This window comes from Chionomys nivalis, chromosome 7 (assembly GCF_950005125.1).
Source record: "Chionomys nivalis chromosome 7, mChiNiv1.1, whole genome shotgun sequence".
NCBI classification, from domain to species: domain Eukaryota; kingdom Metazoa; phylum Chordata; class Mammalia; order Rodentia; family Cricetidae; genus Chionomys; species Chionomys nivalis.
Window position 1 is genome coordinate 95,255,417 of NC_080092.1, and position 128,911 is coordinate 95,384,327.

At 46.5% G+C, this 128,911-nt stretch overlaps 5 protein-coding genes and 1 pseudogene across 7 annotated transcripts; 2 read left to right on the top strand and 4 right to left on the bottom strand.

The window, feature by feature from the left end:
* Positions 1 to 4,087: 4,087 nt before the first annotated feature.
* On the top strand, positions 4,088 to 19,716 carry Cd300a (CD300a molecule). The gene is given in 8 exon segments (XM_057775460.1): positions 4,088 to 4,427; positions 7,808 to 8,194; positions 9,040 to 9,169; positions 12,782 to 12,879; positions 16,748 to 16,785; positions 17,131 to 17,238; positions 18,827 to 18,955; positions 18,957 to 19,716. Coding segments are annotated over 8 exon segments (990 nt in total). The 5' UTR covers positions 4,088 to 4,360; the 3' UTR covers positions 18,990 to 19,716.
* Positions 19,717 to 35,739: 16,023 nt separating this feature from the next.
* Positions 35,740 to 74,585, bottom strand: LOC130878140 (CMRF35-like molecule 7). 2 transcript variants are annotated; one of them, XM_057775947.1, is made up of 5 exons: positions 74,552 to 74,585; positions 71,448 to 71,819; positions 39,728 to 40,039; positions 37,193 to 37,283; positions 35,740 to 36,585 (listed from the first exon to the last, which is right to left on the bottom strand). In XM_057775947.1, exons 1-5 carry the CDS (start codon positions 74,583 to 74,585, stop codon positions 36,417 to 36,419), a joined length of 978 nt encoding a protein of 325 aa, XP_057631930.1. In that variant the 3' UTR covers positions 35,740 to 36,416. The 2 variants fall into 2 exon arrangements, with proteins under 2 accessions (XP_057631930.1, XP_057631931.1); XM_057775948.1 differs by lacking the exons at positions 71,448 to 71,819; positions 74,552 to 74,585 and adding an exon at positions 45,582 to 45,726 and having other exon boundaries at positions 39,728 to 40,057.
* LOC130878142 (CMRF-35-like molecule 4) lies at positions 67,103 to 87,653 on the bottom strand. 2 transcript variants are annotated; one of them, XM_057775950.1, is made up of 4 exons: positions 87,593 to 87,653; positions 86,618 to 86,919; positions 84,624 to 84,738; positions 67,103 to 67,163 (listed from the first exon to the last, which is right to left on the bottom strand). In XM_057775950.1, exons 1-3 carry the CDS (start codon positions 87,651 to 87,653, stop codon positions 84,664 to 84,666), a joined length of 438 nt encoding a protein of 145 aa, XP_057631933.1. In that variant the 3' UTR covers positions 67,103 to 67,163; positions 84,624 to 84,663. The 2 variants fall into 2 exon arrangements, with proteins under 2 accessions (XP_057631933.1, XP_057631934.1); XM_057775951.1 differs by lacking the exon at positions 67,103 to 67,163 and adding an exon at positions 71,768 to 71,813.
* Positions 87,654 to 92,118: 4,465 nt separating this feature from the next.
* Cd300ld (CD300 molecule like family member d) lies at positions 92,119 to 98,899 on the bottom strand. Its single transcript, XM_057775949.1, has 4 exons — positions 98,854 to 98,899; positions 95,670 to 96,008; positions 94,479 to 94,593; positions 92,119 to 92,932 (listed from the first exon to the last, which is right to left on the bottom strand). Exons 1-4 carry the CDS (start codon positions 98,888 to 98,890, stop codon positions 92,740 to 92,742), a joined length of 684 nt encoding a protein of 227 aa, XP_057631932.1. The 5' UTR covers positions 98,891 to 98,899; the 3' UTR covers positions 92,119 to 92,739.
* A 1,552-nt stretch (positions 98,900 to 100,451) lies between these two features.
* LOC130877090 (transcription initiation factor TFIID subunit 9-like) lies at positions 100,452 to 101,228 on the top strand (annotated as a pseudogene).
* A 7,471-nt stretch (positions 101,229 to 108,699) lies between these two features.
* On the bottom strand, positions 108,700 to 121,336 carry Cd300e (CD300e molecule). Its single transcript, XM_057776885.1, is given in 4 exon segments — positions 108,700 to 109,189; positions 110,991 to 111,099; positions 111,865 to 112,212; positions 121,223 to 121,336. Coding segments are annotated over 4 exon segments (624 nt in total). The 5' UTR covers positions 121,263 to 121,336; the 3' UTR covers positions 108,700 to 109,062.
* Positions 121,337 to 128,911: the final 7,575 nt, after the last annotated feature.

Consider the following 128,911-nt stretch of genomic DNA (forward strand, 5'->3'; position numbering starts at 1 on the left):
AGTCAATGGCCCCTTCCTCAATGACATCTACCTTTCATCCACCCTGAGAAGAGGCCCTGAGCCAGATGAGAGGCCTCCCCGAGGAAGGGCTGAGCCTTGTGGTCCTCAGGTTCTTCTCCCACATCTGGCCCAGTGATGGGCATCGGGAAGTTGTGAAGGAGTGTTGATTCCTCGGTACCTCAGTGTCCTGTGGTGACTTCCCATAATTCCGTGTCTTCCGTTGTATCAGGGTTATTTGGTGGGATAGACATGGCAGGGATGGGCTCATACCAGCTCCTCTTTACAATAGCTCGAGTTTCTCTCCATTCCAAGAAAAATGGCTTTCTGAAGATGATTCAAAGTGCATCTTCCTCTCCATTGGATCTGCTGTTCCTGTTGCCTTTCACTGAAAGTAAAGACATGTCCTCTTGGGAGGAGACGAGTCTGGGACATCAAGGGATGCTCATATTCAAGTGTCCTCACAGCCACTCATTCCCACAGATGGGCTGTCATTGCTGATCTTTTACATAAGCCACGGGATCTCTGTGTGTGCATGAGTGTGTGCAGGTGTACAACCCGTGTTCGTGTGTGTGAAAGCCAGAGGAGGATGTCCAGTGTCTTCCTCTATTGTTCTTCATGGTATTCCCTTGAGATAGTGTCTCTCGTTGAACCCGGAACTCACTGTTTTTTGACTAGACTGTTTGTAGTGATATTTCATTTGTACTTTAATAAATAAAGATTGCTTGAAGTTCAGAGAGTAAAACAGCTGCACTGATCAGCTTTACAGACCAGACAGTGGTGACACACACCTTTAGTCCCAGAAGCCACACTAGTTTGCCATAGAAACCGGGTGGTAGTTGTGCACACCCTTAATCCCAGAACTAGAGAGGACTAGAAGACCCAAGGAGACAGCTCTCAGTCAGTCTCATTCTGAGACTCCCGGAGGCAGGATCGCCATTTCGGACTGAGATAGAGGTAAGAGCCAGTGGCTGGCTGTTTTGCTTTTCTGACCTTCAGGATGAACCCCAATTTCTGTCTCTGGGTTTTTTATTAATTGTGCTACAGCTGTTGGTCAGCAAGGCCCAGCGATCCTGTCCCCATATCATCCTCACCCTCAGCACCGCCCTCGGATGCGTGTTGTGGGAACAAGACCCCACTCTGTAATAAATTAGAGACTAGTGAAGGTGGAGCGGATTGAAACACTCTGGAGAGAGGGGCACCAGCACGGAGAGCAGGCAAAGATGCCTGATGTACCGATTTGGCACAAGACAGAGGTTTCTAAAGTCCCCAGTTCCAACCTACTTTTCCACAGACTGGTACTTTGGACAGCTACAATCTCACCTTCTTCTAGCATAGCCCCCTCCCCCAAACCCCCACTCCATTGGTTCAGGATGCAGAGCCTATCTAAGGGATGTCCCGGGGCAGGAGGCTACCTCCTTTTCTAATCCTGAGCTCATTCTCCTAGCAACTTCTCAACTCTCAGAGTTCCGACACAGGCAGGCACTGTCCATCAGCTGAGGAGCCTACCTTCACCTGCATACCTGTGGCTTTCTTACAAACTCTGAAAATATCTCATACTGAGAATGACCATCAGGATTTATTTGTTACAGTGTCACCATGTCCTGATTTCTACATGGATGCTGGGGATTCGAACTCAGGTCCTCATGCTTAGACAACAAGCATTCTTACCATGGAGCCATATTCCCAGCACCCTCACCTCCTTCTTGAGTCTGGATCTTATGTAGCCTGGGATAGCCTCAGGCTATCTATATTACCATGAATGACCTCGAACACCAGATCCTTCTGCCTCAACCTCCCAAAAGCTGGGGTTATGGATCTACCATCACAGCCAGTTTACAAGCCATGGGTTTTGGTCAAGCTCACTCAGATGCAAGTGAACCAGCCCCATGAGTGCCTAGTCTCCGTTTTCTCTGTCGAGCCTGGGTGTTTAAGCCCACAGCAGTGCCTTTTGGATCACAGGACATCTGGGGGAGGGGGTCCACGTTTCTGTGTATCTTACAATGACCAGGCTATGTAAATCACCAACTATGACTCCTCTGCTGTGTGTTCATGGTTAGCACAACACGATCAATGGTGTCCTTGTTAGCTTCAGCTGCCAACTTGACACAAGCCAGAGAGGTTGTCCGAGGGAGTCACAGTCGGGCGGCTGCCCAGATATGACTGATGGGTGGCCATGTCTGTGAGGAATTATCTTGGTTTTGGTTGATGTGGGAGGGCCCATCTCTTTGTGGGTGGTGTCATCCCTGGGCAGGTGGTCTTGGACTGTATGAGCTAGGGAGCTGAACATGAGCCTGGGAACTAGCTAGTAAGCAGTGTTTCTCCTTGGCTCCTGTTTCAGCTCCAACTCTGACTTCCCTCAGTGATGGATTGTGATCTACCTGGAAGTGTAAGCTAAACAAAACAAACCAGAACAGAACAATGAAATAAAATCTGTAAATCCAGTTGTGGGGCATCTGGTGCCCTCTTCTGGCTTCCGCAAGCACTGCACACATGGTGCACATACAGACAAGCAGGCACACACAAATACATAAATACAATTTGTTTTTTAAATTTTAGTTTTTATTTTATTTATTTATTTTTTTATTTATTTTTTTTTTTTTTGGTTTTTCGAGACAGGGTTTCTCTGTGGTTTTGGAGCCTGTCCTGGAACTAGCTCTTGTAGACCAGGCTGGTCTCGAACTCACAGAGATCCACCTGCCTCTGCCTCCCGAGTGCTGGGATTAAAGGCGTGCGCCACCACCGCCCGGCTAAATTTTAGTTTTTAAAGATAGTGTCTGATTATGTAGTTTTTAGTTATCCTGGAACTCACTAAGTAGACCAGGCTGGCCTCAGACTCACAGAGATCTGTCTGCCTCTGCCTCCTGAGTGCTGGGATTAAAGGTGTGCACCACCACTGTACAGCGAACTAATATGTTTTATTTTTAGTTTAAAAATATCGTGGTGGCTTGAGTGAGAACGGCCCCCATAGGCTCATAGATTTGAATATCTGGTCACCCGGGAGTGGCACTATTTGGAAGGATTATTAGGAGGTGTGACCTTGTTGGAGGAAGTATGGTGCTAAGGGTGGGCTTTGGGATTTCAAATGCTCAAGCCAGTCCTAGTGTATCTCTCTTCCTGGTGCCTGGGGATCTAGATGTAGAACTCTCAGCTCCTCCTCCAGCACCGTGTCTGCCTGCATGCTGCCATGCTTCCTGCCAGGATGACAATGTTCTAAACCTTTAAAGCTATAAGAAGCCCCAATTAAATGCTTTCTTTTATAAGAGTTGTTGTGGTCATGGTGTCTCTTCACTGACTAAGTATCTAGAATACAAAGTTTCTTACTGATCTTTCGTTGACCTGTGACGTTATTGCCACTGTCCCTCAAGCGACCCTCCTGCCTCAGCCTCCAGAGTAGGTGTATAATAGGATTGTGCCTCTGCACCTGGCCATCAGAGAAATGAAAGGGGACCTGCAGGCTGTCTGGATCCCTTCTCAGGTTCAATGGCACTGCTACCCAGGAAAGTCACAGCCTGGAGAGCTCCAGGGCAAATGGAAGACATCTTTCTTTCTTTCTTTCTTTCTTTCTTTCTTTCTTTCTTTCTTTCTTTCTTTCTTTCTTCCTTCCTTCCTTCCTTCCTTCCTTCCTTCCTTCCTTCCTTCCTTTCTTTCTTTCTTTCTTTCTTTCCTAACCCTAACCCTTCTTTCCTTCTTTCTCTGTGTAGCTCTGGCTGTCTTGTAACTCACTTTTTTCCTTTTTTCTGGTTTATTCGAGACAGGGTTTCTCTGTGACTTTGGAGCCTGTCCTGGAACTAGCTCTTGTAGACCAGGCTGACCTCCAACTCACAGAGATCCGCCTGCCTCTGCCTCCCAAGTGCTGGGATTAAAGGCGTGTGCCACCATCGCCTGACTTAGAAGATTCATTTCCAAGACCAGGAGCCCTTCAGGGACTCTGGAGCTATTAATGTTGGGGGTCTAGGCCTAGAGATGGGGTTCATGGGAGCAGAGATCCCAGGAAGGTCTCACAGTGGGTACCACCCAGGCTGAAGCAGCAGAAACTTCCTCCCACAAGGCTGCCATCCTGCCCACAAGAGTAGTGACTAGGCGCCAATCAGAAAGAAGCCTGGCCCCAGGGTTTGAGGAAACCCGAGAGGTACAGATCTCACTCAGGCTGTCATGGGATCTGCGCCGCACCCGGTCTTCCTCCGCTGGCCTCGGAGTCCCCAGATTCTTTCATTTTCTCAGTAGCTCCAGGAACAGAACTAAGAGAAGTCAGAAACAAAACAGTTAGACACAACAAAAAGCAGAAGTGGGCGCTCAGAGACTGACCGTCCCCGACGGGTCTGAACTGTGGCGGGTCCAGCCTGGCCTGTGTGTGGGAGAAATGCCCCAGTTGGCCTCAGCTGTGTGGCTGCCCAAACTGCTGTTGCTGCTCCTTTTCTGGCTTCCAGGTGAGGAGGATGTTTGCCCAGGAGGGTTGGAGGCCTCAGGGAAATGCCATATAAGGTACCGGGAAAGTCACAGCCTAGAGAGCTCCAGGGCAAATGGAAGACATCTTTCTTCCTCTGTGCACCACACAGAAGTGGCCCCTGAGTCCTCGTCCTCTGTGTAAGGTGGAGGGCCAGATGTTCATACTGCTGGGTAAGGGGCCAGCATCTCGCTTTGCACTCAGCTGTCAGAACAAGGGACAAGTCATACACAGTGAGGGCTGGTGGCTGCCCTTGAGGGGTGCCGAGATGAATTTTGGATGGGTTAGGACAGGAAAGAGGAGGGCATAACAGGTGGTACCAGTATGTGGGGACAGGGGCTGTGCTGGGAGACCCTGAGAGGTACCTGTTGGTGGTGAGGTCTGTGAAGAGATTTAGTCAGCCTGTCCTTTTTTTTTCTCTCTTTTCTTTTCTTCCTTTCTTTTTTTGGTTTATTTTTTTATTATTATTTAATTAAAAATTTCCACCTCCTCCCACTTCCCTCCCCATCCCCCCACTCTAGCCCAAAGAGCAGTCGGGATTCCCTGCCCTGTGGGAAGTCCAAGGTCCTCCCCCCTCCATCCAGGACTAGGAAGGTGAGCATCCATACAGACTAGGCTCCCACAAAGTCATTATATGCAGTAGGATCAAAACCCAGTGCCATTGTCCTTGGCTTCTCAGTCAGCCCTTCTTGTCAGTCACATTCAGGGAGTCCGATTTGATCACATGCTCCATCATCCAGCTGGCCTTGGTGAGCTCTCTTTTTTGGTTTATCAAGATAGGGTTTCTCTGTGTGTCCCTGGCTGTTCTGGAACTCTGTAGAACGGGCTGGCCTTGAACTCAGAGATCCGCCTGTCCTGGGACTAAAGGGACCACTACCCCCTGCTAGTCTTTTTTTCTTTGAAGAGTTTTTTCCCCTTTTACTTTTGGGACAGGGGCTCACTGTGTAGCCCTGGAATTTACTATGTAGATTAGGCTAACCCTAAACTCACCACGATTGCCTTCCTCTGCCTCTAGAGTGTAAAGATAAAAAAGAAAAGCGAAGCGGGCAGATTTCAGTGGCCCTGCCACTAAGCAAACACACCACGCAGACTCAGCAGAGTTAGTGCGCGAGGTTTATTGGGGGAGGGGGAGAGGGCAAGGCCATGTTTGGAATGGGGACATGAGAGGGGCAGGCAGGAAGGCAAAAACAGGCGGAGACCTGGGAAGAAGAGCAAGGGATTAACTGGAAAGGCAAGAGAAGCAAGAAAGGAGCAAAAGGCAAGAGAGCAGGCTGCGCCTGGTGGGCACTTTGAGGGGTGCACATGTCGCATAGCTGGCTGTAGAAAGGCACCTGGTGACAAACGATGCCTTAACTGCTTTGGTGGCAGCTGCAGGCTGCTGCGGCAGAAACTAAGAGTGGGTGTGTGCCACTACATTCCACAAACTACTTTTCTTTATTCTTTGAAAAGTTCCTGGATGTGAACAATGTAGTTTGATCATATCCAGCCCTCATCCCACCAGCCCCCCCCCCCGCAACTTCCCCCAAGTCCATCCCAACTTCATATTATTATTGCCTTTCCAATAACCATTGAGTCTGACGAGCACGGCCTCTGTGCATATGGGTGTGGGGTTATCCACTGGGGCAGGGGCAATGTATAAATGACCACTCCCCAAAGAAAAGGAGTCTCTAATCCCAGCATTCTGGAGTCAGGCAGGCAGACCTCGGTGAGTTTGAGCCTCGTCTGCACAGTGAGTTTCAGGCCAGCCAGGGTTGAAAAACATTGTCTCAAAAAAGGGGGGGAGGGGGCTGGAGAGATGGCTCAGCGGTTAAGAACATTGCCTGTTCTTCCAAAGGTCCTGAGTTCAATTCCCAGCAACCACATTGTGGCTCACAACCATCTGTAATGAGGTCTGGTGCCCTCTTCTGGCCTTCAGGAATACACACAGACAGGATATTGTATACATAATAAATAAATACATATAAAAAGAAAGAAAGAAAAGAAAAGAAATAAATACAAAGCAAAATGTTCTGTTCTTGGCCTATATTGGTCATTTGTAGTTTCAAACCAAACAAGCAAATATTGGTTTTTTTTCTGAGTTTACACATTTGTAGAAGTTTGAACATCATCTAGGCTATTTTTCCTCTTATTTGTTCGGATTTTCTTCTTTTTTTATTCCCTTCAGGGTTTAAGGAGGTTTGAAGGTGCCATGCTAAGGGCAGAGGTGGAAGGTGCAAAGTCAGCCATCTGTGGTGGCAGGGAGCAGGGGGGCAGGAGAAGCATCTTTGAGGGCCGGGAAAGGCACAGGAGGGCTGGGAACTGGTGTTTACTTATTAAGCACTTCAGAACTGGGGGGATGTCTTAGTGGACAAAGTGAGAGGCTGCGTTTGGATCCCCAGCACCCACTTAAAAACTAGACTTGAGCCGGGCGGTGGTGGCGCACACCTTTAATCCCAGCACTCGGGAGGCAGAGGCAGGCGGATCTCTGGGAGTTCGAGGCCAGCCTGGTCTACAAGAGCTAGTTCCGGGACGGGCACCAAAGCTACAGAGAAACCCTGTCTCGAAAAAAAACAAAAACAAAAAAACAAAAAAAAAAAACCCCAAAAAACTAGACTTGATCTGTGTCTATATCCCCAGAGCTGAGGGTGCAGAGACAAGTGGAATTTCTTCTCCGCTGCAGGCATTGTACACGAGCCTACACTCAAACATGTATGCACATAAGTAAAAATAAAAGCAGAATCGGCGAGCGCTGGCTCCGTGGTTAAGTTCACTTACTGCTCTTTTCAAGGACCTGGGTTTGGTTTCCAGAACCCACATAGTGGCTCACAACCACTCCGGTTTCTGGGCACCTCATGCCCTAGTTTAGCTTCCAGGGGCTTCTGCATACATGTGTGGGGTGCACATAAACTCTCACAGATACACACAAACATGCATATATAATAAATAAACCTTAAAACAAAATCTTAAAAAGGCAGAACCTCAAAATCAGCAAAGTAAACCTAGGTGGAGAGAGCCAGCCCTCCCATTATCTGCCCACCCCCAACTCCCCTTCCTGGTCACAGGGTCATGAGGACTTTGGGGGAGCAGGGTATACAGCTGGCCACCGTCTTCTGCTCTGGCTCATATTCCTGTGGTGGGACCATGTGAGGGTGTGGCTAATTCTCCCAGGTCCTGAGATGCCCAGGACTGGCATGTTTGAAAACGTGAGGCCCTAGTGGGTATGAGAAACTGGGGGGGGGCATTAATGTTGAAGGAAGGAGCAGAGCAGAAGGGGAGGGTACCTGGGGTGATTGATCGGAGATGAGGGGATGGAGGATGGAACTTTTGGAGGACCTACACCCCATCCAGCTGTGAGGGTGCAGTATTGGTGCTTGTGTTTTCCAGGCTGTGTCCCTCTGCGTGGCCCCAGCACTGTGAAAGGTGCCGTGGGGGAATCCCTGAGTGTGCAGTGTCAGTATGAGGAGAAATACAAGAGCAATGCCAAATACTGGTGCAGAGGCTCGCTGCTATTGTGTACACGGATTGTCAAGACCAGACCTGGAAAAGAAGCTAGGAATGGCCGAGTGTCCATCAGAGATCATCCAGCCAACCTCACCTTCACAGTGACCTTGGAGAACCTTTCCCTGGAGGATACAGGCACCTACAAGTGTGGAGTGGATGTACCGTTTATCAATGGCTCCTTAGGTATTGATCACTCCTCGTGGAAGATTGATTCCTCCTGGGGGATTGATGACTCCTTCAAGGTTGAGGTGTCTGTGGTTCAGCTCCGAGGTAAGTCCCCTATAGCATCATGACAGCTGCAAAGTGGCAGGAATTTCTGGGGCAGGAATCAGCTTAGAGCCTGAGAGTACATTGTGTGTGGTGGGGGAATGGAGGGGAGGGACAGACAGGGACAGGGCAACAGTCAGGGTGGCACCCTGGAGTAGCTACATTCTGTGGGAAGGAAGGCGCTGGCTTGTCAGGGGATGGGAGGCAGAGAGAGCAGAGTGTGGCCAGGACAGAGTTCTGTGTCCTGTGGACTGACCCATGGAAACTAGAATCCAGGGGTGTGTTGGGGGCTAAGCAGAGGGTCAGTAGGGAACATATGGTACAGTGCTGTGTGCAGAGGGAGTTTTCATGAGTGACATGCCAGCTTTGCAGCTACTTCCGTTTGTCAGCATGTGGCTGAGAAAACAGACCTAGCGTGTGGTTTTGACTCAGGTGTGTTGGGGGTGGTGGCTGTGTTGTATGTGCAAAAGATCAGCTGATCTAGGAGGATACTCCATCCTGCTCCTTCGTTGGTGTGAAATCACCTAAAAAACAACCCACTGGCAGCTGGTTTGGGTGGTGAAGGCCTGTGATCTTAGCACTCAGAAGGCAGATGTAGGACGATCGCAAGTTCAGGGGCAGCTAGGGCTGTAAACTCCTTATTGAGATCCTGTCTCAAAACATAAAGAAAAAAAGAAAAGAAGGAAGGAAGAAGAGAGGGAGGAATGGAAGAAGGGAGGGAGGAAAGGAGGGAGGGAGGAAGGGAGGAAGGGAGGGAGGGAGGGAAGAAAGAAGGGAGGGAGGGAGCCATTGGCCAGTGTCAGAGTCTGAGGAGATTCGCTTGGTCTGATCTGTGGTTTTATCTCCAGAACCAATACCAGGGACACTTCCGGTGCCCACCAGCCTGGCCACTAGCCTAACTACCAGTCTGACCACCGAGGGTCCCACCCAAGGATCTGTGAAGGAACACCATGAGCACCCTAGGCCCCCAAGCTTGAGGTGAGGTGCCCTGGTCCCTGACCTAGAGGTAGCCACCCTAGTCATGTGGTCCCCTCAGGAGAAGGGGTTCCAGAACTCTGAGAGCTTGGGGTGAGAACCCTTGGTTCCTGACTTGAAGGTGGTGGCCTTTCTCCTTAGAGGGGCTTACGTAGGCATCATGGCCATGTGCTGCTGTCATACCCCATTGGCTAGACACTCCTGTGCCTTTGGCTCCAGTCCAGATAGGAGACCGTAGGTCACTTACCACCCTGGGCCTGCCGATGCTGAAGACAAGGAGAGCCCAGGCTGGGGAGGACCCAGAGTGTGATGGAAGGAGAGTAGCATGGAAGGGGCTGGTGACATCCGGACAGACATGGCTCAGGGCTTCATAGAATGTTCTCTTTCATACCTCGTCATGATCTTCATGTTACTGCATGTCTTAGTTATCTTCCTATGGCTGTGATAAATCACCACGACCAAGGCAACTTACCAGAGAAAGCGTTCATCTGGGGCTAGCGGTTTCAGAGGGTTAGAGTCCGTGACCATCATGATAGGAACATGGCAGCAGGGGGGCGGGCGTGGCGCTGGAAAGGTAGCTGAGCTCCTGTCGTGTGACACAGTCACAAGGCAGAGAGAGATAACTGGGAATGTTGTGGGCTTTTGAAACTTCAATGTCCACCCTCCAGGGACAGATCCCCTCCAACAAGATCACACCTCCTAATCCTTTCCAAGTAGTTCCACCAACTGGGGACCAAGTATTTAAATATATGAACTTATGGATGGAGCCTTATGGAGGACATGGACAGAAATCTCTACGCCATCACTAACTATTTCCAGGGTTCAGATGGTCCGCTCTGACCCTGTTGGGCGCTGCAAATGGATCCTGGAACTGAAGGGAGTTAGTGTGGATCCTATAGGCTAAGGGCTCTGGCCCCCTGCATTTCTAACTTCTAGCAATAAACATGATGTCATGTTGTAATAGGAGTGGCGGCGGGGCTGCGTCCCGCCACCCGGCTAGCTTTACCCGAAATAATTACATGGAAACTGTATTCTTTTAAACACTGCCTGGCCCATTAGTTCCAGCCTCTTATTGGCTAGCTCTTACATTTTGATCTAACCCATTTCTAATATTCTGTGTAGCACCACGAGCTGACTTACCAGGAAAGATCTTAACCTGCGTCTGTCTGGAGTGGGAGAATCATGGCGACTCACTGATTCGGCTTCTTTCTCCCAGCATTCTGTTCTGTTTACTCCGCCTATCTAAATTCTACCCTATCAGAGGCCAAGCAGTTTCTTTATTAATTAACCAATGAAAGCAACAGATAAACACAAGACCCACCTCCATCAATGTGATGATTTACAAATGTGTTGGCTATGTTCAAAGCTTTCCTGGGACACATGTGGCCTCGCTCCCAGGACTCAGGTACCATGGCTCGTCCCCTTCTCACTTTATCGCTGACTCCTTGGGTTCAGGAACTCACTAGAGTCATCACTGATGAAAATGGTTTTAGGATAAAAGATAAAGATCAGCCAGGCAGTGGTGGTGCACATCTTTAATACCAGCACTCGGTAGGCAGAGGCAGGCCGACCTTGGTGAATTCAAGGCCAGCCTGGTCTACAAATCGAGTTCCAGGACAGTCAGGACTATTTCATAGAGAAACTCTGTCTCAAACAAAACAAAACAAAACAAAAAACAAATAAACAAACAAATAAAAAAGATGAAGATCACAAGGATACAGCTGAAGAGACAACAAGGCCGGACTGGGAGAATCCTAAGAAGTGCCCCAGTACCATTTATCTTAGGTAGTGCCCAGGGTGCTTCACCACCAGGGGCCTCTGTGTGTCTCCACCAAGAACTCCCACTATCTCCTTTTCAGTTTTATTTATTTATTTATTTCCTTATTGGTTTTCGAGACAGGGTTTCTCCATGTAGTCCTGGTTGTCCTGGAACTCACTCTGTAGACCAGGCTGGCCTCAAACTCACAGAGATCCTCCTGCCTCTGCCTCCCTGCATGCTGGGATTAAAGGTGTGTGCCACCACCATTTGGCTCTTTTCAGGGTTTTTACTGGGGTCTTGTGAAACAAAGGCTGAATTGCTGGCATGTGGCTGAACTTGTCTGCAGCCCCTCCCCTCTCTGCAGGCTGGTGAGAGCCCCTGTTCTATGTGTGACCCCACACTGGGTCCTGGTGAGTAGCCTCATGCTGTCATCTCCCCTCTTAGCTATGGACAGGCACACATAGGCTTTTGACACTATGACACAACATTGCCATCTATACACTTCACACTCAGGAATCCTGCAATCAAGTTACAAAAACATCAGGGGGAAAAAAAACCACTTCCCCACCTCATCATATTTTAAGTAAATTTATAATTTGGTGTTGGGCTGTATTTATCACTACGTAGGGCCAAATACACGAGGTCCATGGACCGAGGTCTGGACACTCCTATAAAGTACCACTTATTTACAAACAACAAAGGTGCTCCTATTAGCAAACTCCCCAGCATCAGGCAGGAGTGTCCAACCTTTGGACATCGTGACATGATGTCATGATTTACAAATGTGTTGGCTATGTTCAAAGCTTTCCTGGGACACATATAGCCTCTCTCCCAGGACTCAGGAACCATGGCTCATCCCCTTCTCACTACCCCACACTGGAAACCTTCCCACAAGTTTTCTGCCAACCTAGACACAAAATGTGATTGCCAGACAAGGCAAAATGCAGGACCCAAGAATACTGCTTTTGGAGGCTAACCTAGAGATGTTCAAGGCTGGCAGAGCCTTGCATTGTTGGGTCTAACAGTGTGTGTGTGTGTGTGTGTGTGTGTGTGTCACAAGGAGATGTAAAGATAGATGTCTCTGTGCTGTTGACCTTTATACATTTTTTATAGTATATAAAAATATAGTATAGTATATATAATAATATAGTAGTGAATGCATTTAATTCCAACACTCAGATGGCAGAGGCAGGTAAATCTCTGAGTTTGAAACCAGCCTGGTCTATAGAGCAAGTTCCAGGACAGCCAGGGATACACAGAAAAGCCCTGTCTTGAAAAGCCAAAACCAAATAAACAAACAAACAAAAAAGCAAAACTGCAAACCAAAAACTCTATGTATGTATGCATGTATGTATGTGTGTATGTATGAATGTATTTTTGAGACAAGGTCTCACTACATAGCCTGGCCTGGAGCTCGCTGTATAGATCAGGTTGACCTTGAACTTACAAAGATCCACTTACCTTGCCTCCAGAGCACTCCCAGATTTATAAAATTTTATCGTTATTATCATGTGTGTATAATATATATGTGCTCACAACTTTCAGGAGTCAGTCCCCGCCATCTACTATGGGTTCTGGGGCTTGAACTCATGACCTCAGGCTTGCGTGACAAGTGCTTTTATCCACTGAGACATCTCATCAATTCCTTTAAAAAAAAAAAAAACGTTGACTACGGAGAAACCCTGTCTCGAAAAATAAAAAAATAAAAAAATAAAATAAAAAAAAAATAAAAAAAAACCATTGACTTTCTGTATCTGTTTTGAAAGTCAGGAGCTGGTGGTAGACGCAAGGGCTAGCGTGCATGAGGCCCTGGGTTCAATTCCCAGTCCTGAATAACTAACTCCCTCCCCTTCAAGCCTCCCGGTGCTGCTGTCCGTGTTAGCTCTTCTGCTGTTCCTGTTGGTGGGGACCTCTCTGCTGGCCTGGAGGATGTTCCAGAAGCATCAGTTCAAAGGTGAGTTAGCTCCCTGGGTCCTCTGTCCCTACACCAGGGTGGGTGGATTCCAGCCACAGTCTTTCGCCTTCAGTACTCTGTCCTCATTCATCAAAATGGACACCACGTGAAGCATACGCCCTCAGCCCTCAGGGCTCACACTCAAGTTGACCCTAGAGGGAGGGCCCCAGAGTTGTCCCTGTGTATAGTGGTTACATACTTCAGGAGATAGGTCCCTAGAGGCCTTTCTCTTGGGTCCTAAGTGGTTGTCCCATGGGGCAGTGTCTTCTTCCGTTTAAAACCTCCAGTGCCCTCCCATACTCTTGAGAGGCTCTCTGCAGGGCTGCTAGGCCTCCACAGTGCACCCTGCCCACCCTACTCCCACTACCTCCTCCCACTTCTTGTGACTTTTGGTTATGAGGCAGAAGCCTCAGCCCCCCTCTCTCTCCTGGGTTTACTCTGCAGGCTGAAACTGCCCCTGCTGGCCTTCCCTGGCTTACTCCCTGGTCTCCAAGCACTGCCCTCAGATTTCCTTTCCTTGGACTTTTACCTTGAGGGCTTCAGGCCCTCCTGGGTACCCCCTGCACCTTGGCTATTATGGTTCTTTTTGTACTAGATGCTTCTCAGCAGCATCCCTGGCTGCCACCTCATGTCCCTGTGCCCCGCTTCAGGCCTGGGCCGTGGCTGGAGGAGGTCCCCAGTCATTATTGGGTTTAGTATCTTTAGTCACGCAGGGACCCCGTGAAGCATCCTGGGGACCCGAAGTCCCACCCTCCCCGAGTTAAGATTGACAGACAGGACTTGCACAGGGTGTGCATTAGCAAGCATGTTCTCAACAAGCCCAGAACCGTGAGAAAGCACAGGGACTAAGGGACAAAAGGACGGAAGGACAGGGGTCTGGCCTCCACCAGGGGAGCTGCTGGCTTCCTTCCTATCCTGAGACTTCATGAGCACAGGGCCCTCAGGGTCATCTTTATTCACGTTCCTGGGGCTTCAGTGAGGGTCGGTAGCAGAAATGACCCAGCTCTGTCCTACACTGTCGTCTGGGCTGCTGTGTGCTGTTGGTGGTGGCACAGGGACCCCAGGCCTCAGACTTGTCTCTGACTGCTCCTGGAGGCTGCCCATGGGGCAGCAGCCACCTCAGAGCATCTTGGAACAGCAGGAGAACTGTTTTCCCTTTCCAATTGGACTCTCTGTCTCTCTCTGTCTCCCTGTCTCTCAAGTCAGGCTTTCTCTGTGTAGCCCTGGCTGTCCTGGAACTTATTCTGTAGTAGACCAGGCTGGCCTTAAACTCACAGAGATCCACTTGCCTCTGCCTCCCGAGTGCTGTGATTGAAGGGTCCTCCACCACTGTCTGGCTCTCCATTCTCTCTTGGGGGGCCTCCTGAGCTGCAGGCCTCATGTGGTTCCACTACCCACATGGGACTTTCCCAGCCTGGACAGCTCCAGTTCTGTGAGTTTCAGCACGCTCACTTGGGTGCCCTTTCACCCAGAAACACTGTGACCCCACAGATAGCTTCCCCTTTAGGAAAGATGCTAGAGAGTGCGTTGGCTCATGTAATCCCTGCGCGTGGGAACAGAGGCAACAGGATTGCGGTGAGCTCGAGGTCAGTCAGGACTTCATAGGGAAGACTCTGACTCAAGAAACAAACAAACAAAAAGAGAGGGTGGGGGAAGGATTCTGTAGGAAACCTAAGAAGTAAAAGCAACAAAGAGGAAAGAAATTATTTGAAGTACATGGTAAATCAAAATCCCATCTCTCAGAAAATCAGACACTGTATTAAAGGAGTGCGAGTTCCTTCCAGTCTTTTATCTATGTCTATGTGATTTCTTTAAATTTTTTTTCCCAAAACCAAAAAAAAGGAAGGAAGGAAGAAAGAAATAAAAAGAAAGAAGAAAGAAAATGTGGATAAAAATATTTATGGGTTGGACAGTAGTCCCTGCACTAGGGAGGTAGAGGCAGGAGGATCTCTGTGAGTTCAAGGCCTGCCTGGTTCCACAGAGCAAGTTCCAGGACAGGCTCCAAAACTACACAGAGAAACCCTGTCTCAAAAAAACAAAAACAAAACCAAACCAACAACAGCAAAAACCCTGTAAACAGAGGTGGAGCTTTTTCTTTTGTCCCAACTACCTGGTCCCAAATAATCACATAAAAGTTTATATTAATTACAGTATATATATATATATGTATATATATATATAATACTTAACTTATTACTAACTAGCTCTTACAACTTAAATGAGCCCATTTCTATTAATCTACATTTTGCCACGTGGCTTCATTCTTTAGCATGTCTTGTTTCTCAGGCGACACTCTCTTTGACTCTGCCCTTCTTCATCTTTTGATTTTCAGTTTGATTTTCCTTCTTAGGCTTATTTTGTCTTGTTATAGGCCAAATCAGCTTTATTACCAAACCAGCGAAAGTAATACATATTCACGGTGTACAATAGGATTATTCCACAGCATTTCCCCCTTTCTGTCTAAACAAAAGGAAGGTTTTAACTTTTTATTTTGTTTTGTTCGTCTTTTTGTTTTATTGAGACAGAGGTTCTTTGTGTAGCTTTGGAGCCTGTCCTGGAATTCACACTGTAGACCAGGCTAGCCTTGAACTCACAGAGATCACCTGCCTCTGTCTCCCAAGTGCTGGTATTAAAGGCGTGTACCACCACTGCCTAGCAGGAAGGTTTTCTTTTTTTTTTTTTTTTTTTTTTTTGGTTTTTCGAGACAGGGTTTCTCTGTAGCTTTGGTGCCCGTCCCGGAACTAGCTCTTGTAGACCAGACTGGCCTCGAACTCACAGAGATCCGCCTGCCTCTGCCTCCCGAGTGCTGGGATTAAAGGCGTGCGCCACCACCGCCCGGCAGCAGGAAGGTTTTAACATAGTAAAATTACATACAACAAAACAGTTATCAAGTAAGAATTACAGTTACAATATTTAGTCCATTTGTATTTGACAAAATTAGAGAAAATTTAATTATCTATCCTATCTTGATGAGTTTAAAGTCTTACATCAAATGTATCTTTTATCATAACTAAAAAAGACTATAACTATAATTATCTAGTCTTGAACTTCATCAAAGACTTGAGAAGAAAATAACATTACCTGAGTAAGCAAGAAGTACAAGTAAGCAACTTTCAAAAAATGTGAGAAATGACAGAAACAGCTGGCTACCTGGACAGTCACCGAAGGCTCCTATGCAATGCTGGGGCATCTATCTTTGCCCTACAGGCCTAACATATCTGACAGACTTTCCTATGAAGCAGGGAATTCTGAAAGACTTTCCTTTCTTGTCTTGGTAAAGCTCAGCAATAAAATAAAATAAAATAAAATAAAATTCCATGTTTTAATTATGTGTATATGTGTGTTAGGGTGGTGTACGTGTGTGTGTGTGCATGCACATGCAACACTTGAAGGTCAGAAGTGAGCATGCATCTCTTGGAGCTGGAGTTACTGGCAGTTGTAAGCTGATTGATGTGGGCACTTGGAACCAAATTCTGGTCCCCTGGAAGAGCAACCAGTGCTCTTAGCCTCTGAGCCATCTCTCCAGCCCCATGTGTGATTTCCTAGAGATCTTTCTTCATAGCCAGGCAAGGTGGCATGTCTCTGTACTCTCAACCCTTGGGAGACTGAGGCAGGAGGATTAGGAGAGTTTGAGAGCAACTTGGGCAACATAGCAAGACACCCCCCACTTAAAAAAAAAAAAAACTTCATGCCACTTAAACCTGTAATTTTACACTTAACATGTTATAGCATTTCCATTACTATTGAATGTCCTAGAAATCCCAGGCCTATGGTTGAAGTTTCCAAGGAAAGCCTTTCAGGGTATAGCATGCCTCTCTCCCTGCCCGCTTTTGTCTTCGGTTTCACCTCCTTCTCTTTCTGTCTCTAGCTGATAAGCATCTAGAAGTGTCCCAGAACCTCCGGCAGGTAAGACAGTTACATCGGGAGGTCGGGAGGTGTGTCAGAGTGGCTGGACTGGAAGAGAGTAAAAGGGTGCAGCCAGGGAATCCCTGGACTGGGCAGATGGACTTGTTCCAGAACAGGAGTACAGCCCTTGGAGATCTAGTGGTCAACCTCTTGCCCCAAGTTCTGTCCAGTCTGTCCCCCTCGGGCCAGGACAGTGGACTTGGATGAAGGGGGATCCTAGAGAGAACAGGGTGGGGGAGGCAGGGTGGTCACACAGTGAAGTAGGTGGGAAATGTCTTCAGAGGAGCAGGTGGGGAGGTGGGGGTGGGAGGGATGACTCCATGGATGGCACTTGACCTTCTGTAGGCTGCTGAGCAGAGCGAGTCCCAGTATGTGAATCTACAGCTGCACACGTTGTCCCTGAGGGAAGAGCCGGCACCACCAAGACAGGTAGAGGTGGAATACAGCACAGTGGTAAGTATGAGAGCCCGGTTCCCATGACACTGAGGATTCTGGGCCATGCAAGGGTACCACACAGGGGTCGGGGAGGACAGAGAGGCAACGGGACACTGGCTCAGGATGGCTATATAGAAGATGGGTCAGGTGGAGATGCAGTGAGGGTGGAGGCCCTTAGAAAGACCAGGTAGCTAGGAATAGGAAGTAGGATTACAGGAGTGGCCAGCATCTATGGTCTTGACAGTCAATAAATCACAATCTGCTATTTCTCCTAGTGTTGGTGCCTTCATCTCTTTGGTATCAATTCTTTAGACCCGCCATTTTACAGGCAGGGTCAAACAGAAGCTGAGGGAGATTTAAAAATCAAAGGCTTTCTAGGGAGACTCCCCACCCCCACTCCCCCAGGCTCAGAGCCCACTGAACCCTTCTCGGATGCCCTGAGGGATGTCATAGTTTGGTGGCAGGAGATGGATGACATATTCTGAAAAAGTGACCTTTCAGAATGACACATCTCCCTGAATGTGTCTGCTCTGGTCCCATTCAATCCAGGCTGCTGGTCCTGCTCCATGAAGGAAACAGGGAGGGGTTCTCTCCCACACCCATTCTGGATCACCCAAGCCATGACTTCTCCTCACTTGTGCCAGTATCTTTTTAAAAGTTATTCATTTAGTTTTATTTTACATGCATTAGTGTTTTGCCTGCATGTATGTATGAGGGTGTCGAATCCTCTGGAACTGAATTACAGACTGTTGTGAGCTACCATATGGGTGCTGGGAATTGAAACCAGGTCCTCTGGAGGAGCAGTCAGTGCTCTCAACCACTGAGTATCTTTTGAGAATGAGATGTGGGCAGGGACCTCAATGTCCTCATTTTAAGCAGCTGGCTGTCTCTGGTTCCTCAGATGATGCCATGTGTCTGCAAACCCCATCCCTTCACCACATGACATGTCCTCATGCCTTCCCAGTTATGGACCTGGCAATAGCCTGACATTGTTGGCGAAGGTATCTATGCCACCAGCCAGCTCTCAAATAACCACACAGCAACTTACTATTAATTATAAAAGCTCAGTTGATAGCTCAGGCTTATTACTAACTAGCTCTTATAACTTAATCAATATTTATCTTATGTGCTGTCACAGGGCTCATGGCTTGTCACCTCATTTTCAACACATCCTGTTCCCTCTGCATCTGGCTGGCGACTCCCCATGACTCTGCCCTTCTTCCTAGCATCCCTTCAGTCTGGCTCTCTTGCCTAACCTCTTCTTACCTAGCTACTGGGCAGTTATCACTTCATTAAACCAATGAGAGAAACACATCTTCACAATGTATCAAAAGATTATTCCACAGCCTGGTATCACCTGGTAGCTAATAATTGCAAATATATTAGGAGCTAACTTTGTTTTCCTTCTGGGACAAGTAAGCCTGTGACCAAACACAGCCAGTAAACCTTAGATCTGTTGTGTCATTGTGGCTACCTCGGCTGGCCACGGTTTAACCAGCATGGGGACTTCCCATTGTGGTTTCACTAGGTGGGTTGGTGAGTTCAGTTGTTAAGGCATATGTGTGCCCTTCTTCTCTTGGCCTGAATCTGGGGTCTCTTTCCTCAGGGATTCCCCCAGGAAGAGCTTCACTATGCATCCATGGCATTTGACTCAGAGAGGCAGGATTCTCACACCAACAGGAATTCCCCACGGCCGCCTCAGAACACAGAAGCAGAGTACAGTGAGGTCAGGAAGCCCAAGGGAAGGCCTCTCTGACCCTCACCTGTGACTCCCTGTCACCTGATCCTCTCAACGGTGACCACCACGTTCCTGACCTGCCTGCAGGCTGCTGCCCTCAATGTCATGAGCCTAGCTGGCTTCACTCAAGATGAGCAGGAACCAAGGCTCCATGGGGACAGAGGCTTGTTCCCACTGGCTCTCTTCTCTTAGCCTGCATTTCGTTCTACCTTTGAGTGTGGAAGACATAGCCGCTGAATCCCTTGGGGCTTTGGGAAGTGACATGGTTCATATAGAAGGACACTGGTGTTAGCTTTGTAGTGTCCACCCAGCAGGGATGTCGATGATCTCTGGGGAATGTGGAGAAACCGTGAAGAACCATGAGAATGCGAAGGAAGGGGGGTTGTGGAGGCGCGAAACACCAGCTCCCCCATCTCACAGAGAACCAAAGCCAAGCTCTGAGGGAGGAGCCTGGCCCATGACTCCGAAGTCAGGGGCAAGTTCCTCTGGACTCTTAGGTAAAAGATGAAATAAATCTTAGAATATCTTCTTAAAGGGAGAAGAAAGAAAACGATGTCTGTTATATGCCTATAGCCCCATATTAAAGCCCAGCTTTGAAATCAGAGGAGCCTTTGGGGTACAAGGGCTCGGGAAGGATGTGACCATTGGGCTGGAGAGAGTAAGTCATAACTGTTGTTCCCCGATGGAACATACAACAGTATTTTCTTACCAGCGTAATTTTAAACTTGAATCCAAAGCTGGCTGTGTTTCCAGCCCGCAGCAGCCACAGGGGCCTTGAAAACCACATCTGATGCAGTAATTTTTCTTAGAACTTTTCATATTGCTCCAGAAGCAACTTCAAGGCTAAGACCTCTCCAAAGAGTGGAGAGGTGATGGCTATTCGTGATTTCTTTAGATTTTTTTTTTTTTAAAGACAGGATCCTTTATAGCCCAGGCTAGCCTTGCTGTCTAGTCAAGGATGACTTTGAACGTCTGATCTTCTCATGTCTACCTTCCTAGTGTTGGGAATATCCACGCAGTGTGTACCACTATGCCCATTATTTGTGGTGCTGGGGAATCTAAACCTAGGGCACTCCCCAGCCTGGATTCTTTAGATTCTAGCTCATGCACCCCACCCGCCACATGTGTGTGTGTGCTTGCGGTATGCACACCCATGAGCCATCCCAGATACTTCCCGCGCTTCTTGTACTGATGTTCTGAGACACAAAAGGGGAAGAAACATACACATGCAGATGGTGCATGCCCAAAGCCATGCTTCACAGTGTCGGGGAAGTCTGGGGGGCAGTAGGGATTGTGGGGAGAGCTCACAGAGCACTGCTGTGCTCTCGGCTCTGTTCCAGGCCTCAGCCCCAAACCTACCAATGGCTCTTTCCACTTGAAAAAGCAGTGTGCCCTGGATTGTGCAGATAGGGCTCAAGAGACTTAAGGAGGAAATGGGGAAGCTGTGACCAAAAATAGACTGCTGGAACCACAAACAGCGAAGGCACGTAGGTTTAGTCCGGCCACTAAACTAGACTGCCAACTAGGAGGGGTGGGCAGGGAAAGGAGAGCCCTACTTCCTGGTGTGGGAAAGCCCAAGTGCCAAGCGCCCAGTGCCATGGTGGGAAGGCCCAAGTGCCAAGCGCCCAGCCAGAGGGCACTTAGTTTTCCTCCTAAGGACACGTCTCTTCCTTCATTTTCTTCTCCTCTCCCGGATCCTCTCTGTGCTGCCTAGGGCAGGTCAGCCCAAAGGCAGCTCTCATTCATTCATTCATTCATTCACTCACTCATTCACTCATTCATCCCTTCGTTCATCCATTTACTCAATGTATTCCATTCCCTCATTGCAGAGTGTTTGGGGACCTTCAGTAAACAGATGTAACAGATGATCAGAAATGTTGATGGGGTTTTCTGTCCTGCCCAGTTCCCACAGTCGTTAAGTCCCAAAGAAATCACACAGATTGTGATAAACTGATTGGCCCATTAGCTCAGGCTTCTTATTAACTCTTATTACTTACTGCCACACTCCAAGGTCCTGCCTGGTTCTACTGCCCAACAGGGGTTAAAATTCAGTCTCTGTTCTGACGGGCTCAACCAGGTGGAGACATTTATGAAGAGGATCATTGTGTATATTTATTTGATGACAATAACTGTCACCAAAGACTCTTTCCAAACCACAGCCTTGCACAAAAATCATGATGAATTTGCACAAAGAACCGCAGTCTTGCAGCAAGGCCATCCATCCAGGCGTGGGCCCAGAAGCTGCCTGCTCAGCCTCATGCTGACTCCGCCTTCAGTACTGATCTTTGCAGGAGGACCCGTGCTTCAACCCAGCTTCTGTAATCTCCCTCACCTTCCCGTTAACCCTCGCCTCCCTTTACTCTCTTGCTCTGTGGCACCTTGCATCCCTGTAGCACACACGGGCCATATTGCAATCTCATCACACCTGATAAGTTCTTTTCTTACCTGCTCAGTTTAGTATCTTCGTATTACACTACCGGAGACTCCCCCCAGAGGGAGGGTGTTCTGGCTGGTTTTATGTCAGCTCGACACAAGTCAGAGTCCTTTGGCAAGAGGAACTTCAGTTAGGAAAATACTCCCACCCGACTGGCCTGTGGGCAAGCCTGTGTACATTTTCTTGACCAGTGATGGATGTGGGAGGGGCTCAGTTGATTGTGGGTGGTGCCGTCCATGGGCTGGGGGTCCCGGGTTCTAGAAGAAAGCTGACTGAGCAAGCCACAGGGAGCAAATCAGTGGCCATCACTTCTTCATGGCCTCTGCATCCGCTCCTGCCTCACGCAGGCTCCTGCCCTCCTGAGTTCCTGCTGTGGCTTCTCTCAGTGACAGTCTGTGATATGGAACTGGAAGATGAAATAAACCCTTTCCTCCCCAGGCTGCTTTTGGCCATGGTGTTTTATCATAGCAATAGAAACCCTAAACTAAAACAGAGGGGGTTTGGAGTGTCCCTATCGGCCCAGGCTAGAGGGGGTTTGGAGTGTCCCTATCGGCAATTGCAGTTAACAGAATAATGAGCTGCGAAGATGTCCTTGCTTCAACCCCCAGAACCTGGGAATATATTTTAGTAAGTTACGTGATAGCATATAGATTTTAAGTGAGATGCTCTCTCTTTCTGTGTGTGTGTGTGCTGAGTGTGTGATGAGTCCGAATTACCAAGGTATATTCAATTGTATATAAGAGAGTGAAAGGGAGGCCAGTGTTAGCGCTGTTAACCAGAGCTGGCAGAGAGGGGGCGGAGAGAGAGATGCAGGAGGACTCAGGAGATGTAAAGTTGGGAAGATGCTGCACTGGTTTCCAAGATGGATGGGCGCAGGGGCCACGAACCAAAGAATTCAGGGCCCTCTGGCACCAGGAAAAGGCAAATGAGGGGTTCCCCCTAGAGGCCGTATGAGGAACGCACAGCCTGGCAACACCTTGGTTTGGGAATTTTGACCCAGAGCTATAAAGTCGTAAATCTGTGCTGCTTTAAGTCAGCCTTTATACCCGTGACTGTAACTACGAGCTGTGATCTTGAGTAGATACGCTGCTGGTCTGGTCAATAGGCCCAGCTAGAGGCAGGGTCCCGCAGACTGCGGTGCCAGTGCAGACCTGAACAGAGTGGGGACAGAAGTGGCCACAGGGAGGGCTCAGCAACAGTGAGAGACAAGCCCTCAGAGAGAAGCCTCAACATGTGTCCTCAAGGCTTGGGTATTGAAGGCTTGGCTGTCAGCTGTAGAATGCTGGAAGGTGATAGACCCTCAAGAGATGGCACCCAGCCCCTTCCTCTCGCTCGTCCTGCCCCTCTCTGTCATCGGTGTGCAGTTCTGCCTTGCACTCCCACCATGTTTTACTGTCCCTGGCAGGACTACCGGCGTGTGCCACCACGCCCACTTCTGATCACCTCTGTACGGCCCTACCTCCCGGTGCCATCACAGTGGCAGTTAAATTCAACCTGAGTCCCACTGTGGTGGCTCACACCTGTGATCCCCGGCAGAAGGACCATGGAGAGTCGGAGGTTATCCTAGGCTACAGAGTTGCACTGCAGGACAGCTGGGTTACTAGGGCCACTGTGAACAAAACAACATGAGATTAGATTAAGATCAAGAGAAAACAATGTACTCAAAAGCCATGATAAAGTGATAAAGCCGGGTGGTGGTGGCACAAGCCTTTAATCCCAGCACTCAGGAGGCAGAAGTAGGCAGATCTCTATGAGTTCGAGGCCAGTCTGATCTACAAGAGCTAGTTCCAGGACAGGCTTTAGAGCTACAGCAAAACTCTGTCTTAAAAAACAAAACCAAAAAACAAACAAATAAACAAACAAACAAAAGCCATGATAGGGGTCAGCGAGGAGGCTCAGCGGGTGAAGCACCTGCTGCATATGACCACACTGACTCGACAGAGTTATCCTGTGACCTTCACATGTGTGCCGTGGCAAGTGTGTGCTCCTCATGTGGTCCACACACACAAATAAAAAGATGTGATAAGTTAGAACTACATAAGGCTGCTGCACAACTATTTGGAATAAAGTTATTTTTAATAAGTAGAGAGCACACTTTAAAATAATGCAAAGCACATTTAGATACACCCATCTATATATACACATATACATAAATATGCATATATTTAAGACAGCATCTCACATAGCATAGGCTAGCCTCAAACTTGCTATACAGCTAAAGATAACCTTGACTTTCTGATCCTTTTGCTTCCACATGATCTACCATGACCAGATTTGTTGGTTTATTTTTTTTTCCAATGTTGAGTTCAAACCCAGGGTTTGGAGCATGCTAGGCGAATAGTCTAACCACAGAGCCACATCTCTGGCCCCATATATGCTATGGTTTTATATTCCTGGCAAAGGGCTGTAGGTGTGTTTATAGCACATGGTAAACCCACAAGTGGTGATGTGTGCAGCAATGACAGACAGCTCCGGCATCACTAGGGGAAAATGATTCATCTCATGACATTCTTTTAGGTCCAACATTGCATATGTGGCCTGTCATTGACTCAATGTGGTTATGTGGCTTGTGACGGTACCAGGTCATTTTGCACAGATACATATAGATGTGGTCCACACGTTCCTGCTCCTCCAGCCACGTAGATGCCAGTCTTCCCATCCCCAGCTCCTCTTCCTGTCCCTAGTGTTGTCATGCCACATCAACCTCAGAGATCATCTTACATTCTCAAGTAAGTACAACAGCACCATCCCATAATATTCCACAGCATGGCTAGACTAGATGAGCGTTCTACCACCGAGCTACATTTAAAGTAAGCCACAGCTACTTTATAGTACTTACTTTCTTACTTACTTTCAATTCTTAGCTAAATTCAGGAATCTCTGGACCAGGCTCAGTGGTAGGTTAGACTCCAGGAAGGGCTGTTGCAATGTCACCTTTGCTTTTAAAAAAATTAGATGATTTTTTAAAAAATTTTTTATGGTTTATTTAGCTTTATTTTATGTGCATTGGTGTGAAGGTGTCAGATCCCCTGGAACTGAATTTTCAGACAGTTGTGAGCTGCCATGTGGGCGCTGGGATTTGAACCCGGGTCCTCAGGAAGAGCAGTCAGTGCTCTTAACCGCTGAGCCATCTCTCCAGCCCCCAAATTAGATAATTTTATGTGGGTATTTCACCTGCACATATGTCTGTGTACCACTTGAGTGCCTGGTGCCCAGGGAGGACAGAAGAGGGCGTAGGATCCTCTGGGGCTGGAGTTGCAGATGGTTGTGAACTCACGTGTGTGCTGGGAGTCAAACCTTGGTCCCCTGGAAGAGCAGCCAGTGCTCTTAACTGCTGAGCCATCTCTCCAGCCCTCTTCTCTTTTTTTCTACAATTCAGGAGAAGCCTTTCTCTTGGCTTCTTGAGAGCCATCTTGGGTGTGAAATGGAACGCATCACAGGGTGCCTGGCCTTCAAGTTCTCAACTATAAAATGGGGGTGGGGAATCCCTATAACTCTTCATATGTTTGCAGATAGCAAAGTCTGGAAGTTACATTACAGCAAGAATATATGTAACCCATAAAATATTGCTTCTTCTGCGGAGTTCAGTCGGCTGTCCTGTATCCTTGCTCCCCCAGTGCTCCCAGCACACCTGCCCCCGCCTCCCAACCCATCTCTGTAGATTCTTCTCACATTGATGATGCTGTGCAGTCAGAGCATAAGAACGAAAGATCTGTTCACCCTAGACCATCACCTGGTGTGGGATGCAGGATTTGGAGGGAGCCCCTCTTCCCTAAGGAAGCTGCCCCCCAGGCACACGTGTACACATGCATGCACGCACACATACCCGCACGCACGCACATGTGCACAGTGCAATTAAAACTCTGGTGGGAAACTCTTCTGAAATGCCAACTGCTGTGGTTCTGAGGTGCCTTTCTAAATCCAGTCCCCTCAGCCTACTGCAGTCGTGGCTCATGGCAGAGCTGTCTATTTCGCTTGCTCCTTTGGGGATGAATAGGCTTCAGTCACACTGTGGAAAGCTTTAACAGCAACAAAAGATCTTGCTCTTTGTTCTTCCCAGAACAGCAACCTGGGAAGTGACTCCGGCACTCTTGAGGCTTAGCAGTTAACAGCAACAAGCCCCACATTTTGTCATTTTCTCTCTTCCTTTTTCTTGTCTTTTCTCTGTGAGACGATTTCACCATGTACCTCTGGCTCATCTGGAACTCGCTATGTAGACCAGGCTGGCCTCAAGCTCAGAGATCTGCCTGCCTCTGCCTTACAAGGACTGGAACTAACTTTATTTATTTATGTGCACGTCTACACACATGGGAGCACACACATGTATGCATGTATGCGTGGAGGCCAGAGGACATCCTCAGGCATCATTTCTCAGGTACCATCCATCTTCTTCTTGAGCAGGCGAGGCTGGATGTCCAGCAAGTCCCAGGGATCCCCCTGTCCCCTCCTGAGCACTGGGATTACAAATGGGTGCTAAAACGCCAATTTTTTTTTTTTTTTGTGATTTCTAGGAATGGAACTAGGGTGCCATGCCCTTTACTAATTGAGCTAACTCCTCAGCCTGATGGAAGGTATTCTAAGTTAGTTCTCAACCTTCCTAATGCCGTAACCTTTTACTATAGTTCCTCACTTTGTGGTGACCCCCATCGATAAAGTTTTATTTTGTTTTTAAGATTTATTTGCTTATTATGTATACAGTGTTCTGCCTGCAATGTAAACTTACAGGTCTGAGGAGGGCGCCAGATCTCATTACAGATGGTTGGGAGCCACCACGTGGTTACTGGAATTGAACTCAGGACCTCTGGAAGAGCAGCCAGTGCTCTTAACCTCTGAGCTGTCTCTCCAGCCCCCATAAAGTTATTTTTGTTGCTACTTCATAACTGTAATTTTGCTACTGTTATGAATTGTAATGTAAATGTTTTTAGAGATTGAGGTTTACCAAGGAGGTCACAACTCATAGGTTGAGAAACGCTGATATAGATAGGCCTTGTCCAAGGGAAGGAAGGGCCTGAGGAACACATTTCTTTTTCTTTTCTTTTCTTTTCTTTTCTTCTCTTCTCTTCTCTTCTCTTCTCTTCTCTTCTCTTCTCTTCTTTCTTTCTTTCTTTCTTTCTTTCTTTCTTTCTTTCTTTCTTTCTTTCTTTCTTTCTTTTTTTTTTTGACTTTGCACTTCAGTAATTCATTGGGCCGCCCCCAGCGTTGGTTTGCAGAGCTGATTCCACCTTGGGCCAAATCGGAGGAATTAGACAGTCATATGTCGCCACACTGTGGCGGTGGCGAGAACCGCATGTGTTTTGCTCTAGCTGGCCAGCCAAGACAAGGAATTTTGTATTTTCTGGGTCCTGCGGCTGACAAGGGGAAGAGCTTGAATTAAGGGAAGGACAGAAAACCCTTGCTTGGCACTCGACTCCCTTGCCCTTCCCTTGGTGTGGAAAGAGAAGAACCCCAAACTTCCTGATCACGAGTTTTCTTGCCGTGCCCAATCACACAGTCTTGATTCTCTAAGTTTTCAGCAAGGGCTGCCCCTGCCCCTGTGGTGGGTATAGAAAATATGGGAACAGACTGATAGACAGTGAGGCAAAAGACACACAAATCTTTTATTTTGATTTTTTTTTCTTTTGAGACAGGGTTTCTCTGTGTAGCTTGTCCTAGAACTCGCTCTATAGACCAGGCTGGCCTCGAAGTCACAAAGATCCACCTGCCTCTCCCTCTTGAGTGCTGTGATTACAGGTGTGCACCACCACCTGGCTTTTCATTTGTCTTTTGAGACAGGGTTTCCCTGTGTTGCCCTAACTGTCCTGGAACTCTAGGCCAGGCTGGCCATGAGCTCACAGAGATCATCCTGCCTCTGCCTCTCGACTGCTGGGATTAAAGGTGTGAACCACCACCACCTGGTTTATTTTAGGTTTTTGATACAGGATTATGGCCTCTACTTTGTCAGGTAACAAAGGATGGCCTTGAGCTCCTGATCCTCCTGCCCCCACCTTCCAAGTGCTGGGTTACAGGTATGTGCTGTTATACCCAGTTTTATGTGGTGCTGGGGCTAGAAGCCACGGCTTCCTACATACCAAGGAAGAACTCCGTCGTCCAAGACCATCTGAGTGCCAGGCCGGGAACGCAATGCCCAGTGCCCTGTGTTGTTACCATTGCCGCCCAGACTCTCTTTCGAACCTGGATTCCTTCATGTACAGTCTCCTTGCTGCCTGTTCGAGGCTCTTCCCTGCTTCCTTTGGATCAGACTCTACAGTCTGGACCACCCGGCACAGCAGAGTCCACGAGATACGTGTGGGGCACAAGCAACTGCCAAACCAGAGTTCTCACCTGTCTGGGAAGGAGAGTGATGTGTGGGAATGGCAGAACCTATGGGCACAGGTCAGTGGAGGTGTCAAGAGGGATCACCGACCGAAAATAGCCTCTGTTTATGTGACTCACTTCCCTTCCTTCTCCCTTTCACCCAGCCCTTCCTTCTTCCTACTAGAAAACACATACATGGTTTTAGGTGGTGACGCAGTCTCAAAGTGACCTAGAGACCAGTTTCTGCATGGATGTCAAAACCATATGAGGAAATACGGTATGAGTTTCAGAGATAAGGACACCCTGGTGCTGGGTATAGCGGCCCACACCTGTAATCCCAGCACTTGGGATCAGGAGTTCAAACTTATTCTTGGCTACATAATTAACCAAGGAACCAGTGAACATAGGGACAGGCTTCCTCCTGAGGTGGAGGTGTCACGGTGGCTTCCTGAAGGTGACTCTTGCGGGGTGAGCAGAGTCACCTTCACTTATAAAAGTGGAAGTGGCCCAGTGGCCTGAGAAAGCCGTCTAAGTCAATGTGTGTGCAAAGAAGGTGTGTGCTACCTACTCTCAGAACCCAGGATGTGGGGAGTGCCGAGAAACCAGACCAGACAGTAAAGACCAGCTCACAGGACAGCTGGGGTGGCATGGGGTGGCATGTACCTGCTTAGATTTTTATTTGTAAATGATATGAAGGCACTGGGAATTTACTTTTAATGTTCAAAACTACAGAGGAATATTCATTGTAGAAAAATCAGAAAAGAGCCTAGATACATGGCTCAGCAGTGATGAGCACTGCCTGCTCTCCACAAGGCTCTGGAGTTATTCCCAGCATCCACACAGTGGCTCACAACCATCTGTAACTGCAGCTCCAGGGAATCTGACGCCCTCTTCTGGCCTCTGAGGACACAGCACACATGTGGTGGACTATGCATGCAGGCAAACAGTCAGACACACAAAATGAAGTAAAAGTAAAAAAACAAAACAAAACAAAAAACCTCAATGCTGGAAAATAGAGAAGAAAAGAACCGATCCACACCCTGCTCCTTGAGACTTAAAACACCTTTTCTGTATCTTTTGAAACGGTCTCTATGCTGTTGACTTAATTACAGCCGGCTACAATGACTCACCCCTGTAACCCCAGCACTTTGTAAACTGAGGTAGAAGGATTGCTGCAAGTTTGAGGCCAGCCAGGTCTAAAGAGCGAGATGCTGTTTCAAAAAGCAAGCAAACAAGCAAAGAAACAGACAAAAGAATAAGCAAGCCTCTTAGTTACCATGCCCTCTTCTCAGGCCCCCATTCTCACATTCCCGCCCCCATTTTCTATCATTCTCTCCTTCCCTAGCTTGTATGTTAGCTATTCGCAGGACTCCAGATGTTGCCATGACCCCAGGGAAGGGGAAGTGAAGAAGGTAAACAAGCGTCCTGCTCCCCAGCTTCCTCTTCTTCCGCCCACTGCTTGTCCCCAACAACAAGCTTCTGGTGGTGGTTGCCACACAGAGTGCTCACGTGCCTTTGGAGGAATGAGCTAGGAGAAGCCTGGAGCAAGCCAGATGGCTTGGGGGGGGAGGTTGGGACCAGGAGCGCTTGCCACGGTTTTGAGTTTGATCCTCAGAAACCACGTAAGAAAGCTGGATGCAGTGGTGCACATCTGTAATCCTAGCACTCTGCTGTGAGATGGGAGGCGAAGATAGGAGAATGTTCTAGAAGCAGAAGTATTGGCTAGAAATATATCTTGATTCCACAATAAGCAGAATGCATGTGGCTTTCTGTGTATGCTCCACCAAGCATGATGTCCTCCCCATCAAACCCATCACTCCATTCCAGGTCATACTGTCTCTGGTCAGCCCATCCTCTCTTTGTGGTCAGCAAAGTGTCCTCCCACAAAGCCTCAAGGTGAAGGTTCTCTATGTCTTTTAGGTGCACAGGGAGCACTTCAAGTTGGACCTTTTCCCCCCATAGTTGTTCTGTGGGATCAATTGAGACCGTATTCACTGATCTTCGCTGTCCTGTGCAGGTTGGAGGAGCTACGGCGCCTCTGTGGGTCTGATGGAGGACAGTGCTGGTTTTCTGTTGTCCCAGCAAGACTATTCACTGGGAGTTTTCCAGGGTTAGCTGCTGTGGGAAGCAGATAGTGGCACGCCAGTGGCTCACAACAGGGATATCACCAAATGAGTCCTTGGAAGAATACACATCAGAGCATCCCCTCTCCTGTGTAAATAAGAAAGCTGATAACAGGTGACATCTTACTTCATCTTCAATCACCTAGATACATGACTATGACTGATAGTTAAGAATAATTATGTTCAAGATGGAGGCTCAGCCAGCCATATGCAGGGACCTCTTGATAGGGAATTTGGGCTGTGACTGGTAGAATTTCTGCCATTTCCTTCTCCCAAGCCTGTGTTAGCAGTGCTCCATCTTCCTTTGGCTGATGCCATCTGAGGATACCCTGAAATGAAGACATACCCTCCCCAGAATCAGAGAGGGGACCCGCGTTAACACTGGAGAGATGGTTGTTTCCTGACCAATAGGCTTAAGGGAAAATTTGGCAGCCAAATAAAGCCTCAATATTGATTGATTGGCAGGAATATGGCTATTGGGCTTGTCACAAGCATCTAGAAAATGATAGCCACCCAGCCTTCAGCCAGTGTCCTCACAGAACCTTTTGTTACAAATAGGAGCATTTCCTTATCCTGGAGGAGACTGAGCTGAGGTGCCAAGGGAAGGTCAGATTTCCAAGCCTGCACCCTGCAGAGAACTCATAACCACAAAATTTCATCCGCAACCTGACTATCAGGTGTCTGCAGCAGAGGAGATGCTTTGGTGTGTGTTCTGATCTCTCACCATGTGTCCCTGTTGAGGGAGGACGAGAGAGCAAGGAGGTGCTGTGTTCACACAGACTAAGGGGCAGGACCTGGGCAGCACATGAGTCGTCCAAGATTGGAGCTGGGTTTCAGCAAAGTTTGTAGAGCAGCCTCCTGCCCAACTGCCACACCAAGACAGTAATGTTTTGTTGGAGTGTGAATTGGCAGAGGGTCATACCCCAGTGGCAAGGCGTTCCCAATCATCTTGTCCTTGATTGGTTTAAGGGTCCTCCCATGAGTCTGAATCAGACCATGGAATTTCAAGGGAGGTGTGGAAAGAGGGTCTCTTGGAATCTTCAAGAAGAGACTGCTCATTTCTTCCTTGGAAGTCACTGGGGCTGAGTGTGATGACTGCATGCAATGTATTCCCTGGGAAGCAGGAAGAACCAATGTTAGGATGAAGATAATGATGAGGCGGCGGGCAGAAAACAGGAAGGAACTTGCATCAGTCCACCCACACAGGCCAAATAAACCAGCTTAAGGTCCTGGGTAGCTAACGGTGAGAGCATGGAGGAAGTGGGGATGCCGTGAGACAAACACGTGAACAAGGATGCAAGGGCTGGGGATGACCCGTGGAATGGGGAGAAAGGGATAGCCAAGACTTTTCAAGGAGGGGAAGCTAAATGTAAGACCCTGTTGTGGTGGATTCAAAATTGCCTACCTATGAGCAAAGTAGAAACATGAGCAAAATGACAATGTTTAAAATATAATTGGGGGTCAGCGAGATGGTTCAGTGGTTAAGAGCACTGGCTGCTCTTGCAGAGGACCTGGGTTCAGTTCCCAGCACCTATATGGCTGCTCACAACCATCTGCAATTCCAGTTCTCGGGGATATGGTGCCTGCTTTTTGCTTCTGTGACACCAGACATGCATGTGGCACATACATGCAAACAAAAAAACCCTCATACACACAAATAATAACAAATTAATATTAAAATATATGCAGTTTACGTTATTGCCAAAGATATCACACAATGTGGTTACAGGACACAGAGGAACTACTCTGGAATTGAGCTGGGAGCTTCTCCTTGGAAGCTAATAGAGCAGGAAAGTGCCATGTAGGCATTTTGGGGGAGCCTTACCAAGTAGTAAGGTCAGTCAGTGGTCTTACCCAAATCTGGACCCTAAATATTACAATAGTAACCTTCCAGGCAAGATGGACTCACTGGTGCAATAGTGGTGTTGCTGTCTGAGGGGTAAACAACCACCTTCTGCTTGAATTTGAAGCCTCTCCATGGGATGGAGTAAAATCTAGGTACTGCAAACTTGGTGAAAAACACTCTGATATTTTGCCAAGTGGACACATAGTCAAACTGCTTTTTGTGATCATATCTGTAGATTAGTGCTGGTCTTGGCCTTGGCCAGAGAAGAAACTCCTAACCGGTCAAAGGGCTGAGGATAAGTGACTGTGGGTGCTTATCCTTAAACATGACATTGGAATCACCCTCTGCAAGGCCCAGGGAGCACTGAAGAAGAATGCTTTGTAGCAGGCTTTCTCAGCCCACCAGCCCCCAAATCATGACATGGAGATTTATTATTACTTATGAATGGGCTCGGCCTTAGTTTAGGCTTGTCCCACTAGCTCTTTTTTTTTTTTAAAAAAAAACTATTCATTTATTTATTGTGCATACAATATTCTGTCTGTGTGTATGTCTACAGGCCAGAAGAGGGCACCAGACCTCATCACAGATGGTTGTGAGCCACCATGTGGTTGCTGGAAATTGAACTCAGGACCTTTGGAAGAGCAGGAAATGCTCTTAACCACTGAGCCATCTCTCCAGCCTCCCCCACACTAGCTCTTATAACCTTATAACTTATTTTAACCTGTTTCTCTTTATCTACATTTTGCCTTGGGATTTTCACCTTTCTCTCATTCTGTATGTCCTACTTTCCTGCTTCCTCCTTCCTCTGTGTCTGGCTGGCTGGTGGTTGCCTGGCTGGCCTCAGGCAGCTCTCTCTTCTTCCTTATTCTCTTCCCTCTCGAGTTTAGATTCCTCCCCTTAATTATTCTCTCTGCCTGCCAGCCCCACCTATCCCTCTACTGCCTAGCGATTGACTGTTCAATTTTTAAGGAGACCAGTCAGGCACCTTATGCAGGCAAGCTGAAACAAATATAACACATCTTTACACAGTTAAACAAATGCAACAGACCTTTACATAGTTAAAGTAATATTTCACAGCATAAACAAATGTAACAACCTTTACATAGTTAAAGTAATATTTCACAGCATAAACAAATGTAACAATCTTTACATAGTTAAAGTAATATTCCACAGCATGAACAAATATAACAATCTTTACATAAAGTAATATTTCACAGCATGAACAAATGTAACAACCTTTACATAGTTAAAGTAATATTCCACAGCATAAACAAATGTAACAATCTTTACATAGTTAAAGTAATATATCACAGCATGAACAAATGTAACAATCTTTACATAGTTAAAGTAATATCCACAACAATGGGTGGAAAGAGTGCTGAAGGATGGGAGGAGTGCTGTGAAATGCTGTCCTCTGGACCTGATGTCGCTGCTGCACTTGTGAACACACAGCACCTGTGACATGAAAGTAGGGAGACTAGTTGAGAAGAGGAGGGTTAGCGAGATTGAGATGAGCATGAGAGTGGGTGGTGGCGCTGGATGTGACAGTACATTGTGTGTGTGTGTGTGTGTGTGTATGCATGTGTGTGTGTGAAATTATCAAAAAGAAAAACAGATTTTAAAATTGGAATTAATTGGAAAACAGGTTGGAATGTAGCTTAATTGGTAGAGTGATTGCCTGGGTGGACCCCCAGCACCACATAAAACTACATGTGAAGGTACATATCTGTAATTCCAGAAATTCTGAAGTGGAGGCAGACAGATTGTGCATGAGTTTAAGGTCATTCTCAGCTACATAGCAAATTCAAGGCCAGCCTGGGATGTGCAAGAATAAACAAATAAATCCATAAAAGTGAAGGGACTATTTATTCACATAACACAAATAATGTTGGTAGTTTGGTATGTGGTGGTCCATTTTATATGTATGTATATATGGTTAAATCTTCTTTTTTCTTTTCTTCATTTTTCTGGTCTTTTCAAAACAAGGTTTCTCTGTGTAGACTTTGCTGTTTTGGAACTCACTCTATAGACCAGACTGGCCTTGAACTTACAGAGCCAGGCTCTGCCTCCTGAGTGCTAGGATTAAAGGTGTGAGCCACCACATGTGGCCACTATAATCTTTTTATAAAAAGTGAAATTCTCTACCTACTTCTTGTAGCCAGGTTGTTTTAAGTCATGTTTTCCCCTGCCATAAATTATCCATTATCTCCATATCTGTCAAAGAGCTAGACTCTCAATAGTGTAAGAATAGTCATAGAATGGGAAAGCATGTTTGAAAAGAATATCTTTGAAGAGATAGTATATCTGGAATATGTATATATAAACAATAGGACTAAAAAGTGGGCAAAAAGGAGCTGGAGCAACAGCTCAGCAGTTAATAAAACCCACTGCCCTTGCAGAGGACCCAAGTTGGATTCCCAACACCTACAACCTTGTGACTCGCTGTCACTTGTCACTCTAGTCCCAGGGAATCTGATGTCTTATAGCCTCTGCACATAACTAAAGAATAAAAGTTAAAGGTTTTTTTTTTTGTGTGTGTGTGTTTGTTTTTGTTTTGTTTTGGTTTTGTTTTTTGAGACAGGGTTTCTCTGTAACTCTGGAGCCTGTTCTGGAACTAGCTCTTGTAGACCAGGCTGGCCTTGAACTCACAGAGATTCACCCACCTCTGCCTCCTGAGTGCTAGGATTAAAGGTGTGCACCACCACCACCCAGCAAAAGTTAAAGTTTTTTTTACAGTGAGTGAACTTTGTTTTTCTTTTTTAAATAGGCAAAGGACTTGAATAGTAAGAATGTGACAAGATGCCCAACATCTCCAATTATCAAGAAAGCATAAATTAAAATACCTGGAGAATAGCTGTGATAAAAATAACTAGACAGAAAACAATGGTTGCAGATGAAGGATATGGAGAAATTAGAATGTTTACATCCTGTTGGTGGTAATATAAAACAGTGCAGTCGTTGTAGAAAATGTTATAGAAATCATTCAAAATAGAGACCATCGCCACATGACCCAGCGATAGAACTCTTGGGCCTGCATGCTAGTTACTTGCCTCACTGCTGTGACAAAATCCACGATGGAAGGAACTTAAGGAAGGCGGGGTTTATTTTGGCTCACAGTTTTAAGGGCTACAGTCCATGATGTTGGAGATGGCAAGGCAGCAGGAGTCGATCTAGCTGTAAAGGCTGAATGATGAGCTACCTAGCCACACTTCATCCTCAGGAAGAAGAGAGATGAACCCATTGGTGCTCAGCTCAGTTCCTCCCTTTCCTTGTTTTTATTCAGTCTGAGCCCCCAGGCTGTTGGAGGGTGAGGGCCCACATTCAGGGTGGGTCATCCCTCCTCAGTTAAACCTCTTTGGCAGCTTCCTCATAGAAAAGCTCAGAGTTGTGTCTTGCAGGTGATTCTAAACCCAACAAGTTCGACAATCAAGATTGACTGTCACCACTAGACCCAAGAGAATCAAAGACAGCATCTCAATGTGATACCAACACACTCATGCTTATTGTCCACAAACGCCAAGAGGTAATAACAGCCAAAAGGCCTGTTAGTAAACGAGTGGTATATCCGCACAGTAGGAGATATTCAGCATTGAACATAAAAGAATTCTGTCATTTGCTAGAAGGTGGATGATCCTTGTGGACATGGTGCTAACTAGAATAAAGCAATCCCAGACTAAAAACACCTCATGATTCCACTCAAGTACATTAGCGGGGGGGGGGGGGGTAAAATGGTGGTAGCCAGGGCCTGGTGGGGTGGGGGATTGTGTGCAGTGGGCTTAGAGTCTGAGTCTTGCAAGATGAGAATGTTCTAGAGATCTGTTGCCTTTGCAGTGTGCATACCGGCTTTGCACTGTGCACTGGAAACCTCATGGGAAAAGCATGTTAGGCTTTTATTTTTCCCCAACCACAGTTAAAGCAGAAGAACCCTTTGATAATGGACCATTCTTGCAACTCGTGTTGTTGGTAGTTGCTCTGACGAGCTACCCTAACCCTGACTTCCTCTGCAGAGCGGCTGTTGCAGTACCCAGGTCGGGAGGCACACTGCTCTCTCTGCCTGCCTTGCTCTCTCTGCTACTTTCCTCTCTCTGTTACTTTCCCCTGGCTAACCTCTGGTTAGAACCAGCATGCCATGCATCTGTGTAGGCCACTTACAGCTCTATTTAAGGGTGTGTGGCCTTCTGCTTCTGGCCCTGGAGCAAACACATCTGCTGGGAAATGCAGCCCCAGCTCCTGTGGCAAAGTCATGGATGTCTGAGTTCTCTTCACTCCAGCCCCTGGGCCTGTCAGGTTCCTCAGAAGTGCATGCTAGGGGTGGCCTCAGTGTCCAGGACAGACAGAGGACGGATGCCTGCTCCATGCTCCCTGAGTTCACTGTGACAGAGTCATAACATAGACTAGCCACACCACTGGGTCCCTTCTGTTTCCCTGTGCTTTAGTCTTAGACTCTGCACAAGCTTTTTCGTCAAGGGACACGCTGCTGTCTTTCTGCAGCTTGGGTTCCCTTCTGGCAGTTTTCACCCTGGGCTGACCGTGGTGGGTGGAGGGGATAGGGCAGATGAGGATGTATAGGAGGAGCGAGATTCTAGTACTGCAGGTGTGATGATACCTAGGGGGTACTGAGCAGGGTCCCCATGGTGTGCAGAGTGGAGATCATGCCTGGCCAAGCCCTCTGGGCACCAGCCTCACTCACTACCCACTGAGGACTTAAAGATGTTTCTGAAACGAGAGTCCAGACTGGGAAGGTTCTGCTTATGCTCCAGTCTAAGGGGCAATGTCTTTGTCCAGAATTTCAGAGTCCGAATTGCTGCTGAGAGTGTGTCTCCACTGTTCCTCAGGGACCTTCCGAGTTGACCTCTTCAGCCAGAGGACAACACCAGTCAAGATGACCAAGGCAGGCACCTTCAGAAATGCCAGGAGTATGTAGTGTGTCCTATGGGAAAGATACAGCCATCAGGGCCTCATGCCTTTGAATCCCATGATGCCCCATCCCCAACACTGGTAAGTCAACAGCCAGCTCATCACAGCCTGATACTGAAGGCTCACATCCTACTTGGAAGATCCCCCAGGGCCTTCTCGAAGGACCGCCCAACCATGAGGACTCCTCGATGACCATGTGGTCTTAGTATGGCTTGTCCCTGTCCCAATTTTACATTCTGGGGTGGAGTTCTCCTTTCCCTCCTCCCAGCAGAAACCTGGAGTTCTCCACATCTGGGCTGTGCCTGCTTACTCTGCCCTCAACATTCGCTCCAGGCTGACAGATCTCTCCCTGCCCTGCTTCTGGGATGAGACTGGAACCTTATGGGATCATCTCTTCCCTTGATGCCACCAGGGTTGGGTAGTGATGAACAGTTCTACAGAATAGTCTTCTGGTGGAGCTGGAATGGGACCATGGTGGGGGCAAGGACAAGGGACAGAGGTGGCCTTGGGACCTTGAATCTTGACTATGACAATCACTGGCACCTGATGATAGAACCTGGGTTTGGCACCCCGGTAGGAAGAACCCATGTAGAGGGAGCAGAAGGGACTTCAGGACTCACCTCTTATATAAGTCAGAGGAAATCACATGTGTGTTGCTATCCGTAGTGGGCATAGAGGAGTCTAGCTGGGAAGACATGGTATCTCTTCCCTCTAGACATAAGCAAAGATGGCCACAGGTTATGGAACAAATTGGGGGTGGTTCATGCATGGCTCATGTTGGCACCCCATTCAACCAGCCCTCACTGGGTGTCTTAGTCAGGGTTATTATTGCTGTGATGAAACACCATGACCAACACTGCCATGTCCTAATCCATCACTGGAGGAAAGAAGGATAGGAACACAAGCAGAGCAGGAACCTGGAGGCAGGAGCTGATGCAGAGGCCATGGAGGGGTGCTGCTTACTGGATTGCTCCCCATGGCTTACTTACTCAATCTCATTTCTTTCTTTCTTTCTTTCTTTCTTTCTTTCTTTCTTTCTTTCTTTCTTTCTTTCTTTCTTTCTTCCTTTCCCTCCCTCCCTCTCTCTTTCTTCCTTCCTTTCCTTTTTCTTCCTTCTTTACTTCTTCCCTTTCTTCTTTTTACTTCCTTCCTTCTTTAAATGATTTTTCTTTATTCTTTTCTTCTTTTAAAAATTTTCTGTGCATTGGTGTTTTGCCTGCATATGTGTCTGTGTGGGAACTAGAGTCACAGACAATTGTGAGCTGCCATATGTGGGCCTTGGGAATTGAACCTGGGTCCTCTGGAAGAGCAACCATTGCTCTTGTCTGATGAGCCACCTCTCCAGCTCCTCACCCTGCCTTCTTGTAGAACCCAGAACCACCAGTCCAGGGGTGGCACTGCCCACAATGGGCTGAATCCTCCCGCATCAATCACTAATTAAGAAAAAGCCCTACAGGCTTGCCTGCAGCCTGATCTTACGGAGACATTTTCTCTATGGAGGCTCCATCTCCTTCAGTGACTCTGGCTTGTGCCGAATTGACATAAAACTATCCAGCACATCAGGAGACCTTTCTTCCCCTGGATTAGGAAGCCCTATCTCTGATACAGTCGGATTCCCCATACAGTCATTTCCTTTATCATTTTTATTAATAGGATATATGACAGGGAGATATGGAAATCAAGGAGGAGAAAGGCTGTAGTTAGTTCTGGAGGAGGAGACACCCACAGTCTCTTTCCACTTGTTTTGGCTGGGGGATGAATCTCTGTTCCTTTCCATTCAACAGTGCCTGAGTAAGGCTCAAGGACCGATGATCTCAGAAACAAGTCTCTAGTGGCCAGGGTGGTGAGTGACAGAGGTACTTCTGAAGGTCGCTGAGCAAGAAGGTACATGCTAGCTAAATCATGAATGGCTCTGAGGAAGGAAATGTCACATTGAGGAAACTACAGGCAGCTTGTAGTGGGTGGCTGGGTCATGGATTCCTGAGCCCAGCGGGGTATGAGCTTCTCTGGCTACTCCTTTGGGCTAGCTCCTGACCCAGCAAACCCTTCCTTTAAAGGTTCCGGGTTTTAAAAACGCTTGGAAGCTGAGCAGAACGCTGGGGAGCTCCAGTCCTTGCAGTCCTCCAAGAGGTCACAGTCACCATGTAGGCCGGTGTCCTGTCCCCCTGGACACTTCAAGCTCAGCATGGGGCACATTCTTAGGCTACTCTGTCCTTTGCCTACATGTCTTATTCAACCCTCTGTCTCCAAGATCATCTCAGCTTCCCCTGAGTGGTTTCCCTGGGGAAATCTTTTTGGGGTGACCCTTTCTGCACCTCACATCCCCTAGGAGGCAACGTTTGTAACTCATTGGTTTCAGCCCCGTCACCCCAAGGGCTAACTTCAGTGCCAGCGCTGTGTTTGCCTGCTGCCTTCTCAGGAGCCAGCGCGTGCGCCGGGCTGAGGAAGCTCTGAGCATGACTAGTAGGGTGGAAGTGGGGAGGGCTGCCTTTCGGGTACCAACAGAAGACCCTGGAGTCCCTCAATGAGGATGAGGCAGGAAGAAGCCAGGAGAACCAGGGACATCTCTGATTTTGATTTGGTAACCAAAGCCTCCATTTAAAGTATCTACTTAACACTTGCAAGCCTCCTGGGTCTTCCTTACCCCATGCTTAGTCTTATGTAGTCAGAAAAAGCAGAAGTGGTCACCCGGAAAGTCCAGGTCCTCCAAAGTGCCCAGAGTCACTGTGGTTTGGCTAGGCCTGGAATTCAACCCTGCGGCCCTCCCCAACGATGCCTTAGCTCGCCCCCACTGTCCCATGTGATGACAGGACAAGGGTACAAGTTTAGAAAACTAGAAACTTCTCTGCGGTGCTGAGGGCTTCTTCAGGCATCCAAGACCTACTCAAGGCTCCAAGGGAAGGATGTGAGTTTCCAGGGCTGTGGAGCTCCAGGATGCAGGGTAGCAGGGCTTGGCCATGGCTCCCAGAGGGAGATGTCTAAGCCCCAGCCCCACACCAACATCTGCCAGTCAGGACTCAGGAGCTGGCACTGATAAAATTGTTGGGCTGTTATTCTTCCTTATTTCCGTTACTGCCCTGTCTCATCTGTCTGTCTGTCTGTCTTTTTAGCCCCAAGCACCAGAACTTTGTGGTAACCCATAGGCCAATGCTCACCTGGGTAAACGATCACTTTAACTCTGGTCCCACGGTCAGTTCCAAATTTTTCAATACCACACCAGTAAGTGTCTGTGTCATTTTGCCTGAGCATCTCCATGGTAACCAGGAGCGAGTTCTCTCTCCAGTTGTCCCTGATGGACAACCGGCCACTCGTCCTTTCTTTCTCTGATCCCGTGGTTCGAATGAGGACCCTGCAAGTCTTCCAGTTTGCTCCTCGACACCACCACTTGTTGTAGGCTTGCCACCTGGAGCTATAGCGGCACTGAATGGTTACTGACCCCTTCTCTGGGCCTCTCACCCATGCTGGGCCTTGGATGGCGAAACAGCCTGGAAAACAGGAGGACAAGATACGGCTTCTGCTCCTCTAAGCCAGTCTAACGTTCAAAGGATTAGAGAAGGGTCCTGCTCACTCCAGCCGCCATGACCCACTTGGATCCTCACATCTGTTTCCTCACATCTGTTTCCTCTGAGGTCCAGTGTGCTATTAACCCCTGCATGCCCGTGCCCTGGCCTCTTCAGACTTTATCTCCCCACGCCTCCTGTATCATGTGACACTTCTGATTTCCCGACACCTTTTCCGTGTCGTCTTGACACAATTCTCATCTGATCGCTTCCCTTCTCTGACTAGTCCACTCTGTGACCTTTCTCTTTCTTCTCTCTGGATCTTAGAGTGGCATGCTGGGAAACAGTCAACAGTCTTCTATCTAGGCAATATCCCTCCACCTTAGCAACATCTGCCAATCTCTGTGGTGTGATCATCCCCCACTGAGACTGACATCAGGCTATCAGTGAGCACTGAGCAGAGCTGAGATGTCTCAAACCAAGTCTGGCGAGCCATTTTGAGCTGGTTCTACATGCACCTGGGGAAATCTAGGGCGTGAGTTGCTTTCCTCCCAGCTGTGACAAAACTGCCCGACCAGCAACCTAAGGAAGGAAGCAGGGTTTTGTTTTTGCTTTTATTTTCAAAATTCTGGTTTAAGGGCTGCATCCATCATGGCAGGGACCATATGGCGGTGGGAATATGAGGTGGCTGGTCATGTTGTGTCTGCTGCCATCGGGAAGCAGAGAAGAATGCTGGTACTCAGCCAGCTTCTCATGAAAAGAAAATATTGAGCCCAGACTCCCAACTCATGGCGTGGTGCTACCCACACTCAGGGTCATCTTCCCTCATTATGTAAGTCCCCGGAAAGACCCTCACAGGTATACCCAGATGTGTGTCTCCTAGGTGGCTCTAATCTGACTGTGAAGCATCACACCCAGCGCCCTCTCTCTAGCCTTCTTGCCTCCACAGGAGGACACCCCATGTCTATGGTTCTAATTAATGCCTACAATCTGATGGTTTCCAAGAGACACTTGTAACCCAAATGCTGCCCTTGGTTCTAGACCATCATTCCAAACACCCACCACATAACACCACCTCTGCCACAGAGCCCGTTCTGCTTCCTGTCTCTAACAGGAGCCAGAGGAACGAGAGTCCAAAACAGGTTGGAGAGCATTTATGTGGAATGTGTATCCTGCTGGTCTGTGGAGTGACACCCTTTCTGCACGGTGACCCATGTTCCCAGTCACCTGGAGGTAGACAAAGAGGAAGAGAGCTGCTGCAGGGGAAGGCTTTCTTGACCATCTCCTGGTCTTAGACTTTGGTCTCTGCTAGTGGGGCACATTTGCACAATAGCCTGGTGCCGTCCCTCACACTTTGGACCTTCTCCATAGAGCTCATTTAGTTTGTATTTGATTTGCATCTGTGCTTGACAGAACAACCCTTCTTCACAGACCTTTATTTATTTATTTTGAGACAGGCTCTTACTATGTAGCTATGGCTAGCCTGGAATTTACTATGCCAGTGGTTCTCAACCTTCCTAATGCTTCAACCCTTTAATACAGTTCCACATGTTGTGGTGAGCGCCAACCATAAATAATTCTTCTTCTTATTATTTTGGGATAGGGTTTCTCTGTGTAACAGCCCCAGCTAACCTGGAACTAGCTCTTGTAGACCAGGCTGACCTTGAAATCACAGAGATCCATTTATCTTTGCCTCCCAAGTGCTGAGATTAAAGGTGTGTCCCACCACTGCCCGGCCATAAAGTTATTTTTATTGTAATACCATAACTGTAATTTTACCTTTGCTTTGAGTTATAATGTAAATATCTGTGTTTTCCAATGGTCTTATGAAGCCCCTTGGAAAGGGTTGACCACTGTGCTACATAGACCAGGCTGGCCTTGAACTCATAGACACATGCCTGCCTCTGCCTACTAAGTGCTGACTATTGACAATCTAATACCCAACCTATTACTATGTGCCCTCACACAGAAAAAGGGAGGCCGGCGAGATGGGTACATGGGTAAAAGTTCTTGTGAAACCTGAGTTCAATCCCTGAAACCCACGTGAAGGTGGAAGGGGAAACAGACTCCACGAAGTTGCCCTCTGACCTCCACACAAGCTCTGAAGCAGGCACGTACACACCAATGAAAATAAGAAAATAAAATAAAATAAAATAAAACTACCCCCGTCTGTAGTTTTTTTTTTTTTTTTTTTTTTTTTTTTTTTTTTTTTTTTTTTTTTTTTTTTTTTTTTGGTTTTTTCGAGACAGGGTTTCTCTGTAGCTTTGGAGCCTGTCCTGGAACTCCCTTTGTAGACCAGGCTGGTCTCAAACTCACAGAGATCCGCCTGCCTCTGCCTCCCGAGTGCTGGGATTAAAGGCGTGCGCCACCACCGCCCGGCCCCGTCTGTAGTTTTTAAAAGAAAAAGAGTAAAGGCATTTACAGGTGTGATTAGGGATACTGAGATAAGATTGTGCTGGATTATTCTGTGAGTCCTGATGAAGGAGTGTTGAAACTGGTTTAGGTCTGAAGGCATTCTGTTGCAGGCCTTGAAGAGGAGGAGAGGCCATGGGCCAAGAGACTCATGGGGGTTTTTGGAAGCCCGGAAGTGGATGGTTCTCCAGAGCTGCAGGAGGAACTCCACCTTGAGACCAGTGAGACCATTTTGGACTCTTGATCTTGGACCAGCAGGATGAAGTGATGTTGTTCTGGGCCACTGCATTTGTGGTCACTGGGTATAGCAGCCACAGAGGCGCATAAAGGATTCTGCCAGACCCCCTTGTAAACACTGAGCTCACTCCACTTGGGAGCCACATTGGAGAAATAGCATCTACCTCTATCTCTCATCTCCTTCCCTTCGCAAGTGACTGGTCGCCAGTTCAGTCAGCTGCACCCTGGAAATGCCGATCTGAACCGTCCTCTTTACATCTTTGTTATCACAGCCCATGGGACGTCACGACAGAGCAAAGTGTGAACTTTGCCAGCAGATGGACACATCTACCATGCTATTGAGAAACCCTGGGGAGGTTACTTAACCTCGCTGAGCCTCACTTCCCCCTTAGCACAGCTGCCATGCCTCTTTCAGTCAGATTCTGGCTGTTATAAACCTCATGTAACCGTCTGATGCTGGATATTGGGCTGTTTGGCCGGAGACGGCTCTCGTCCGGTACTTGGATTGTGGTAGTAGCATTCAGAAAGGTCTGGTGCATCCTTCTTTTAATTCAAACTGCTTTCGGGACTGGACTGAGCCTGTCTCCTCATCAGCTGCACCCAGCATGTCAGCTACTCCCCTGCACTCTCAACTGCACCCAGTATGTGAGCTACTCTCCTGTCCCCTCAGCTGCACCCGGCATCTCATCTACTCCCCTGCCTCCTCTGCACCCAGAATGTCACATATTCCCCTGCCTCCTCAGCTGTACCCAACATATCAGCTACTCCCCTGTGCCCTTAGCTGCACCCAGCATGTCAGCTACTCCCCTGCTCCAGAGTGACTGGAAAAGCTTCATTCCTGCAATGGATGTCTTATTGCAAACTGGTTTTAGTTTCTCCTTAGTGTTGTTCCTTGCTCCTCTTGTAGCCACCCGAGCCTTTCTTTCCCTAACCCTAACGTGTCCTCTCAAGGCTGTGGACCAGGCTGAGCTCCTTCCCAATGCCTCATCCTCTTCTAGGAGCTGCCTCTTCCTGTTGGCCACTGGCCTTTCATCTGGAGCCTGACGGCTTCTTATCTCTTTTCCTAATGTCCTTGATAGGTTTATCACTCCCAAAGCCCAGAGGTGTTGCGCTTCCTTTCTCCTTTCTCCATCCCCAACCCCAGGGTCTTGCTCATTGTGGGTACCACTAAAGTTGTTAGCTATTTTTGTGAAGAATCTGTGTATGTGGTCACGCACACAACCATCCTAGCTCTAGGATTGCTAAAGATAGTGGAGTATGGGAATTATCCTCACCACGGATGCAACCGTAAACACCCGGAAAACTCAAAGACCACTAATAGGGAATTAGATTGGGAAGTTCGGATATAGCAATACATAGTTAAAAAGTAAAGAGCATTGTCCAAACAATGACAAGAATGATTCCAAAGCACATTATTATTAGATTATTTTTTAAAGTTACCTAACAGGGTAGGTGCACGCCTTTAGCCCCAGCATTCGGGAGGCAGAGGATCCCTGTGAGTTTGAAGCCAGCCTGGTCTGCATAGTGAGCCCCAGGCTAGTCAGGGCTACATAATGAGACCCTGTATCAACAAAAAAGGGGTAGGAGGGTGGGTAACTGGAGAGATAATTCAATGGTCAAGAGCACTGGCTACTCTTCCAGAGGACTCAGGTTCAATTATGAGCTTCAACATGGTCATTTGCAACCATCCATGACTCTAGTTCCAGGGGAGCCAGGAATTTCTTTCTAGTTTCTGCAGGTGCCAGGGACATGCATGATGCACTTACACACATTCAGGCAGAACACCCATACACAGGGGCTGGAGAGATGGCTCAGAGGTTAAGAGCACTGACTTTCCTTCCAGAGGTCCTGAGTTCAATTCCCAGCAACCACGTGGTGGCTCCCAACCATCTGTAATGAGATCTGGTGCCCTCTTCTGGCATGTAGGCACACATGCAGACAGAACATTGTATACATAATAAATAAATAAATAAATCTTTAAACAAAAAAAGAACACCCATACACATAATACAATAAAAATTGAAATTCCTTCTGTGAACAATCTCAGCATACAGCATCTTAGGAGTGTGAATGTGAGTGAGTAGATGATCGTGGAGGTATGGACCAAGTGTGACTTATGTAGATGTGTGCCTTTGAGTGTCCTAGTGAATGTGCATGTGTGTGTTTGAGCAAATGTGCAAGCCATGCACGGCTCTTCCTGTCCCGCTTGGCCTCTGGGAAAGCCAAACGTTGAGATGTAGAGAGCAGGCGGCTAGGAGCCCAGAACTCAAACACAAGCTAGGGCATGCAGGCATCCGCAGCTGTCGGTCACCATTTTATCTTTGGCATTTCCAAACTCACGTTTAGCCAGTGTCCCCTCAGTGTCCTGCCCACTGAGTGCTCCCTCTGCATGGGTGTGGCATCCTCTCTGAGCCTGTAGCCCTTTCCCCAAGCTATGCCTTCTCCATGGAGTGTCTACTCTGCTTGCTGCAAGGGCTGCCAAGATCTGTCTCCTGGGGCATGGAAGGAACGGGTCCAGGAGGGCTTTCTGTAGCTCCCTCAATGGTAGCCTCTTTCTGCTCTGAGCTCCTTCCTCTTCTGTCCTGTTTTTTTCCTGCTGCTAATTCTTATTCTAAAGTATGTCTCACCCATCAGAGCATCTGGGATCTCTGATGGCCACTCCATTTCTCTTTTCCCTTCACGTCCCCAGGTCCCGGCACATGCCTGGCATGATGTAGGACCAGGGCTCCTTTGCTGAATGAAGCTGCAGAACTTCATGTCCCCGAAGGTGGCAGGCAGCTCTCCTCAAACCCAGGACAGAGCCCCCTGCCTCTTGTTCTGCAGCTGCAGTCCCAAGCCTCCAGACCCTAGCTGAACATACCTGGGAAACTGAGAAGGAGCAGAGCTGGGGCCAGCCACATGGTCCTGCCTCCCTGCTCCACACCCTTGATGGACAGTCAGCAGCAAATCCAAATCCTAGCTGGATACGCAATGCACCCGAGAGCCCAGCCGACCCCTTCTCCTTGTCTAGGTTGCCTGTGGGTGTCTTCCTCGTCGGCTTCCTTTTATAGAGTGGGTATTTCCTGCTGTCCATTACTCAGCACAAGACACATCAGCTCTCTGCAGAGCTGGTCACTCAGGAGAAATGAGGAGGCTAGGGAACTGTGCCAGAGAGCAGAGGCAAAGGCGGCAAGCCTGTAGACCAGTGGTGGGGATGACCAGACTATCTCACCTTGGATTAAGTGGTAGAGCACTCTGGGTATTAGGCCCAGAAGTGATCTAGGCTATAATGATGGGCCCCAGCAGTCGGGTTCCCAGCTCGTGTGCTAGCAGGCTAAGCTCAGCATACCTGGCATTGAATATTGAATGCCCAGGTGATGGTGCTGTTTGAGTAGGTTTAGGAGGTGTCGTCTTGCTGGAGGAAGTGTCTCACTTTGAGGTTTCAAAGCCTCCTGCTCTTCCCAACACACTCTCTGCGTCCTATTTGTGGTTCAAGAGATGAGCTCTCAGCTGTTCCGTGTCTGCTGCCTGCTGTCACAATTGCCTCCCATGATGAACTCCGACTCCTTTGGAATCAAAAGCCCAAATAAATACCCCCTTCTATAACTTGCCTTGGTCTGATGTTTTACCACAGCGATAGAACACTAACTAATACATAAAAAAGCAAAAGAATTGGAAAGAAACCAAATTTTGTTATAATTGAAATGCCTACATATAAAAATGAAAAGAAATTTCTAAGATTTTAAAAAAGTTGTCATATATATGCACAAAATATCACTTAATAATAAGTTTTCTTTTTTGTGTGTGGTACTGGTGATCTAACCAGGGTTTTCACATGGTAGGCAAGCATGCTACCATTGAGCCACGTCTCCAGTCTAAAGACACCATTTAAAATAAAAATTAGGGGTTGGAGAGACGATTCAGTTATTAAGAGCATTTTCCAGTCTTCCAGAGCACTCAAGTTCTATTTCCAGCATCCACATCAGGGGCACACGAACGCCTGCAACTCTAGGATTATCTGACACTCTAATTTCACAAGACACAAACTTCAAAATAAGAAAATGCAGTAACTAAATAAATATAAGGAGTGAGAGAGATGGCTTATTAGGTAAGAGCTACTTCTGACCTTCATGGACAACTACACTCAAATGCACATAACCACACAATATACATACATACATGTACATATATAAATATACACATATATATGTAATTATATGTGATTGTACATACATATGTGTAACTAAAAATTTAAAAATAGGGACTGGAGAGACAGCTCAGTGATTGTATGCATACTGTTTTTTCAAAGGACCCAAGTTTGGTTCCCAACACCTACAACGTGTGACTCCCAACCACCTGTAACTCCAGCTCCAGGGGAATCCATCGCCTTCTTCTGTTGTCCATGGGCACTTCACTTATATGTGAATGTGTGTGTGTGTGCCACACACAAATAATTAAAATAAAATCTTTTTAAAAATCTTGAAATAAAAATGCAAGTTATTCAAAATCAAATATAACAAGCATATGAATAGGTTTCAAAGAAGAAATAGTTTATTAAGACATTTTATTATTTATTTAAAATTTTGTTTCTTGTGTATGTGTGTGTTTGTGAGCATGGATGTGCAACACAGCTTTCATGTAGAAGTCAGAGGACAACATCTGGGAGTTGGTTCTCTCCTCCACCATAATTCTGGGCATTGAACCCAGGTGGCCAGGTTTTCACAGTGAAGCTGATCCAATCTCACCAACCCTTAAAAAGGTATTTTCCAAGTTCCCAAATAATTGAGGTTACAGTCCAGGTCCATAGCTAGGAAAGTTATCCAAAAGGTGCATTTGATGCACTATGCTAGCTATATTTTATGTCAACTTGACCCAAGCTAGAGTCATCTGAGAGGAAGGAACCTCAACTGAGAAACGCCTCTATGACAGGCATGATGGTGCACACCTTTATTGCCAGGACTAGGGAGGCAGAGGCAGGTGGCTCTCTGTGAGTCCTAGGGTGCCACTAGGTTGATATAGAGAGAATAAGTCAAGAGACCATCTTGTGTTCTGTTTCATCACAAATGCAGGATGGGGGAGGGAAGAGGAGGAGGAGGAGGGGAGAAAGGAGAAGAAAAGGAAAGAGAGGCTCTACCGTGTTTATCCACAGAAGGAAAGCTATGTAATTTTGTGCTGATGTAGTGAGCCAGAGGGCAATACAAACAAGATGCACGTTACAGCGTCAACACATCAGTGTGCACGAACCTCAGAGACACAATGTCTAATGAGAACACCAAAGGCTTAGAAACAAAGCATGCGTACTGAGCATAGCACGTGTCTATATCTCAGAACTAGGGAGGCTGAGGCTGGAGAATGCAGGGGTGGAAACTAGCCTGGGCTACACTGTGAGACTCTGCTAATGAAAGAAAAGGAAGATGGAAAGAAAGAAGGAAAAGGGGAGAGAAATACAGAGACAGACACACAAACACACAGACAGACACACAGACACACCCACAGATAGACACAGACTGATAGATACACTGACAGACCAACACACCGACAGACAGACAGGCAGATAAAGGAAGGGGACTGGGGTGCATCTGATTCCCAGCAACCACATGGTGGCTCCCAATCATCCATAATGAGATCTGGTGCCCTCTTCTGGCATGCAGGTATAACACTGCATATATAATAAATAAATGATTGAAATCTTAAAAAAAAGTATAACTCTGTCCATATAACAATCAGAAATAAAGGTGCTAAACAAAATGTGCTTGGCCAATCCATGCGCATGTATGTGACAAAACTTTAAGGCCAGCAGATAAAATAACACCAGGCTGAGGTTGTCACCACAGGGGGTAGAAAGCAGGAATGTGACATCAGAGAGGGGGGATCACCAGTATGGACCATGTTCTATGACTGAATCTGGAGAAGGGCATAGTGCCAAGTGTATTTCCATGTAAGGTGTGTGTACTTATTGGACACACTGTCAAACTGCCCTCTAAACATCTGTGTTTAGATGTTTGATTAGTGCTGTCCCCCAGCCTTGGTTGGAGAAGTGTCTCTCTGCTGTCATCTAAGTGCTGAGAAAAAGTAACTATGGAGTGCTCAGCCCTAAAAGGGACATCTATGTCAAACCTCCACCCTACCCCAAGACACCCCCATCCTACCCCAAGACACCCCCATCCTACCCCAAGGCACCCTTACCCTATCCCAATGCACCCCCACCCTATCCCAAGCATCTCCATCCTACTCCAAGGTTTGGTGTGGGAGGTCCTTCTGTCTATGTGTTGCTTTTATTGGTCAATGAATGAAGAAACTGGTTTGGCCTATAGCATGGTAGAGGGAAGGCGGAGTCAGGGGGAAGCCATGCAGCCGCCACCGGAGGAAGAAGCTGGGAACTTTAGCTGGTAAGCCACAGCTATGTGGCAATATACAGATTAATAGGAATGGGTTAAGTTAATATCTAAGAGTTAGTCAATAAGAAGCTAGAGCTAATGGGCCAAGCAGTGATTTAATTAATACAGTTTCTGTGTGGTTATTTTGGTTCTGGGCAGCTGGGATGAACAAGCGACCTCCTCCTACAAAGGTTCAGGAACATTATGTAAGGAAGAGGGATAGGAGAGAATTGGAAGCCAGAGGAGAGGGGGAGGGGCTGTGAGATGCTGTGTTCCGGCTGTGCCACGGCCACTGCACTCACGACACTGCAGCTGCGGTCACCTGCACAGCACCAGGACAGCAAGGTCAGTGAGCATCCCAGCAGGCGGCACTGACTGGACTCGGAGGTTATGAAAAGAAGAAAGGAAATAGGGGGACAGACCATGAAGGGGGAGGGAACACCTGCCCGAGGGAGTGGGGGTTGGAGGTGGATATGATAGAGTTGGGGTGTACATGTGTGAACTTATCTAAGAATAAATAAAGATACCCTGTTAATAATATGTATATGTATTTATTGGGCACATTCTTTTATGTGTTTGGCACAGCACAAAGAATCTTCTAAGACATCTCAGAGTTTTCTCAGAAGCACAGATTGTCCTCTGCCACCAGAGGAGCTGTGTGCGGTGACATGGACAGGGCTTCGTTGTCAACAGATGTCACAGATTCTCATTATTGGGGCAATGCTGCTTCTCCCCAAAGCACCTCTGAGGCCTGTTCACCCAGAGGACAGCACTGAGCATGCTCAGGAGCAGGGGCAGCTCCAGAAAGACCAGGAAGTGGATGCTGCTCAGCAGGGACCTGTGGGGGACAAGGTCACAATAAGCTCCCCTCCCAGAAGGTGGCGTGGGTGCCCTGCACTGTGCCTGTCGCTTTCACCCAGGTGTGTGTCCACATGCTCTTTTCAGGGACAAGAACAAGGCAGCCCTGCCTGATTGACCAGGGTGACGGAGAGCCCAAGAAGGAGCCTGGCCCATTCTCTCAGTTCAACCCCATGGAACTCTACTCCTACAGCCTCTGTCCAGGCAGGCAGTGCCGCCTCCACCCACACCTGTAGTGATAATTCATTTGCATTTTAATAAACAAAGTTTTCATGGAGATCATAGAGTAAACCAGCCCCACTGGTCAGCCTTACAGACCAGGCAGTGGTGACAGACACCTTTAATCCCAGTAGCCACACTAGTTTGCCGTAGAAACCGGGCAGTAATGGTGCACATCTTTAATCCCAGCTCTAGAGAGGATTATAAAATGGAAGGAGACAGCTCTCAGTTAGGCTCATTCTGAGATTCCTGGAGGCAGGATCGCCACCTCAGACTGAGGTAGAAGAGCCGGTGGCTGTCTGTTTTGCTTTTCTGAGCTTCAGGTTGAACCCCAATATTTGTCTCTGGGTTTTTATTAATCATGCTACACACACACCCAACTTTCTTCTAACTTGAGTCTCCCTATCTCCTCCTGGTGCACGCCCCGGAACTCCTTATGTAGCTGAGGATGTCCTTGAACTCACAGAGATCCACCGGCCTCCACCTACCAAGCACTGGGATTAAAGGCTTTTGTCACCACACCCAGCGACTGTATTTATTTTCATTAGTTGAGTAAATAGCTTAGTGCCCTGTGTGTGTGTGTGTTCATCTGTGCGTATGTTCATCTGTGCGTGTGTTCATCTGTGTGTATGTTCATCTGTGTGTATGTTCATCTGTGTGTATGTAGGTGAACATGTGTGTGTGTGAATGTGAAGGCTAACCTTGGAAGGATAACCTTGGAAGCCATTTCTCAAGAATCATTACCTTATTATGTTTGTTTTGAGACAGGTCTCACTGTGTAACTCTGGCTAGAATGGAATTTGCTGTGTAGTCCAGGCTGGTCTTAAACTCACAGAGATTGTCTTGCCTTTGCCTCCCAAGTGCAGGGATTAATGGTAGGAGCCACTGTAGCTGGTTCATCTCTCTTGTTTTCTGACAGGATCTCTCAGTGGCCTGGAGCTTGCCAAGTAGACTAAGGTGGGTGACCAGCGAGTCTCAGGCATCCCCCTGCCTCCACCTCCAGAGCTCAGGTATTTCAAGAGTATGCCACCATACCTGACATGTGTGTGCTGTGACTTGAACTCATATCCTTGTGTTTGCAAGACAAGCACTTTACCAGCAGAGCCATCTCCCCAGGCTCTGGATGTGTTTATGTAGTAACCTCTGGACAGGAAAATAACTTTGTCTCAGCAGGTCTGTGTCTGGGGGTCATTGCTGTGCTCCAATGTTTAGATGAGCAACCAGCACTCACAAGACACCCCACCCCCAGGTCAGTGTGGGATTGGGAGATGCAGGAGATGCCCAAGGAGAGGATACAAACCTTCTCTCTCCACCCTGTCAGCATTACCTCCCCCACCCCACACGATCCAGAGGGCTCAGGGATATGGGTTCCTCACCGAGGTTGTAGGCTGGGACCAGGAGTTGTGTCCTCTGTGGTCACGCTGGGCTGAGTGTGAGCTGGTGAGGATGTGGGAGACCCCAGGGTATTTGTTCTGTTCTCAGGGGCAGAGCCTGTGATAGGAATAAAAAATAGAAACACAGGACAGTCTCAGTGACCGCCACTCCATCTCCTACCCACTGACACGTCTGCAGCTCTGCTTCACACAGGACCCTAGGGACATGGTTGGTAGCTGTCCCACAGCCTGTAGGCTGATGACCTGGCCAAGGCCTCCCTTCCTATGTTGCATTGTGGCTGGTTGGCACCTTCACCCTTGAGGCCAACCTTCCTACAGAGGAGAGTTTAAGTGTCAGTGTCAAGACACGTGTTACCAGGTCCCAGCTGGCCTCAGCCCCACCTTTGCCTCCTTGTCTTCCACCCTTGTGGGGACAGACACAGAGGGGTGGGACCCTGTCTGCCCGACCCACTCATTCCCACACTGTCAGCCAGACAGGCCACTGGGCAGTCATCTCTGAGGCATGTCCATGTGGAAAGTTCTAGAAAGGCAGATGCTTGAAGGACCCTGTGGAGAGTGGCCTCTACTGCGGAGAACTAGTAATACCAGTGGATTTGGTTTCACACTCCTCAGTGTGAACCCACAGAGGATGCTGGAGGGAAGTTTATGTGAGGGCGGAACCAACAGTGAGAACCAGAACAGGAAGCTGGTGTGGGGAAGCCAGTGCGGGAGAGGCAGAGCCAGGAAGATCAGTCATTCAAGACAAATCCCAACTACACAGTGGGTTTATGGCCAACCTGGGCTACACAAGACCCCCTTCTCAGAAAAGATAAAAATCTGGGAATAACAGTGCGGTTCTTTCTCTGAAAAGAAAAAGAAACTGGAAATAGCAGAGCAGATGAGCCCTTCAGCCCCTCTCAAAAAAGAAAATAAAAACTGACAGAGAATTTCAGCCCCTGACACCACCCTGCTCGTATTAAAGAGATGCACTAATTGGGGTTCCATGACCAAGGGAACCTCCGTAAGGGGAAAATGGAATACAGGCATGGAAAACATTGGGACCAAAGTAGCTGAGTCCCCCTTGACCTCTGCCTGGGTAGGGACACTTTTCAGGGATTCTCTGAGTTTCTTCCTGCAGGACATTGTTCCTGGGAAAGGGGAACACAGGGGAACTTGGAGGGGTTGAATGGATTCCTCAGGGATCAAGAACCCCGATATACAATCTAGGCTCTTTCTTGTGTCTCTGGTTCCTCTCAGAAGCTCCAGAACCACTGTGATGAAGTTGGTCCCTCAGGCCCTCCATTGAAGGGAGGTGTCCACTCAGTCCCAGGCCAGAGCAGCTTTTGATGGAGGGGAGATGTGTTGGGGTAGTGTTCCCACGTGGAGATGGGGACCGGACCAAATGAGACCTGGGAGAGAGGACTTGCCTCCTATTGGGACAGGAAGTCACAAAGGACCAGGCATTCAGGGCCTGTCCCTAGAAAGGTTCGGGCTTGAGGCTGTGACATGGGACACACAGAATCTCCAACAGGGTCTGATGATGCAGATCCGTGGGTAAAGACTCTTGCTAACCAAGCCTAATGACCTGAGTTTGAGCCCCTGGACCCACATTGTGGAAAACAAAACTAAGTCTGCACCAGTATTTGGCATTGCTCTTGTATTCCTCCTCATACTGACACTGCACACTCAGGGATTCCCCCACGGCGCCTGTCACGGTGCTGGGGCCACGCAGAGGGACACAGCCTGGAAAACACAAGCACCAATACTGCATCCTCACAGCTGGATCGGGGTCAGGCCCCCGTTGTTCAGGTCTTAGAGAGCGCTCTGGTCTGGAGGAAGCAATGAAAAGGAGACAGGTTTTGTCAGACCAGAAGTTAGAACTGAGGTCAGCACCTCTGTTGTCCATAAGAGGGCAAGGAAGGGGCTTGTCCCTGGAGGAATGGAAGGATCCAGGAGCAAACAACCCTGTGTGTGTGTGTGTGTGTGTGTGTGTGTGTGAGAGAGAGACAGAGAGAGACAGAGAGAGACAGAGAGAGACAGAGAGAGACAGAGAGAGAGAGAGAGAGAAAGAGAGAGGGAGAGAGACTTTACCTGTGTACCTATATGTATATATATCTTTGTGGGTGGCACATGTGCCTTAGTGGGATTGAGTGCTTGTGTGTGTTTGGTATGTACACATATGTACACAGATACATGTGTGTACACAGTAGAGATCGTGTGGTTTTTTGGCATTGACTTTGCAGTTAACCCTTTCAGCAGGTCCTGACTATCTCAGGTGTGGCTGACATCACTGCCCGGAAGCCTGACTGCACCTGTGAGACCATGCTGCCCAGTCCTGCCCACCCCCACTCTCTCGCATTCTCTCCAAGCCCCATCTTCCTTTGCTGGCTGTTCTCGCCCCCCTCCCATCCCACTGTCACGCCCTCTCACTTACACCAGGAGCTCCCCCTTTCAAAGCGGAAAGCCCCCGCCCTGCCCTGTGCTCACCTGGGACCTGCAAGAGGAACAGAGCTGAAGGCAGCCACACTCTGAACACTCTCAGGGTCATTTCTTCAGCTCAGATGCCACCTGCACCCACACCAAGCCCAAGAGAGGAGAAGGGACGCCTCCTTCTAGAACGTACATTGCACATGTGCCTTCTTCTCCTTCCTGTCCTCTGCTTCCTGGTACCATGTGAGGCCCCAGATGAACCGGTACAGGAAGTGCTCTGAAGATGCTCCAGGCTCAGCAGATAGCTGATAGCTGGTTCCTATCACTCCCAGTGAGGGGCACATCCATGGTCACCTGAGGATGTCACCTGCCCCCTAGCCCTCAGCTAAGGGCTTCTTAACCGTCCCACTCCTGACACAGCCTGGAGAGCATTTCCTTTTTTGTTCATGTTGCGGAACCTCTGAGACACGTCACTTCCTGACTGGACTTGTGAGCTGTCCATCATCTTTTGCTCCATCTCTGTGAGCACGGAGGAACCATCTCCTTCCAATAGTCAGATTAGTTGGCCACAGCTTGCTTTTAGTCCAGGGGTCTCTGGCTCCATTCTGGCTTCACGCAGCTGGTCAAGCTTACACTGTGATCCTGATTCCTTAGTTAGAGTTCACCTTGATGCTGAGTCCCCGCACAAAGGGTACAGACCTGGAGGTCACAACTCTTACTCCCCGTCCATCTTATTCTGATTGGCTGTTGTTCCTTTGTTTGTATCAGCATCTCTAGCTCTGGTCGGTCCCTATGCAGCTAAGGATGACCTTGAATTAATCCTCCTGCTTCCACCTCCTGAATCTAGGTATTGTAGGTGTGTGGAACCACACCCCATCCATGCTGTGCTCAGGACTGAGCTCAGGGCTTCATGAATGCTAGGCAAGCACTCTACCAACTGAGCTTTGTCTCAGACCTTGTTTATTTGAGACAGTATCTCACATTGCAGCCCAGGCTAGACTGGAATGTACTATTTAGCTCAAGCCGAACTTGAACTCACAGAAGTCCTCTTCTCTTGAGTCTACCTGTTGACTCTGTCTTCTGATGTCTCCTGGCCCCATATCTAGACTTGGACCTGTTGTCATTATTCTGGGTAGGTGCTGGGTGTTGGGAGGAGGATGAATAACAACCTCAGGTCTCTCCTTTCTGATACCTCCATTCCCAATTCTGGCGGTACACCTCCCTCTCATGCTGGAGGAGAAGGCAAGAGAATGGTTCCTTGAGTCCGGTGATGTACCTAACCTTAGAGGCATCTACACCTCTCTGATATGTGTCAGTGTCTGGAGACTGTGGTGACATTTGTGGGGACATTGGCACTTGCTGTGCCATGACTCATGGCTCTTCTCTGGACATCCACACTTATTGCACTCATTTCCAGTCCCTATTAACAGATAATGCAGGAATCTCTCGTTGTATCACTTTCTCTATTTCTTGCCTCTCACTCACACATCTTCAGGATGTCTGTCTGCATTTTGTCTGTGTCCATTGTTTGTGCTCTACAGAATATTAGATTAACAAGAGCAAAGAAACCACTTTTTGTATTCACTTGGGGACATGAAGGTTATAGTCCCTGCTTGGTATCTGTGTTAGTCACTATTCTATCACTGTGAAGAGACAACCATGACCAAACAACTCATATAAGAAAAAACATTTCATTGGAGGCTTGCTTGCAGTTTGAGCAACTTAGTCCATTCCCACCATGGTGGGGAGCACAGTGGTAGATGTGGTAGGCAAGGTCCGGAGGCATAGCTGAGAGCTACATCCTGATTTTCAGGAAGAGAAAGAGAGAGCGAGTGAGATATAGATAAATATAGAGAGACAGACAGACACACAGACACACACAGAAAGAGGAGAGAGAGAGAGAGAGAGAGAGAGAGAGAGAGAGAGAGAGAGAGAGAGAGAGAGAGAGCTCTTGGCTGAGCAGTAGCTAATGGAGAGCAGGGATTGTGTGTTCTGATTCAGCTCTGTCCTATAGGAGACCTCTGACCTCTGGTGTCTCCTCAGCACAGGACTTGATTCATAACACAGCATATGACTCATAACTAAGCTTAGCAAACACTTCAGTCCTTACACTCTAGACCAGACCTGAGGAATGTGGTAAGGGGGATCACATTCGAGGTGGTGTAAGTGTAGACTGCTCGTTCGTTTTCCTGCTGCCCAGACCCAAATAATCACACAGAAACTATATTAATCACAACACTGTTTGGCCAATAGCTTACGCATGTTCCTAGCTAGCTCTTATATCTTACATTAACCTACTTCTATTAATATATGTATCACCATGAGTCTGTGTTCTACCAGTAAGATTCCGGTGTCTGTCTCTTTCAGCAGTTACATGGTGTCTTCTTGACTCTGCCTATTCTCTCTATATATCTCTGTTAGGATGTCCTGCTTGGATTTACTTTGCAAAGCCATTGGCCAAAACAGCTTTATTTATCAACCAATAAAATCAACACATATACAGAAAGATATCCTACATCATCTACAATGAGTGCCAATTTGTAGTAGTACCAAAGAGTTCCACAAAAGCCCAGAATGGAGTAGAACAAAGATTTATTTATTTGGGGATAACTTCACAGTAAGAGTAGCAATTCACAGTCTTCTGTGTGTGCTGGGAACTGGACCCAAATCCAACAGAAAAGAGGGCTGTGAATGCTTTTTGTCTATACTTATAGTACATGAGACCATACCCAAAGTGGGCCGGTATCTTAAAGGCTATTCACTGAAGGAGTTACCACAAGGTGAAGTCACAGAACATCCTATAAATGGCAAGTCAATGTATACAACACAACACAATGCTACATTCCCTTCATGCTGAAGACTTGAGTGAGGACAAGGGACTCAGAAATATTGGGAATGGTCCATGGCTGAGTTATTAGGTGTACCTCACCCTGATCTTGAATCACTCTGCAAGGAGCTGCATTGGTTAATGCTTTGGATAGTCAAGAAACACACACACATACACACACACACATGAAAATCTTAAGAGCTATATAGGAATTTATAAACAGTGTTGTGACATGAAGCTCTACATAGGATCTGGATTCCTTTCTGTGCCCTCTTATGGCTACTTAGAAGCCCCAAGACCTCTTCAAGGACTCTAATGTCTCAGGGACTCCGTGAGCCTGGGGGATGGCTCAGGATGTAAAGTGCTGGCAGTGCAAGCAGGGTGACTAGAGTTTAGACTCATCAAGATAGGATTTATAATGGAACACTTTATTGGAATTTGCCAAAAACAAGGGACGTGGATATTGTGAATGTAATTCTTATTTGATAACTGTTCTAATATGTTGTATTTTGTCTTTCTATGTTAAAATTAAATCCTTTCTTTTTATGTAGACAAAAGGGGGAATGTAGGATATCATTTTCGCTATGTAAAGATGTGTTACACTTGTTTATGCAGTGGAATATTACTTTAACTGTGTAAAGGTGTGTTATATTGGTTTCTGCTGCATTTGTTTAATTATGTATAATCTGTTGCTATTTCACCTTGTCTACCTAAGGCAACTGATTGGTCTAATAAAGGTCTCAATGGCTGAATAGCTAGTCAGGTAATGGATAGGCAGGACTGGTGGACAGAGAATATATAGGAGGAAAACAAATCTAGGCTTGAGAGAAGAGGAGAAGAGAAGAGAAAGAAGAGAAGAGAAGAGAAGAGAAGAGAAGAGAAGAGAAGAGAAGAGAAGTACTAAAACAAGGAGAAAATGAGGTAAAAAGAGGGAGACTCCTGGGGTCAGCTGGACAGACACCGAGACAGCAGGAAAGTAAGATATACAAAAAGAATTAAAGGTAAAACTCCCAAGTCAAAATGTAGATGGGGAGAAAAGGGTTAATTTAAGGTATAGGAAAAAACACTATCCAGAAATAAGCAAAAGGAAGGCCGAGCATTCAAAATGAATAAGAAGTCTCCACGTCGTGATTTGGGATCTGGTTGGTGACCTAATAAAAAAGCCTGGTACATGTGTTTTTGGGTGGGTGTGTGGCTCTGTGAGAGCGTGTATTTGTATGTGTGCATGCAATGAAACCATTATTCATAATGTATTGTTACAATCATGGCCATCACAATCACTACTATTAAAGCTCCCCGACTCTGTCTCAGAAAGAGGACCATTGGCAAGGTACGTGTGTGGTTCAAACTTCTGTAAAAACAGTGGTGTACATATATACATTTGATGAGTATAGTATATATACATCATGTGTGTAGCATGTGTTGCTTTGTGAGGCATGGTATACACACATATGATATGTGTGGTATATAGGTATCACATGTAGTACGTGCACTGTACACTTCATTCATGTGTTTCATGTATGCTGTGTATTGCATACATGTGTGTAGCAGGTGTAGCACACGTGAAGAATGTTCATATGTGTATGATATGATATACACATTACAGTGTGTGTGTGTGTGTGTGTGTGATCAGCCATGTTCCTTCTTTATCCTGAAGAGAAGGTTACAATGGCAATGGTGGCTATGCCTTGGGTAGCCAGACCTTTCCTGTGTAGCCATAGTCCAGAGGTTGGCCAGGCTACTTGGGTGAACTCTGAGAATGTGGGTCCCAGGAGCTGGCCCTGTCTCTGGGAGCCTTGCTCTCCTGATAGAGTGCAGAAGTGAGGATTGCTCCACGTGTCTCTCTTAGAAGTGAAAGGGAGAGTTGGAAAGAAGGAGTCATAGCTGCTGATGCTCCCAGAAATGGGTCCCCATCCCAAACCCCTGAGAACACAGGCTGGATTCATCAGCAAAACCACCCACTCTAGACTGAGTGACCACACAAGTTTATTTCTTGTTCTTGGAAAAACTGAGTCAGCGAATCCTGCCCACCTGCCTAGAATGAAGATGCCTCGAGTTTACTCCAGGTGGCAGAAAACCACATGGTAGCCCTTAGAGTCTCAGCTCTTAGGGTGCCTGTGTCACACAAACCCACTGCATCATGGGAGCGACAGGGAAATACACCTTTCTCTGCAGTAACAGCAGGGGACAGCCGCTCTGTGAGTGAGTCCCAGGGATCCAGTGACTCCAAATGACCTTGGGGACCCCAATCACAGAAGAAAGGTTAGACTGAACTCAAGTGTATTTATGGACAAAGATTGGAGTCTTTTGCCATGGGAGGTAAGCATTACAGCCATCATGCTGACTCTTGGAGTATATATGCCTCACAGATGGATTGGGGCATTGGACCACAAAAGCAGAATGATAAGTGGTGAGGGGGGTGACAGATTCCACAGGAGGTCCACTGGACTTTGTCCAAGTTAATACAGTCACAGCCATCAACATATGGGTCTTTCTCTTACCTCTTTAGTGTTCCTGATATTCTTCCAAAAAGATAGCTTTGTTTTTATTTGTAACAGACATTCATATTTTGTTCTAAATTAAATTAATCAAATCTTAATAGAGTCTTTCCATATCCTAGGCTGGTTTCCAATCCTTGATCCTCCTGTCTTAGCCTCCCAAGTGCTGGAGTTATAGGTGTATGCCACTACATATGGATATTATTTTTATTTTTTGATTCTCTCAGACAAGTTCTTACTATGTAACTCAGTTAAACTGAAACACTCTGTAGGTCAGGCTGACCTTGAACTTGTGGCCATCCTCCTGTCTCAACCTTCTGAATGTGAGGTGAGATACATGTGTTACCATGTTTGGGTGGCTTGTTTGCTTTACAAGAATTAATTTCTGGGGCTGGGAAGACAGGTTCGTTGGTGTGGGAGAATTGTCTGTATTCTGTCAATCATGTATTTTAATAAAACACCAATTGGCCAGGCAGGAAGTATAGGCGGGTAAACCAGACAGGAAGTAGAACAGGAGAATGCTGGGAAGGAGGAAGCCCATTCCCCCCATTCCAGCCCAGACCACCGAGAAGCAACATGTGATCTGCCCCGCTGTGAAAGGTACCAAGCCACATGGCTGACATAGATCAGAATAATGGGTTAATATAAGTGACAAGAGCTAATAAGAAGACTGAGGTAATAGGCCAATTAGTTTATATCTAATGCAGACTCTCTGTGTGATTTCTTTGGAACCTGCCAGCTGTGGGGTACCAGGCGGGACAGAAACCCAGCCCTCATTGTTACAGTTCGTGATGTGGGAAATTCTTCTGTATATGTGTTGGTTTTTTGTTTAATAAATAAGCTGCTTGGGCCTGTGACAGGGCAGAATAGAGTTAGGCGGGAAAATGAAACTGAATGCTGGGAGAAAGAAGGCAGAGTCAAAAAGTCGCCATGTAGCCGCCAGAGGAGAAAGACACAAGCCACCAGTTGTAATCTTGCTGGTAAACCACAAGCCTCGTGGTAAAACACACACACACACATACATACACACACACACACACAAAATAGAAATGGGTTAATTTAAGATGTACGAGCTAGCTAGAAATATGCTTGTGCTATTGGTCAAACAGAATTGCAATTAATATGGCTTCTGTGTGATTATTTAAGTGCTGTGTAGCTTGAAAACAAATGAGCATCCTCCACCTACAGGTCTGACAGTAACGTGCTTGCAAGTATGAGGATCTGAGTTCAATACCCGCAGAACATGGTTAAACATCTCAAGACATGGTGGTACATGATTGTAATCCCAGTGCTGAGGAGGCAGGGACAGACACATCCCTGGGGCTCACTGGCCAGCCACCCTATCCAATCAGCCACAAGAGACCCTAAGTCTCAGAAAAAAAACCCTAACCCTAACACTAATCCCCTAACCCTAACCCTAACCCAGGCTCTCTACACTCAGGTTCACTCATGCACACACACTCATGCACACTCACACACACACACAAACATGCACCCACATAACACACATGTGCAATCATATATGTGTGTGCATATGCTCTCCAATACATATGAACCCTCACACACTCACACACATCATTTCTGCTCTCCAGAACCCTTCTTCACCACGGCCATAGCATTTATCCAAGCACATTGCCTTGAAGTATTTATAAATGGTATGTCAGGAGCCGTGTCCCCCCAAAATTTACAGGAAGCACCGCCGTGAGGAGTTTTTGCAGAGGGCTTCACTTTCCAATTGTATTGAGAATAGTCTTATTGACAAAGCCTATCCCACACCCAAATTAACTGTTAATAGAGAGCTATCTGTTAACGGAACCTGCCTCACATTCCAAACTATCTAGACAACTAGGTGGGTCAACTTGTGACTTCATGACCAAGGAATCGTGACCTGACCGATCGAACCTCTTGGACTACGTGACAGACGTGGACCACGTGGCAAGACCCCATGCCCCAGCCTCCCAAGCTCCTCATCCAGGGGCTATATAAGCTGTAATCATGACTCTAATAAATGGAGGCTTCGACAAATATGCCTAGCCTCCTTCCCCTTATCAGCCTATGTCTTTCAGGTGGTGCCTCTCCGTGACCCTGGAATAACTGACCAGCCAGGCGGGTTACAAACCCTAGACAGAGTAACCCGCCAAGGCAGTCTACAATGGTACTGAGTGGAAAATACTGGTCAGAGGAGGAATCTTTTATACAGAGTAACAAGGAAGTTAACCTTTAGAAAGCAGTAAATCAGCAAATTTGTGTGAAAGAGCTGGTTTGGACAGGAAGATGGAGCCATGGAGATTTGGCAAAACAAAGAAGAATGGCAGAAATAAAAATTGTTTTGCTTCCTCCTCCTCCTTCCCACTCATCTTCTGTGTCATCTTCTTTGTGTTCTTCTTGAGACAGAGTCTAGCTATGTATGCCTGGCTGATCTGAAACCAGCTGTAGTTTGGTTTCAAAGTTGGAGAGCTCTTCCTGCCCTTCCCTCCCAAGGCCAGAATCACCCTGCTAGGTTCTTTTCCATTCCTTGATTCTAGAATGGCGATGTTGAACTTGCCAGAGGTCTGGGAGGAACTAGAATACAAAGAAGGAGGTCATGAAGGTCAAGGCTAGGTTAATGCTGCCTCCAGCGGCTGGCTGCCACTGGCTGGTGCTCAGTCTGGAATCTGATGAGGCAGGAAGGAAGCCAAGCACTCAGGCTGGACCATCTCCACGCTTAGACACTGCTGCCTGGAAGGAGACGCCAGAAATCAGGATCTTGGAATGAGACAAAGCAGGTTGCTATCCTGATGCTCTGAGAAGGAGATTCGAGGAATCTGGTGTCTTGATGCAACTGTTCCCCTCTCCCAGAGTGAGCAGCAGAACAATGCTGAAAGCAGAGTGTTTGTGTCCACTAACCCGTGAGTCTCTTAAAATCAGGGCTCACCCTTGGTAGGTTTTTACTTAATGCCTTGCTCACCATAGCTAGAGTAAACAAAACTATACATTTCCATCACTCTTTAGAGACTGCAGAAACGAGTGACTTATTTTTGTGTACCACAAAAGTACATACTCACACAGCCAGGGTTCCAGGCTTCTGCTGTCTTCCTGTCCTGTGAACTCTCAAGGGTTGATGTCATCTGCGTGCATACGATGGTCCTTACTGAAAGATTCAGAGAGGGTAGAAAGGTGATGGCAAGAGCAAGTGGTAAGATAAGAAGATATGCCTGTCTGTCTGTCTGTCTGGTCGTCCATCCATCCATCCATCATCCATCCATCCATCCATCCATCCATCCATCCATCCATCCATCATTCATCATCTTATCTGTTCTAGCCTGTTTTTTGTCGCCCAGGGCAGGGGCTGATTCACACTTACCCACACTGGTCCAGCCACATGAACACACAGAGCCACAGAAACACACAGAGTTGCTATGGAGAAAAGAGGAAACAGAGAAGACAAAGGACAGGAATTCTCTTACCTCTAACAAGCTCTACCCTGTAGTGAGGAACAAAAAATCTAACTGAGAAGAGGAAGACCCTGCGGATACTAGAAGAGGAAGTGTGTGTGTAGACACATCATGTGCTCATCAATGCAACTCCACAGCTACAGACACATGCAAAGTGCCTAGCAGGGCATCTCTGGACCTGTGCCATTCTCCCTGTGTCTTCCAGGGTCTTTCATTGGAACCTAGGCCTCTCCAAGGACCAGCTAGTCTTGGGATCATGGGCCTCAGCTACTGTTATATCTATAGCATGGGGCAAGTTGCTTCTAGTTGCCATTGATGTGGGAGGCAAAAAAGATGCATTAGTGGATTGTGTGGCTTCTTCATGATCTGTGCCAGATCAGGGTGCTTGAGGGAGATGGGAGAGTGTCCACCTCACCTTTCTGCTCAGGGACATTCATCCCGGAAGACTGGAGAAAAGATCTATCTCCATAGCATGAACAAATGCTGGAGAGCTCAGACAATCTCCCCAGAAGATTTTGGTTCTTTCTTTCTTTTCTTTTGTTTTTCAAGGCAGGGTTTCTCTGTGTATGCCTGGATGTCATAGGACTCACCCTGTAGACCAGGCTGGCTTTAAACTCACAGAGACCCCCCCCCACCTCTGCCTCCTGAGGGATGGGATTAAAGGAGTGGGCCACCACAATGTGACTCCTTCCTTCCTGTAGTAATATGAGTGGCGGGCTGCGTTCCTGGCACCTGGCTGCCCACACAGCTTTACCCGAATTAATTACATGGAAACTGTATTTTTTTAAACACTGCCTGGCCCATTAGTTCCAGCCTCTTATTGGCTAGCTCTTACATATTGATCTAACCCATTTCTAATATTCTGTGTAGCACCACGAGCTGGCTTACCAGGAAAGATCTTAACCTGCGTCTGTCTGGAGTGGGAGAATCATGGCAACTCACTGACTCCGCTTCTTTCTACCAGCATTCTGTTCTGTTTACTCCACCCACCTAAGGGTTGGCCTATCAAATGGGCCTAGGCAGTTTCTTTATTAATTAACCAATGAAAGCAACAGATTAATACAAGACCCACCTCCATCATTTCCCCTTTTTCTGTTTAAACAAAAAAGAAAGGCTTTCACTTTAACATAGTAAGATTACATATAGCAAAACAGTTATCAAGCAAGAATTACAGTTACAATATTTATATCTATTTTATCTTTTATCATAACTAAGGAAAACTATAACTATAATTAACCATTCTTTAAATCCATCAAAGACTCCAGAAGGATATAATATTACCTAAGTAAACAAGAAATAAGAAACTTCAAACTCTAGAAATGACAGAGACATCTCGCTGCCTGGACAGTCACCCAAAGTTCTTTTGTACCGTTGGGGCATCCATCTTTGGCCTACAGGCCCATAGTATCCAGCAGACATTTTCATGAAGTAGGAAATTTCAAAGACAGTTCAGTCACTATCTGCTGTGTACTGCAGAATGTCTCACAGACTCTTTCATGAATCAGGAACCCCGAAAGATCATCTCATCTTTAGGCAAGTTCAGCAGTCCTCTCTCTGCGGGTTCTCTGTGTCCAGTTTATGCATCCGTGTAAGAGCTAGCCAGTAAGAGGCTGGAGCTAATGGGCCAAGAAGTGTTTAAAAAAATACAGTTTCCGTGTAATTATTTATGGTAAAGCCATGTGGGCGGCCGGGTGCCGGGGACGCAGCCCCAATGCTATTATTACAACACTTTCCTTCCTTCCTTCCTTCCTTCCTTCCTTCCTTCCTTCCTTCCTTCCTTCCTTCCTTCCTTCCTTCCTTCCTTCCTTTATTCTTCTCCTCCTTCTTCCCACTCCCTTTCTCCCTTCCTTTATCTCTTCCTTTCTTTCTTCCTCCCTTCCTTCCTACCTCCCTTCCTTCCTTCTTTCCTTCTGGTTTTTTTTTTTTTCTGGAAACAGGCTCTTTCTGTATAGAGCTTACTGTCCTGGAACACAGTCTGTAGACCATGATGGCCTCAAACTGCGTCTGCCTCCCAGGTGCTGGGATTAAAGGCGTGTACCACTACTACCCAATCCTCTTCTTTCTAATGGGCCCCTCTTCTGCTTACATAACATCTCTGTGTGTGGGTACACATTTACACGCGTGTGCACAGTATATTCCAACTGAGTTTAATTAGGATTGCTTGTATGAGCATAGGTGGGACTGGGCAACTTCCTGTCTAATAATCCACAAAAACAAATGAAAAGCTTTGTCTGAACAAAGGCAACCTCGCTAGAGGTCCAACACCTGTCATCTAGGAGAAGATGCTAACATGGCGTCTCTTCCCACACAAAGTGCTCCTGTGAGTTTGGGCTGTGGGTGCCAGACCCCAACAGGATGAGAAGAGTCTGTGTGTTGTGGGTGTACAACTCAGCACAGCTGAGGCTGGGGAGCTGGGATCAACTGTTTCCCACCTGAGCATTCACCTTTGACCCTTTCAGCTTCCTCCGTGGAGTTTAACCAGGTCTTTCTCATCTTCAAGCTTATATTTGGGTGGTGTCTGGTATTTAGACACTGAACAGATGCTTCTGAAGACCGAGGAGGATAACAATGACCTGGTGAAGAGACCGGCCCTACGGGGGTCAATGGCATAGCAATCTTTCTCTGTCCCACAAGCCAGCTCCCAAAAATGACACAGAAACAAGCTTAGGCTTGTTTCTAACTAGTTCTTAAACTTAGATTAATCGATTTCTATTAATCTACATCCCGGCACATGGCTCATGGCTGTTGTCTCTCTTCCTGTAAGTTCTAACTCCCCTGTGACAGACTTTTCGTTTTAGACCAACAACCAGCTCCCAAATCATGACATGAAGACTTATTATTAGCTATGAGTGGTCAATCTTAGCTTAGGCTCATTTCTGGCTAGTTATTATAACTTAAATTATCCTGTTTTTCTTCATCTACATTTTGCCCGGGGCTTTTTACCTTTTTTTCTTTCTGCATATCTTGCTTTCCTGCTGTCTCTATGCCTGGCTGCTTGGTGTCCACCTGACTTCTGGGCCTGGGTGTGTCACTCTATTTCTCCCTCATTCTCTTTGTTTCTTTCCTCTCTCTCTCTAGCCTACTCATTCTCTCTGCCTGCCTGCCCCACATATCCCTCTCCTGCCTAGCTATTGGCTAGTCAGCTTCTTATTAGACCAATCAGGTGCCTTGGGCAGGCAAGATGAAATAGCAACACATCTTTATATAATCAAACAAATTCAGCAAAACAAAAGTAACACATCTTTCCATCATTAAGAAAGGCAGCAGAAAGAAATGTAATACAACTTTACACAATCAAAATGATATTCCGTAATGTAAACAATTGAAACACAGCTTTGCATAGTTAAAATAATGTTATTCAACACATCCCATTTGGTCTTCTGGACCAAGAATCTGGACTTCAGGGACCAGCACTGAGTCACACTGTGGGAACCCCTGGGAACAGGCAGCACAGAGACGAGTCAATTGCTCCATCTGCATTTGGAAAGCAATGAAATGAGTCTCTCGGTTGTGTTGACTGTTAGTAAACATGGTGTGTTCTGTCTGGAAGCCACAGACAGCCACAATGACAGTGGCAAATGTTTATGCCACTTTCTGAGGCCACATTTCCCAGATATTTGGTCAAATCTGGCTGGTGGCTCACAGGCTTGGGAAGACATGTGTTTCCCAAGAAACTGAGGCCCTAAGAAGAAGCATGACTTTTTCTTGTATTTTCTACTTCCCTGGAGGCCCTCAGAGGAAGAAAGGCCCAGGATAGAACTGTAGGATGTTCTGAGGGTCGGGAGAACCTGAAGGGTTCCAGAACGTCAGCTGTCCCTGCTATAGTTGGGGAAGCAGTCTGAGGCTGAGCCCACTGTACCCCAGAGTCACGTGTACTGCAGACCACAGCCATTCCTTTGGAGAAATGCTTTTTTTTTTCTTGGCTGGGAGATGGTTCAGTTGGCAAGACGCTTGGCTTCCTTACAAGGACTTGGGTGTCATCAAAATAACCTATGATGATGTGTGTGTGTTTTAAAGTTGAGGCTGTTGTGTGTATTTACAATGGCAAGTTAAGAGGTGGAGACTCATGGGTCCCTGAAGTTCCCTATCAGCTATCCTGGTCTGCTTGGCAAAGAAAGGTCCAGGCCCATGAGATATCATGTCTCAGACAACAATGGAATGATTCCAGAATTTGTTCCCTATATATATATATGCAAACATGTGTGCGTGCATGCACACATGTGCACACACACACACACACCAGGGAGAGAGAGATTATTTTCTTTCTGCATGGAAGCTTTCCCCTCTGTTCGTGGCATCAGAACTCTGGATCTTCCCCAGGCCGACTTCACCTCCCCCAGAGCACCTCTGAGGTTTGTTTACCCAGAGGACAGCACTGAGCATGCTCAGGAACAGGGGCAGCTCCAGAAAGACCAGGATCTTGAAGTAGATGCTGCTCAGCAGGGACCTGTGGGAAACGAAGGAGACAGAAAGTAAGAAGTCACCTGGCACAGAGGTCTCAGTCTTCCTTGTGTTCCTATCTCATCCTTCAATGGCCAGATAAGGACAAGCCTGGGGCACTACTAGGATGGGCTCCCTGCAAATGCATGGCTGCTCATGGTGCCTGCAGGCTTTGCCCTGCCCAGGGAGCTTTGCCTGGTGTCCCTCAAGTCCCCTTTGACCACAGTCCTCTCTGTTTGTCTGGTTTCCCAGAAGTCCTCCTCACCTAGTCTTCATTCCAGCCAGGCTGAAGGCGACCCTGAAACCTGACCTTTTGACCTTGGCTTCTGCTACATTCTTCACCCGGGTGGCCCTGCCCAGCATCATCACTGTGTGGTACCTGATACACACTTAGGAGCCTTGGGGCATACTATGTCTACAAGTGGCTATTGCCTGCTTCTGCTCTGTTGCATGAATTGATATTCGTGTTGTGGTTTTTTTTTTTGGTTCCTTTATTATACCCCATGGCTCTGCGAGAAACTGAACAATATTGATCCCCTGTTCTCCACCTCTCTGTCATCCTCATCCCCACCCAGGTGTCCATCTCCTTTCTTGGACCATCCTCGGTTTTTCCTTTGGCTCAGCCGGAGGCCATCCTCAGTTCATGGAAAGTATCTACAACCACAGATCCTCTGTGAGTCACAGGTAGCACATACGTGTTCCTGGAAGATGGAAGAGCTGCCTTTGGCACACCATGCATCAAATGTTCCTCACCTGTCCCCCAGGACAGCACTCTGTGCATGCTCCACACTCTCTTGGACTCTCTACAGTTCTGGAGCCTTGTACCCTCTGTCTCTCCTTGACTAACTGCTACAAGGCCACAGTACTCTGCAGTGAAACACAGCCGACAGATCTCTAGAATAAACACTCAGGAGTACAATCCAGTGAGGGACCCTATCTGCAGAGCTTCGGGAACGCCTGTCTTTTGAAAAGCCACTGCCATTTCTGTAAAATCCTTGTTTAGCCATAGCGTTCCCCTTTTCCATAGTGGGTTTCATCCCGAAATATCCCAGTAGTGTATGATGAACACAACTTCCCTCTGTGCTGGTGACTGGACAGCCTTCCTCAGAAGCATAGCTTTCCCCCCCTGATGCGGTTGCCATGGTTACCACGGTGCTGTGTCCCTCCCAGCCTCTGAGGTAGGAAGCAGAAGTGCTCAGAAAGTGCAATAGCACTGCTGCCTTTTTCTTCCCTCTTTTTCTCCACTTATCACAAACTTCTAGCTTAACTAGTCCCACGTAAGAAAGGGAGTTAGGGGCTGGAGAGATGGCTCAGTGGTTAAGAGCATTGCCTGCTCTTCCAAAGGTCCTGAGTTCAATTCCCAGCAACCACATGGTGGCTCACAACCATCTGTAAAGAGGTCTGGCGCCCTCTTCTGGCCTTCAGGCATATACACAGACAGAATATTGTATACATGATAGATAAATAAATAAATAAATAAATAAAAAAGAAAGAAAGAAAGAAAGGGAGTTAGTACACAAAAGCCCCTTTTCTCTTCTTTGAATTTTGTACTGATTTAAAGCCCCATCCTCATTCCTCCTGTTATCTGCCAGGGATCTTCACAACCATGCATCCTCTGAGACAGTAGTAAACTACCAGGCATCTGCATTGTCAGAATTACCAGTTTTCGTGGCTCTGTGAAGCGCATGCTTGGTATCATTGCCATTGCGTATGGAACTGCTGATTCTGTCCATGTATGCATAGAAACTGACAGCCTTGTGAGTGGGTTGCTTTTTGGAAGAATAAAGAGACTTGAAGGGGAAACATGTTTGAGTAAATTTGTTCACCCTCAGAAACTTTTTAGCCAGTTTTTGTTCGCTGTGAGCATCATGTTCTGAACACTGAGGGGGTGCTGAGGCTGGAACTCAGAGACCCCTGATAACTAACCCTCTATCTGCTTGCAAAAGAAACTAACAAAAACACTTCGAAAGCACTGGGAGGGCAAGAAAATTTAAAAAGTAGCCCTATAAGGCGGAAATGCATCGAGACATGTTTGTCTAACTTATGATTTAGTAGACAGATAGAACAGAGGACCAGATAAGACCTGAGGGACAGTTCTCAGCGAGGGCTACTGAGGTGACCTCTGTCTTATCTTTAGGGGGAAGTGGAGGCTTGTGGTTTAGCTGTGTCCTTGACCTGGAGACTTGACCCCAACAGGCTGGGATGGAATTATGCCGAGGTAGCTGTATGGTGCTAGGAGTTGCTCTGGACACCTTCAGGAGTGACGAGCATCACACTGTCACAGCACGGTCCTCAGTTTCCCACGCTCCTCCTCTGTGCTTCCTAGACCCCCACACTGGCTCTTGGCAGAGTTGCATTGGAACAATTGGATTTATTTAATGGGCTGTAGACAGAAGGTTGTTGGAGAGGAATCTCTCTAACTCAGAGGAGACTCAACTGTGGCCCTCTGTCCTGCTCTGTGGGGAAAAAATGGGGGAGACAGTAAGGGTCAGGCTCAGTCTCTTCTGCCACTCAGAAGATGCCTCCTTACTGTAGTTGAAGCTTAGAAGGGAAGTCTTGGTAGACTAAAATGTAAAAGGGTTGGGGAAGTCCACCTCAGGCTTTGTCATGAGAATATTCCAGCCTCAGTGTCTCTACAAGATAGTTACTGGGTTTAGCAAGTTAAATTACAAGATGGCCAGGCCAATTTGGTATTCAGATAAGTGACTTTTTCAAATTCATGATAGCGCCATGTACTGCTTGGGATATACACAGGTAGCGCCATGTACTGCTTCTGATATACACAGATAGCATTGTGTAATGCTTGTGATATACAGAGATAATGCCATGTACTGCTTGGGATATACACAGGTAGCGCCATGTACTGCTTGGGATATACACAGTAGCGCCATGTACTGCTTATAATACACACAGATAGCATTGTGTAATGCTTGTGATATACAGAGATAACGCCATGTACTGCTTGGGATATACACAGGTAGCACCATGTACTGCTTGGGATATACACAGGAAGCACCATGTACTGCTTGGGATATACACAGGAAGTGCCATGTACTGCTTGGGATATACACAGGAAGCACCATGTACTGCTTGGGATATACACAGGAAGTGCCATGTACTGCTTGGGATATACACAGGAAGTGCCATGTACTGCTTGGGATATACACAGGAAGCGCCATGTACTGCTTGGGATATACACAGGTAGTGCTATGGGATATACATAGATTTTCCTGAATCCTATGAGTCCTGGGGCTCTTCTGTTTATTCTGGAGGCCCTTCCAGAGGAGAGGCCACAGGGACAGCCCAGTGGGAAACATGACCAGACTGCTTACCAGGTGAGGGTGCTGGTTTGATTCTGCCCACGGTTGCTCGTGTCCTCCCAGGTTGGTGGTGTGGATGTCACAACTGGTACCACGATTGTTGTTATTTCAGTTGAAGTTTCTGAGGCTAAAGATACAAACGAAACATGCTTCACTCCTCCTGAGGAGCTCAACTCTGGGCATGGCCTAAAGCTTTTCTGCTAGGAATCGAGGAGGTTGCTCTGCTGTCACCACCCAAAGTTTTACACTAATTCCTTCCTAAAGAAAGATGATGGACAGGCAGAGCAGCAGCTCCCCTTCAACACTCGCTTCCTCGGGGCTCACTCATCACTGTCTGGTGGGCAATATACAGAAAACTCCAGCTTTGTATATTTTGTCTATTTTTAAAAAAATATGTATTTTATGTCTATGGGTGTTTGCTTGCCAGTATCTATGTGCACCATGTGCATACGGTGACCATGGAGGCCACAAGAGGCCATCACATCCCCTGGAACTAGAGTTGAAGATGGTTCTAAGCTGCCATGGAGGTGCTGGGAACCAAACCAAGTCCTCTGGAAAAGCAACCAGTGCTCTTAAATCCTGATCAATCTCTCCACAGCCATTTTTTTCTATTTTCTTGGTTGTAGGTATGTAAACAGACATAAATCTGATCCTTATTACTCTATGTTGCCCAGAAATAGAGCTTCTGTGGCTTCTTCTATTTTATCATAATGGTACAGGGGTGTGGCGGGTCTCAGCATGGGAGTTTAATTCAGCAATAAAATACTTGGCTAGCAACATGAGGTTCTAAATTTGTTTCTCAGATCTGTGCAAGTGAGATTATACAAGACACACATGAGGGCGGGAAGTCAAGGCCTCCCCACCTCACCTTCTATCTCAGTAGAAGATGGGACCAACAGAGTAGACTGTGTTTATCTTTTCCATTAAGACTTTTATAGTCATGAGTTCAGGGTCCAGAATCCTCATTCTACCTAAGATGTTCTGGAATGTTTTCTTACCTGGGTCAATGTTCACATTAACTTTAAATTTGTGATTATATCCAAATCTTTCAATCTCACACCAGTATATGCCGGCATCACTTTTCCTCAGCTCCTCCATGGTCACTGTGACGATGAAGTCTGTCTGGTCATCCCTGATAGACACTCGGTCCTTCTTCACCAACTGCTCCATATACGTTTTAACCAGAATCTCACATGTTTTCCAAACAGCTCCTCGGCACCAGTACTTCCTGTAATTCTTCCAGTGGGAGTCATAACGGCACTGCACAGTCAAGGAGCTCTGCTCCTGACCATTTACCATGTTTGGACCTGTGATTGCATCCTGAGCAGTGGAGCAGCCTGGAAAATACAAACCCGTGGACCACTGATCTCCCACACCAAGGGGAGGGCACAGTGCCCTGAGTCAACAAAGAATTCATAACCATCAGTGAAGAGCTACCCTCTTCCCCAGACTGGACATTGTCATTCTATTTGTCAAAGCCTCAAAAAATGGCTGATGAGGGTTGTAGAATGTTATTTTCACTAGGCTAAGATGTGTTTCATTTGTGAATGCTGCGGAATATTACTTTAATTGTATAAAGGTGGGTTACACTTGCTTCTGCTACATTTGCTTAATGAGATCAGGATGTGTGTTTCATGATGTAAAGATGTGCTCCCTTTGTTCCTCCTTGCCAGCCTAAGGCACCTGATTGGTCTAATAAAGAGCAGAATGGCCAATACCTAGGCAGAGAAGAGATAGGTGGAGCTGCAGGGAGGGAGAATAAACAGGAGGAGAAATGTAGGGTTGGGAAGAAGAAAGCAAGAAGGAGGAGAGAACCAGGGACTTGACTGGGGCCAGAAGCCAGGCAGCCATCAGCCAGCCAGGCATATAGACAGCAAGAAAGTGAGAAAAGGTAAAATGCCCCAAGGAAAAGGTCGATAGAAAGGCAGGTTAATTTAAGTTGGACCTAGCCAGAAACGTGCAGAAGCTAAGACCAAACATTCAAAACTAATCCTAAGTGTGTGTGTGTGTGTCACGATTTGGGAAATGGTTGGTAGCCCCAAAGGAAAATCCTGATACAGATGAGTTCAGGTACAGGACTCAGAAAATAAAATGGTGACCCTGAGCCATCATGGCTTCCTGCCACCCACCCCTCTCCATGCCCCAATGGCCAATCAAAGTCCATTTCATAGAACACATTTGCAACCATCTTTGTGTTTCCCTGGGGCAGAGGAAGTATCAAAAGATCTTGTCCACAGGACATGATCCTGCCTTCATTTCAGTACCCATGACCCTCAGGAGGTCCATCTGAAGAACCACATCCTATGGCCATGCAGAGGCCACCTTGGGTAGTCCAGCAGTTTCTAGGGGTTCTGTAGGGAATCACTCTAGATGAATGCCTTGAAAGTTGACCTAAATGACAACAATTAGTCTGATCTCCGCGTGGTACAGAGCCCACAGCACACGGATCCTGTGCTGTCCTTCAGATCCATAAAAATCTGACCCCAAGTCCTCTTAAGTTGGTTGTATGGATAGTAAAGTGTGCTACAGAAGTGCAATAGAATAGCATTGTAGAAGGATTGAATTCTGTCATTTGTAGCCCACAGATGGAATTGGAGGAAGTGAAATAAATCAGACGCAGAAAGAGGCTACCACACGGTTTTATTTATATAAGGAAGCTAGAACGTAATTCTCTGGGGCCAGGGGCATGGGGAGATGGACAGGTCAGTGAAGTGTTTGCTGCATAAGCCGGAGACCTGAGTTTGCATCCCCAGAACACATGGAAACATCCAGGTGATATGAGATGTGTCTGTAGCCACGAGAGCTGGGGAGTTAGTGCAGGAGGATCCCTGGGGATCACTGGGCATGTAGACTGAGTCAGTGAGCTCCAGGATTAGAGGGAAACCCCATGTCAACAAACAAGTTTGAGAGTGATAAAGGTACCCAATGCTTATCTCTGGTTTCCACATATACGTATATGTGTATCCACACAATATACCTGAGCACACACATACACACATGCATTCAACTCACAGACACATTTTTTTCCCAAAAGTCGACTTCAAATAAGCAGTAAACAGAATATAGACTAGAGAAGAAAACAAATGCTTCTAGTACAAACAAATGACAAATGCTTGTGACAGGTGAGCTACCATGATCTGACTGCCACTACCACGATCTGACTGCCACATCCTGTACACACAAATGGCACATGGTACTGTAGTGATATCTTAGTTGTATTTTTATAAATAAATCTTGACTGAAGGTCAGAAAAGCAAAACATCCAGCCACTGGCTCTTTCCCCTACCTCAGTCCGAAACAGCGATCCTGCCTCCAGGAATCCTCAGAATGATACTGACTGAGAGTTGTCTCTTTTGGTCTTATATTCCTCTGTAGGGTTGGGATTAAAGGTGTACACCACTACAGCCAAGTTTCTATGGCAAACTAATGTGGCTACTGGGATTAAAAATATCTGTCACCACTGCCTGGTCTGTAAGGCTGACCAGTGGGTCTGTTTTACTCTCTGAACTTCAGGCAAGCCTTATTTATTAATGAAATGTCACTACATTGTACCCTATCAGTTTCTTTTGGCTTTTTGAGACAGGTCTCCTATGTAGACCGGACTGTCCTTGAACTCACAGAGGTCTACCTACCTCTGCTTCTGAGTGTGGACAATCAAAAATTAGAAGGTAGCTGGAAATGGAGGTGCATCTAGAAATCCCAACACTCAGAGGGTGGAGGTCTGACAATCACAACTTCAGGGTCATTGTAGCTTGCATGAGATCCTATCTCAAAGTGCCAAATATAAAAGTAAACATGTTTTTACAGAGTTTGTTTATCCATCCTCTCATCCACTATTGTGGAGCGGCCAGGGCTGAGAAAAACATTCTGATAGAGTTTTGAAAATTTGGTTTTGTTTTTGCTTCTCCTGCGGCACCCATAGGATCCATCAGATGCTGAAGACTTGCCTTTTATTTAGGGAGTAAACCTTTGGTGAATGAATCAGCCCTTCCTATTTTCCACAACCCAGGGCAGACCATTTGTGTCATCCCCAAACCTGACAATGTGATGTCTTAAAGCCCCAGCTACTTACCTGCGAGGAAGAGGAGCAGAGCAGCCAGAAACCACATGATCCTGTCTTCTCTCCTGTCCTTCTGTCTCTCTGCTAGTGACAGAAACTAGCACTCTGCATGAACCTGAAGCTCAGCTTGAATTTACTTTAAATAATTCACTTCCTTGACAACTTCTCAAATTTTCATATTTCGAGAAAGCGGATGTCAGTCTTTGATAAGACCAAGTCATTGCCTGTGTGGTACAGCTTGGAACTTCCTCTACTAGATAGATGCCATGATAGATCGGAATTTGAACAATGGGTGGGACTCCCAAGGGGAGACACAGATAGACAGGACAATAGAGAGAGATGCCATCTATGGAATACAGCAAACCCTTCTGCTCACCTGGGGCGTGCATAAGTTGCAAGAAATCAGGGGTGAGGAGAGCATGAAACAGACTTTTCTGTGGGCTGCCAACTCCCGTATAATAACACAGAGGCTTTTTATAAATTGTAAAAGCTTGACCTTAGCTTAGGCTTGTTCACAAGTAGCTATTAACACTTAAATCAATGCATTTGTATTAATCTACAATCTGCCACATAGCTTGTTACCTCTCCTCAGTACCCTAAGCCTGACTTCCTCCATGTCTGACTGGAGAGTCTTGTGTCCCTCCAATTCTCTCTTAGAGTTCCTATCTCTGCCCAGAAGTCCTGCCTAATCTCTTCTGTCTAGCTATTGGACATTCAGGTCTTCATTAAACCAATCATTGAGGAAGGAGAGAGATTCATCTTCACACAGTGTATAAAAAGATTATTCCAACATTTTCCCCTTTTAGAAATCCAATAAAATTCTCTTTCTCTAACATCAATAAACTATATACAATAAAAACCATTATCAGGTAAGATTTACATTCCCAATGTCCAGTCCACTTGTGTTTGGCAACTTTGGAGAAGGTATTCTATTATCTATCCTATCTTGATGAGTTCAAAGTTTTATACCTAAATCACTTCCTATCATGAAGTTTTGTATTACCAGTCTAAAAATATTCTTTTAGACCTTAAAGCATCTTCTTAGAAAGGAAACTTAAGGTTTTATACTTGTCAACCTTTATAAACTTTAAATTTCTTCTGTGACAAGGAAAATTGTAAAGCTGTAATTATCTAGTTGCTGTTGGAATTCCTACAGCTGGTAGCCTTTAAGTTACCCATTCAGCTGGGCATGCTCTCATATGCTCTATGTGCTGATGGAAAGTCTTGGTCTGGGACATCAAAGGGAATAGGCAGGAACCAGAAACCTCTGCAGGTCCAAGTGTGGGTCTGGGACCTCAGAGGGAGTAAGTCTGAGCCAGGTCCTCTGTGGATCTGAGCACACACCTGCCTGGGAACTCCAAAGGAGTAGAGTGGAGCCAGAGACCTTTGCAAGACCAACTCTAAGCCAGGCACCCCTGCAGGAGTGGATCCAGACCAGGATTTACAGAAACAGGTCAAAGCCAGTAACCCAGGCCAAAGTGGGCCTGAGGCAATAAACTCCACCTTGGGCTGGAGCAGGCCTGAGGCAACAAATTACACAGGAGTGGGACTGAACTAGCTATCTGGGCCTGAGTGGACCTGAGAAAGCAAGCTCAATGGGGGGGGGGGATCCAGTCCAGGGACATTAGCAGTTCAGGACTGAGCCAGCAACCTGGGCCAGAACAGACAAGAGACAGCAAACTCTACAGGAAGAGGTATAAGGGAGCAACCACTGAGTGAGTGAGCCAGAGACAGAGTCTGCTGACATAAATCTGGGACCTTCAAGGGAGTAGACTTAAGCCAGGACCCTTGTGTGTCTGGGCACCAGTCTAGGACCCCAAGAAATCAGGCCTAAGCCAGGACTTCTGTGGGTCTTGGTGTAAATCTAGGACTTCTGAGGGAGTAGGAAGAGACCAGAGATCTCTGCAAGTCCAGGCATTAGTCTGGAACCTCAGAAAGAGTAGGTCAGAGCCAGGACATCTGCAGGTCTGGGCATTGGTCTGGGACATCAAAGGGAATAGGCAGGAACCAGAAACGTCTGCAGGAGTCTGGGAACCCCGAGGGAGTAAGCCTGAGCCAGGAGCTCTGCGGGTCTGGGTGCACCTGAGTCTGGGAACTCTGATGGAGTAGACCAGAGCCAGAGTTCTTTACAGGACCAACCCCAAGCCAGAGACCTCTGCAGGAATAGACCCAGATTAGGGACATTTACAGAAAGAGGTCTGAGCCAACAACCTAGGCTAGAGCAGGCCTGAGACAGTAAAATCCAAGGGAGTGTAGCAAAGCCTGGGAGCACTGGGAGATCTCTAGGAACACAGAGTGACCAATGGGGTAACTAGAACTGTGGCACTGATTGTAACATGGGGAACAACCATCTGAGTTTTGAATTCACTGACACCTAGAAGATTATTCAACAGAATCACAGACAGCCCCAATTAGACTTATTAGTGGAAAAGATGAGAAGAAAAGGTAAGAGCACAAGCAATACCACAAAAAGCAACATGACCCCGGTAAAACCTAAAGACCCTACAACAGCAAGGCTTGAACAACCAAATATAAATGAAGCAGAAGAAAATGACCTAAAAAATAACTTCAGAAGAATGTTTGAAACTCTTGAAGAGGAAATGAGAAATTCCCTCAAAGAAATGGAGGAAAAGACAAACAAAAATTTGGAAGACATTAGCAAATCCCTTAAAGAAAACCAGGAAAAAGCAATCAAACATTTGAAAGAAACTATTCAAGTCTTGAAAACTGAAATAGAGACAATAAAGAAAACATAAGCCAAAGGAATTATAGAAACAGAAATCATGAGAAAATGATCAAGAACCACAAACGCAAGCATGAACAGCAGAATACAAGAGATGGAAGAGAGAATCTCAAGCGCTGAACATACAATAGAGGAAGTAGACTCATCAGTCAAAGAAAACATTAAACCTAACAAAAACTTAATCCAAAATATCCAGGAAATATGGGACACCATGAAAAGGCCAAACCTAAGAATAATAGGTATAGAAGAAGGAGAAGAACTTCAACTCAAAAGCACAGAAAATATATTTAACAAAATCATAGAAGAAACCTTTCCCAACCTAAAAAAAAGATATGCCTATGAAAACACAAGAAGCTTACATAACACCAAACAGACTAAATAAAAAGTCCCCTCACTGCATAATAATCAAAACACTAAACATACAGAGTAAAGAAAGAATATTTAGAGTTGCAAAGGACAAAAGCCAAGTAACATATAAAGGCAGACCTATCAAATTACACCTGACTTCTCATTGGAAACAATGAAAACCAGAAGGTCAAGCATTAGGCAGACAATAAGAGACCACAGATGCCAGGCCAGACTACTATACTCAGCAAAACTTTCAATCACTATAGAAGGACAAAACAAGATATTCCATGACAAAACCAGATTTAACAAATAATTAGCCACAAACTCAGTCCTGCACAAAATACTAGAAGGAAATCTCCAACTTAAGGAAGATGGCTACATCAACAAAAACACAGACAATTGATGGTCTCATAGCAGCAAATCCCAAAGAAGGGGAAAATGCACAAATTAACACCATCAACAATGAAAACTAAATTAACAGGAGATAGCAATCACTGGTCATTAATATCCCTTAATATAAATGGAGTCAACTCACCTATAAAAAGACACAGGCTAACAGACTGGATACGAAAAGAGAATCTATCCTTCTGCATACAGGAAACATATCTCAACTTCAAACACAGACATCGTCTCAGAATAAAGGGTTGAGAAAAAAAAATTCCAATCAAATGGACCTAAGAAACAAGCAGGTATAGCTATCCTAATATCTAACAAAATAGCCATCAAAGTAAAATCAACCAAAAGAGACAAAGAATGACATTTCATAACAGTCACAGGAAAAATCCATCAAGAGAAAATCTCAATACTGAACTTCTATGCCCCAAATACAAGGGCACCCTCATATGTAAAGGAAACACTCTAAAACTTAAATTATACATTAAACCCCACACACTAATAGTGGGAGACTTCAACAATCCACTCTCACCACTGGACAGGTCAATCAGACAAAAAATGAACAGAGAAATAAGGGAATTAACAGATGTTATGATTCAAATGGACTTAACAGACATCTATAAAATATTTTATCCAAACAGAAAAAAAAATACCTTCTTCTCAGCACCTCATGGAACCATCTCAAAAATTGACCACATACTCGGTAACAAAACAAACCTCCACAAATAAAAAAAAGGAATAACCCCATGTATCTTATCAGATCACCATGGTTTAAAACTAGAAGTCAACAGCAATACTAATTCCAGAAAGCCCACAAACACATGGAAATTAAACAATGCTCACCTGGATCATCAATGGGTCAAGGAAGAAATTAAAGACTCCCTAAAATTCAATGAAAATGACCACACAACATACCCAAATTGATGGGACACAATGAAAACAGTGTTAAGAGGAAAGTTTGTAGCACTAAATGCCTACATAAAGAAGCTGGAAAAAATCCCACACTAATGAATTAACAGAACATTTGAAAACTTTAGAACACAAAGAAGAAAACTCACCCAAGAGAAATAGACAGCAGGAAATAATCAAATTGAGAGTTAAAATCAACAAAATAGAAACAAAGAAAACAATACAAAGAATCAATGAGATAGAGAGTTGGTTCTTTGAGAAAATCAACAAAATAGACAAATCTTTATTCAAACTAACCAAAAGGTAGAGAGAGAATATTCAAATTAACAAAATCAGAAGTGAAAAGGGAAACATAACAACAGACATGGAGAAATACAGAGAATCATCAGGTCATATTTTGAATACCTGTACTCCACAAAATTAGGAAACTTAAGGGAAATGGACAACCTTCTGGATAAATATCACTTACCAAAATTAAATCAAGACCAGATAAGCAAATTAAACAGACCTATAACTGTTGAAGAAATAGAAACAGTCATCAAAAGTCTCCCAACCAAAAAAAGCCCAGGGCCAGATGGCTTCATCTCAGAATTCTACAAAACTTTTTTTTTATATTTATTTTTTTTTATTTATTATGTATACAATATTCTGTCTGTGTGTATGTCTGCAGGTCAGAAGAGGGCACCAGACCTCATTACAGATGGTTATGAGCCACCATGTGGTTGCCGGGAATTGAACTCAGGACCTTTGGAAGAGCAGGCAATGCTCTTAACCACTGAGCCATCTCTCCAGCCCTCTACAAAACTTTTAAAGAAGAACTAATACCAATGCTCCTCAAATTATTCCATACAATAGAAACAGAAGGAACATTGCCAAACTCTTTTTATGAGGCTACAATTACCCTGATACCCAAACCACAGAAAGACATTACTAAGAAAGAGAATTACAGAACATTGATGCAAAAATACTAAATAAAATACTGTCAAATCAAATCCAAGAACACATCAGAATCATCATCCACCATGATCAACTTGGCTTCATTCCAGAGATGAAGGGATGGTTCAACATACAGAAATATGTCAACATAATCCACCATACACTGTAGGAAGACCTGCAGCTTGTGATTACCCACCTATTGGGGCATGGCCTCTTCTACTATATATGCGGATGTAGAATCTGCGTCAGTCCCTTTTTTCCTTCCTCCTTTCCACCGGCTGCTCATTTGGATTGCGGGATTCAACCGGTCAAGCAGAGGATTCTGATTTGTAAGTTTACCCCTAAATAAATAACTATTTTGCATTTCTGAGCTAGTGTGGGATTTCTTTCAAACATCTGTTCATCACTTGGTTCATTCCACACTTGGTGCCCACATGGTTTCAAACTCCACACCCACTGGGTGGACCGCTTGGTCCTTCCATGGCCCAGACAGGCTTGCTTTTGTCCAAGCAGTTTTTTGTAGAATCCCCATCACAGCAGAGTTTGCTGCATGTGGCAACTTGGAAATTTTCTAGGCGCACATACGCACAAAGAAGGTAGATGGATACCTATAGGAATGAATGACCTAAAAGAAACTAAGCAAGCTGTCATAACTTATGGCTTGCATTCCGCAAGGAGATGATAAAGACTTGGGCTTCTAATGTCGGGTCAATTTTCCATGACCTTTTGCAGTTAGTTTCAGCAGTCTTGGATGACGGACCTTCCTTGATGTTTAGAATTTTTTTCAGGGAAGAGTCCAAAAATATAGAACAACGGGGAAAAGCAAAAGGCCTTGAGATTTCCCAAGATCAAATTTGTGACAAAGGCCCTTACGCTGACCCACAGGTCCAAGCTCTTTACGATAAAGAAATCTTTTCCCTATGCCACAAAGCAGCCTTAAATGCTTGGAACAGGATTAACGAACTAGGAAAAAGAACTGAATCATATACAAAGGTTAGACAAGGACAGAGAGAACCCTTTACTGACTTTTTATAAAGATTAAGTAAGGCTGTACAAATAGGAATAACAGACCCAGATGTTAGACGTGTGATTTTTGAATCTCTAGCTTTTGAAAATGCAAACTTAGAATGCAAAAAGATAATTGGATCTTTAAAGATTAGATCAGCACCTTTGGAGGAATGGATTCTGCATATAAAGAATATTGAGACATTTGACTATAATGCTGAATCTTGGGTAGGATAAGCAATTTCCAAAGTAATGAGGAGACATTAAACTGCCAAATGTTGTGATTGTGGTAGAACAGGACATCTGAAAAGGGATTGTAAGCAAGGAATTTCTAGGAATAATATCTCCTCTGGGAATGGCAAAAATAGGGACCTCAGCCTTCAGGCATATGTAGAAGGTGTGGCAAAGGCTGACATCAGACCGATGAATGCAGACAAGGCAACCTGATACCATTGGGAAACTCCTTGAGGAGTTTCTCACAGGCCCCCAAGCCAAAAGTGGCCCAGACATTCCCAGTAACTGTGGAGGACATGTTACACCAGGAAAATTTAAAAAATCCAGAGCTGTCTGTAAAAGACCACACTGTTATAAATGATAAATCAAAAGTTCAAATAGAAAATAAGAAACGTGCCGGGCGGTGGTGGCGCACGCCTTTAACCCCAGCACTCGGGAGGCAGAGGCAGGCGGATCTCTGTGAGTTCGAGACCAGCCTGGTCTACAAGAGCTAGTTCCAGGACAGGCTCCAAAACCACAGAGAAACCCTGTCTCAAAAAACCAAAAAAAGAAAAAAAGAAAAAAATAAAATAAGAAACGTATATTCTGGAAAACTTCTATAAATGATCAGAGACCAAAGTTAAGAGTGTATAAATGGAATTGTGATAGTTATCTCAAGTGAAACAAAACACCGGATGGGTTGACTGTTTTGGGCCAGAATGTCTAAGAGGGAAACTGAGGTCATATGTAGCTGATATTGCAATAAAATTATGGGGTCATGACCTGCTACAGCAATGAAATACCCAGATTAACATTTCTGCAGTCCCAGGAACTCATAATTCTAGGAAGGATATAATAAGGTATTATGAACAAAGGTCACCAACCATTTAGGCTGTACAAGAACATAAAGCAACTAGCAAACCTTAAGAGGTACCAACAGCCCTACCTTTAAAATGGCTAACTGAGAAGCCAATATGGGTTAAGCAGTGGCCTCCAGCTGAAGATAAGTTGCAGGCTTTAGAACAACTGGTATGAGAGCAACTAGATGCTCACCATATTGAGGAATCAACCAGTCCTTGGAATTCTCCTGTATTTGTTGTAAAAAAGAAATCTGGTAAATGGAGAATGGTGACAGATCTAAGTGCCGTCAACAAAGTTATTCAACCTATGGGCCCTCGGCAATCTGGAATTCCTCTGCCCTCCTGATTACCAAAATGGTGGCCTTTTATAGCTATTGATTTGAAAGATTGTTTCTTCACTATACTGTTATAAGAAAAGGATAGAGAAAAATTTGCCTTCACAGTGCCAACTTATAATAATTCTCAGCCTACTAGGAGATATCAGTGGACTATCCTCCCACAAGGAACACTCAATAGCCCCACCTTGTGCCAGTACTTTGTAAATCAGCCATTGGAAATAATACATAAGCAATTTCCTAAGTCTATAATTTATCACTACATGGATGACATTTTGCTATCTGATTCAAACATGGATACTTTAGAAAGACTGTTTGAAGAAATACAGAAAGTTTTGCCAAAATCGGGATTATAAATTGATCCTGAAAAAATACAGAGAGGAGAGTCTGTCAGTTATCTAAGTTATAAAATAGGTTTGCAGAAAATTAGGACAGAAAAGGCCCAAATTAGGAGAGACCAGTTATGGACTTAATGACTTTCAAAGATTGTTAGGAGACATTTCCAGTCTATGACTGGCTGTTGGGATAACACCTGATGTAATAATTCATTTAAACAAAACCTTAGATGGAGATAAAGATTTGAATAATCCCAGAGAAATAACAGCTGAAGCAGAAAAGGAATTGACAATTGTTGAGGAAAAATTACAGGAGGCACATGTGGATAGGGTGAATCCAAATCTTGGTTGTCTTCTAGTCATATTGCCTTCCAGAATTTCTCCTACAGGAATTTTAAAGCAAATGGATGATATTATTTTAGAATGGATCTTTGTACCACATAAACCAAGTAAAAAAAGTTAAAAACTTATCAGAAAAAGTCTCTGAATTAATTATAAAAGGTAAATTGAGACTTTGTCAATTACTAGGTACAGATCCAGCAGAAATTATAGTGCCTTTCACTACTGATGAAATAAAAAAGTTATGGGAAGACAATGAACCAAGGCAAAGAGCTTGTGCTAATTTTTTGGGAGAAATTAATAGCAACTATCTCAAAAGTGATAGACTTAACCTTATAAAGAGAACTTCTTGGATTCTTCCACAAATTGTACGTGATGCTTCAATAACTGGAGCCCATACATTTTATACTGATGCAAATAAATCAGGGAAGGCAGGTTACAAATCAGAAGAATTAATTAAGGTAGAACAAAGCCCTTATAATTCTGTCCATAAGGCAGAATTATATGCTATTCTCATGGGGCTAAGGGATTTTAAAGAACCTCTTAATATAGTTACTGATTCACAATATGGGAGGAAGGAATGAGAGGTGAGGAGGGAGGTAAACTGGTCAAGATGTAAAACAAATGAATAAATTTAATTTTAAAAAAGGATGCTTAATGAATGAAAGATTGAGAACCACACTGCCATCTACTGGCTGTATCTGCTTAGAACATGAAGACTCAAGGTGCGGGAAGACTGAGCCTGACAGATGATAGGAGTCTTAAAGAATTTGCACCTGGGATGTTAAACTGCTACAGAAAGGGTCTTAATCTAGGGCCATCTCAGTGCTTGTTGTAAGGACAACAAGACATGACGGTGCGACAACACATAGGCTACCATCACAAGACAGACAGAAGAGTTTTATCAACCCTGCTGACTGGTCTCCACCTCATCCCTGCTGGCCCATCTGTGCACCTTAGGTCAGTCCCCATTCCTGCTGGGGACACCATATGTCCCCAAGCATGTATCCACAGATATGAAGTCTCCAACCTCTAGTCAGTGCTCACAGCCAACCTCTGAGGTTCTGCATGGACCAACAAACATATTCTGTTTTGTTCACAATAATTTAAGGGAAATTTGTTTTCTAAGTAAGTTCCACTTTGGGTGTTCTGCCAAGTGTAGGGACTAAAGGCAGGAGCCACCATGCCTGGTCCATCTCTCTTCTTTTCTGACAGGATCTCTCAGTGGCCTGGAGCTTGCCACGTAGGCTAGGCTGGCTGTTCAGTGAGTCCCAGGCATCCTCCTGTCTCCACCTCCAGAGATCAAGTATTTTAAGTATATGCTACTCTGCCTGACATGTGTGTGCTGTGTCTAAAACTCAGATCCTTGTGGTTGCAAGGCTAGCACTTTACCACCAGAGCCGTCTCCCCAGGCTCTGGATGTGTTTATGTGGTAACCTCTGGACAGGGACTAACTCTATCTCAGCAGGTCTGTGTCTGGGGGTCCTTGCTGTGCTCCAATGTTTAGATGAGCAACCAGCACTCACAAGACACCCCACCCCCAGGTCAGTGTGGGATTGGGAGACGCAGGAGATGCCCAAGGAGGGGATACAAACCTTCTCCCTCCACCCTCTCAGCATCACCTCCCCCACCCCACACGATCCAGAGGGCTCAGGGATATGGGTTCCTCACCGAGGTTGTAGGCTGGGACCAGGAGTTGTGTCCTCTGTGGTCACGCTGGGCTGAGTGTGCACTGGTGAGGATGTGGGAGACCCCAGGGTGTTTGTTCTGTCCTCAGGGACAGAGCCTGTGATAGGAATAAAAAATAGAAACACAGGACAGTCTCAGTGACTGCCACTCCATCTCCTACCCACTGACACCTCTGCAGCTCTGCTTCACACAGGACCCTAGGGACATGGTTGGTAGCTGTCCCACAGCCTGTAGGCTGATGACCACACCAAGGCCTGGCTAAGGCCTCCTTTCCCATGGTGCATTGTGGCTGGTTGGCACCTTCACCCTTGAGGCCAACCTTCCTACAGAGGAGAGTTTAAGTGTCAGTGTCAAGACACGTGTTACCAGGTCCCAGCTGGCCTCAGCCCCACCTTTGCCTCCTTGTCTTCCACCCTTGTGGGGACAGACACAGAGGGGTGGGACCCTGTCTGCCCGACCCACTCATTCCCACACTGTCAGCCAGACAGGCCACTGGGCAGTCATCTCTGAGGCATGTCCATGTGGAAAGTTCTAGAAAGGCAGATGCTTGAAGGACCCTGTGGAGAGTGGCCTCTACTGCGGAGAACTAGTAATACCAGTAGATTTGGTTTCACACTCCTCAGTGTGAACCCACAGAGGATGCTGGAGGGAAGTTTATGTGAGGGCGGAACCAACAGTGAGAACCAGAACAGGAAACTGGGTGTGGGGAAGCCAGTGCGGGAGAGGCAGAGCCAGGAAGATCAGTCATTCAAGATGAATCCCAGCTACACAGTGGGTTTGTGGCCAACCTGGGCTACACAAGACCCCCCCTCTCAGAAAAGATAAAAATCTGGGAATAACAGTGCGGTTCTTTCTCTGAAAAGAAAAAGAAACTGGAAATAGCAGAGCAGATGAGCCCTTCAGCTCCTGCCACCACCCTGCCCTTAAAGAGATGTGCTAATTTGGGTTCTATGACCAAGGCAGCCTCTGTTAGTGGACAATAGATTACAGGCATGGAGAACATTGGGACAAAAGTAGCTGAGACCTGGCTTCCATTTCCCTTGACTCTCTGCCTGGGTAGGGACACTTTTCAGGGATTCTCTGAGTTTCTTCCTGCAGGACATTGTTCCTGGGAAATGGGGACACAGAGGGACTTGGAGGGGTTGAATGGATTCCTCAGGGATCAAGAACCCCGATATACAATCTAGGCTCTTTCTTGTGTCTCCGGTTCCTCTCAAAGCCCCAGAACCACTGTGATGAAGTTGGTCCTTCAGGCCCTCCATGGAAGGGAGGTGTCCACTCAGTCCCAGGCCAGAGCAGCCCTTGATGGAGGGGAGCAGATGTGCTGGGGTTCTGTTCCCACATGGAGATGGGGACCGGACCAAATGAGACCTGGGAGAGAGGACTTGTCTCCTATCGGGGCAGGAAGTCACAAAGAACCAGGCATTCAGGGCCTGTCTCTAGAAAGGTTCGGGCTTGAGACTGTGACATGGGACACAGAGAATCTCCAACAGGGTCTGATGAGACATCTCAGTGGGTAAAAACTCATGTTTGCCAAGCTCAATGACCTGAGTTTGAACACCAGGACCCATGGTATGGGAAAGAAAGCTATGTGCCAGAAGTTCTCCCCTGAATGACACACAGCACTGGCAAATCCAAATAAATAGGTAGACAGACAGACAGACAGACAGACAGACAGACAGATAAATAGATAGATGTTACAAAAAAACAGGTTCTAAGAACTCATTTTTCTCATTGGTGAACATACACTATCACACACCCCACCCATGCTCTCACAGTGGCATGAGTGGACTCCCACTCCCTGTGTCTGAGTCACTGATTCACCAAGCTCACCATGCTATTGTATCTGGATTCCTTCTTTCATGAGGGAATGACAGACCTGGACACAGGATGTCAGGACATGAAGGGGGCTTACCTGGAACCATGGACACCACGACCTTGAAGGAGGATACAATTCCCAAGGAGGGATCGCTCACCCGGAAGAAGCTATTGATAATCGGTACATCCACTCCACACTTGTAGGTGCCTGCATCCTCCAGGGTGAGGTTCTCCAAGGTCACCGTGAAACTGAGGTTGGCTAGGTGGTCCCTGATGGACACTCGGCCACTCCTAGCTTCTTTCGAGCCTCTGGTCCGGACAATCACTTTGCATTGTTGAAGCGAGTGTCTGCACCAGTATTTGGCATTGCTCTTGTATTCCTCCTCATACTGACACTGCACACTCAGGGATTCCCCCACGGCGCCTGTCACGGTGCTGGGGCCATGCAGAGGGACACAGCCTGGAAAACACATGCACCAATACTGCATCCTCACAGCTGGATGGGGGTCAGGCCTTCCTTGGTCAGATCTCAGAGAGCGCTCTGGTCTGGAGGAAGCAATGAGAAAGGAGACAGGCTTTCTCAGACCCAGGAGCAAGAGCTGAGGTGAGCACCTATATTGTCCAGAGAAAGGAAGGACCCAGCAGGAAACAACACTGTGTGTGTGCGTGTGTGTGTGTGTGTGTGCGTGTGTCACAGAGAGAAAGAAAAACCGAAAGAGAGAGAGAGATTTTACTTATGTACATATATGTGTGTATGTCTCCTTGGGTGTGAATGAGTTCTTGTGTGTGTTTGGTATGCACAAATGTCTGCATACATGTGTCTGCACAGTAGAGATTTGTGGTTTTCAGGCAATGACTTCACAGCTAACCCTCTCGGCAGGTCCTGACTGTCTCAGGTGTGGCTGACATGACTATACTGAGCCTGACTATAACTGTGAGGCCAGGCTGGCCACTCCTGTCCACTCCCACTCCCTGCGTTCTCTCCAAGCCCCATCTTCCTCTGCTGGATTCTCTCTCTCACCTCCCATTCCCCCTGTCATGCCTTCTCACTTACACCAGGAGCTCCCCTTTCAAAGCTGTAAGCCCCCACCCTGTCCCAAGCTGTAAGCCCCCCACCCTGTCCCCGTGCTCACCTGGGACCTGCAAGAGGAGCAGAGCTGAAGACAGCCACACTCCCAACACTCTTGGGTCCATTTCTTCAGCTCAGATGTCACCTGCACCCACACCAAGCCCAAGAGAAGAGAAGGGGTGTGTCCTTCTGGAAAGCGCAATGTTCACGTGCCTAGTTCTCCTTTCTGTCCTATGCTTCCTGGTCCCATGTGAGGCTCCAGGTGAACCAGTACAGGAAGTGCTCTGAAGGTGCTCCAGGTCCCAGGGACACTGGTCCCTACCACTTCTATCACATCCATGGCCATGGACTGAGGATGCCACCTGTCCCCCAACCCTCAGCTAAGGGCTTCACAACCTTCCCACTCCTGGCAGAGCTCTGGAGAGCATTTTCTTTTCTCAGGCTGCCCAACCTCTGTGACACGTTATTTCCTGAGTGGACTTGAGAGCTGACCATCTTCTCTTGCTCCATCTCTGTGAGTGCAGAGGATCCATGGCCTTCACTTAGTGAAGCCCACACTGTGTCTGTATCATTCACAGTGAAACCTCTTAAGTTCACTGGGAATGGGAAGTTCAAGGGACAGTTCTGGTGGATGCCTGGCCAGTCTCCTCTTCTCACCTTGGGTCTTGTTAAACCTCCAGAGTGGTAAATATGGATGGTAAACACATTGTCATGTGTTCATACAGACATGAAGTGCGCAGAATTCCCCCGAGGGGACTTGCACAGTCTTGGGAAAGAGCAGAATGAGGGGCCCTGGGAAAGATAAATTCTAGTTCTGACTTCTCACGTGGGCCAGGCTTGAGGCTCCCCAGGGTCAGATCCTAAAGTGACCTCCATTTTAGAGGAGGCTGAGGAGAGATGCTGATTTTGCCAGACCCAGGAGTTGAGATTGATGGGCAAGGAAGTAAGGGGATAGGGAGAGAATGTTTCCATGGAAACAGGGAAGATTTGGGGTAGGGTAGCTACATTCTATATATGTGATTGTGTGTGCTTTTGCATATGTGTGTTTGGATGTGTTGTGTGCCTGTGTGTATATATATATGTGTGTGTGCGTGCGTGTGAGAAAGAGAGAGAGAGAAAGAGAGAGCAACCAAGACATTAATCATATTGTATTGTTACAAGAAAATATCCCTACAGACATGCCCACTTGTCCAGTCTGATGGGAACAATTGCTCAATATGGGTTCTTCCCTCCTGGAGTTTCTAGTTTGTATCAAGTTGACAAAAACCAACTAGGCATTGTCTGTCTGTCCGCTGTTATCTTTCTAGTCTTTTCTTATTTTTTCTTCTTTCCTTCCTTTTCCGAAGCCTTATATTAGTTATTTTCTCATTATTACTGTAACAAAATATAAGATAAGAATTTTAATTACAAGAATAAGCTCATACCAGGGTCACCTGGCAGTATCGTAGCTGTATTCTCAGGACTCCCATTATGCTCTGACTCCAGAATCTGTCCCCTCATCCCATCCCCTACTCGTGGTACCAGCTGCTCATTTGTCATGTGTCTGAGCACTGACCCACTTCAGTTTGACATGGAGAAGAAGATGAAGAATTTAAGAAATAGCCGGGCAGTGGTGGTGCACGCCTTTAATCACAGCACTCGGGAGGCAGAGGCAGGTGAATCTCTGGAAGTTCGAGGCCAGCCTGGTCTACAAGAGCTAGTTCCGGGAAGGGCACCAAAACTACAGAGAAACCCTGTCTCGAAAAACCAAAAAAAAAAAAAAAAAAAAAAAAAAGAATTTAGGAAATGGTACAGGAAGGATTTGAAAAAGAAAGGTAAGTGAGTGGAATGACTCTTGAGTAAACAAAAGCCAGCACCCTGAGTTCTATCCCTGAAACCCAAGAAAAGGATGAGGAGAGGGCCGATTTTATAGCATTGCTCTCTTAGCTCCACACTTGTGCCATGGCATGCCCACACATGCATGCATATGTAGGGTGTGTGTGTACACCATTATACACACACACACACACACACACACACACACCTCCATACTTGTGCCATGGCATTCCTAAACACACATGTCGGTGTGTTTGCACATCACTACACACACTCACATTAACCTCCACACTTGTGCCATGGTATCCCCACACATGTATATGTAGGTGTGTGTGCACACCATTACACACACACAAAATTTTTTTAGGACAAGATTCCAAGGTGAATCAGGCTGAGCTCTGCTCTGTTCTCTTAAGGAAACATCTTAGCAGAGCTATGGGCTTTTTTTTCCACCCAAGATGTTACTTCTTTTGCTAACACTCTGCTAAAGAGGTAGCCCCTGCAGAAATGTAACAGTCTCCTCCAGCTCCAGCTAAAAGTTGTTGTTTTCTTCTGCTCTGCCTTGCTCAGCCGCCCCCCAGTGAGCATCTCAGCAAGGGTTTCCAGCTTAGTCCCCTAAGGGACATCCAAGGCAGGGTCTTCTATTCTGCACCAGCCAATGAAGGTCGTCAACTAAGACTCTTTTAAGAAAGAGATTTATTTGGGAAGGAAGAGTCCAGGAGAGTTTCTGAGTAGCAACTTCTGCCAGGGAGAGATAAATGGTGGCCCCTCATTGAACAGGAAGAGAGGCTTATGGGGTTTCTTAAGGGTGGCATTTTCCCAGGGAGAAGAGGGATTGGTTAGTTTTTCCCTGCTCAGGGATTGGTTAGTTTAATTGTTCAGGGGCAGAGATGACTCTGACTTCATGGCCAAACTGTGTTTCTTTCTCTGGTCCTTTCTAGTTATTTGACTCTAATCTTAGTACCAGGGCATATTTCTTTCACTGGCTCTGATTCTAGGGACAAAGTGTGTTTCTTTGGCATTGATTTCAGAGTCAGGGCATGTTTCTGTGGTCCTGGGTTCAAGGATGAAGATGTTTCTTTCCCTGGCTCAGGTCTCAGATACAGGCTGTGTTTCTTTCACTGGCTCTGGATTCAGAGTCAGGGTGCTCAGTGATTGGTTGGTTTTCTGCCTCAGTTGTCCCTTTTACCCTCCAGGGAGAGTGTCCACCTCACATTTCTGCTCAGGGACATCTATCCCAGAAGACTTGAGAAAAGATCTATCTCCATAGCGTGAGCAGAGTCCTGGCAATTTCAGCACCACCGCAGACTTTCAAGGGCTCCAGCCACAGACAGTCACAGCAGAAGAGGAGGAAAAGGTGCCGTGCCCACGGACCCTCTAAGATGGCAAAACTGAGTCATGGTGAAAGTTGGCCAACAAGGCAACAAGTTGAGTAACGAGAAAAGGAGAAGCTGTGCAGGCAATGAATCCACGCAAATCGGAAGGGCGGAGGACTAACCCACGGGGGGGGGGTTGCAGAAGGGAAATAAGTGTCACACATGTAAAACCTGCTGTGCTGACAAAGTCCACCGCGAGAGAAGAAGGCGGGGACACTCAGATGAGACGCTCTTCCCTCTCTAAATTTTTCTTATATTATTTTTAAAAATTCTCTTACAGCTTCACAAGTATATACAATCAATTTTGGTGATTTTCAGCACTATCACCCTTCCTCATCTCCCTTCCTGTTCCTACCTCTTTCTTTCTTTTTACCCTCTTTTTTTTTAAACAAGGTTTTTCTATGTAGCCCTGGCTGTCCTGGACCTCCCTGAGTTTCTCTATGTAGTCATGGAACTCACTCTGTAGACCAGGCTGGCCTTGAACTCAGAGATCTGCCTGCCTTTGTTGGGATTAAAGGAGTGTGCCACCAGCTCCTTCTAAAGGGCCTTTCGTCATTTTCTTGAGTTCATGTCCTCTCTCTCTCTCTCTCTCTCTCTCTCTCTCTCTCTCTCTCTCTCTCTGTCTGTCTCTGTGTGTGTGTGTGTGTTTTCCATTGAATTTAGTTAGGATTGTCTGAATGTGGACTGAAGGCCAATTACTGGAACATGGGCAACTGGCCAGCAGTTACACCACTGAAACAAATGGAAAGCCTCCTCTCGACAAAGGCAGACTCCCTAGAGGTCCAACCCATGTCGTCAAGGAGAAGATGCCAACATGGGGTCTCTTCCCACACAAAGTGCTAAGTGTGAGTTAGGGCTGTGGGCATCAGAGCCTGAGAGGATGAGAAGACTCCATGTTGTGGGCGTGGCACTCAGCTGAGGCTGGAGAGCTGGGAACAACTGTTTTCCACCTGAGCATTTGCCTTTGAAGCTTTCAGCCTCCTCCGTGGAGTTTAACCAGGTCTTTCTCATTTGGAAACTTGTATTTGGATGGTGTCTGGTACTCACACATTGAATAGATGCTTCTGAAGGAACAGGAGGAAAACTGAATGACCTGGTTCAGAGGCCGGCACTAGAAGGATCAACAGGGTGACGTGGGCTCGTGATTCCTGAGGGACAGAAGTTAACTCCCCATTTGGTCTCACCGGGTGGAGAACCAAGACTTCAGGGACCATGGCTGAGCTACGCCATGGGAACCCCACTAGGCGGCACAGAGACTCAGTCGATTGCTCCATCTGTGTTTGGAATGCACTAAGTCGCTGGTTGTGTTGACTATAAAGAAAATATGGTGTGTTCCATCTGTAAGGCACAGACATCCAATATAACAGTTGCCAACTTTTATGCCACTTGGTGAGGCTGCATTTCCCAGAGAGTTGGTCAAACACATGTCTGGTGGCACACAGACTTGGGATGACATGTGTCCTAAAGGAACTGGTGCCCTAAGAAGAAACATGACCTTTCCTTGTATTTTCTACTTCCCTGGACACCATCAGAGGAAGAAAGACCCAGGCAGGCACAGTAGGATGTTCTAAGAGAGGGAGAACCTGAGGGGTTCCAGAACCCCAGTTGTTCATGCTGTAGGGATGGGGAGCAGTCTGAGGGTGAGCCCACAGTACTCCAGAGTCATAGTACTGCTGACCACAGTCAGTGCTTGATATTCTTTTCTAGGCTGGGAGATGGCTCAGTCAATAAAATGCTTATCACAACCCATGGGTTTTTTGTGTTTAGTGTGTGTGTGTGTTTTAAAGTTGAGGCACTTGTGTGTGCTTAGGATGGCAAGACAGGAAATGGAGGCAGGTAGGTCCCCGGAGTTCCCTGCTAGCTAGCCTGGCCTACTTGGCAAAGGTACAGGCCATCGAGAGACCCTGTCACAAACAATAGTGGAATGGCACCTGAATTTGTCCTCTACATGCACATATGTACTACAATGTGTAAACACACACACACACACACTAGAGAGAGAAAAAGAAAGAGAGGGGGATTATTTCCTATGTACAGGGAGGGGTTTCTCTCTGCTTGCAGAATCAGAACTCTGGACCTTCCCCAGGCCGACTTCACCTCCCCCAGAACACCTCTGAGGTCTATTCACCCAGAGGACAGCACTGAGCATGCTCAGGATCAGAGGCAGCTCCAGAAAGACCAGGATGTTGAAGTAGATGCTGCTCATCACGAACCTGCAGAAAATGAAGGAGACAGAAAGTAAGAAGTCACCTGGCACCGAGGTCTAGTCTTCCTTGTGTCCGTATCTCATCCTTCAATGGTCAGATATGGACAAGCCTGGAGCGCTACTAGGATGGGCTCCCTGACCCTTGAACTTTTGAGCTCGGCTTCTGCTACATTCTTCACCTGGATGATCCTGCCCAACCTTATCACTGTGTGGGCGCTGATACACATCTCAGGGGTCTGGGAGCACACTACATCTAGAAATGGTTCATGGTTGAAACCTCTCTGTCACATGAATTTACATTGGTATTGCAGTACATTGTGTTCCTTTTTATTATATCCCTTGAGACCAAAGACCCTGATAATAATGATCCCTCTTCTCCACCTCTCTGTCATCCTCATCCCCACCCAGGTGTCCATCTCCTTTCTTGGACCATCCTCGGTTTCTCCTTTGGCCCAGCCAGAGGCCATCCTCAGCTCATGGAAAGTATCTACAACCGCAGGTCCTCCATGAGTCACAGGTGAGCACAAACGTGATCCTGGAAGATGGAAGAGCTGCCACTTGGCATACCATGCATCAAATGTCCTGACCTGTTTCCCAGGACAGCGGTCTGTGCATGCTCTCGTGGACTCTACATTTCTGGAACCTCGTATACCCTCTGTCTCTCCATGGCTAACACTCCATCGACTTGCAAAACAAACTAGCAGAAATACTTCCAAAGCACCAGGAGAGAAAGAAAATGTAAAAACTAATCCTCAAGAGAAGCTACAAGGTAGGAAAGCTTTGAGGCACGTTTGTTTACCTTAAGATTTAATAGGCAGAAAGAACACAGTAGAAGGAAGAGAGCAATGACCTCTGCCTTCACTGTAGGGGGAAGCAGAAGCTTGTGGTTTAGCTGTGTCCTTGACCTGGGGACTTGACCCCAACAGGCTGGGATGGAATTATGCCGAGGTAGCTGTATGGTGCTGGGAGTTGCTCTGGACACCTTCAGGAGTGACGAGCATCACACTGTCACAGCACGGTCCTCAGTTTCCCACGCTCCTCCTCTGCACTCCGTAGACCCCCACACTGGCTCTTGGTAGAGTTGCATTGGAACAATGGGATTTGTTTAATGGGCTAGAGCCAGAAGGTGGTTAGAGAGGAATCTCTCTAACTCAGAGGAGACTGAACTGTGGCCCTCTGTCCTGCTCTGTAGGGAACACATGAGGAGACACCAAGTACCAGGCTCAGTCTCTTCTGCCACTCAGATGAAGATGCTGCCTTCCTGTAGCTGAGGCTTAGAAGGGAAGTCTTGGTAAACTAAAAGGTAAAAGGATTGGGGAGCCCACCTCAGATTTTGTCATGAGAATACAGTCACCTGAGAATACAGTCACCTGAGTGTCTCTATGAGATAGCTACTGAGTCTAGCAAATAAAATTACAAAATGGCCAGGCCAATCTGGTCTTCAGATAAGCGACTTTTTAGGAGTCCTGGGCATCTTGTGTTTTGTCTGGAAGCTCTCCCAGGCAAGAGGACACCCCAGTGGGAAAGAGCTGCCAGGCTCCAGCTCTGCTTACCAGGTGAGGGTGCTGGTTTGAGTCTCTCCATGGTTGGCAATGCTCTCCCTGGTTGTCGGTGCGGATGTCAGAACTGGAGCCATGGTTGTTAATATTACAGTTGTAATTTCTGGAGCTAAAGATATAAACAGAAACAAGGGTCACTCCTCCTGAGGTCAGCCCAGATCTGGGCATGGCCTAAAGCTTTTCTCACTAGCAATTAAATAGCTTTCTCTGCAGTCACCACCCAAAGCTTTACAAGAATTCCTTTCTAAAGAAAGATGATGTATGGACTGGAGATATGGCTCAGTGGTTAAGAACACTGATTGCTCTTCCAGAGGACCCGGGTTCAATTCCCAGCACCCACATGGCAGCTCACGACTGTCTGAAAATGCAGTTCCACAAGATCTGACACCTTCACACCAATGCACATAGAAAAATAAAAAATTAAATAAATCATTTTTTAAAAAAGAAAGATGATGGACAGGCAGAGCAGCAGCTTCCTTTTAACACTCGCTTCCTCGGGGCTCACTCATCACTGTCTGGTGGCAGTAAGCAGAAAAACCTCAGTTTTGCATGTTTCATGTATTTTTTGAAAATCTTTATTTATATGTGGATGGGTGTTTGCTTGCCCATGACTATGTGCACCATGTGCCTGCGGTAACCATGGAGACCAGAAGAGGCCATCAGATCCCCTGGGACTGGAGTTGAAGATGACTGTGGGTTCCCCTAAGATGCTGAGCACTAAACCCAGTTCTGGGAAAGTAGCCAGTGTTCTTAACCACTGAGCCATCTCTCCACCCCAATTTTGTCTATTTTTTTTTTATTGTAGTTGTTTAAACGACACAAATCTGATCCTCATGACTCTATCTTGACCAGAAATGGAGTTTCTGTGGTTTCCATTATTATTTCTTGTTAAAGGGGTAGAGTTTGGGGGAGGGTTTCAGGATGGGAGTTTAGCTCAGTGGTAGAGCACTTGGCTAGCACACATGAGGCTCTGAGTTCAGTTCCCAGATCTGTACAAGTGAGAACATGCAAGGCACACATGTGGGGATGGGAAGACAAGGCCTCCCCACCCCACCTTGTATCCCGGTAGAAAACAGGACCAATAGCATAGACTGTGTTTACTTTCTCCAGTCAGATTTTACAGCAATGAATGCAAGGCCCCGATTCCTCACACCAGCCATGATATTCTGGAATTTTTTTCCTTACCTGGGCCAATGTTCACATTAACTTTAAAATATGGATCATATCCAGATTTCTCAATTGCACACCAGTAAACGCCAGCATCGCTTATCCTCAGCTCCTCCATGGTCACTGTCATGATGAAGTCTGTCTGGTCGTCCCTGATGGACACACGGTCCTTCTTCACCAACTGCTCCATATCCGTTTTAACCAGAATCTCACATGTATTCCAATCAGCTCCTCGGCACCAGTACTTCTTGTAATTCTTCCAGGAGGAGTCATAATGGCACTGCACAGTCAAGGAGCCCTGCTCATGACCGCTCACCATGTTTGGACCCGTGATTGCATCCTGAGCAGTGGAGCAGCCTGGAAAACACAAACCCACTCCAAGGGCAGGGCACAGTGCCAGTTCCAAAGAGAGACACAACTCAGCAACAACAATCACTGAAGGGCTACCCCTTTCCCAAGATCATCCTCTTGGTCAAATTCTCAAAAGTTGGCAGAAGAGCCTAGTTACGGGTCTCAGAAGTTAAAATGGTGACACTGAGCAATCATGGCTTCCTGCTATCTACCCCTCTTCATGCTGTAATGCCCAATAAAAGTATATTTCAAAGGATGTTTTTTGCAACTATCTTTGTGTTTCCCCGGAGCAGAGGAAGTATCAGAAGACCTTGTCCACAGGACATGATCCTGCCTTCATTTCAGTACCCATGACCCTCAGGAGGTCCATCTGAAGAACCACATCCTATGGCCATGCAGAGGCCACCTTGGGTAGTCCAGCAGTCTCTAAGGGTTCTGTAGGGAACCATCTTAGATGGATGCCTTGGAAGCTGACAAAATGTCCCCGACCATTGGGATCTCTGTGTGGTACAGAGCCCACAGCACACAGACCCTGTTCTCTCTTTTAGATGCATGTAAATCTAAGTTCCAAAGCTCCCAGTAAGGGCTGCGGAGGCAGCTCAGTAGGTGGGGAGCTTACATAGCGTGCAGAACACCAATCAATAACAAAAACCTGCTTTAAAATGCTAAAAGGAGAGCTTCAGAGTATTGGCTTCAACAACAACAACATATGTTCCCAATGTCAGAGGTAAAAAAACAAAAATTGCTAAATGTAATTATTTCAAAATAAAAGGACTCAACCAACAGAGTGAAGAGACACCTTCCAGCAGGAGAGGACATCTTTTCAGACTTTGCATCTGACAGGAGGTCAATTTCCAGACTATATGAGCACAAATTCAGCTCAAAGAGTTCAACAGTAATCATAATCTTATTGAAAACGATCTACTGAGGGCCTGAGGAGAGGGGGTAGCCAACGAAACACCTGCCGTGTAAGCCTAGGCATGAAGAACCTGAATTTGTGTCCCCAGCATCCATGTACAAAATCAGGAGTGCTGGTGTGTTCCCGCAGCCCAGCACAGCAGTGGTCAGAGGAGACGGGAGATCCTGAAAGCTCCATGGCCATCCAAGACAGCTTCAGTTTCAGTGAGGAACCATATCTCAAAAAATAAAGGAGGGAGTAGGGCATGATGGTACAAGCTTCAATTGCAGCATCCAGGAGGCAGAGGCAGGCAGATCTCTGTGAGTTCAAGGTCAGCTTGGTTTGCATAAAGAGTTGTAGGCCAGCCAGAGCAATGTAGTGAAACCCTATGTCAAAAATAAAGTTATATTTTAAAAAGGTGGGGAGCAATTAAAGAATGACACCCAGTTTCTTGACCTCAGGCTTTCGTATGCCTGCATACCCGTGTGCAGGTGCACCTGCAAGCACGCATGCTCACACACACACACACACACACACACACACACGAGCAATGAACCGAGCACACAGTTCTCAGGAGATCTTGTCTATTTCCCCTTCCCAAGGAGATCTATGTATGTGTCTCTTAGGGTTCTCCCTGTTACTTAGCTTCTCTGGGGTCATGGACTATAGGCTTGTTATCCTTTGCTTTACAGCTAGTATCAACTTATAAGTTTGTACATATCATGCTCATCTTTCTGGATCTGGGTTACCTCATTCAGGATTTTTTTCTAGTTTCATCCATTTGCATGCAAATTTCAAGATGTCTTTCTTTTTTTTTTTTTTTTTTTACCACTGAGCAGTACTCCACTGTGTAAATATGGCACATTTTCTTTATCCATTCTTCGATTGAGGGACATTTAGGTTGTTTCCAGGTTCTGATTATCGCAACTAATGCCGCTATGAACAAAGTTAAACAAATGTCCTTGTAGCATGATCAAGCATCCTCTTGGGCTAGGGACATGAGGAGATGGACAGGTCAGCGGAGTGTTTGTTGCATAAGCAGGAGACCTGAGTTTGGATCCCCAGAACACATGGAAACATCCAGGTGATGTGAGATGTGTCTGTAGCCATGAGAGCTGGGGAGTTAGTGCAGGAGGATCCCTGGGGATCACTGGCCATATAGACTTTGTTGGTGAGCTCCAGGCTCAAGGGAAACCCCACCTCAACAAACAAGTTTGAGAGTGATAAAGGTACCCAGTGCTCATCTCTGGTTTCCACATATACATATATGTCTACCCACACAATGTACCTGAGCACACACATACACACACGCATTCACCGCACAGACACATTTTTTTTCAAAAGAAGAAAAAGTTGACGCCAGAGAAGTAGTGAATAGAATAGAGAAGATATCAGACGCTTCTAGCACAAAAAAATGACAAATCCTTGTGACAGAGGGCAGCTACCATGATCTGACTGACACATCCTGTACACACGTGCAAATGCCACATGGTACTGTAGTGATTTTTATTTGTATTTTAATAAATAAAGCTTGCCTGAAGGTCAGAAAAGCAAAGCAGTCAGCCAATGGCTCTTACCTCTCTCTCAGTCTGTAATGGCGACCCTGCCTCCAGGAATCCTCAGGATGAGACTGTGTCTGAGAGCTGTCTCCTCCAGTCTTATATTCCTCTCTAGTGCTGGGATTAAAGGCATACACCACTAGAGCCCAGTTTCTATGGCAACTAGTGTGGCTACTGGGATTAAAGGTGTGTGTCACCACTGCCTGGTCTGAAAGGCTGACCAGTGGGGTTGTTTTATTCTCTGATCTTCAGACAAGCTTTATTTATTAAAGTACAAATGAAAAATCACTACATTGCACCCTATCAGTTTCTTTTGCTTTTTGAGACAGGTCTCCCTATGTAGACCAGACCATCCTTGAACTCACTGTGATGTCTTAAAGCCCCAGCTACTTACCTGCGAGGAAGAGGAGCAGAGCTGGGAGCAGCCACATGATCCTGTCTTCTCTCCTGTCCTTGGTGGTGACAGAAACTAACACCCTGCAAGAACTTGAAACTCGGCTTAAATTTTCTTTAAATCATTCACTTCCTTGACAATTTCTCAATTTTGCATATTTCAAAAAAGAGGATTTGAAAAGATCAAGTCCTTGTATGTGTGGTACAGCTGGATGAATGGGGAACTTCCTCCACTAGACAGATGCATCACTAAATCTGAACTTGAAAGGTGGATGGGACTCCTGAGGGGAGACACAGATAGACAGGGCAGCAGTGGCAGATAAAAAATACGGAATACAGCAAACTCCTCTTCTCATCTGGGACGTGAGTGACTTGCAGGGGGTCATGGGAGAGAAGAGCAGCCGAAGACAGAGTGGCTGCAGTAACAAGGGAGTGCAGGGTATCCCAGGCTAAGCCCAGGATGGCGAGAAGTGCGGCTAAAGGCTCAGCCTGGGGCAGCGCTGCTATGAACCCCAGAGCAGGGATTTCTCCGGCCAAGGACACCCGTCACAACACTACTAGAGCCCCAAGTGCTGGTTCCAAGAAAGAGGGAGAGTTTGGGTTTGAGACAAGGTCTCATGTAACTAAATCTGACTTTGAACTTTTTCCACCACCAAACTCAGTTTTATGAAGGTCTGAAGACTGAAGGTTTCATGCATACTAGCAAGCGCTCTACCGAGTGAGCTGAATCTACAACCCCTTGTTTGGTTTTTCCAAGACAGAGTTTTGCTGTACAGTTCAAGTTGACTTCAGACTCTCTCTCTCTCCAGTGTCAACCTCCCAAATTGTGGGAATCTGCAGTTGGTTTAAATCCAGAGGACCAGTTGTATGGATGGACATAGATACAGTGTATCCCTGGCATCAAATTCATGGGAGGAAGTTTTTAAGTAGACACACACACAAAGAGAGACAGAGACAAAGTTAGAGACAGGCAGAGACAGAGTTAGAGACAGCGACAGGCACATAAGGGGAATGCTTATGATGGCCAATCTTCATTGTCAGCCTGATTAGATTTGAAATCACCCAGGAGACCACCCTATAGGCATCTCTGTGAGGGTGTGTACAGAGAAGTTTGAATAGGGAGGGACAGCCAACCCTGAATGTAGGCAGTTCTAAAACCTAGACTGAGGTCCATAAAATACTTCTTGAAGGAAAGATTAAGAGTCACACTGCCATCTCCTGGCTGAAACTGTCCTAGAACACTCAGGCTCAAGGGGAAGGAAAATTGATTCTGATGAGCAATGGGAGTGTTAAAGACTTTGCAGCCAGGACAGTAAACTGCTACAGAAAAGGATCTTAATCTAGGATCATCTCATTGCCTGTCATAAGGACAACAAGGCTCTCCGGCTCCTACCTGGAGAGCGTGCTGGGCATGTGAGCCAAGGTGCCAGCTGTGTGTGAAGGAGGACTATGAACCCTCCAAACATCCTGCTCTCAGGTACACCAGGGGTTGGAAAAACCACACTGAAAAACCATACCAGCAAAGAACTTGCATCAAGATCAGGACTGAAGAGCATTAATGTGGGTGTCTTAGCTCAAGAGGTCTGATCACCGGATATCATGGAGTCTGACAGGATGGCTTCTCCCACGAGCGTGCAGAGAGAAGCACAGATGTTGGTACAGTTCCTGAAGGGACTGGGGATTATAGAATGTGAGCTGAGAGTTACAAATAAGACATTGGAGCTTGCCTTCTGATATGTGACCACAATTCTGGATGATGCTAAAGTTTATCCCAGCCATGCTAAGAAAGCTGCTATTGATATAGATGCTGTGTGGTTAGCAATCCAGTCCCGGGCCAACCAGTCTCTCACTTCTCCTCTCAGGAAAGATCTTTTATTAGATATTGCAAGACAAAGAAATCAAACCCCTTTGCCGTTGATCAAGCCATACTCAGATCCTGTCCTGACATCTATTGCTTAACTGCCCCAATCTATAGGTTTAAGTCATTACAGAAAAAGGCACCTACTCCTGCAGGAAGAATAACCATTCCACAGGGAAGAGCTGGATCAGTTCCTAGCAGACCCAGTACTCCCACAGTAGGCACACAAACTCCACAGACCATGTCTGTCTCAACTAAAGTAGGCACCCAATGTCCCTCACAGGACAAAGGTTTACAGTACAGATCCCTCTTCATAGTCTCCAGATGTGAAAGCTTCAATTCCCGCAGCCCTGGCAGTTCAGAATGTCCTGGCTAATCCGTCATTAATTGGGTCCAAAAACATTCTCAATACTGCGAATATGGTATCACAAAATACAGCCAATGGGTCCACAAATGCGCTTGAAAGAAAACGTGGAGATGATGCTGATGACTACGAAGATGATGGTGACTGTGATTAGTTATATTCTAGCCTTGATGCATGTAACATGTATACTTGGTCTTGAAGCCATTGTACTGAGATCAAACAAGTATGTTATATGCTTTAAAGTTGTATTTTAGAAAATGGTATTTAATAAGTATACTTAATATGCTTTACAATTGAAATGCTCAGTTTTTTATTTTATATTTTTTTAAAATTTTTATTGCTTTGTAAATAATGCCATTCAAAATTTCTACTTCCTCCCCTCCTCCCATTTCCCTCCTGCTCTCCACTCACCCTCCTCCCTCCCCCTCCAGTCCTAAGAAAGGGCAGGGTACCCTGCCCTGTGGGAAGAGAAAACAAACTACCTGTTTTCATTTTACATATCAATCCCAGTTCCCACTCCCTCCCCTCCTCCCATTCCCTCCAACTTCCCCCCATACCCCCATCTACCCCCCAGAGAGGGGAAGGCGCATTGCTCCCAAGGAAGGACCAAGGCCCTCCCCACTATATCCAGGCTGATCAAGGTATCCATTCAAAGAGAATGTGTTCCAAAAAGCCAGTACAAACAACAGGGGCAAATCCTGGTGCTACTGCCAGTGACCCAGCCGTACAACTGTCACCCACATTCAGAGGGTCTAGCTTGGTCCTATGGTGGTTCCTTCCCTGTCCAACTGGAGTTAGTGAGCCCCCATTATCTCAGGTTAACTGTTTCAGTGGGTAAATCCATCATGGTCATGACTTCTTTGCTCATATTCTCCCTCCTCCCACTCTTCCACTGGACTTTGGGAGCTCAACCCAGTGCTCCACTGTAGGCCTCTGCCTCTGTTTCCATCGGCTGCTGGATGAAGGTTCTATGGTGACTTTAATATATTCATCAATCTGACTACAGAGCAAGGCCAGTTCGGACACACTCTCCACTATTGCTTAGGGTCTTAGCTGGGGTCAACCTTGTGAATTCCTGGGAATTTCTCTAGTGCCAGGATCCCATAATGGCTCCCTCAATCAAAATATCTCTAAACTAGTAATGTTTTTTCATCAACTTTTATGCATAAAAATTTAAATTGTCATATATATATCAAGACCTGAAGGTGTGACACTGTGGGCATAGTCACAAGACAGGCAGAAGAGCTAAATCTGCCCTGCTGACATGTCCCCACATTATCTCCTCAGGCCCATCTGTGCACCTTAGATGTTAGTCCCCATGCCTGCTGGGGCACCATATGGCCACAGGCATCCATCCACAGATCTGAAGTCTCCTTTTAGTCAGAGGTCACAGACTAGCTTCTGAGGTTCGGCATGGATTGACAAACACGCTCTGTTTTGCCCACAACAATTTAAGGAAAATTTGTTGTCTGTGTAAGTTCCACTGTGGAAACTCTGTCCTTGGTCCAGAATCCATATTTTGGTGGTTTCATCTTTCCCTGGATTCTAGGTAATGTTACAATCCTCTACTTAAATGTGTTTGACTGGTTATTGTTTGTTTGTTTGTTTTGACAAAAAACAAAAACAATCCTGGAAAGATGGTGGGCTTAACAAACACTATTGAAACATTTGGATACCCACATGCTAGAAAACTCAATGCCTGGAACTGCTCCCCTCTGTACTGACTAAGAAATCCAAAATAAATCACAATTCATGAGCTCCAACGATTGATAAAAAGCTACAAAACTCAGGTCTGTTGGCTACCAATCTAGCTAAAAAAACGGTGAGCTCCAGTGGATAGTCCACTTGTTCCTGAACCAGAGCCACTTGTTGGTTCAAGGTCAATATGCCCAATTGAATATGTCCATTAAGATCATTTGAATGTCCAAAGCATTGCTGACTCTTTCATCCAACTGGTTGACAGTCTCAGCCGTCTGCACAGTCTGGGAAAGAGCAATTCCGACAGCAGTAGCTGTGGTAGCAGGGATAGCAATAATGGCAATCACAGCTACGGTGATTCCTAGGTCTCTCTTCTGCCGATCTTCTATGGTCCAGCACTTGTTGCCCTATTTGCTGATCCTCCTGACACTGCTGTGGTGTCCCCCAGGCCGGGCACCCGAATGGGCCAGGGCAACATGCATTTCACCAACAGCCACCTATCAGAGCTCTGCTCCAGCTGCCTTCTGGCTCCAGATGCACTCTCTCTGGGTCTAAACTGCTGCATGGAGTGGAGCAGAACTCAGGGAAGCAGGCTCACTGCTCCTGTTCTGGAACCATTGAAGGGGCCCCACTTTAACAATCTTTTAGGGAATTTGGGCATTGTCAACCTGTCTGGCTACTTCCTGCTGAGCGGGGGTGCTGCATTCTTGGGGGCATTTTACATCAACATTTCAGGGGGGCTCGGTGAATCAAACCACATAAAGTTGCAATGAATCCACAGGTTCTCATCCTCTGTGGAGACGAAAGCAGAACCTCTTTTCCAAAGCATCAAATCCTTAGGCCTGTATTTCAATGTCAAAATACCTTTCTTAGCACTTCCCAGAATCAAATGTCTTTCTCCAGTCCAGAACACAAAAGACAACACAATCAACATAATAACATACATCTGTACACATTCTATCTTTCTGAGGCCCTCAATTCACCCTCCTGCCTCCTCTTTATTACTTCCCTACTGGCCAGTCTTCCAGAGGGCATCCCTCAGAGCATCTCTGGGGATGAAGATACACATACTCCTTTTAATCTGACTTGGCTTGTTCCCAGTCTGGAACATTTAAACCCCCTCCCATAATAAACCAGGGGCTAACTTGAGCTATTGTTTGTACAAAATCTACAGCTGTCTTCCTTGTCACTTTCATGCCTTGCTGCTTTAAGAGTTTTGGTTACTTTTTGAGGTCTTCAATTCATCCTCCCGCCTCTTTATACTTGCTAATCTTTTGGAGGATATCCCTCAGAGTATCTCTGGGGATGAATAAAAAAAACCACATTATCTTCCCCAATACACTCCTCGATTTAGCTGGCAGACAGAGCAATCTCTTTCACAAATCCCCACTTTCTAGATTTCGGTGGAAGCTCCACTTGCCACACCAGCAAAGCCTGGATAGCCGAGACTGGCAGGGGGTGCCAGGATCAAGACATGGAGGCTTCTTTTCAGGTGGAAGAACAGCAACCTTTATTTTTTTTTCCTGAGCTAAAGCCTTTTATACCTCTACTGTTTCTATGGAAAACCACAGCCAGAAAGAACACAGACATCCTTGTCAATTACAGACCACAAGGAAGTTCAGCTGTTGGTCAGGGGGAATGAGGGCAGCTAGATCACAACAATCCCGAGTGAGGTAACCCAAACCTAGAAAGATAAACATGGTATGTACCCACTTGTAAGCGGATATTAGCTGTAAAGTAAAGGATGCTCATATTACAATCCACAGTCCCAGAGAAGCTAAGTAACAAAGAGGGTTCAAGGTGGGGAGTGCATGGACCTCCTTGGGAAGGAATAGATTTTGCAGGTGGTTGTGGGTTTTTGTTTTGTTTTTGTTTGCTTGTTTTTGAAGACAGGGTTTCTCAGTAGCTAAGGAGCTAGCCCTGGAACTCACTCCGTAGACCATGTTGGCCTCAAACTCACAGAGATCCTTTGTCTCCTGAGTTCTGGGATTAAAGGCATGAGCCACCACCTCCCAGCTGAAGGTGGACTTAGATGTGTGGGAATGGGGACAGCAGAAGGATTCAGGCAAGGGAAATGGGGATAGAGGGAGATAATACTGGGAGAGATGACAGGATTTGGGAGCACTTGAGAGGCAATGTAGAAACCTAGTGCAGTGGAAACTCCATAGAATCTATGAGAATGACCATAATGAAATCTACTAGTAATGGGAGACATGGAGCCTGAACGGTCCATCTTCTATCATCAGGCAAGGCTCCTAGTAGTGGGACTGGGCCATCAATCCAGCCATGAAACCTTCGACCTACAATATGTCCAGCCTGCAAGGTGTGCTGGGGTAAAGGTGACACAGAACCTGTGGGAGTGGCCAACCAATAATGACTGGTCCAGCTTGAGGTCCACGCCATGATAGGGAGCCCAATCCTGACATTGCATGGATGGCCAGGAAAAAAGGCTGGTCAGTCCAGAGACCCAGAATAGAACCAAAAATGACTAGCAGAAGAAAAGTAGATGAAACGATTCCTAGTGGTGGTCTACTATACCATAGACTGGTGCCTAGCTCAATTGTAGTTAGAAAGACATCATCCAGCAACTGGCAGTCACAGATGCAGAGACCCACAGCCAAACACTAGGCTAAGCCAGGGAAACCCTGAAGAAGAGGAGGATGAAGAGTTCTAGGAGCCAAAGGGGTTGAGGTCACCATGAGAACATGGGCCATAGAATCAATTAAGCAGAACTCGTAGGGCCTCACAGAGACTGAAGTAACAATCAAGGACCCTGTATGGTCTGAGCCAGGTCCTCTTCACATACATTATGGTTGCATAACTTGTTCTTGTGGGGCCCCTAACAGTAGAAATGGGAGGTATCTCTGACTCTTTTGTTTGAGCTTGGGACCCTTTTCCCCCTACTGTGCCACTTCATCCAGCCTTAATATGAGAGTTTATGCCTAGTCTTATTGTGATTTGCTATGTTGTTCAGTTAATATACCTGGAAGGCCTGCTCTTTCTTTTTTGGGTTTAGGGGAGAGGAGATGGGGTTTGGAGGAGAGGATGCAGGAGAAATTGTGGTTGGGATGTAATGTATGTAAAGAATAAAAATGAAAATTTCAAAAGAGCACTTGTTGCTCTTGCAGAAGACTCATATTTGGCTCCCAGCACCTACACAGAGACTCACAACCATCCATAATGCTAGTTCCAAGGAATCTGATGCCCTCTTCTGACCTCTGGTGGCACCAGGCATGTATGCACATGGTTCACAGACAAATATGCAAGCAAAGCTCTGTTGGCACAAAATTCTTTAAAAGAAATAATGTTAATAGTCAAAGAAACTGGATCTTTCTTTCCTTACTGATGGGAAAATAAGATAACATTGCCATGTTGAAATAGTTTGGTTATTTATTATAAAACTCAACATATACTCATTATATATCTTAGTAGTTATGTAAGCATACACTGGAGAAATCAAAATGCATAATCATATAAAATAAAATATGCATGAATGTGGATAACAGTTTTATTTGTAATGGAATTGATCCAAATACTGCAGTGAACAAGTGGTTAAGCTGTTACGAATCTATTCCATTATACAGTGGAATAATACCCAGTAACAAAGAGGAATGAATTATTTCTAAGTACATCTGCTTGTACGGCACAATGGAGTAATACCCAGTAGTAAAGAGGAATGAATTATGTCTAAGTACATCTCCTGTATGGATCCCAGAGGCATTGTACTTTCTGAGGGAGTGGGAAAGCTGATCTCAAAATATGACACTGAAATACTTCCATTTCCAGGACATTCTCAAAGTGACAAAACCAGAGTTGGAGAGCATACCAGTGGTCTCTAGTGGGCAGTCGTGGGGCAGAGTGGCATGAAGTAGGTTTTGTGATGTTGAAGCAATTCTCTGTTTTGACCATGATGGCTTACATGGCTGTACATGTGGGACAACAGTGCATAATTAAAGTGCAAGCAAATGAACACAAGTGAAAACTGTTGAGAAATGTGTAAGGGCTGCAATCCCATTCACAATATTGTGCTAGCACCAGCTGCTGCTGCTTCTTCCTCCTCCTCCTCCTCCTCCTCCTCTTTCTTTCTTCTCCTCCTCCTCTTCCTCCTCCTCCTCCTCCTCCTCCTCCTCCTCCTCCTCCTTCTTCTCTCTCTCTCTCTCTCTCTCTCTCTCTCTCTCTCTCCACACACACACACACACAGAGAGTACACCACTAAGGGAAGCTAGGGGAAGGGTTCATAGGACTCTGTGCACTATAGGCACTAGGTCTCTCAAGGTTCCACTAACTGTTCATGTCAAGTTCAGTGGCCCCTTCATCCTAACTCAGTTCTGACTTTTTACATGGTTGGTGCAGTCTTAAAGGAGCTGTGGTCTCTGTCCTTGGTCCTGAACGCTTATTTCAGTAGCTCCACCTCCCCTCCAGAGCTCTGTTCTTGGTCCTGAATGCTCACCTGAATTTCACCTATCTCTGAGTGCACCAGCTAATCTCTCCCTGTTCCTTCTCTCCAGCCCTCAATATTCTGCTAGCCCACACCTCTAAGCTCCTAGTTGACACCCTCTGTTTGATAATGCAGTCACTAGCCTCTGCATCACCCAAGTCTGCCCCTCTCCTTCCCACACCCGTCAGTTACTCCTGTCTCACAGACCTAGGCCCTCTGCTCTTTGACTCTTCTTTGAAGACATTGCATCATCTGCTAGGCAAACTCTCCTCTATTACATCCAGGATCTCGGTATGCTCAAGTGTATCCAATGTTTAGAAAAAAATGTAAGCAAGAGTTGATACTGAATCCACACACTTCATCTGAACTGCTAGAAAAGCTTCACCATGCTGGGCTGACAGACATGTCTTACCCTAAGAAACTACATCTGTGGTGGAGTCTGTCAGTGGGTAGAGGCTCCATGGAGAAATATCATTGTGAGAGTTATCTCCCTGGGTCTTTACATCCACTTATGATGCTCCTATACATGTGTCCTCCCTTTGGAAATCAATAGCACTAACTCAAGGCAGGCTTGAGCCTGAGGGTAGAGAGAGAGGTCTGACCTGAATGTCTGGGGTGAATGGAGATGGTGATGCTGCAGCTAAGCCTATTAGCCCCCCTGCAAAGAGCATCAAGGATGGAGATGGTGATGCTGTGGCTAACTCTATGAGGTCCCCTGCAAAGAGAATTAAGGAAGAAACTGGCAAGCAGTCAACAAATCGGCCATGTTCTGAGCTGAGGAAGTCCAGTGGATGCCCAGACGATATGATATCTCCTCACCATTAGGCCCACACCTGTCTCTGGATATCTGTTTATCTCCCCAAGGTGGACTTGACCAGTTTCTAAAGTGAACAATGATGGACCCTCAGTTAACACTATGCACAGAAGACCCCCAGAAATATAGAGTGGCACCAGGGCACTCACTGTCCCTTTCTCTACTGCTGATCTGAAAAAAAAAAAACACTGAGATTCACTTTCAAGCTATTTTCAGTCCAGCCAAGCAGATGCTGAACTCGGACACATGCTCTCTGGTCATAGGGACAGAAGGAGACTTCAAGATCATAGTGAGTTAAAAGGATCAGATAAGGCAAAAGAATGCTGTGTGTTTGGAAGAATGAACAGTGAAGATGATCAGACAGACATCAAATCCTCTGGGATTTTTCTAGAGAGAGAACATGGCCCAGGATCCAAGTCTATGAGGGACACGTTCCTCAGGGAACCTCTTCTCTATAGGAAGGAGGTGATTGTTGCCATTGGGGACAATGACCTGAGATGTTTTTATGTCACAGTGCTCAAGGGGCTAGGCTTGTGTTCAAGAACCTCCTAGAGGATTCTTACCCTTTGGAACTGACATGAGAGCAGAATCCAAGAAATCCAGAGAAGGGAAAGGGGGACCTCCAACATGGGACCCAGGGAAGTCTTGTTCCCTTTTGGGGATTGGTGGGGGATGTTTGAGACTGTCTCATTATGTAGCCCTGACTGTCCTGGAACTCACTCTGTAGACCAAGCTGGCCTCGAACCCACAGAGCCTCACCTGCCTTCACCTCTCCAGCACTGGGATTAAATGTGTGTGCCATTACTGCCAGCCTCATTCCCTCTTTAATGCTGAGGACTTCACAGGAGTCTGATACCTAAGACTCACAGATAATCAAGATCCTCCCTTGAGATATGGGAATGGTGAAGTCCAGAATCCAAATACCGCTGCCTCCATGCAAAGTCAATTCAGAGAACGATGTATGCTTTGCCATGTCTGCAGGACTGAGTCCCTCCCAGGTAATTCCTGGGATGTTTCACTACATAGCTCTTGGGTAGCTCATTCTAAATTTCCCTCAGGAATCTTCTGAAGCCTGTTCACCCAGAAGACAGCACAGAGCATGCTCAGAAGCAGTGGTAGCTTCAGGAAGACCAGGACCTGGAAGTGGATGCTGCTGAGCAGAGACCTGTGGGCACATGAGGATGGACAATGAGTTCAAGGGGAGGTTCCAGGACCCATCCATCTCCTCCCACATTTCCTAATGCCAGAATAAAACTAGGAAATGATTCAAGGATGTCTGTTCTTGTGGTCCCACCTCCCTGTCTCTTGTTAAGGAGAGGTGATTGGTGAAGAGAGGAAAGGGTTCTAAGTAGACACAGTTTTCTAGACACATGGACCAGAGATACCTACTGTCTCCCAGGTATTAATTGAGTTTATTGGTGGTAGGGCAGAGGTTGCATAGCACAGGCTGACTTCCTGACACAGTTATGACTTTGAACCTCTGTATCTTTTGTGGTTGATTCTCTGGTGCACATTGCAGATGTATACTACAGTATCCAATCTGAGGATCGAACTCTGGGCTTTGTGCATGTTAGGCAACTAAGCTACATCCCCAGCCTTCAGTTGACTTCTTGAAACTAGTTCTCCTGAATTTCCCTCCCAGTTGGAGGCCTAGAGGCACTGTATTAGTCAGGCTTTCTATTACTGCAATAAAACACCATGACTAAAAAGCAAGCTGGGGAGGAAAGGGTTTATTCTGCTTACACTTCAGCATGGCTATTTATTACCACAGGAAGTCAGGACAGGACCTCAAGCAGGGCAGGAACCTGCAGGCAGGAGCTGATGCAGAGACCATGTGGTGTAGAAGGTCCTTCTGTCTTTGTGTTGTTTTCATTGGTTAATAAAGAAACTGCTTTGGGCCTGTTAATAGGGCAGAACTTAGGTAGGCAAGGGGATGGAACTGAATGTTAGGAGAAAGGAGGCAGAGGCAGAGAGAGATGCCATGGATCCGGCTGAGATAGATACTGGGAATTTTATCCGGTAAGCCACGGCCACATGGCAATACAGAGATTAATAGAAATGAGTTAAATTAACATAAGAGTTAGCCAATAAGAAGTTAGAGCTAATGGGCCAAGCAGTGATTTAATGAATACAGTTTCTGTGTGATTATTTTGGTTCCGGGCAGCTGGGATGAGCAAGCAGCCACCCCCTACAACAACCATGGAGAAGTGTTGCTTACTGGCTTGCTCCCCATGGTCTGCTCATCTGGCTTTCTTACAGAAGGCAGGACCACCAGTTCAAGGGTGGCATCACCCACAATGGTCTGCTCCTTTCCCCATCAATTACTAATTAAGAAATGTACTATAGTCAGATCTTATGGAGGCATTTCTCAGTCGAGCTTCCCTCCTTTCAGATGACTCTAGTTTGTGTGTCAAGCTGACACGAGACTAGCTAGCACAGGCATCATAGCCCTTTCTGAGTTCATCTGGCAGAGACGGAAGAACGAGCGCAAACTTCAGCCTGGAGCTGAGCCTGCTTTTCATGAGCAGCTCCTGGGAGCAAGAACCCCAGCTGAACAAAGACCTTTGCATTTATCTGTTTTGTGGGGCTCGGAGATGGAACAAAGGTTGCTAGACCTAGTGGCAGGCACTCAGTGGGTACACTGAATCACCTCCCTGGTTTTCAATGATGACTTTTGAAAGAGGCACAGAGCTAGGACTCAAAGTCTAGAGTCCAGTGGGGAGGATAGAAAAGAGAGGTGGGAATGGGAAGGATCTGTGACTCTACAAAACACAGACTCCTTTCTGAGCCTGTGTCTCTCCAGCCCCTTCGCCATACTTGGCATCCACATGTAGGCTTAGAGAATTTGAAAGCTGAGATCAGAGGGAAGGAAATACCACTCAATAGTAAGGTCCCCTCAATGTGGGTGACACTGCCAGCCCCCAGAATCCTAAGCACCTGACTCTCTCCAGGCCTTGGATCCTTACCATAGTTGGAGGAGGAACACCTCAATGAAGCTAACCCTCAGGTGTCCAGCGTTCACTAGTGGGAGGATGGGAGTTGTAGCTGGGAGTGTGGTCTCCACGGTAGTTGGGGCTGTTGGAGATAAAGATGGATATCAGTTCACCGCGTGGTCCCAAGCCTGTGCTAAATCAGTATCTGTGTGGATCTGTCTAAGGCAAACCTCAGCCACATCGTGGGTTTGTCTCTGAGGCCTGAAGGAGCCTTCCTGCCAAAACACTGGCCAATGTCTCATCTCAAACTTTCTTCCCATCCCCCTCTCACTCTGCCCGAGGGAGGGCAGAAGGGTTTTCCAGGGGTCCCTCCCTGCTTGGCAAGATGCCCATGAGAGGGAGTGTGAAAGAAAACAGCTCAGCTTGTGGCCCAAAGATTCTCCAAGAGACCATGGAAGGTTCTCAAGCATCCTTCAATTAAAGATCACTTTAACTCACCATGTGGTAGTGGCGTAAGTCTTTAAGCCCAGTACTTGGGAGGCAGAGGCAGGAGGATCTCAGTGAGTTCAAGGCCAGCCTGGTTTACAAAGCAAGTTCCAGGACAGCCAGGACTGTTACACAGAGAAATCCTGTCATGAAACAACAACAACAATAATAATAAATGATAAATTTTACCACTAAGGAGGAGTTAGATCATCCCTTGGCTCCTCCTAGAGACATCAGGTGTCGGGTCGTTTGTGTGACCTATCCCTCAAAGCCCCTCCTATGGTGGATAGGTCAACCATCTCTCCCCAACCCCACTGAGACAAGGACAGCACTCAGAGGCACCCTTCAAGACAATGCCCACCCATGTCCCACGCCCAGACACTTCCTCAAAGCTCTGTAGCTGGAGCCAGCATAGCCTTACCTGGGAAAATATGTACCTTTACAAGGACCGCGGGGTCACGTGACCATGAATCCCAGATAAAGAAAGTCTGAATCTTGCACCAGTAAGATCCAGCATCATCTAGGCTGAGGTCCTCCATGGTCACCGTCATGGTGAAGTTCTCTGCATGGTCTCTGATGGACACTCAGCCATTCTTCTTTTCCTCCCCACTTCCTTCGATTTCCACAAGAGTTTCGCATTCCGTGTCGTGCGGTCCTCGACACCAGTATTTCACGTGGTCCTTGTATGACTCTCCATATTGACACTGCACATGGAGAGAGCCTCCCACGTAGCCAGACACTGAGCCAGGGCCCGTCAGAGAGAAGCAGCCTGGAAAACATAAGCCGGAGTCGAGGCCTCCTTCCCGACGGGCCTGGAAGGAACTTTCCCCAAGTCATGGGGAGATCTGGGAAGAGGACCTGTAGGGACATTTGTACTTGGGGACCCAAACCAAATGGACTGGAGTCTGTGGCAAAGACACGGAGAAACCTGTCCCCAGTGGAGACTTGGCACCAAGTGACCACACAGGGACCCCGCCTTTAGGGACGGTTAAGTGAGGTCAAGACTGGCACAAAGTTAGATCGCATGAAAATCACTTCCTCTGGACTCAAGTTTCTGCATTCTGGAATCTTCTGCAAGTCAAACTTGCTCTTTAAAAATTCTACTTCTTAATTGCATGTGGAGGAGTCTTCCTCACACTCAGAAGGCTAAGACAGGGGGATTTTGAGTTTGAGGACAGCCTCAACTACATAGTGAATTTCAAGCCAGCCTGAGCTACATAGCAGACCATCTCAAAACAAACAAACAAACAAACAGAAAATCCTGATTTACTCCACTATTGCAAGCAGGCTGTGTACCCTGCTATAAGTTACTTCGTATTGTGTAAAATGCTTTTCCAGACTGTGTCTTGCCATGAGAGACTATATATATGTGTGTGTATATTGGTTTTTTTGAGACAGGGTTTCTCTGTGTAGTCCTTGTTGTCCTGAAACTCTTCTGTAGATCAGTCTGGCCTTAAACTCACAGAAATCCTCCTGCCTCTGCCTCCTGAGTGCTGGAATTAAAGATGTTCACCACTACTGCCTAGAAAGACTCTATTTCTTTTAAAAAAAAATTTATAGCCAGGCAGTGGTGGCGGACACCTTTAATCCCAGCACTCAGGAGGCAGAGGCAGGCGGATCTCTGTGAGTTCAAGACCAGTCTGGTCTATAAGAACAAGTTCCAAGGCAGGCTCCAAAACTGTAGGGAAACCCTGTTTCGAAGAAAAAAATATATTGTATTTTATGTGTGTGGTGTGCACACCCACAGAGGTCAGAAGAGAACCCCTGGAACTACAGTTACAGATGGTTGTGAGCCTCCATGTGGGTTCTAAGAACCAATCGGTCCTCTGTGAGACCAATGAGTGCTCTTGATCATGGAGTCATCTATTCAGTCCCAAGGAACCATACTTTGCAAGCAGCTTTTGACGATTTGAGGATGGAGGATAGCTGCACACATCAGAGTGGACACAGACGCCAGCATCCCCACCACCCACATGGCCCAGGCTGATAGCGGACATATTCCTAGAAGGAGAAAGAGGCCACCCTCTAGATTTATTGGGGTAAGCTGAGACTGTAGGGGTAGGATACATGGGCAGTACAGAGAGAAAGGGAAAATATGTGAACATGAGAAGGCTGTGGAGTCTGCTTGTCCTGGAATCTGATTGGAGTCTCTCACCAGCAGATGAGAACATTCTAGCACAATCAGTATTTGCTGTAAAGGCTGCTGTCATAGAGTTGACATTCACTTCATATATAGATATTTAGTGTTAAAACGGCAATGGCCCATGCTTAAGATTTGAATGTGCATGCCCTTGGGTAAGGCTTTTTCCTTTCCTCACATTGCCCAAGAAAGTGGTATCTTAGAGAAACGCTGTCTTGAAAAACAAACAAAAAACAATAACAAAGAAAACCAGACAAAGGACTTTTTTTTTTTTTTTGGATAAGCCTTGTTCCCTTGACCTGTGAGCCCAAAACCCTTGCTCCCCTAAGTTGCTTCTTGTTGGGTGGTGCTTTGTTATAGCAGCAACAAAACTAATACATTGTAGCAGCGCAACCAGCAGGAAGCCTCCTGAGATGTGATACATTGTAGCAGTGTGACCAGCAGGAAGCCTCCTGAGATATGATACATTGTAGCAGTGTGACCAGCAGGAAGCCTCCTGAGATATGATACATTGTAGCAGTGTGACCAGCAGGAAGCCTCCTGAGATGTGATACATTGTAGCAGTGTAACCAACAGGAAGCCTCTTGAGATGTGATACATTGTAGCAGTGTGACCAGCAGGAAGCCTCCTGAGCTGTTTCTTGAACAGAACAAGCTTGTCTTGATTCTAGACGCTTCCATAGCCAGTGGTGAGCGCTCAGTGGAGGAGATGGATCTAAGCTTCGTTTTCAGTTCTTGTAGTTGCTGAAGGGACACTAGACCCCTCAAACTGTGGCTCCGGCAGGCTCCCCTTTTCCCCCATACCCTTTGCATTGCTAAAAAACCGTTAGATTACATTCCTAAAGCTAGCCATCAAGGTCTGTTCCCTTATTCAGCCACTTCCTCCTCCTGAGGCTGACTACTAAGATCCAGCAATCAAAAGCCCCCTTTAGCTCACCTAATTAACATACCTAACTAAAATTAAACAACTCATCCTAACGTGAGGGTTCCCCTTTACCTTTACAAGCAGGCTTTGAGGCATGTGTCTCCTCTCTATCCAGAGGCAGCCTTTGGATACTCCTCCCCCCTTTGCCACCTCGCTCCTTTACCACCGCAACCTAGTCTACTCTAACACAGACCTCCCCTTCTTCTCCTCTTAGGAACACCCGCAAGATCATTTGCTGCTGTATTTCTGCCTGAGTCAGATGCAGTCTCTTTAACTTTTCTTCCCTGATTAATAAAGGCTCTCTCTGTGAAACAGATGTTTGGGTGTAGTCAGTGCCTACTCTGGGGTTTAGGAGGAAGTCCCCATGGTGTGGGTAGGGTCTCCTTTAATTGCCTCTACTGTGTGTCTGTAAGATGGGGACACTGTTGCCTTCCCTGCCTAGGTTACAAGTGGCTCAAAGGCTAAAATGGCATTAGCATGTACTACAGGCTCCACAGGCTGCTGAAAACACATGGTTCTCAACATTCTGCACTTCAATTATTTCTCCTTTTGTTTTTCCATTAAAAATTATTATTAGCCTGGTCCACAGAGCTAGTTCCAGGACAGGCTCCAAAGCCACAGAGAAACCCTGTCTCAAAAAAAACTGAAAAAAAAATTATTATTATTTCATTAAATATTAAAATTATCATGGGCATGGTGATGCATGCTCTTAATCTCAGCACTCAGGAGGCAGGGGCAGGTGGATCTCTGTGAATTTGAGGCCAGCCTGGTCTACAGAATGAATTCCAAGACAGCAAAGGCTGTTGCACAGAGAAACCCTGTCTCAAACAAACAAGCAAACAAAACCCTAAAAACAAAAATTATTTTATTCAAATTATGCCTTCTAAAAGAGAAGGCTCTGTGTGAGTCATCTTTGAAAGGTCTCGTGCTGGTTCAAAACCACATTTGCTGAACGGAGCAACTCAGCTAGACATGGTGTCATCTCAACTGGAAGACAGCAGGTGACAGAACTGAACAATATCTTCAGTGTGTTGTGAGAGCCTGAGTCAGCTGAGGGCATGGCGACTCTGACTGCATGAGTCTGGGGAGCCAGACTGTTAGACAGTTTTACCCAAATTCCAATCTGAGCATTTGTACAGTATTCACACCTCCGGATAGGGATTGCCTTCCTTCTCCAGGCTCCTCCCCGCCAGGCAGCGGGTCATGGTGGTGCTCTCAGCGCCACCACGCAGCCAGTGGGGCACCTCAAGCCAGAGGCCAGGACTCTGGTAGCCACTGATCCAATCAAACCTAAGAACTTCCAGAATTTGCAGGAACCTACCTCTCTACTACATAGCAACAGGGCCAGGACAGAAATGTCTTTTGTGTTTTTGTTTTTGAGATAGGGTTTCACTATTGTAGCCAGATCAGCCCTGATCATGAGATCTTCTTGCCTCTGCCTCATGAGTGCTGGGATCAAGGCATGAGGCATCACACACAGGGCGTTATTTTATTTAATAAGATGTCCTCGGGTTCATTCATGTTTTGATAAATATCAGTACTGATTTGAGCATTGCAAAATGTGTACAGACATCAAAATAGCATATGGTACCCCAGAAGTGTGTGCAATCATCTTGTCAATCAAAGAAAATTCTAATAACACTGCAAACCTGGAAGTGTGGACCACACAATATACAATGAATAGTAGTTCTAGTTTCTGCCCAGAATATCAGGACCCAGAGCTGTATGACCCAGAGCCTAGGATAGAACAAAGCACAACTAGAGAAAAAGTGTCAATGACGCCTAATGATATTCTGCTATGCTCATAGATTGGTACCTAACCCAGCTGTCTTTAGAGAGGATTCATCCAGCAACCGATGGAAACAGATGCAGAGACCCTCAATCAAACATTAGACCAAACTCGGGGAATCTTGCTGAAGAGAGGGAGGAAGGATTGTAGGAGCCAGAGGGGTCAAGGACATCACAAGAAAACCCTCAATATCAACTAACATGGGTTCATGAACCAACAACCAGGGAGCCCGCATGGGACTGACTTAGGCCCTCTGCATACACGTGACAGTTGTGTAACTTGGTCTTCTTGTGGAACTCAATCAGAGGGAGCAGGGGCTGCCTCTGACTCTTTTGCTGGCTTTTGAGACCCTATTCCTCATACTGGGTCCCCTTGCCCAGCCTTAATACAAAGGGAGGTACTTAATCTTACTGCAACTTTATAGGCCATGTTCTGCTAATATCCCATGGGAGGTCTGCCCCTTTCTGAATTGAAAAAGAAAAGCAGTGGATTAGGGGCTCAGAAGGGAGGTCGGGGAGGGACTGGGAGGAGAGAAGGGAGAGGGAACTGTGGTCCAGATGTAAAAGAAATATGTTTTTAAAAAAAAAAGAAGTTCTGGTTCCTCATTAAATTTTTGTTTCTTTGTTGGTGGGGGCATGGCGTTAGTAGAGGTCAGAGGATGACTTTAGGAGTCAGTTCTCTCCTTCCATTTTGTGGACTTTAAGGATCAGACTCAAGGCTTGTATGGCAAGCTCTCTCACCCATGAGCCAGCTCACTGGCACTAGCTTTAATCCTTTTATTTTGGTTTTGTTGATGCTGTTGTTGTTTGGTTTTGTTTTTCTTTATCTTTCTTTTCTTTCCTCCTCCTTCTTTTTCTTTAGACAAGGTCTCCTTGGTAAGCCAAAGCTGGCCTCAACTTCGCAGTCCTCTTGTCTCAGGCCTTTGAGCACTACGACTACCTGGTGTGCGCCTCCCTGCCTGGCTATTTCTGTTGGTTTTATATCAGAAACCACTTCCTTTCTCTTGACCTTTCCCATACCTACTCTGGAATTGTCCCTACCATCTTTCTTTCTATCTTTTTCTCGTTCCTCATTCTCAGGCTTACAATATAAACCCTTGTGGGTCTTCTCTAGGAATACCAAATGACTGACTTTCCCCAGACCACGTTTACCACCTTGGGTGGGTGCAGTGGGTGGAGAGGAATTCTGTGGAAGAGGAGGACAATATGCCAGAGCTGAGATGCAGGAGAGTGCATTTTATGTCAGTACAAATTAGTTCAATTTTAAATCTGGGTGTAAGCGCTTGCCCGCCCAGATGCAAATGCATCTGAAAAGGTGAATGGGCTGGATGGGGATGCCAGCCAGTTCCTGAAGGATGGGCAAAAAGAGGGTCTCATCTTCCGTTTAACTGCGCTGAGCTACAGCACTTGGGTAATTTTGTCAGATGTAAACAAGCTCACTCAAAGAAGCAGGAGTGGTCCGCTTCGTGGTGTTTGCTGGTTACTGTGGTGTCGATATTCTCATCATACCTGACTTTAACCTGCTATTTACTGTAGAGAAGGGAAAAGCCTGGAGTTGTCTCCTGTGATCTGGGACAAGGCAGCTCCAATCATCAAAGTTTCTGAAATCTACTCCAGTAATTACAAAATTTCCACCAACTCTCCAAACTGTATGAAGAGTGTATCATCATCATCACCACCTTCATCTTCACCATCCTCATCACTATCATTATCGTCATCACTGTCACCATTACCACCACCACCACCATCACCACCATCACCACCACTACCACCATCACCACCATCATCACCATTACCGTCATCATCACCATCATCACCATCATCACCATCACCACCATCACCACCATCATCACCATCACCATCATCACCATCATCACTGCTACCACCATCACCACCATCATCACTGCTACCACCATCATCACCATCATCACCATTACCACCATCATCATCACCACCATCATCACCATCACCACCATCATCACCACTACCACCATCACCACCATCACCATCACCATCATCACCACCATCACCACCATCATCACCATTACCACCATCACCACCATCATCATCACCACCACCATCATCATCACCACCATCATCACCACCACTATCATCATCACCACCATCACCACCATCGCCACCATTACCACCATCACCACCATCATCATCACCACCACCATTATCACCATCATCATCACCACCACCATTATCACCACCATCATCACCATCACCACCATCACCACCATCATCATCATCATCACCACCATCATCACCATTACCATCACCACCATCACCACCATCATCATCACCACCATCATCACCATCACCACCATCACCACCATCATCACCATCATCACCTTCAGTCAGGGCAGTTCAAGTGTCTTATAAGTGTGACACTATGAATCTAATAGTCTGATGTAGCCTAAAGATCTAGATTTTGTTTTGTTGTCTGTTTGTTGTTCTACTGTTTTATACCAGGCTTTCATGGAGCCAAAGCTGGCCTGTGAACTAGCTACTTAGCTAAGGATGTCCTTAAGCTTCTGATCCTCCTGCCTCTGTCTCCCAAGGGCTGGCAGGTGTGTGCTACAACTCCTGGTGAAAGATCTAGATTACGATGATGGTGAGGGATCATGGAGATCATCCAGTCTCCTCTTACTTTACTCATAAGAAGGCTATGTTTAGGGACCATCAAGACGTCCCAGTGGTTTGCTGTGCAAACATGGCCGTCATAGTTAGGTCCCTAGAAACCGCATAATGGTGGAAGAAGAGAACTGGTTCTACAAAACCAGCCTCTGACCTCGCTTTCCCACCCATAACCTCACACACATGAAAGAACGCATGTCATTAAAAAAGGAAAGAATGTAAGCAAAAAGGTCAAGACCATGATGTGAATACCCACTGAAATGTTTACCTGAGCTAATGGGAGCTCACCAGCTCTAGCTGAACTGGAAAGAAACCAGCATAGGACCAAACTAGACCACCTGAATGTGGGTGACAGTTGTATGGCTGGGCCAGATGAGGGGACACTGACAGTGGCACCAGGAATTATCCCTACTGCTTCTACTGGCTTTTGGGGATCCTATTCTCTTTGGATGGATACTTTGCTCAGCCTAGAAATAGTGGGGAGGGCCTTGAACCTTCCACAAAGCAATGTTCCTTCCCCTTTCTGGGAAGTGGATGGGGGAAGGTGAAGGGAATGGGAGGAGGGGAGGAAGTGAGAACTGAGATTGGTATGTAAAATGAAAAAAAAGATAGTTTGTTTTCTTTTTTTAAAAAAAGGAAAGAAAAGCAAACTATGTGTGATCAGAATTACTCAGCTGGTCTCCTCCCTTTAGATCCTAGCCTTCCTCTATTGCTGGTGGGGTGCAAACCTGTACAGCTGCTTTGGAAATCAGAAATTTCTTAGAAAATTAAGAAACAATCTACCTCAAGACTCAGCAATGCCGCTATTGGGCATATACCCAAAAGACACTCAATCATACCACAAGGACATGTGCTCAGCTATGTTCATAGAAGCATTATTGGTAATAGCCAGAACCTGGAAGCAACCTAGATGCCCCTCATCTGAAGAATGGATAAAGTGGTACATTTACATGATGGAATGCTACACAGTGATAAAAAGTAATGACATCTTGAAATTTGCAGGCAAATGGGTGGATCTAGAAAAAAAAAAAACATATTGAGCGAGGTAATCCAGACCCAGAAAGACAAATATAACATGTACTTACTCATAAGTGGCTTTAGACATAAAGATAAGCCAGCCCACAGGCCACAACCCCAGAGAACCTAGACAACAAAGAGGATCCTAAGAGAAACACGCATGGATCTACATAGGAAGATGAAAAAGACAAGATCTCCTGAGTAAACTGGGAGCATGGGGGGTCACAGGAGGGTAGAAGAGAAGAGGAGAGGAAGAGAGGGGAGGGAAGAAAAATGTATAGCTCAATAAAAACAGTAAAAAAAAATAAACTTAAAAATAAATAAATCCGAGTCTTTAAAGTCTATGTTCTGTTGGGTCCATAAAAAAATAAATAAATAAATAAATAAATAAATAAATAAATAAATAAAAAAACCTCATCTGCAAGGATGAGAAAGATTCTCTAATCTTCATCCTCAACTATTTTCCACAGGAAAATGTGTTTTCTTCCTTGTCTGTTTCTGTTTGTTTTTTTAAGACAGAGGTCCCGCCATGTAGACAAGTCTTTCTCTCACAGAGATCCACCCTGCCCTGACTGGAATTAAAGGCATGCACCACCATGCTTGGCCCTTTTGAAGATTTTTATTAAAGGCAAGATCATACGATGTAGTCAAGGCAGGCCTACAAGCTGCCATCCTCCTGCCTCAGCCTCCTGTGTGCTGTGGTTACAGGCGCACACCTATCACACCTGCTGATGCATTATTTCTTACACACCTTTCTAACCTTTTTAAACGAAACATCAGGAAGATGAAGCTGTTGCCACTTCTGCACTCCCAGTCTTTAGGATCTCCGTCTACACTCAATATAAATTATGGCTTCTTTGTTCAACACCTGTTCATCCATCAAGACTGACTTCTATGAAGCCTCCATTCCTCTGAGAGCAAAACTAGGGGCCCCTGGTGTGTTCTATTTCTCCATGAATGCTCTTGTTGTAGCAAGTCCCCCACCATAGTAAAATTGCTTGGCTGCCTCATTCAAATAGGACTCCCTTGACTGAGGAATTTGCTTATAGTTACAGCATCCAGAACAAACCAGGCATACAGCTGCTACTTGATAAAGGTTTGTAGAGTCCACGGAAGAATGTTGAAGTATACAGATAGAGAAGGAGATGAGCAAATGGATGTGTCCACTGCCCCTCTTCTGCTGACACCTCGATTCTGGCTTAAACCCAGGAATCTCACTCTCCCACCCTCTGCGAAGCTAGGTTCACAGAAGCATAGAGCCACTCACCTCGCAGGCAGAGAAGGAGCAGACCTGGGCCCAGCCACATGCTCCTGCCTCGCTTGGTGTTTGCTGTCTCCAGAAAAATGCAGGTGGCCGCGGGAATAAAGATGTGTGTGGCAGAACCCTGGCGCCCACCTCCTTGTTCAAGATTTCTCTGGGTTAGTCTTTCATTTACTTCTTTCTCGCTCTGAACTACTTCCCAATTTAACAAAAGGGGAAGATGAGCAAGAGCCGCTTCAGGGAAGAAACAGCTCCTCCTGCACTTTGGCGCGAGTGCCACAGCTGAACCTTCAGGAAAGCCAGATGCTGTGTGTGAAAACTCCAGCCCAGGAAATCCCTGTTTCTCCCACTCCACTTATTTCTTAGTACACTTCCTCGCTCTCCATAGCTTTCCTCTGCTACAGTTATCAGTTTTGGGGTGATGAGGGCCCCCACTCAAAGAGCAGAGATGAACACTCTGTGTCTCTCAACAATTACTTGTGTGAAGTTGACTTCACACCTCCTCCTCCTCCAGCCCAGCATCCCAATATCCCTCCAGGCTCAACCTTCTGACTTCCTGCAGGCCAACACTACTTAAGTTATCAGGTGTTCATCTAATTCAGAATCAAGGTCGCCACCACTCAAGGTCCAAATTCCAGAGTCATGCCAACTCAAACCCTGCTTCCATCATTTTATAGTATCATTTATTTATCTACTGTGTGCACACATGCCACGGCGCATGTGCTCTACTGTGTGCACACATGCCACGGCGCGTGTGTGGAGATCAGAGGACAACATGCGGGAGTCAGTTCTCTCCTTCTACCACGTGGGGCTTGGGATCGAACTCAGGTCGCCAAGCTTGGCAGCAAGCACCTTCACCCACTGAGCCGGCCCCCATTTCTACTACGCGCTTGAGCTTGCTGCGGGGTCATTCTTCCCTCCAGCATCCTCCAGCGTCTTCGTCGCTGAAGCAGAACAAGCATGGCAGTTCTCTTGTTGTTACTTTTGCTTATTTGTTACTCTTGGGCAAGTCCGTGTGTATGAAGCGTATTTTATCCTCACCTGCATTGCTCTCGCTCGACTCCCACCCCATTAAATCCTTTTGTTCTTCTTGACAAGTCTCCCTCCTGTATTCATGGGGTTTGTTTGTTTGTGTTTTGCTCTGTGACCCACTGAGTTCAGTTACGGTTGCCTGCATAAGCATGGGGTGGGAGGCTTTTTACTAGAGTGTAGACAAGTTCCCTCTCCCAGCAAAATAGTGATAATCCTTTTTAAAGAGTTATTCATTTTTATTTTGATGTATGTGTGCTTACCTGAACGTATGTCTGTGCGCTACATGCATGCTTGGTGACCAGAAGGGACAGAAGAGGGCAAAGGATTCCCTGGAGATAGAGTTACAGACAGTATGAGCCACTATAGACGTGCTAAAAAGGGGGATTTCAGGTCTCCCCACTAAGAAGGTCTAACCAGGGACTGGAGAGATGGCTCATCAGTTAAGACCACTTGTTGCTCCTTTCAGAAGACAAGGGTTCAGTTCTCAGCACCATAAGGAAGCTCCCAAGTGTCTATAATTCCGGTTCTAGGGAATCCAACACCTTCTTCTGGCCTCTGTGAATACCAGACATGAATACATTGTACATACATTTACCTGCAGGCAAAACATTCATGTACATAAATAGAAACAAACAGATGTTTAAAACAAACAAACAAGATCAAAACAGTCTCCAGCTCTTTCCATTTGATGTGTGTGTGTAACTGTTTGCTTTTCCTTACCTAATCTCATATCTAGAGATGTTTATTCAAACTAAAACATATCACATAAATGCCTGAAATTCTCAAAGAATAAATTAAAAATTTGGAAACAAAACCAAATAGTTTTAAAGCAAAAAAAACCAAAACCAAAATGGAAGCTTGGTGTGGTGGTGCATGCCTGTAATCCCAGCATTCCCAAGGTGGAGATTAAAAAATTGCTGTAAATTTCAGGGTTAACCTAGGCTAGAGAAGTGAATTATGGGCCAACCTAAGATATATAGTAAAACCCTGTCTCAAAAAAGAAAAAAGCAATAAATAAATAACAATAAAGGAAAAGGAATGTAGCAAAGGCAAATAATATTTAAAACCCACAAAATAAACCTAATGCGATGTCATCTCATTGTACCCCAAATTCCATAGGCATCAGTAGGTTTGGTACCTAAGAGCTTCCCCCAGAGGCTCATGGGAATTCTCCACAAATTGCAGACCTGGAGTTCTCATTTGCAGTGAGTCAAAGTCAGGAGTCGGATCTATAAAAGGAGTGGAAGGCTATGAACAAGAAATGGTGCCAGCACCCCCCCCCCCGTCATCCCCTCTTCCCCCCCATGGGGAAATGGCCTTGGGCTGTACACAACAGGGATGGGGAGGGGGAATCTAAAGTTGCACAATGAGAAGCAAGCAGCTGCTAGGCAAGGACCAACAACTGAGCTCCCTGCTGCAAGCTCGGTCCTCTCAGGGTCACTGCAGGCACAGAACAGTCAGTGGGGGGGCTCGTGTGGCAGCGCTGAGGAGAGTCAGGAGTCTCCCAGAACAGACACTTAGGGCCAGCGAGACAGCTCAGTGGGTAAAGGTACTTGGTGCTAAGCAAGGACATTAGTCCTTGCTCTGTTCTCAGAAAATGCCGTCCTTGACGAGGGAGAACTGGAAGTAAATGGGATCCTTCTTACAGGGCTGTGAGATGGCTCAGTCAGGAAAGTGCTTATCACGGAGGGGTACCAGCGTTCAGATTCCCAGCACTGATGTAAAAAGCAGCCAAGCACAGCTGTTTGCCAATAATGCTAGCAGCGGGAAGGAAGAGAGGCAGGAGGAGCCCTGAGACTTGCTGACCAGCCAGTTTAGCTGAATCAGTGAGCTCCAGGTTCACTGAGAGACTATGTCACAAATAATAAGGTGGAGAGTAGCTGAGGACCTCCGCATGCACACATGTGCACACCTATATCCAGCCACCCTCGCCAGCTTTTCTGATTTGTTTTCTTTTATTATGGAAAGGCCATAGAGGACCAAAAAGGGAAGATATTTATAAATAGTGTTCAGGCCAGATATGTTAGCACATGTCTTTAACCCTAGAACTCAGACTCAGGAGGCTGAGGTGGACAGGTATCTATCAGTTCAAGGACAGCTTGGTCAACGTAGCAAGTTACGGAACGGCCAAGATCACACTGTAATAACCCGTCTCAAAATAAATAAATAGAAATACAGAGGCCGCCTAGGAGATAAAAAGATATACATAAGGTCTGGAGAGATGATTCAGTGGCCAAGAGCACCGGTTACTCTTCCAGAGGTCCCGAGGTCAGGTCAGCGCCCGTCTGCTGTGTGCCGTGTGTGCCGTGTGTGCCGTGTGTGCCGTGTGTGCCGTGTGTGCCGTGTGCGCCGTGTGTGCCGTGTGTGCCATGACAGCTCCGTATGACGAGCACCCAGTTATATCATTACGTTTACCCTGGGCTTAGCTTATCCTCCATGCAAATGAAGTTTGACTATGTCTTTTCATGAAATACTAAAAGCCAAGAACTTCCATGGGGCAAGCCCGCCCTGTCTTCCCAGCCGCCAGCCTCCTGCCTCCTACTTTGCCTGCCCTTTTTACATGAGTTAATCCAACAGCACTGCCTCCCTGTCTCCACTGAGATTCCCCAGCGTTCGGAGCAGCTGGGATCTATCTGTCCAGTCAGCGGCCCCACTATGTGCCAGTCTTACTGTGTATGGAGCTGAAGGCACAGTCTTGCTCTCAAGAGCTACACACACACACAATACACACAACACACACACACACCTGTATTGTCCCTGAACCTCTGGACAACCAGCCTGTCTGGGGGGCTTTCCTTTGGTGTTTGATGAGCAGAGATCCCCTGCCCACCTAGGACTGGAGCTGAAACTCTAAACTCCCTTCTGTCTCACCCTCTCACTCCCTAGCGCAGCCCCACCCTCACAGGCTAGCTCCCCATCCCAGCTCAGGCCTCCCCCACTAGCCCAGCACCAACCTCCCCACACTGACCCAGAACCAGCAGCGCCGCCCTGCCTCTCCTCTGTGAACACTGGGGCTGGGCCTCCTGCCAACTGGATGGAGTTGCTCTTATTTTCTCCTCTGCACTGGGGTTTCTACTACTTCCTCATCTCAGGAGTGGAAGTTACAGCTTCACAGAAACTGGAGGCAGGAAAACGACAGAAACATTGTGGGTTTGGGTCTCATAATAATTAACACAGGGCTCCCAGTTTCTAAAGGGTGGCCCACAGCTTCTCCAAACAGACAAGCCACATTCTCATGTATCACTGAGTCTTCAAATGCAGGACTGGAAATTAGACCCTCCATTGTAATTTCTTTCTTTTTCTTTTTCTTTTTTTTAAATTTTTCTAGACAGGATTTCTCCGTAGCTTTATTTTTGGTTCCTGTCCTGGAACTAGCTTTTCGTAGACCAGGCTGGCCTCGAACTCACAGAGATCCGCCTGCCTCTGCCTCCCGAGTGCTGGGATTAATGGCTCTTTCTTTTTTTGAAAAGTGTGTGTGTGTGTAGTTCCTGCATAAGTCGGAAGAGGGCATTGATTCCCCCAGAGTTGGGGTTACAGGCGGTTGTGAGCCTTTCAACATGGCTACTGGGAACTAAACTCAGGCCTCTGCATCAGCGGTATGTGCTGTTAACCACTGAGCCATCTCTCCATCTCTGCACTAGCAAATCTTGGCAAAACATTGCTGGCGCGTCCTGTGTAGCAAACATCATTGTTAACTGCACAACCTGTTCGTGAGTATTTTAGTTGGATTGACACTGGGGAGCACAAAGACGAAGAGAAGGTAGGTGTCAGTGAGCATCCTGAAAGCAGTCAGAGAGCCACTCAAATGCATAATCGAGGAAAACTTAATAAGAGTTAAGGAAAATGAACAAGAGACAGAGAAACAAAAAAGCAGGTCCAATGAGAGCAGGAAGGCCTTACCTCTCTGAAAGGAGCTCCATAGGGGCTGGGCAGGGCTTCGTAGTCTCATGGACTGGGGGTCACAACACAGAGCAAGCCAGAGCAGGGGCACCCTCAGAAATATTAGCAACAGGGAGGGCAGACTCATGGCCTGTGGAGGGACATGAGGACAGGAGGGAAGTGACTTGCTCTTTGCTCTCCTTTTCCTTCAGGGACCTCCTGGGACCGCATCTCCACTCCCAGCAACACCAGCCGGATTGGCTGGCCCGAGGGGAGCCATCAGGAGGATCTCCTGGTGGGAACGCTGAGAGTGGACTTTCTTTTTTTTTTTTTTTTTTTAAAATATTTATTTATTTATTGTGTATACAATATTCTTTCTGCGTGTATGCCTGCAGGCCAGAAGAGGGCACCAGACCTCATTGCAGATGGTTGTGAGCCACCATGTGGTTGCTGGGAATTGAACTCAGGACCTTTGGAAGAACAGGCAATGCTCTTAACCGCTGAGCCATCTCTCCAGCCCCGAGAGTGGACTTTCGAGCCAGAGACACCTCCACGTCAAAGACATCTATACCGAGGCAGGCCACAGAGTCGCCTGGTCTATACCTGGCCTCCAGAGGACACTGCAGACCACAGCATGTCAAACTTCCCCAAGCCCTTGTGCCTTTGACATCTGATCTTCTCTTCCAGGAACCCTATGGACCGTTTGTTCAGTACAAATAGCCCCCGGGACAGTGACTTCAAAACCTTCCACTTTAGGCCTCTCGGTTATTTCAGTTTTCGCTTTCCTGGAATTTATTTTAACTACTTTTCCATCTGAAATCTATTTTGGGGTTGTTTTCTGTAAATTTCTTCAATAAAGATCTCTTTGGGGTTCTTTACTTTGACCGAGAAAGCTTTCTTCTGGCGCCAGAGTTCATTGGATGGCTTGCTGAAGGCCAATGTAGCGGAGCATGTCAAAAGCAGAGCCAATTTAGTGTCTCTTTTTATATCCCTTGCACTTGTCCATGAAGTACCTTGAGGCTGGACTTTGAGCTCTGTAGCAGGAGATGACACAGAAATGTACACAGTACAGAGGCCTGGAGAGTGTGTCCACTCGGCCATAGATTATGGAGTGTATACTAAGGGAGGCTCGGTACCACATACAGGGTGCTAAAAGGAAGGGCAAGATAGCCCCCAGCCCCAATGAGACTTGCATGTAGCAAGCAGAGGCACGCACCTCCAACCATAGCACCATGTGACAAGAGCAATGGAGACCAGAGGAGTGGCAGAACCGGCTGGGACTGGAGGATCAGGGGAGGCTTTAGAGAGGAGACAATGGTGATTTACATCTGGAGGAGTTTAAGAGCCAGAGTGGGTATGTAGAAGAAACCCTCTCATCTCTGGGCCTCATAGCTTGGTAGACAGAACGTGCCTGCAATCCCAGAACTAGGGAGGCAAAGGCAGGAAGGTTCAGGATTCAAGACCACTCAGGGTTGCAGAGAGAGTTCAACGCCAATGCTAGGCTACTAGTGAGACCTCATTCACAAAAAAAACAAGGGAGATGGGCCAGCAGGATGGACCAGTGGGTAAAGAAAGTTGCCACGAAAGCTGACAATCTGAGTTAGATCCTCAGGGCACACATGATGGAAACAGAGAACCAGTTCCTCCTTTAGGCTGTTCTCTGACTTCATAAGTGCACTATAGTTTGCATTTGCCTAAAGATGCACATGCCCATGAGCGCGCGCGCGCGCGCGCGCACACACACACACACACACACACTCAAACTCAGGCACACATGTTTATTTTAAAAAGAAACAAAAAATGTTTAAGGGGGGTTAAAAAACATTGTCAACACCTAGGAACCGTGGCCCTTTCTCTTACAGCATGCATGTTCCTACTCAGGGACCTGGTTGACCTGGTTTGATTCCAGGCCAGTACGTCACCCAGCCTGGTGCCCAAGATGTTCCAGTACACTGATGCACTCTGACCCTGCTCCACCAGGACAGAAGCTTCTGGATGGTGCTGCCTCCAGGTCCTTTCCATCCTTCACGTCCCCAAGCCATCACTGTCAATAAGTCCGTCCCTGCCGTCACTGCTTGACTTGCCCCCAGAGAAGCCCAGCCAAAAGTAGCAAAGCTGAGATGGCAACACTTCCTGGCCCTCTGGTTTCTGCATGAGCTAAGGCTGAGGGGCCCAGTCCTCAGTCCACCCAAGGTTCTGGTCTCCAGCCCCCAAGCCCGCCTTCCTGCAACCCACCTTGCCCCACACCAGTGAACGTCTGTCTGCATGCTCATTCAATGTAGTGTGTAACACATGCCCACAAAGTGGACAGACACACAGACCCGACACATCAACGCACACCGAACTAAGACCAGAACATATTCACCCAACAGGCACACACACATCTGATATCCTGATTAAAAACACGTCAGACATGACATGAATGTATGTGACAGATACCCAAGACATGGTCACATTTGCACCCAATGCGATTGGTCATATTCATTGTCAATGGGATTTTGAACCACCTAAGGGACACTCCTTTGGGTGTCTGTGAGGGTGTTCCAAGCAATTTAACTAAAGAAGGAAGACCTGCCTTTGAAAGTGGCCAGCACCACCCTAGGAGCTCGGGTTTCAGACCAAATCAAGGAGACAATGAGCTGAGCACCAGCGTTTGTCTCACGCCACTTCCTGATTGTGGATCCAATATGGCTGCTCATGCTCCGACCTCCATGCTTCCTGCCGTCATGAACTGAGTCCTCTCAAACTAGGAGCCCAAAATAAACCCTTCCCTCTATTCTTAAG

Bases quoted from the DNA above. Each gene is read 5' to 3' on its own strand.
- LOC130878140 (XM_057775947.1), bottom strand. From the start codon at position 74,585: ATGTGGTTTCTGGCTGCTCTGCTCCTCTTCCTCG. The intron at 71,820-74,551 runs CAGGTAAGTAGC...CGGGTTTGTATT, and splicing joins TGCTCTGCTCCTCTTCCTCG to TTCCAGGCTGCTCCACTGCT. The intron at 37,284-39,727 runs GTGAGCATTGGC...GCTTATGTCTAG, and splicing joins TAAAGTGATCGTTTACCCAG to AGGGAAGAGATACCATGTCT.
- LOC130878142 (XM_057775950.1), bottom strand. From the start codon at position 87,653: ATGGACCCAAGAGTGTTGGGAGTGTGGCTGTCTTCAGCTCTGCTCCTC. The intron at 86,920-87,592 runs GTGAGCACGGGG...TGTGTTTTCCAG, and splicing joins GCTCCTCTTGCAGGTCCCAG to GCTGTGTCCCTCTGCATGGC. The intron at 84,739-86,617 runs GTGAGCGATCCC...TTCCTATCACAG, and splicing joins TTATCAATAGCTTCTTCCGG to GCTCTGTCCCTGAGGACAGA.
- Cd300ld (XM_057775949.1), bottom strand. From the start codon at position 98,890: ATGTGGCTGCTCCCAGCTCTGCTCCTCTTCCTCGCAG. The intron at 96,009-98,853 runs GTAAGTAGCTGG...TGTGTTTTCCAG, and splicing joins TCTGCTCCTCTTCCTCGCAG to GCTGCTCCACTGCTCAGGAT. The intron at 92,933-94,478 runs GTAAGCAGAGCT...CATTTTCTGCAG, and splicing joins CAAACCAGCACCCTCACCTG to GTTCGTGATGAGCAGCATCT.